Source organism: Halichoerus grypus, chromosome 10 (assembly GCF_964656455.1).
Source record: "Halichoerus grypus chromosome 10, mHalGry1.hap1.1, whole genome shotgun sequence".
Classification (NCBI taxonomy): Eukaryota; Metazoa; Chordata; class Mammalia; order Carnivora; family Phocidae; genus Halichoerus; species Halichoerus grypus.
The window spans coordinates 86317921-86451962 of record NC_135721.1 but is presented as its reverse complement, the minus strand read 5'-3'; the positions used below and the strand labels follow the sequence as shown (position 1 = coordinate 86451962).

The following is a 134042-nucleotide window of genomic DNA, read 5'->3' as shown; positions in this document are numbered from 1 at the left end:
AGTGACTCTAGTCCCCGTGCCCGGCTCTCTTCAAGGTGCTCCACCATCTCATGAAGCCTCTCCTCCCCTGAGCGTGCTCTCCTCTCAACAGGTCAGCCACCAGTACTCTGGTCCCCACCTGGGTAAACTGGTCTGGATAGACCTTCCCACCCTGCATGGCTCTGCAGCCTCCTGTCCAAGCCTGATCTCTCCATGGTTTTAGGGATTCTACCTCTTCCTACTTCCTCACTCTCACTTGTACTTGACCTGCCAACCTGCTCACTCATTCCCCTCACAGCCGAATGGTGTCTAAGCTCTGCCTTTGTCAACAAATGCTCAAACTCTGGCTTCCCTGCACGGTGTAGCCTGTGGACTACAGGGCTTGTCCCCACCCCTCACATTCCTTCCATTACTTCCTTTTCTTGTGCTGCTCCCTGTCAGCTAACCCCCGGCCCCCCGCACAAGCTGATCTGATTTGGTTGTATCATCTTTAAAGGTTAGAATTTCAACATATGAATTTGGGAAGTCCAGAATAGTGTGTAATATTTGGTTATTGATTAATGTTGTCTTGAGCAGAAAATAAAAGTAATTTTGCTATATGACTGTTTCATCTGTCCTTTTAGAGTCCTGAACTGGGTCACTAACATAAAAAGTACTCAATATTACTCTGTGTGTTCCTAACCTTTAAAGATGATACCACTAATGATGGTGTTAGGAGGTGGGGTCTTTGGAAGTTGCTTAGGTCATAAGGGTAGAGCCTTCATGAATAGGATTTGTGTTTTTATAAAAGAGACTCCAGAGAGATCTCTAGCGACTTTTACCACATGAGGACATAGTGAAAAGGCACCATGCACTAGGGGGCCCTCAGCAGAATACAACCATGCTGGTGACTTGATCTTGGACTTCCCAGCCTCCAGAACTGTGAACAATAAATTTCCATTGTGCATAAACCACCCACCATGTGGTATTCTGGTATACCAGCCCAAATGGACTAAGACACCCACGCAGTATCCTTATCACTCATTTCTTACAAATGGTTTGAAAATTCCAATGGCCACCCTATCAATAAGGGAGACAAAAGTGCCACGAACACAGGCCAGATTCTCGTTCTCTCTCTTCAGGTGATCTTGCTCCCTCACCTTTTCTATTTCAGAGGATTGTTTTGTCCCCCATCCCCAGCCCCCCTTCACTTTAAAGAGCCTAAGACAGTATTGGAGTGTTTTAGGGGCAGATTTTTAGATAAAGTTCCTTATTCCTACAACCAACCCCAAGAGTGATACACAGAGTAATACAGTAGTATTGCTATCCAGTGACAACTTTTCCTTTCTTATTTGGGGAACAGAGTCTATTCTCTAATAGTTAATACAAATAATAAAGTAAATAAAACAGACATGTGGACATTCTCAAATTTTATACATATGAACTATAGCATAGGCTTCCGGAACTGTGGTGATCCTGACATTTTTAATCAACTCGGGTCACCTTTTCAGGAAAAGTTTCATTTAACTTTTTCCAAATCACTCATGGAAATATACATGCTAGGTGATAACATTAAGAGAAAAAAAAAGAAGAAAAAGAAGAATTCCTTGAAGAAATGGCACCAAAAGAACACACGGTATAGTGCAGAGGTCCAAGTGGTTACCATGAGCTTGAGACACTCTCCCTCCCTTAGATGTAGAAGAAATGACACATACCATTGTGGGCATGGGAAGGTGCATTTGGGTAGGACCCGCCCCTTTCAAGGCTTCCTGTGTGACTTACATTTTGATCACTGGTTCTAATTTCTTCATTTCTCATTTCTTGACTTCCAGAAATGAAGACGATTCTCAGGGAGGAGCTCTGAAACACAACGGACCACGGCCTGTCAACAGAGCAAATTCACCGAAGGGATGACAGGACCCAGGGAGAACAATGCTTTATTTGAGCTGGATATTTCTTTGGCTTGTCACAAGAGAGAGAATTAAAGGAATGATGGTTTCAGGTAGGGTTTTCACTTTTCATGTTAACATTGTGAGTCTTGTGGTCAGAGTTTGAAGTGACAGATAATCTGATATATCAGCCGCTTGACTTATTAATACAGAGCATTTCCTTCCTACTGTTGAGATGGGTGCAGGAAGAGAGAAATTACTGGGGTGAACAGCTTTCTGCTGATACCAAGCATCAATGAGGAGCCCAGTTATGGTAGCTGGGTGTTCAGTGGGAGCAGCTGAAGAGGAATGAGGCTCAAGTCCATTGGGAGGGAGTTAAAACATGACCTTCTAAATGGAAGCAGTGAAGAAGACAGACAAGGGAGCTTAATTCCTCATTAAATCATGTGCTCTTTGTAAACGTAAGTTAGAGTTTGATCTTTTTCTCCTCCAGTTTTGTTGAGATGTAAGTGACAGACAGCACGGCACAAATTTAAGATGCACAGCAAAACGATTTGACTTACAAGTAGAGTGAAATGATTACCACAGTAAGCTTAGTTAATATCCATTATCTCATATAGCTACCCCAAAAAAAGGACAAAAAAAAGAAGCTTCCTCATTTTTTAGTTGTGATGAGAACTCTTAGAACCCACTTTCTTAACAACATTCAGATCTATCATACAGTAAGTAGGGTTAACTATAGTCATTGTGTTCTCCAGTACATTCCCAGTACTTCTGTATCTTATAATTGGAAGTTTGTGCCTTTTGACCACCTTATCCAATTTCCCCACTCCCCACCCAGCCTCAGGTAACCACAAACCTGATCTCTTTTTTTTTCTATTATTTGTTTTATTTTTTCATGGTTGGACACTGAAAATAATATTAGATAATTTTATTTGTTCAGTTTCTTTTCTTTCTTTTTTTAAAAAAGATTTTATTTATTTATTTTTATTTGAGAGAGAGAGAATGAGAGAGAGAGAGAGCATGGGGGGGGGTCAGAGGGAGAAGCAGACTCCTCACTGAGCAGGGAGCCTGATGTGGGACTCGATCTCAGGACTCCAGGATCATGACCTGAGCCGAAGGCAGTCGCTTAACCAACTGAGCCACCCAGGCTCCCCTTTTCTTTCTTTCTTTTTTTTTTAATGTTACTAAATTTCACTTTCTTTTTCTTTCTTTCTCTATTTATTTTTATTATGTTTATAAGTTTGTTTTTTGTTTTTTTGTTTGTTTTTTTTTGAGACTCCACATATAAGTGACATCATATGGTATTTGTCTCTCTGTCTGACATTTCACTTAGCATAATGCCCTCAAGGTCCATCCATGTTGTTGCAAATGGCAGGATTTCCTCCTTTTTTATGGCTGAATAATATTCGTGTGTGTGTGTCCAACTTCTTTATTCATTCATCTGTTGATGAACACTTAGGTTATTTCCATATCTTGACTATTGTGAATAATGCTGGTGTGAACATAGAGGTGCAGAATATCTCTTCGACATAGTGTTTTCATTTCCTTTAGATATATTCCCAGAAATGAAATTTCTGCATCATATGGTAGTTCTATTTTTCATTTATTTGAGGAGCCTCCATACTGTTTTCCATAACGGATATACCAATTTATAATCCCAACAGTGCCCAAGGGTTCCCTTTCCCCACCCCCTTGCCAGCATTTCTTATCTCTTGTCTTTTGTTGATAAGCCATCCTACCAGGTGTGAGGTGATATTTCACTATGGTTTTGATTTGCAGTCCCCTAATGATTAGTGATGTTGATCATCTTTTCACGTACCTGTGGTTCAATTATATATGTTCTTTGGAAAATGCTTATTCAGATTCATTGCCCGTTTTTAATTGGCTTATTCGGGGGATTTTGTTTGTTTGTTTGTTCTTGTTTATTTGTTGATTTTGCTTTTGAGTTGTATGTGTTCTTTATGTATTTTGGATGTTAATCAGATATATTTTATTAGATACATGGTTTGAAAATATTTTTTCCCATTCTGTAGATCATCTTTACATTTTGTTGATCATTTCTTTTGCTGTGCAGAAGCTTTTTAGTTTGATGTAGTTCTACTTGTTTATTTTTTTAAAGATTTTATTTATTTATTTGGGAGAGAGAGAGATCATGGGCGGGGGGAGGGGTGGAGGGACAAGAAGACTCCCTGCTGAACGGGGAACCCGACGTGGGGCTCGATCTCAGGACCCTGAGATCATGACCTGGGCCGAAGGCAGACACTTAAATGACTGAGCCACCCAGGCACCCAACACTTTTTTATTTGGTTGCTTGTGCTTTAGATGTCATGTCCAAAAACTCATTGCCAAGGGAGAGTTTCATCTTCTAATGCATCTCTCTGTTGCTTTGTTCCTTGTGGTTTTCAGATTGCTTCACCAAGAAACTGCTTTGGGAATATTCTTCAACGAGTGAGCAGTTTGTCTTATTTTGTGGCTTACCGGCGTCGTGCCACAGAAGTCAACTCTCACCAACCCAAGGCTCTGAAAACTTGCCCTACAGTGGTCATAAGGACTTACCTGCTGTCCAGTGGTACTTACAACCTCAAAATGGAGATCCATTACGGGAAATAACTAACAACTCTGCTCACATCATCCAGAAGAGCACCCTACACTTTTTGACGACAGGAATACATAATGCTGGGTCATATATCTGTAGACCCAGGATTAGGTATGTCCCAAATGCATTCTTATATGAAAACATTCCCAAATCCTATATTACCTGGATATAACATCTATGTTCACAGGACCTTGTTAACTCTCCTAGGAGCCCTCGGGAGGAGGCCTGTTGTGTCAAGACCATCTTAGAAGTTAAGCCTAAGACAAATCTATCCTGTATACCAAATAACTCTGTATCACATGAGCAATACCTTCTTCTTGGTAGCACTGACTATATTCATTGCCCTAGCTTCAACTGCCAAAGTGATGCACAAAGTCCAAATGTGACCTGGTACCAGGTAAGAATGACTTCTCCAAAACTGATGTGAAGTATGGTTTTTATGGTAACATCCCTATAGGGGCTTTATAGAAACATGGGTTTGAGAACCTGAGGCCTAGAGCTTCGTAAATACTGACCTTGTGCCTATAAAGAAGACCTGACCTTCTAAAGTGGTCTTTCTCCGAGGGAGCCACAGAGTGTGATATTGCAAGTAGGAGAACCGTCTTTTTGATCAGGGCTAGCAAAATTTCTAAAAGTTAAGTGCATTACGTATGAAGTAAGACATAAACTTACGAACATCCGCTAATGCAGAAGACCAGCTGAATTCATTTCTATTGTCTTTGGAAAGCAATGGGCACTATTAGGGGGAAGGGAGACACCAACATATGAGGCCTGGAGGGTTTCTGACCAAAATAAGAGACTGGAATGCTTTCCAAAGAGAGCACATCTGGGAGGACATTTATGGCAAACATAGGTGGCCCAGGTGACAGGTATCCTGCACAGATGAGAGGAGGGCGGGGGGCGGGAAGTCAGTAAAGAGGAAAGGGGGTGGGACAAGAAAGAGGCAAATTTCCTAATGATTTTGAGTTATGAACCACATGTGAGTAAGCTTCATAACAAAAACACTTCACATTGCCATGGCATCTTACAGCTTTTCAAAGTGCTAACAGATATATAAATGCCACATAAGCATCTCCTTCCACATAGCCCCACGGTAGCTGACCTCTGGGCGGTAGAAACAGAATAGAACTTAAATTGCCTCCTACACTTGTAATACTTGTTGGAAGTCCAATACTTTGCCGTAAAAAGTCACGTAAAACGTTAAATTCGACTTCAAACCATGTTTGTTGATATAAAAATATCATTTTAAATTGCCACTGATCAGTCACGCAAGTGGCCCATATTTAGCTGGTGGCTCTGCACAGTCCAAGACTCAGCAATCAGAGAGCCGTGGTGGTACAAGCACTGTGGTGTGAGAAGCCATTTCCTCACTTGATTCTCTTGACACTTGGTGACAATGGGTAGACAGGAGTTACCGTGTCCGCTATAGAAAGAAGTATACAGAGAGAACAAGTGACGAGATGTGCTGTACGTCTCACATTTGTATTTTAAAGTGACACTGAAAAAATGCTGGCCTCAATAAAATCCTAACTTAAGAAACACATTAATTTCATAACCTCTAAAATGAGGTTAGCCAGAAAAGCCCATGATTCTGTTCATTATTTTCAGTTCCGTTTTTTTTTATTAAAGATTTTACTTATTTATTTGACACAGAGAGAGAGAGAGAGGGTACAAACAGGGACAAGGGCAGAGGGAGTGGGAGAGGCAGACTCCCTGCTGAGCAGGGAGCCCCACACGGGACTCGATCCCCGGACCCTGGGATCATGACCTGAGCCAAAGGCAGACGCTTAATGACTGAGCCACCCAGGCGCCCTTATTTTCAGTTCTCTTAAGAACAAAACTTCCCTTGGTTCAAAAGTATTTGTGGTCTGGGATGACAGATATCCTGCTATGTCAACGTAGGCTGTTCTTAGGCCAGTAAGGCAGGCTTGCCCCCAGCCATTTCAGATCAAAATGCATTTAAATTTTCAATGATTATATCCCTGAAATGAAGGCTATTTTCACGCTCAGGTAAACAGAAGCCACACAATAGTTGTCAGCTTTCTGCATATATATTGCTCTTGTAAACTAAACCCTAACAGTGTATGACATTCACAGAAGGAGGCTCTGGGGTCTTGACTGCAAAGGTCAGGCTATTTTTAGTGGTGAATAAGCATTGTCCTAAAAGTGGGCAAACAATGGCTCTTGTTAAAATTGTACTTTTGGGGCACGTGGGTGGCTCAGTTGTTAAACGTCTGCCTTCGGCTCAGGTCATGATCCCGGGGTCATGGGATCGAGCCCCGCATCAGGCTTCCTGCTCCGTGGGAAGCCTGCTTCTCCCTCTCCCACTCTCCCTGCTTGTGTTCCCTCTCTCGCTGTCTCTCTCTCTGTCAAATAAATAAATAAAATCTTTAAAAATAAATAAATAAATAAATAAAATAAAATTGTACTTTCTAGAGGCGCCTGGGTGGCTCAATCAGTTAAGCATCTGCCTTCAGCTCAGGTCATGATCCCAGGGTCCTGGGATCGAGCCCCGCATCGGGCTCCCTGCTCAGCGGGGAGTCTGCCTCTCCCTCTCCCTTTACCCCTCCCCCATCTCATACTCTCTCGCTCACTCTCTCTCTCAAGTAAATAAGTATTAAAAAATAAAATAAAATTGTACTTTCTGATGCAGACTTGGATAGGTTATCATTCAAGTTATGTTTCCCAATTGCATGTATGTGTGCACGTGCATACACACACCTGCACACACACATATATGCACACATACATGCGTGCAGTAACCTGAGAGTCACAGACCTCACGGAAGGAGTGTATCACTAGAAGTCGTGACATTAGGCAGCAAATAATACACAGTGCTCTCCGGTACTCGAGTGGTGGGTGGGTCACGCCTAAGCCATCTCAGAATAGACGGCAGAGGCTAACACTGGCTGAGCAGATGAAAGCATGGTGTTATTGAATTCAGATGAAACTCCCGACCAGGGACTCCTCTGCCAGATGTATAGAATATCCCACTGAAATAAATCCAGGGGCTCGAGGCTCTGGGGGCTTTTGGAAGATTTTTAATAGACACGTCAAAAAATTTAGGCTTGGAGATTCTTTTATATTTATTTATTTATTTATTTAATTTTATTATGTTATGTTAATTACATCATTAGTTTTTGATGTAGTGTTCCATGATTCATTGTTTGCGTATAACACCCAGTGCTCCATGCAGAGGCTTGGAGATCTTTAATTGAAATATTAAATGGCCAAGAAGTCAGAATTAAAGTGAATTATCTGTTCTTTACTCAAAGAACATTTTCTCCATATTTTGCCAATTTCTAAAAATATAATAAAGAAATAGCCTACACAGACTTTTAAATAAATGAGAATTACAGGGACACCTGGGTGGCTCAGGCGGTTGGGTGTCTGCATTTGGCTCAGGTCATGATCCCAGGGTCCTGGGATCGAGTCCCGCATCGGGCTCCTTGCTGGGAGGGGATCCTGCTTCTCCCTCTGCCTGCTGTTCCCCCTGCTTGTGCTTTCTCTGTCTCTGTCTCCCTCGCGTGCTGGCAAATAATTAAATGAAATCTTTAAAAAAAAAAAAAATAAATAAATGAGAATTACATTTAGTGAGAGGGCGTTTTACGTTCTCTCGCTAAGCAAAACTTTGACATGGGCAAAATTATAACAGGGCAGCGGGAGAGGTCCTTCCACAATGGCATTGAGACACAGGTATCAGCGACACTGCTGTGACCTCTTATCAGTTAGATTTGTGCCCCAAGCAACCTTTCCACTGGTGGCTTAAGACAGTCTCACGCATATGCCACACTCACTGACCATGATGCTGACATGGCTGGTGCATCTCCTCTGAGCCCTGCGTTCCATGGAATGTACGCACTCAGACCTGCCGCTTCTCCTTCTCATTTCTTTGTGGCCTACTTTTCTCACAGTCACTAGTACTGCCTGGCATTCTGTGAGCCTAGTGACCCAGACACCTGGTGAGTTGGTGAGACTGGCTCAACCAAAGATCAATGTGGTTCCAAGTACAGAAGAAGTAAAGATCATTTCAATTTGATTTCTGAAAAACATTCTCAAGGTCGGTACACTGGCCCATTCGGTTGTTCTCACTGAGCAGTTTCAGAGTGCTCATAATCCTGCACAACTTCCTAACGTCTGTACAATGCTATAACCCACATGTTGCCTAACCAATAGTGAAAACAGAGAAACTATTTTCTTCCTTGTTCTGAGCAGTATATCAATGCGGTCTATGATTGCATCAGCTTTGGGGCAGCTCCATTATGTGGTTGATTCATTCTTAGTTGGTAGGTAGAGGTTTTTTTGTTTGTTTGGTTTTGTTTGTTTGTTTGTTTTCACAAGAACAGTGATCAAGCCAATTCAGTTTTTGCTAACAGAGTAGAATTTGTAACCCACATTCATGGTTTTACATTTATTCTAATTAAATTCTGATTTTTGTTGGTTTTAGCTCATCATTCTACACATCAAGAGGTTGGAATTGATTTTGAAATCCACCATATTAAGCCATCCACTCCCAGACTTGTGTGACTTGAGGATGAGATGCAGGCATGATAGGTCTTAGCAAAAATATTGAACAGCCTGGCATTGAACTGCCAGTTCTCTCAGCTATTGACTCTAGCATGATCCCATGATCCCTTAATCCACAACTTGGGGAGTATTACTGCTCAGTTAACTTAAAAAGGGCACCCAAATGGTGACTCATTCAGCCCAGCTATATCTATTTTACTTAACAAAGACCTCATCAACATGTTTTCCCAATGACTCACTACAGTGAAGACAGAACATCTACTGTATTCCTGTATTCCTCTGAGCCTCTTGTCTATTCATTTTATCATACATTTTCTTTTTTAAGGGCTCATAAGTCATCTGTCCAATAATCCATTCAAGACTTTGGCTAGAGATGAACATCTAGCTCATCGGTCTATATTTTTCATAATGTACCCTTTTCCACTTAGAAGATAAATACGAGGGGCGCCTGGGTGGCTCAGGCGTTAAGCGTCTGCCTTCAGCTCAGGTCATGATCCCAGAGTCCTGGGATCAAGCCCCGCATCGGGCTTCCTGCTCGGCGGGAAGCCTGCTTCTCCCTCTCCCACTGCCCATTTGTGTTCTCTCTCTCACTGTGTCTCTGTCAAATAAATAAATAAAATCTTTAAAAAAAAAAAAGAAGATAAATACGAGTGCAAAATTTATGTGTAAGTAGAATGTGGTCGGTTGATGATTAGGGCAAGAGACAGAAGCTGCAGGAGAAGGCAGATGGACAACAGAAAACAGAAGCATAAGGGGCACATTCTGTGAATGGTGAGTGGCTCAACATGGTGGGAGTGGAGAGTTCCTGAGAGGTTTTAGGGTTAGGGCTGAAAACAAAGGCTGTAAGTTGGTTATGTGGTATGGTTATTGGGGGTCCCTATTGGTATGATTGAACTTTACAAGTGTGAATCCTGATCCAGGGAACTAGCTGTGGGGACAGAAGGGAGTTGGTGGATGCTAGTGATATCTTCAAGGAATAAAATACAAGATGAAATACTTTGGGGGACATAAAAGAGATGACTCCTGTTTTGGGTCTTTCCGGCTCAAATATGTTCACAACATTTAGCAAGTTGAGAAAGTAAAAGTGAATTCGATGAGGGATGAAAAGAGCTCACATACACAGATCTGGACATAATGTGTCATTAAAACAGACATGGAAATGTCAAGTCCATCAGGGAGGGCAGGGCTTGAGATGTCCATGCTAGGAGTCCTCCCAGACTAGGTAACAAAAGCCCTGGGAGGAGCTCCACTGTGTCTTGGCTGGTAGTAGAGCTTGATGACAATAGAGGGTAGTATTTCAATAACTGCTCCTCCTAGAATATATTTTCTTTGTTCTTCTTGCTGCACACATTCCTTTAAAAGTCCCATTTTAGTGTCTTCCTCTTTTCTGCATATCTCTGTTCTGTCTAGGACTTACTGATATTATTCATACAGGTTCACATTGAGATGTTCCTCCTTCCATATTTTGTTCAAGACTGTTTCACAGCTGAGCAAAACAGCCCCGTTAGCACCCCTCTTTCCTACTGCAATCATTTGCAATCATCTTACCAGAATGGGTTTCCCATCATTCTTTACACAAATGTCCTCTCCCTTACCTCTTTTCTTTGATGTTTCCTTTTAGTTCCATCTCATTAAGTCTTAAGAATACATATGAAGTCATACCTTTTTAATTTTTATTTAAGATTTCATTTATTTGAGAGAGAGAGAGAGAGAGCACACGAGCAGGGGCAGGGGGAGGGGCTGAGGGAGGGGCTGAGGGAGAGGGAGAAGCAGACTCCCTGCTGAGCAGGGGGCCTGACTCGAGGCTCGATCCCAGAACCCTGAGATCATGACCTGAGCCGAAGGCAGATGCTTAACCACCTGAGCCACCCAGGTGCCCCCATGCTTGTGTTTTTATGAAAAAAAATCAAGTCCACTTTGTTTTGACCCATCCTCACTGTGGCTCAACTGAGGTCTCAGTCACGACTCTCCGTCCTCTCCCCATTACTTTCTTGGGTGATTCACGACACACTTCTGCTTCAATTTCTGCTCTTTGTATGTGATTATTATATTCTCTAGAGTTTTATCTCTGAATTTTACCCCATGCTCTGACTCTTCTTTTGAAGGGTCCTTGACCCTTGAGATCAGCTGATTGATATTTAACATTGTCTGCCCCACTTATTTGCCTTCTTCTACTTCCTGCCTGTGGCTGCCCCTCTCTGACCTGCTCTGACCCTCCCCTTAGGCTCCTTGCCAACCTACTGGAAGTCCCTTCTTGGGCCACAGGAACCACACCAGAGACTTGGAGTAGGGAAATCCCTGCTCCTATGAGTTAGCACGGGAAGTAGAAGGGAAATTCCTCAATGAGAACATGAAGCTCAAGAGTCAGAAAAATTCACGTTGACCCTCGGTCCTCTCAGTTGCTAGCTCTGTGATACAGGGCAACACATGAACTCCAAAACCTCAGTCTTCTTGTAGAGTCTGTGCAATCCAATTCAGAGAATCCTTTGAGTGAATCATATGGGATAATACATGAGAAAGAATTTTATAATCTGTATAGGTAAAAAATACTTATTATTTTGTTATTTTTGTTACTTATCTCTTTGTTTTTGACTGCTGTGGTGAGAGATGCACTGAGGGCTATTTGTTGGAGATTAGAAGGCCATGTGCTACATGGAAGTTAGGGGCTACAGAATTATTGGTACAGTGAAACTCAACCATTCAACAGATATTTATCGAGCCCTTACTATGTCCTAGCCCCTAGTGATACAAAGGTGATTACATGAGTCTTAGGCTTCAAAACTTTTCAATTATGCATACTTTATTCACTGATCATTTACAAAGAGCCTACTCTTGCTGGCTTGCTTGCCATATACTAGAGACACAAAGACCAAGTCCATCTACGCACATCAGCCTCTTCACCGTGGCCTTATTTCCTATATCCATGCTCCATTTCAGATGTTTCCAGGATGGAACTTACCTTCAATGGAGTGATTCCTACATATTACTCAAGACTCTGATTAGCCTGGAGGGAGCATCCCTGCTTCCTGTGAACCGAGCCAAGGCTGCCCAAGTGCATCAGACTGGCTTACTGCTCGGGGCCTGCCTTCTTAGACTGAGCACTCTCTCAGTCTCAGAAGGGAGTCATGACTCCATATCCTCTGATGGGAGGGATCTGTGTTTATTCCTGCCAGTGTGTCTAGGAGCAGCTATGTGTCTTGGCACAATGGCTGTCTCAACAACGACATAGAAAGAGGTAACTGTATACATAAATTACGATCAGAGGGCTCTGGGCAATCATGGAGGTCTGGGAGCATGCAGGGACTGGTTTTGCTGGGAGAGTGCCTGGTCACTCCCTCTGTGAGAGTTACCTCTTGAGTTGGAGTTAAAGACTGAGCTGCAGCCTACCCAGTGGTGGGGAAAGTGGTGGGAGAGATGTACGGACACATGGATAGAGAAAGAACATGGTTATTTAGGGAATGGCAAGTGGGTGGAGAGGCAGTAGCAGGAAATGAGAGCAGGAAGGAATGGTAAGTTCGGCCAGGGGAGAACTTTAGACCTTAGCATCCATGTGGATATCCTAAATAAGGGAGAGAAGTGCTCATTATTGCATTTTAGTTTCCACTTGAGTTTGTGTCTTCCATGAGTTCATTGTTTCTCACTCATTAGTCATTCTTTGTCATATCTATGTACACCTGTTTAGTTATTTACTTAATATTTTTTAAAGATTTTATTTATTTATTTATTTGACAGAGAGAGAACACAAGCAGGGGGAGTGGGAGAGGGAGAAGCAGGCTTCCTGCTGAGCAGGGAGCCCAATGCGGGGCTCGATCCCAGGACCATGGGATCATGACCTGAGCCAAAGGCAGACGCTTAACCGACTGAGCCACCCAGGCACCCTTTACTTAATATTTTTAATTTAAATTTCACCTTTTTTGAGTTGAATTTATTTAGAGACAAAACTTTATATTAGCCCCATACACACAAAAAACCTATGCCAATTTCCATAAATATAAATATACATGGTTTTAAAAAAATTCATTGAGATATCAGCTCCTTAAAGCACTATGAGTTTTCTAGAATAGTCTCAGAGGCCTGAGTCATGCTTTGGGAAATACTAGGCTAAACAACTCTTTGTGGATCAGTCAGATTTGGTGCCTCGATCTCAACAGATAATGTCATTGTATTTGAAAATGCCCCTCATGAACAAATCAGAATCTTACAAATACAATTTCTGGACAGAAGCTCTTCATAGCTTGTGTGATGCTCTCATTTGTGAAGTTTTTCTGTTGTTATGACTAGTAGTAATAACAATTTTCTGGTTAAAGAAGCTTATTTATTTTTCTTGTCCCTTGGATTAGAATGGAAAGCTACTCCTTAAAGAAAAGAGCAACTCAATCCTAGTGGATGAAGTTTTCGAAGAACAGGATGGCACGTACGTATGTGATTACACTGAGTCGGATAACACAAGTGAGTGGACAGTCAGAGCTGTTGTTCAAGTGACAACCATTGGTAAGTGAGATTTTTGTTTCCAGATCTGGGATTTGAAGCCCCATTACCCAATTAAAGTTACCTTTCTTTGGCTTAGTCATGGCTTCCTTTTTGAAAAAAAAAAAAAAAAAAGATAGTCATGTGAAGCCTTAAAAGCATGAAAATGTTAATTTCCCATTAACCTAGATTCCATCCCTGGGAAAGGCTTAGTTCCGGATCACATTCAAATTGTCGCAAGTTGGGTTTTCCCTGCATTGATCAATCCCTGGTTTGTTTTTGTAATAAGTTAAAAAATTATATGAAATATTTCACACACAGCAATAAATGACACCATGAACCTATCACCAGCTTTAATACATGTTAATGTCTTTCCACATGCTTAAAATCTTGCTTTTTCTTTAAAGAAACAAAACATTGCAGGGACAGCTTGAGGCCTATGCTCTTATCTCTTCCTGCTCCTTCCCTTCCCAGCAGTAGTCCAATCTTGTAGCTTATCTTCTTCCATTTATGTCTTTATGCTTTTCTACAAACATGTGTAGACATTAATAAAATAGAACATTGTTTTATGTTATAAAATGTGTTTTGTGTTAAAAACCCGTAGTATTATTCTAAGGTATCGTTTTGCCAATTTACACCCCCCTCAGCAAGGAACAGATTCCCATTATTCCCAAATAATGTTTGGTGTTATCAGGCTTTTTGATTGGTGTCAAGTGAGATCTCTCTCCCTCTCTTTCTTTTTTTAAGTCCCAATTTACATTTCCATGAGTACAAATGAAGTTTAATATCTTGTTATATGTTTATTGGTCTGTTGGGTTTATTCTTCTATGATCTGTCTATTTTTGGCCCAATCTTTCCATTGGGTCGTTCTTACTAGATTTACAAGTGCCCACATGAATAAATTGTATGCTGCAATTAATTTAAGCATGGCTTTTGTCAAAACACAACAGGGTTGGTCATTCATGCTTTGTATTGAAGAGCTACAGAATGGTTGACTTAACTCTTAGTAAATACATTGATTATTTTTACCTCCTCTTCTTTTAGTGTAAATACAAATTACATTAAACACCCTAAGGCCAAGTTAACCACTTCTGCCTCCTTCCTGGATCTCAGCAATTTACATTTATATTAGATTGTTCCTTGGAGGAGAAGTTAGAATGCAAGTATCCCACTTGTACCCCTTGCCCCCTCCACGGTATGTCAGGCATGATAACTCAGCCCATCAAATTTTCAGGGGCAGAATCTGCTTTTCTCTTTCTCCCCAGGATGCCTTATAAAATCTGTTACCTCTCTTTTAATCAAGCATTCCTGTCTTCCTCACTCACTCATTCATTCTTTCATATATTCATTTTTACACAGATATTTGTTACATATCTAATACATGTCGGGCACTGGGATTAGTGTTAAGGCTATAAGAATGAGCTCCTGGAAACTTTCTGTGGCCACCCAGAACTTCCCACTTTGTGGGGTACACAGGCCATCATAATACATTTCGATGAGTGGCGAGAAAGGGGACATGTGGGAGGTCCACCAAACCCAAACCCAAACCTGGACACACCATGTCCAAGTGAGAACTGAGGGGTGAGCCCAAACCAGAGCAATGAAGGTGGTTAAGATGCCATTCCAGGCAGAGGGAGCAGCACAGTCAATGTCTGGGAGATGAGAGAGGGCATGCACAGTCCAGGAAGAAAAAGAAGGTCCATTGAGAGTGAATGTCTGGAAGCAGGACTGACATCACACTGTTTTAGCGCCTTCGAACTTTATTTAAGGAACAGTGGGGAGCTATTGAGGGTTCTAAGCAGGAGAGTGTCATGAATAGATTTGTATTTGAGATAGATCATTCCATCTGCTGTGTAGAAAATGGATTTGGGGGGAGCAAGAATGGAGAGAGCAATTGCTGATGGTAGCCTGAACTAGGAGCTGCAGTGGGGATGGACAGAAGTGGACAGACTCAGGAAATATGGAGGGAGTACATCCAAAAGGATCTGGGAATTGGCGGTGAGGAAGAGGGAAAAGGAGGGATCCAGGACGAGAGAGTTGGGTTTTAGGTGGATTTTCTGTTAGATACTGATGGAAGATAGCATCACATGGCATAGATAAGAGCTGACATAGGGCACAAAAGGGGGAGCACAGCAGGTTTGATGCATATTCTTAAAAGATGCCCCTGGTTGCTCACTGCCTAGACTTAGCAAAGGTGATGAGAAACAGCTTTATTTGTGTATCAACAGAACATGATGATGGATTTAACGTGTGAAGAGGGAAATGAAGGATGTTTTTGTTTTCTGGCAAAAAAATGTTTTTGTTAACGTGGTCAATGGTGACACCATTTCATGAAACAAGAAAAGGCTGATAAAGAAGAGGTCTAAGGAAGAAATGAAGGATTGGGTTTGAAAGGACTTTTAATGATCCAAATCACAATGACAAGGAGGAATTTGGATAAACCAGTCTGGAGATGTTAGGGCTGGAGATGAAATGTGAAGGTGGTCAACATGGTATCTAAAGCAAAGGGACTGCATGAGGTCACCTAGGGAGTGAATATAGAGAGAAGAGGGCCTGGGACTGAGGTCTGGAGCACTGCAATACTTGGAGAGGTTGGGAGGAAAAGGAGGATCCCCAGAGGGGGTAGAGCAGGGGTGTGGGAACAGAAGGAAACTGTCCCAGGGCAAGTGACTAAAGTATCTCCGGGCAGAGGGAGTGATGCTTGAGAACTCATCATTGGGTTTGGGAAGATGGCAGACATTATTTACATAAGTGTTTGAGAACTCATCATTGGGTTTGGGAAGACGGCAGTCATTATTTACATAAGCGAGTGGGTACCGGTGGAAGGGTGGGGAGAAGACGTGTAAAGGAAGTGAAATTGATGACGTGGGGGAGAGATCATTTCAAGGTTCAAGAGCTTTCGTAGGGAAGAAGCCTAGAGAGTGAACAGCACCACAGCAGAGAACAAGGAAGAAAACCGATATTCACAAGAAGCACAGAGAAAGCGGGACCCCCAAACACATCGGGAAGTGAGCAGAGAGGCAGAAGGTGAACAAGAGAGTAGGGGAGCAGGGAACCAGAAGACGAGAGGGTTCCAAGAGATGGTGCCTGACAGTGTCCAAGGCTGTAGGGAAATAAAGCTGAAGAAAAACTCAGTTGTGCCCAGTGGATTTAGGTGCCAGGAGGTCACTGGGGTCTTTAAACAAAGCAGTGTCTGTGGAGTGATGGGGGCAGGACTCGAACTACAAGGAAAGTGAGAGAATGGAGATGAGCATATAGGACTGTTTCAAGAATGTGGCTGCGAAGGAAGGAGAATGAGTGCAGCAAGGAAGTGAGGTGCAGGGATTTTTCTCTCTTTTAAGATGTAGAGACTGAGCATGGATAAGTGCCAATAGGAAGAAGTGGGGTGGGGGGAGCGGAGAGGAGAGAGAGAGAGAAAGAGAAAGAGAGAGAGAGAGGGAAATATACAGGGGAGAGATGGAATCTTTGAGGGAAGGAGATCCCTGAGAAGTAAGAGGACAATGTCCAGAGCAGAGGCGATGAATTTCCCTTTATCAGGAGATGGGACATAGTCAGGAGGAAGTTTGACCACGGAGCCCTATTTGACAGTTCGGGGCAGGAAGTTGAGGGATAAACGAGTAATGGAGGGCCGGACTCACCTTTATTTTGAAATAAACCACAAACTTAGTGATGGACGGGGTGGACTCCAGTCTGGCTGATGTGGGCATTTTCTCAGGTGTGTTCTTCTTCTGGATTACTCAGCCAGATGGGGCTAAAAAGCAATCTTGTAGGAGAAGACAGGAATGGGGGCTCAGGTCTGCAGTGGTTGAGCAGGGCTGGTGCAGAAGAAAATGCACCCAGGTGGATAAGGGTTTATCAGGGACTAATGTTTTGCTAGCACCTACGACCTGATATCATGGTCATTTTTGGAGGCTTGCTTTTCACATGGAAACCTAAGTTCCTAGCTTTATAGAATATGAATCAAAATTGAAGAGAAAGCTCCAAAGCATTGAGATCAAAGTGCCCCTTTGTACACACATCTTCAGCAAGCAGGCTTTCAGATTTCCCAATGCACATAATAATTTCTATTTTCATCTTTTAGTGAAAGACACTAATCACAAACCAGATATTCTGGATCCCATCGAGGACACACTGGAAGTAGAACTTGGTAAGGTGGGTTGTGTTATCACCCTTGAATGACATTATGCTTCTGGGAGTAAGTCTAAGTGTGATATAAGGAAAAGAACCTCGGGATTTTTTTTTTTAAGTATTTTATTTATTTGTCAGAGAGAGAGAGAGAGCACAAGCAGGGGGAGCAGCAGATAGAAGGAGAAGCAGGCTCCCCGCTGAGCAGGGAGCCCGATGCGGGACTCGATCCCAGGACCCTGGGATCATGACCTGAGCTAAAGGCAGACACTTAACGACTGAGTCGCCCAGGCATCCCAAAGCTTGGGATTTTAAGTCAAACAGAATTGAGTGTGAATCTTAGCTCAGCCACTGGCTACTTTTGTGATCTTAAGGTCATAAGTTACTTATTCTTTCTTAGCTTCAGTTACTTATGCTTTCTAAGCTTCAGGTTTTAAATCTGTAAACAGACGGAAGAAAACTGACCTCATCTGGATGCATCGAGAAATGTTGGATAACGTTTGTTAGGTGGCTGGTGCAGTGGACATGATCAATAGATTTTAGATTCTTCCGTAGTCATCACAGAAATAGCTGGTTATGTATATTAGGTCCATTGGTGAAGTCCGTAAATTTAACCAATTTACCAACATGAATAGCATGAATCTTTGCAAACATGGTGTTTGGTGTGGTCTTTAAGATAATTGTAGAGGAACTACATCCCCTGCTCAAGCAACTCATATTCCCAACTAGTGTCTTTTGGGTAGAGCTGCAGAGTGACTTTCCTCTTGGTCTCCTTGTATTTTATCAACTTCAATAACATCTACATTTTCCCGTACAGTAAAATAAGAACTGCTCTATTTAAAACCAAGTGCTGGTTGTTCCAATAAAATAAGTGCTCCTTTAAATGCTAAAATATTTAGAATTACAGAAATGTCAAAATAGATACTATGGTAGAAGACCGCTAGATGGCGGTATCAGTGTGTCCTGATTATGGAAATAGAATTTGGAAAACCAGCAGCATCACAAGAATGCAAGGAAGGAGGAAAGGAAAAAAAAAAATTAATAATTCAAAAATAGCCAAGCTACATATGGTTTTAGTAAATTTTAAAGAAATTACAGGGCAGAGGGACATTATTAAGGTGCAAAGACGATTTTTTTAAAGGTGAAAATTTGAGTTTGAGGCAGAGTATATCTGGATACCCCTTACGGAAAAAATGGGTAGAAAGAGGACAGTGTGATAATTTGCATCCCCACAGTAGTGCATTGCTCAAGAAACTGCTGAATATCTAAGTAATTTCTTCTTTAAACTACATTAGAGTAACCTCACAATTTTAATTTAATATGCAAATATTGGTCAGCAGTAAAATGTTCTTTCTTGACACACCTTGTACTCAACAGCAGCGTTGGAAGAGCAGGCTGGTCACTGAGGGGACTCCTCATTTTCCTGGTGTCTATCCTCAAACCACATCAGAATTCTTAGTGCTATGACCATATAGTCGCAGGTTTGAGATATAAGTATTGCCCACTGGAGACAAACAGACCTGGTCTTACTTGTTTCCAGATGAGAGACAGCTAGATGTTCGGTTATTTTCTGGCACACCTGTTTTTTACCTGCAAACGTGATGGCAGTCATGAATGGTCTTGGTGGGGGGAGTCTTCCTCCTGCATAGGACAGAGTGTTCTCACGGACTTCCTATCTTCTGTGTCGCCTTCATTTTCAGGAAAGCCTTTAACTCTAAACTGCACAGCACGATTTGGCTACCAAAAGAACTTTATGCCTGTAATAAAATGGTACATTAAAGATTCTGACCAGGAGTGGGAATTCCCAACATCTGAAGAGATCGGGTAAGAAGGAAATTAGCAGACGATATTCTTTGCCACCCACACTAAATGCTTTCACCTTTGGAAACCTTAAAAATGTACACCCAGAGGCGAGCCAACAGGCCCAGTTCACAGTGTGGCCACTAGCGCCAACTAGCGGTGACAAGAAGAGCATGGAAATGCAAAGGGCAGGTTCATTTTATTTTATTTTTTTATTTTATTTTATTTTTTTAAAGATTTTATTTATTTATTTGACAGAGAGAGACACAGCGAGAGAGGGAACACAAGCAGGGGGAGTGGGAGAGGGAGAAGCAGGCTTTCCGCTGAGCAGGGAGCCCGATGTGGGGCTCGATCTCAGGACCCTGGGATCATGACCTGAGCGGAAGGCAGACGCTTAACGACTGAGCCACCCAGGCGCCCCAGGGCAGGTTCATTTTAAACAGTCCTTTCTGACAGGCCATAAAATATTTAAGTTGTTGTGAAGCTCAGTTTGTATCAACAGTTTGATGGGGCTGCTTTAAACATCAAGCTGACAAGCAGACAGGCATACCGACCCAGGCTGCCTGAATAGAAGTAGCACGTCCAACTAATGGGAAAGAATGCTTACCCTCCCAACCCCATTTTTCCCAGTGCCATCCATTTAGAGTAGTGGTGAGTTCAGGGTTCCAAATCTTCAGTCATGAACAATCTGGAATGCACCCAGAGGAAAACGCACATTAATGAGTCTAACCAAAAATATGTGAAGCGATGAATAGTTGAAGCAATCCAAATGGAAAAGGAGATGCCGAGGTGAGATATCTGTCTTGAAGTCCTTGGAAGCAATTACGTTTTATGGAAACTAGACTTAGTTTGTTCCCCTCTGGAGCACAGAACCCCGATTAGTGGACAGAATTTACTGGGAAGACATTTTAGCTCAAGAGAAAGGAAAACTCTAGCTATTCAGAGCTAACCAATGCCTCATGAAGCTGGACTCTGGTCCCTGGAAGGATTAAGGGTTTGGATCCAATTGGTCAGGGCTGTCACTAAAAAATAGAGTTCCTTGTTTTTCCAAAATCTATTCCAAAGTAATAGTCTATGTATTAAGCTCTTCCTTCTGATTCTTAAAACATTTCCATGAACAAATGTACTATCTTGAAAAGTACGCATTACTACAAAAAGAACAAATTTTGATAACAGTAATAGAATTTAGCAAGAACTTCTAAGACAAGGGAAGTCACACAAGCCCTTGGGTTCGAATCTCTGTTTTCCACCTGTTGGCAATGTGACCCTTGACCCCTGCAAGACATCCCACCACCTGTAATCTATAGACACTTATGTCCACTTTGCAAGGTCCCTGTAGGGAGCTGATTCTGTAGAGGTGACATGCTTGTCATGGTCCCCGGCCAGTAGGAAGCATTCAGTGAATATGAGTTGGTATTGTAGGCTCCAAGCAACACGGCCTAAAACACCATCCACCTAAATAATATTCCTTCATGTAAAGACAGACTGTAGATCGGCAACTTTAGAGAACCCAAATAGTGAATAAATACTGAGACTTACAACTTGCTGGATGGGGCAGAATGGCACAGGGCCAGGATTCAGGCTGTCACTTCCAAGCAGAGTGACCTTGGACTGCCACCTACCTTCTGTGCCTGGTCTGCGTTGCTGGCCAAGTCAGGATGATCATACTCCTACCTCTTAGGGACTCCTGTAAGGTGAGGCATGCAGGAGACTCCATAGTCCACAGTTAGTGTTCAAAAGAGTGAGCACAGATACATGGTAAGCCCTGGGTGGAAGTGAGTCACTAGTCAATATTGTTCTTAAATTATTGTTATTGTCCGTTTTCAAGGGGAATGCTTAGAGTAATGAAGGTCAGATGAGACTCACCGTAAATTAAATTCTGGTGTAAATACATAAAATGATACCTAGCAGATTCAATAATCAAAAAATGGGCCCCCATCATAAGATGCTCAGTCTCAAGTTCTTCTGGGCACTCCCCTAGCTCTTCTGAAAGCTTAACTGTTGGCTGCTAATATGAATTCCAAATACTGCAAAAGGTGGTCAGTGCGTGCTACTGACTGAGTAAAGTATTCATTCTTCTTTCCTAGTGTTAAATCCACCAAAAAGGATAAAGTCATTGCCCGCGTTATCCACTTGAAAGAAGTTACTCAGAGGGATCTTCGCAGGAAGCTTATTTGCTTTGCCCAGAACTCCATCGGGAACACTACCCAGTCCATCCAACTGAAAGAAAAAAAAGGAGGTAAGCCTGGAATGTTGCCACACCATGCACACAACTGCTTTTATCTGAGAGGACAGGAATTTTCCTTAAGAATTGTAATGATGATGATAGCAATTAACATTTGTTAGATGCTGGGCACTATGCACTTTGCTTGTATTAAACCATTTAATACTTTGACCAAGGGCACATCACTATTAAGTTTCATATCAGTGATCCAGAACTGGTCCTCTTAACTAATACCCTGTGTATGGGTGCTGTGTTGGATAAGCCATTCATTCATTCATTCATTCACTCACTCATTTATTCATTCTACAAATACCTAAAGGGCATGTCCTGTGTAACAGGTATTGTGCTAGGACCTAGCTTCTTTTTAGGGTTTTCTTTTCCTGGCTTCTCAATCCAGAGAACGTGACGGTCGGGTATTGCAAAATGGAGAGAAGAGTCATCTTGCTCATTGCTCAGGGTGGTATGTGTAATATCACAGATCACAGCCTTTTAAAGGTGGAGTGGAAATTCCTGGTAAAGAATAGTTTTGAAATTTCTTTAAGAAGACACTCAATGATGAGCTTGATATCATTCATTCAATTAATAAGTGATTACAAGAACAAGCAAGTTTTGAATGCTACTGAGGCTTACATGAGACAAAATTTGTGCTTGGCCATAGTGGATGCTCTGTAATGGGGCTCCTGGCAGGAGAGGTGTGCGGAAGGTCTCATGTGTTAGGTACCGTGGAGGGTACAAAACCAAGCCACGCACAGCTCCTGGCCTCAGGAAGTTTAGACTTTACTGGTGATGATAGTGCATGAAAATAATTTATAATATACAATGAGAGGGGGCGCCTGGGTGGCTCAGTTGGTTAGACGACTGCCTTCGGCTCAGGTCATGATCCTGGAGTCCCTGGATCGAGTCCCGCATCGGGCTCCCTGCTCGGTGGGGAGTCTGCTTCTCCCTCTGACCCTCCCCCCTCTCATGTGCTCTCTCTCTCATTCTCTCTCTCTCAAATAAAAAAAAAAAAAAAAATCTACAATGAGAGGGATGCAAATGGGTGGTGTGGAGGTTTATGGGGGAAAAATAACTAAAAGTGGCCATGATCAGTTTCCCTGACCACCCCAATCAGGAATGGCCGGTTCCCGTGAATTGTCTCCAATTCATTGTCAGACAGTTCCCACAAGATGTAATTGTATGTATTTCCAGATTCAAGAGAATGCTTCCAAGAGAAGTGCTTTTGATAAAAATAATAGGGTCTGAAAAGGTGCTGGGGGGCCCACAGCGTTGGTTGGACTGTGGTCTCGTCCCAGGAAAGCTGTCTGTGCATTTGCTCATGGCTGCCATCTTTCCCCCAGCATTGTTCATATACATCCTACTTGGCACCGTCATGACCCTGGCAGGCGTGCTGATGGCAGCTGTTCTGCTCTACATGTACTGGATTGAAATAGTCCTGCTGTACCGAACCTACTGGAGCAAGGATGAGACGCTCGGGGGTAAGGTGACCCCCAACTTGCCTCTGAATTTTCCTCTCAGAACTGACTTCGAGGAAGAAACTCAAGAAATGGGTGTTCCCTGTTGGAGAAAGTCATGCCCCTCAGCCTTTGAGACCTTCTTCCAGGTCTGGTGGCTTCACACCTGGGAGAGCTGGGAGCAAGTGGATAAACAACTTTTTTTCAGTCCATTTACCAGGAATCTTGCTGACCGACGATGCTATTGTAGATAGAGCATGTTGGGCTCGAACATAATCTTGCTGTTCACCAACCTAACGCAATATGACAAATGACATAACGTCTCCTTAGTTTCCTCTCCTGTAAAATGGGATTGTAATCACAATCACAACGAATGCTCTGAGGACTCATTGAGTTAGGACATATTAATCATTTAGAACAGCATCTAGCACGTAGTAAACACTCAGTAGAAGCCAACTGTTATTATCTCTTGAGTACTGAGGGCATGCGAGTCGGGTGTATTAGCTGCTTCAACTGTCACAGCGATCCTGCAAGCCTGGCAGAGGGACATGAAGTCATGGGCCTGAAACTGAACTGCAAGATAGTGCTAGAATTGAGGATTTGGACCCAGGCGGTTTGGCTTAGAGCCCCCATAAGCTATTACCTCGGTTAGTCTCATCTGTAAGTCTTTGAAGATGGTGGCAATGTTTGAAAAGTGTTGAAATTCTATAAAATCCAAGTACTATTACAATGAATGAAGTTATCTGCTCACTTCCGCAGGAGATGGGATCATAGTGCTTATTGGTGTTTGCCTCTTTAGAATAGAAGAGCTGGTTTGAGTGTTTTTCTAGCCCCGGAGGTCCCTAAGATGAGAAAGTTTGCAGTTTTGCTTGGAAAGGGCAGGATCCCTTCTGCTGGATTCCGGAGCTAATTACTTCCCACGCCAGTGCTTGCCCCACGCTGGGAACACAGTGAGGAGCTGTCAGATCTATAGGAAAAGGACAAGTCAATCGTATCTTTCTTTAGACTAATAATTGAGAATTCATGCAAGCAGTCCTTAAGCCAAGAGTGTTTTTTTAGATTTATTTCTTTAAATTAGCTTCTTAGCTTTTACGAGTTGAGCAAGTTATTTAACCAATGTCATAATCATTCCCCTAGATGACTTATGCTTTTTTATTTTTTTACTGAAATGATATTTATCTTAAGATTCTAGAGCTTGTACAGAAGAGCCAATCAACCGTGAAACTTTTAAATCGCTCTTTTTACTTTGCACAGACAGTAACCTGATGAGGAGGCAGAACCTGGTTTTAAAGCACAGTGATTCGGTGCCCTTCTGTGGCCAATCTAATGTTTTATAGCAAAATGCCTGTTTTCTGTGAAGTTAATGCTGAATATCCAAAATTTTGGAGAGACATAGACGGGTGGAGTTGCAAAGGACCTAGGAGAGTTCTAATACTCCCACTGGCTAATTTTATTACCAAAGAAATTTAATGTTTCCAGATTATAGAAAAAGCCAAGCTCGCTGGAGTTTCACAGGGATATGGAAGGAATGGAGGTGACTAGGGTGTGTGTCACACATTTAAACCACATAGCCCTTCCCTGCTGGCCATGCCCCACGAGCCTCCTCCTTCCCACCGGGGCAGTGAGGAACTTTGCACATGAGCCTCCCGGGCCTCGATTCTTCGGCACCCCCCTTTCTTGTCTCCTGGACCTCCCCCGCTCCCTCTTCTTTTTTCTACTGCTGGCATTTCCATCCACCAGGGCCTCTCCTTATGTCCATGTTCAGCAAGTGTAGTGCCAATTGCATTAGCCCCCTGGGCTATTGCTTGCTATTGTAATGCTGCTATTTGCCAGTCATTGTGCAAAGGACTGGAATATGACTCGGGTATGTCCGGATGCCAATGTCCATGAGTTAACTTTTGAGATTCTCTACCTCTCTTGGTTGGCTAGTTATGTAGCACATCCCAGTACTCAATGTGCATTTGTAATCATCCGCTCCACAGAGGCACATGAGACTTTACGAATAGCCTGAGATGAGCTTCATAAATATGATTTCCCATCTAGAAATCAGGGGAAAAAGATATTTCTCTTGTGAGCCTGCTGTGAGCCAGACCCCAAGCACTTTATATACATTGTATCATGCAACCCTGAAAACTGTCCACCAGGGAGTTCTTACTACAGCATTTTACACATGGCGATTCTAATATAGGTGCATGTGCCGTCAGCTTTATCCTCTGCAAGGTGCTGGGTCTTGGCAGTGCTTTGCTCTCTGGATGTTACCATGCTTTGATGGAACAGACTCTTCTTTGATGTGTAACTCAGGAGATAGCAACAGCGCAGCGCAAAGAAAACTCAGAGGAACCCCCGGGTACATGTGATTTAATCACAGAAGTCACAGCTGTTTGATCTGACCTCAGTGAAAAGGCAGGAGTGCGTCATAAATTAGAATTTGAATCCGGTTGGACAGTCGACACCACTTAGCAGTGTGATTCTGAAATGGACACAGCTGCTGCTTTTTATTGTTAAATCAATGCAGTAAGGAGCCCAACACTTAATTCTTGCCCATATGTCGTAGGAGACAAGGCCCATGTATGTAAAACATATGTAAATGGTTGACTTTTTTTTTATCGTTTCTCTTCCTCAGATAAAAAGGTATTTGACGCTTTCGTATCCTATGCGAAACCGAGCTCTTTTGAGAGTGAGGCCGCTTTATCTCTGAGTGAGGAATACCTGGCTCTGAATCTATTCCCTGAAGTTTTGGAAAACAAATACGGATACAACTTGTGTTTGCTCGAAAGAGATGTGGCCCCCGGAGGAGGTAGGTCCTGCATGCCAAGAGAAGATCTAGAACAAAAAGGACGGTTGAATACAAGCACGCTCTGGGCTTTCCCGTCATTCCTTCTGTTGGGATATACCTCTTCTGGAAAGTTCCAGGAGCTTAGAATTTAGAATATGTTGGACCACAGCACAGGAGAATATGTGCTGCAGAGACATGTTCTGTCATCCAAAAAAAAAAAAAAAAAAAAAAAAATCCATCTTCAGAAAAAAATTATTAGGCCCTAGGCAGGCCTTCCTGAACAAAGATAGAATTCCTGGCTCCTCCGTAGGAAGTCATCTCTGTCATCCCAAACAGGGGGCCCCACCCCTCAGCACTGGATAAGGCCGGGCACAACGGCCACTCATCAAATGTGCAGATCTCATTCCGTCCCCCCACTTCCCCTGCCCCAGGCACCCCACCAGGGAGCCTGGGGCATTCCATGCCCCCCTGTTATCCCAGCCTGCCTTGTGCCCACAAGCTGGGCTCCTAGAGGAATTGAGAGTTTGAGGACACGGAACACAAAGAGAGGAATGTGAAGTCGGGAGTCACCGGACACCAGAGTCTATTTTCAACTGTCAGGAGCGTTGATACAGCAAAAGCAGCATAGCGAACGTGCTTCCCTTCCTCCTTCCCCAGGAGTGCCTTTGCAAGGAGCCCTCTGGGTAGATCTGGGGAGATTCGGAGATTCGGGGCTATTGAGACTCCAGGTTTAGCAATAACAGTTCCTTAAATTCTTTATTTCTAGTGTATGCTGAAGACATTGTGAACGTGATTAAGAAAAGTCGAAGAGGAATATTTATCCTGAGCCCCAACTATGTCAATGGACCTAGTATCTTTGAACTACAAGCCGCAGTGAATCTGGCCTTGGATGATCAAACACTGAAACTAATTTTAATTAAGTTCTGCTCCTTCCAAGAGCCAGAGTCTCTACCTCATCTTGTGAAAAGAGCTCTCCGGGTTTTGCCCACAGTCACTTGGAGAAACTTAAAATCAGTCCCTCCCAATTCCAGGTTCTGGACTCAGATGCGCTACCATATGCCAGTGAAAACCTCTAAAGAATTGCGGTGGAACCATCTCAGAAGTATCCCCGAATTGTTTCACTGGAAACGACTCAGTAAAACAGAAACCACTGGGAGGAGCTCCCAGCCTAGGGAACGGTGAAGCGGACCCTGAACCACCTCCTCCCCGCCCCTGGTGAGTAGAGATGTGGATGTGAGTGGAGATCCACACAGCACGGATCGAGTTGCTATAAGATGGGAAGTGTTTTGTCAACTCTGAGCAAGCCTGACAGGCCCTAGAATGACCCTGAAGCTCTGGTAGAGCCTCTGATAGCCTCTGGACCGAGGGAGAGTAAATTCTCCGGATGCTCACACACATTCAACACACAATACGCCTCAGGCTTTCCGAGCGGTCTGAGCAGAATTGGCAGATAGAGTCACTTTTGCTTTGTGGCTATCGACTACCATGTCTGCTATTTATTATACATATAAATTTATATATATTTGCAATCAAATAAATATTATTTTATTCGAAGTGACTGATTTAAACTTTGCTTAAAGCTTCTCTGTAAACAACAACAATACTTACTCCATGTTCACCCATTAACTCTGGAGCACAGAAAGTAAGTGGGAAAGGCAGAAACCGGGGGGACAAGGGGCAGACAGGGCCACCGTCAATCTCTACTCTGTCCTTGAGGGCAGTGTCCTCTCTGAGCAGATGAAATAGAGGAGGAGCCTTTCCTGTGGGGGATGGGGCATGGGGGGCCAGAAAGGGGGGAAGCCTTGTGCCAGACACAAGGCTAGGGGAGCAGAGTAGGGCTAACTTCAGCTCCTCCTTGTCCCCTTGGCCATTGGGTAGGACATGACATACACAACCTTACTCTGGGCCACTGGTAGTAGAGACCAAGTAGGTCATAATGATCAGGCCAATGAGGAGACAAGGAACAGCCTAGCACTTATAAAGTAGAAAGGCAGTAGCAGCCAAGGTACGAGTTTGGGAAGTAAATGTATACATTGGTTAAAAGACAGCAAGAATGGAGCTTGAACGGAGCTTTGGTCTGAGCTGTTTGCCTGTCGAGGCTGGCACTCCTTCTATGTGCTTCCTGACCTACTGATCTCAGCTGAGTCCTGAGTAACAGGGTGATTTGCTAGAGCACCCAGTAGTTGTCCTGATAGACAAGGCCGATCTCATTCTTGTAAGTTGGTTTTCCTTAGGGGAGTTCAATCTATAGTTACAAGAGTGTTCTGGTCCCAGAGGACTCTAAAATCTTCACACTCTGCCATCCCTGTCTGAATGGAATGATTCATCTGAGCCATAAAGACAGGCAACTTCTGGACTCATTCAAATATAATGTGTCCCATTCATTGGTCCGAATGCCATCCACGTTCAGAATGGCAAAAAGGCATCCTCATCTGGCCACTGCTTGGAGCCTGTATGAAATGCTCTTGAGTGGTTTTTCCACAGAGGCTCCCACATCAGAAAAACCACTGCGGCTCTGGCACCAAGCGACACCCTTGTTGGGAATTTCAGTGATGAAGTTAAAGATGAGTTAAAGGGTATAAATTATTCCTGGAGGAAGTTTCTTGTGGGAAGGCTCATTGCAGGGTGTCGGTGGGGAAGTGTCCACACTGCCATTGTGCCCTTGTGCTACGGCGATGGCCAGAACCTCTGCTTTTCCTGCCAACTCCTCCCTGAGCTCTAAGACTCAGAAACCTCTTTGGGCCAGTTGACCCAGGTTTATTTTATTCTAAAATAAATTTTGCTAAAACTGATCTATCCAGTGGTCTAGAGTTTTGTCCTTAGCTTAACAGAAACTCACACTGAGCCTCAGGTTTGTACATACTCAGAAAAGGGGGCTGGGGGAGGTCTATCTAAGCCAACATTTATGGAATATATTCTTGCCACGTTGGCAGATACACTGAAGATGACAAATCAGCATTAGGGACAAAGGTTGATTTACACTTCTTACATGCAAATCAACCAAAACAAAGTGGACAACTGAAACAAATTTTCTATATATAGGATGTCTCCTATATATGGTAATTAAACAGTTGAACTCAGTGGAATACAATGAGAAAAGAGTATATTTTCCCACTTCACTTTCTAGATAAGGTGACCATATGTTCTGGTTTTCTGGTAGCAGCAGTTACACCTGCTGTCTAACTACAATATCTCACTCTGAAAACATGCTCTACTTTGGATGATTGTCACTCTGCCTCTGACACACACTGGAAGGTACTCCTTACTAACTGTGGATGATACCTCAGGCAAATCTCACAACCATCCTGGGGTCTTCTGGGGTTTAATACCTACATTTTCTATCTCTGTTATTTCCAGATTACAGTTCCAGGTAAGATGTTGTAAATACACACCACCCTATCTTTCCCGCTCATTCCAACTATAAAATTTGAATAAAATGCTTAGAAAATCAGTTTGAGGATTTTGAAATGTAAATCAAAGCAGAATGACTGGAGAGAACAAGAATTCAAAGTTTCATGATTTTACTTTCCTCTGATATCCCTTGGCTTGGACTCAACACAGTCTGAAACCCGAAAGTGGATATTGGTAATAACAGAGAGTTCCAGAAGAAGCCCTCTCGTTTCACCGTGAAGACTGGGGAAGGAGTTTTCTAACACTCTTATATTTTTTCTTTTCCATGTTCTTTTACTTCCCAGCCTCTAGGCAATTCTGCAAAAGCAGAGGCAAGAGGGCCCTCAAGAGCCTCCATCTCTGTGGAAGGAGAATTGTCCACTTTGATACAAGAAGCTGTAGTCCCTAGAGAGTGTGGCAAACCTCTTTTGATTGTTTTTTTGGTTTCTCTGTCCTCTTACCATTTAGGTGTGGAGATAGAAGCAGTTGGGAAGTGCACTGTAGGGTATATAAACACCAACACTCTAGCCAGAGAACTGCAAAAAAGAGGTTAGGAGGCCTCTAGAACCAGAAAGTACCATGGGGATTGCAGACAGAAAGGACCCCAGGAAAGCAAACCCATGAAGTTGCTTGCAAACTCCTGGGCTCATCCCTAAGCTACATATCCATGAATCTGGCCCCAAATAGAATACTATAAATTTTGAGAATTGAACTATAGGATAGACCACTTCCAGAGTTCCAGACTGACCACTGAAAGGTGTATATATGGAATAAATCTAAATAGAACTAAAAGACAGTGAAATAGAACTGACATTGAAACCACAAGGCTGGTTAGAATTTGGGGCTTGAATCCAACTGGGTCAAGTACTTGCTAAACAAAAATAGCATTCTACATAGGATTTCAATAAGATCCAAAGTTGCATAACATAATATTTAAAATGTTCAGGACACAATCCACTGAAAACAAAAAAATTACATTTTCTGATAGGGTTTTCAATGTAGGTAGATATAACATATAAGTTAACTACAACATAAAAGAGAGAGGGTAGGGGAACTTATGTGGTGGTAAGGTATCTACATATCACTTGAAGTGGTAAAATATTGATTTTAAATAGAAAGTGAAAACATAAGTATGTTATATTTTAATGCCTTGGGCAACCACTAAAACAAACAAAGAAAAAACAAATTTAAACAAAAATAGAATAATGAAATTGTTTAATTTCCCCCCAAAAGAGGGAAGGAAAAGGAAAACAGGAATAAAAAACTGAGAAAGCAAAGAGAAATCAAGTAATAAAATGGTAGACATAAATCTAAACATATCGATAATTATATTAAATGTAAAATGTATAAACATAGCTATTAAAAGGCCAAGGTTATTAGAACACATTTTTTAAAAAAATGACCCAACTATAGTCCCTCTACAATAAACACATATCAAATATAATGATATAGGTAGGCTGAAAGTAAAAGTTAGATATAAATATATTATATGATTATTAATTAAGGGAAAGTTGGAGTGCCTGTATTAACATCAGCTTAAGTAGACTTCAGAGCCAAGAAAATTACTGGGATAAAGACAATATCATATGATGATTAAAAGGATAAATTTGCTAAAAAGATGTAACAATCTTAAATGTGTATGCACATAACAACAGAGATTCAAAATATGCAAAGTAAAAACTGACAACTAAAAGAAGAAATAGATAAATCCACGCTTGTACTTGGAGCCTTTAATATTCTCCTCTCAGGTACTGATAAAACTAGTAAACAGAACTTAAGCAAGGACAGAGAACCGAACAATACCCTTTCATTGGTAATTTCTGGATCTATTTGACAATTATAGCAGAACACTCAACAACAGCAGAATACATGTTATTTTGATGTACATATAGGACGTTTTCCATGATAGACTATATCCTAAGTCATAAAGCAAACATTACCAAAAATAAAAGAATTATACAAAATATGTTCTCTATAATGGATTTAAACTAGAAATTAATGACAGAATGTGACAGGAAAAAAATCTCAAAACACTTGGAAATTAAACAACACATTTCTAAATAATCCCTGGCTAAAACAGGAAGCCTCAAATTAAATAGTATTTTCAAATGAAGGAAAATGCAATATATCAAAATTTGCAGGATGAGGCCAAAATTGTGCTTCGGGGGAAATTTAAAGTGTTAAGTGCTTATATTAGAAAAGGAAAATGTCTCAAATTAATAATCTAAATTTCCACTTTAGCAAGAAGAGGGAGGAAATAATAAAGGTAAGAGTACAAAATGATTATATTCATTATACTGAATACAGGAAAACAACAGAGAAAATTAACACCACCAAAAGCTGGATCTTTGAAAAGATCAAAAAATTGATAAATCCCTAGCAGCACTGATCAAGAAAAAAAGAGAGAAGACACAAATTACCAATATTAGGGGTGACTGGGTGGCTCAGTTGGTTAAGTGTCTGCCTTCAGCTCAGGTCATGATCCCAGGGTCCTGAGATCGAGCCCTGCGTTGCGCTCCCTGCTTAGTGGGAAGCCTGCTTCTCCCTCTCCCTCTGCCTCTCCCTCTGCTTGTGCTCTCTCTCTCTGTCAAATAAATAAATAAAATCTTTTTTAAAGAATTATCAAAGTCAAGAATGAAATAAATGGCAACACTACAGACCCTGCACATCTTAAAGGGTTAAGAAGAGAATACTATGGATAACTATATGGACATGTATTGGGCAACCTAAATGAAATGAACAAATTCTAAAAAAACCCCAAAAACTCAAGCTATCAAAACATATCCAAGATGAAATAGAAAAACGGAATTGCACATAACTATTAAATAAATTGAATTTGTAATTTAAAATTTCCAAAAGCAAAATCTCCAGAACCAGATGTTTTCACTGCCTAATTCTACCAAACATTTAAAGAGGAAAAAAACCCTCCACCAATTTTACACAATTTCTTCCAGAAAATAGAAGATGAGGGAACATTTCCAAAGTTATTTTATGTGGTCAGAGCCTTCCTAATACCAAAACCAAACAAAGCATTAGAAAATTACCAACAAAACTTCTTTATGAACACTGACACAAAAAATATTCAAGAAAATATTAGCAAATTGAAACCAACAATACATAATTACAACAATAAACCATAGCCAATGTATCCTAGGTATATGCTAGGTATGCAAAACTGGTTTAATATTCAAAAATCTTAAAACATAACTCTCCAGTTAACAGTCTGAAGAAGAAAATAACAGTCTGAAGAAGAAAATCCACATAATCATATCAACCAATTCCAAAAGAGCATCTGACAAAATTTACCACCCATTCATCATAAAAATTCTCAACAAACTTTCTCACCATAGTTTAAAAAAACTATAGTTAAAATCATCCTTGATCGTGACACACGTTTGCTTTCTTCACAACATTGGGAAAAAAGCAAGGATGTTTGCTCTCACAACCTATTCAAGCTTGTACTGAAAGTCCCCACCAGTGCAATAATGCAAGAAAAAGAAATAAAGTACATACAGTTTGGAAAGGAAGAGATAAAATTGTGTTTATTTCTGACACATGATTTTCTGTGTAGAAAGAAAGCTACAACAACAACAAAAAATCCTAGGACTAAAAGGTGAGTTTAGCAAGATCCCAGGATACAAGATTAACATGCAAAAATCAAATACATTTCTACCTCTAGCAATGAACAATTCGAAACCAAAAATTACAAGCATTATCATTTACAATAGTTCCCTCCAAAAAAGAGTTACTTAGGGATATATCAACAGAACACGCAGATGTTCCATACACTGAAAACTACAAAATACTTATAAAATAAATCAAAGAATAATTAAATAAATGGAGAGGCAGAGCATGTTCATTGACATAAAAATTCAACATATTCTCAAATCAGCAATTCTCCCCAAACTGATTTAGAAGTTTAACACAATTTTAATCAATATCCAAGCAAGATTTTTTATAGATCCAGGCAAACTGATTATAAAACTATATGGAAGGGAAAATGATCTAGAATAACCAAAGCAATTTGAAAAAGAAAGTTAGAGGAGTTACATTATTCAATTTTATGTATGGATATAAAGTTACAGCAATGAAGACAGTGTGATATTGACAAAGTTATAGATCAATGGAACAGAATCAAAGGTGCAAAAATACACCCACACAAATATGGCCTGTTTATTCTTGATAAAGTTTCATAGGTAATTCAGTGATGAAAGATAGAGTTTTAAACAAATGGTGTTGGGTAATTGGATATACATATGCAATAAGATGAACTTTATACCTTATGCAAACATAACTCAAAATGGACAATACAACTAAATGTAAAACCTAAACCTCTAAAATGTTTAGAAGAAAACATGGCCTGAGATTAGGCAAAGAGTTCTTAGATATGAAACCAAAAGATGATCTATAAGAAAAAGATGGATAAATTGGACTTTGACAAAATTAAGAACTTTTGTTTTGAGAAAAATGCTATTAAAAGACTGAGAACACAAGCTTTAAACTGGTAGGAAATATTTGAAAAATCACATATCCACCAAAGGACTTGGATCTAGAATGTATAAAGATCTCTCTAAATGCAATAATAAAAATGCAAACTACTCAGTTAAAAAAGGAGCAAAAAACTTAAATAGACGATTCACTGAAAAGGATGCACAGATGGTAAATAAGCACACGAAAAGATGTACAACATCATCCATTAGGAAAATGCAAAATAAAATGACAAATTAAATTGGCTAAAAAAACAAGAAAAAGAGAAAGAAAGAAAAAATAAATCTGACAATATCAAATGCAGGTGATGATGTGGAGCAACCAGAACTCTCATGCACTCCTGGCGGGAATGAAAAATGGTCCAGTCATTCTGCAAAACAGCTTAACAATTCCTTATAAAGTGAAATATCCACTTAACTATATACCCCAGAAATGCCATTCCTAGAAAATCTACCCCAGAGGAAAAAAAAAACTTACCTTCACACACACACACACAATCCTGCACATGAATGTTTATAGCAGTTCTATTCACATCATCAATATCTGGAAAAAACTCAACGACCTTCAACTAATGTATCAGTTTGGGTCCATTCGGAAGACAAAAACCATACAGTAATTTTAAAAGGGAAATTTTAATATAAAGAATTATTTGGCTGTAAGAGAGTATCTTTAAAAAATGTGAATAGAGCTCCAGAGTATCTTAGGGCCAAAGCACAGTGGGAAGACAAGCTTGGAAGGGAGCCCTCCTCCAGTCTGGGGCCCAGATATTGTTAGAGAAGTTGTGGTAGGTACTGCGCAGGGAATGGCAAAGTTCTCTTGGTTGCCTGTGTCAGAGCTAGCCCACAGTTGCTGGAAGGCAGCAAGCCGACCTCCGGGATCAGGACACGGCTGGGGAAATGAGGTCTGGAACACAGGGTGTCCACACTGAGGGAGCTTCAGGGAACAAAGCTTTGGTGCGCAGGAGAGTTGCAGCTGATGTGGGGGTGCACAGGGACAGGTGGAGTGCCACAGTGGGCATGAGGCTGGGAGCGCTGTGTCCACGGCAGGAGGCTGTGGGAAGGTGGCCACGTGACTCAGGCCAGGACGGCAAGGTCACTGAGAGACTGCTTACTCTGGGTGCATGCACGGCTTCTGTAGGGCCCGACAGATGTCTCACACACCCACACCACTGAATGATGTTGCAGCCTGAGCAAGAAAAACACAACATGCAGCCTCTGGAACCAGGAAGACCCTCCTGCAATGCCCCTCCAGCTCCCTCTATTGACGGAGCTTAACATTGCGCTCAATGTAAAGGATAAATGCTCCGAAATTCTTACCCAGTCCGTTTTGCAGAGCAGGTACTGAATGGTAAATTCGGGGCTGACAGGTAATAAAGTGATAACTGACACAGGCCAAATCAATGAGTAAATAGTTGTACATGCAATAAATTAAATACTTCTCAACCATAAAAAAGAGTTCACTAGTGAGACACAATACCTTGGATGAATCTCAAAGCGTCATGCTGAGTGAAAAAATCTAATCTCAAAAGATTACATTTTTTCATTGATATGATATGTTAAAAAAGGCAAAACTGTGGCTGAGGACAGATCTGTAGTTTCCAGGGGTTAAAAATGAAGGTGGGTGTGACAAAGGGACACAAAAATAGAGAGAGCCTGATTGTCTTGGTGATTGTGGGAACCTATGTGTGTGTTACCCTTCACATGGTTGCATTTTATTATATTTTATTTTAATTTCATTTTATTCTATTATTTTAATTTTATTAGATTTAATTTTAAAATAAAAAGTTTAAGTCTAGTCCCATTTAATATCAAAACTTGAATTTCGAATCCATCTCAAACTTCTCCCCTTACCCTGGTTTAGACCCAACCTATGAGTCCATAGACAGGCAACCGGACAGAGGAATGAGGTCTACTTTTCCTTCCTTGTTCTTTGTCCTCCTGTCTGCTTCTGCCTTTTCCCTCACTGGGTCTCGTGGGAGGAGGGAGTAAAGGAGGAGGACAAATCTTAACTCAGATGGTATTCTTTGAAATTCTCTCCGAATGGTGGAGTGCTCTTTCTTCTACCTAATGCCAAAGCACTAGCTCCTTCTGGGTGAGGCATTCCGGTGAATTTTGGGGACAACCCCTCTCCCCTGCAGCCCCACCAGGACCCCCACTGCTTGGGATGCACCTGCTGCAGATGATGCCTACTGGGGATCCCCCCATCTCCTGCCCCGTGCAGTGAAGCCCCAACTGGCCAATTCTTTCAGTGTGATTCGCCTGGCTAATGAGGAATCAGATGCCCACTTTCTCCACCACTGCAGTTGTCCCAGCTGACCTCCCACTGCCCATGACATTCCGCTGAGGGTCAGACACCAGTCCGATCTTTGAATCCCAAAGGGGAAATGCCACATTCCCCCAAGACTTTTTTTAACCCTTGTACATCCAAACCCCAAGGATGCTGTGGGAATGATAATTCTTCAGCTCCCCCTTCAGCCAGGGGTGGGGCGGAAAATGTCAAACGTCAGTTCCCCAGTTGGCAGACAAGCCCCAGCTCTGAGTTGTTCTCTTAGAGTTGTCTCCCTGGTGGGGTTGCGATTTGGCAATTAGGCTGCCCTCACCAATTTCTGCAGGGGTATTGTCTAAAACCTCTGTATAGACCAGGAAGGCACTTGTCACAGTCCTTAAATTTGTGATGTCTACCAAAATGCAAAGTCAACCAGAAAAGCTCCATGGAACATCTCATTGCACCCACCCTGGGGAAGTTATGGGGCCCTCTTCAAAACCAGCTACACAGAGGCAAGTTTCTGACCATAATTTTGCACATTTAAATAGCACATACCGGCTGTTCTTACCTTTCTAATCTGGCTCTTTTCATGTCTAGAAGTTTTTCATGAGCCTCTTCAGCTGTAAGTGGATTATTGAACAGGTTGCACTTACTGAGACACCCCCAGGAAATGGCTTCATTCTTCTCCCACCCCTTCCTTACCACCTCCCACAGAGTCTCGTTCACATCCCCAGCTCGGATCCCACAGGAAGATGTTTACAAATCGCCATCCAGCTGTGGATGGACGATCACTTACAGAATTGCACCTTGAGTCTAATTAGAGCTAACTGCAGAGTGTGGTAGATGCTGCTATGTGCTCTCCAAGATCATTTCGTCTTTTCGAACATACAAGATGGCCACTTTGTCCAGCCTCCTTTGTAGTTGGATGAGGACACGTGACAATTTTTTTCTAGAAGATGAATGGAAATGATATGTGATTTCCAGACAGAGGCAAATAAGTGCAGGAATAATGTTTCCACACTCTCTCTCCTGCCATTGTGACCCTGGAGTCCACATGCCTGGGATGGCATTGGTGTGTGATTAAGAAGGGTTTCCCCACCCACACTGAGCCGTATAACATGAGTGGGACATAAACTTGTTATGTTGGGCCACTGAAGTTCCAGGATGATTGACTACCACAGCAGAGCCCAAATTGTCTTGACTAATAGACAAAAAGTTTTGTTCTCCTTAATATCTCAGAGTCCTCGCCTTAGGGTTTGCCATTTGAAACTGTCATGGTTTTCAGAGTTAAAGAAAATAATACCGAAATAGTTCCTTTTGGTGGGGAGAGTTGTGATTTCCCCTCATGTTCTTTCATCTCATTTCTCCTCTATGACTTCTTCCTTTTGCCTTCTGGTTCTGGACAATGCCCCTGTGAAAGAGTAATTCAGTCAATAGTGGTTGAATCGAACTGAGCTCTGGGGCTCTACTTTAGTAATGGCTGATGAAGAAATCCATCATCCATCCCACTTACTCCCAGAGCTATTTACAACTGACTCTGGCAGGAGCTTTTTTTTTTTTTTTAAGATTTCATTTATTTGAGAGAGAGAGAGAGCACAAGCCGAGGGGAGGGGCAGTGCGAGAGGGAGAAGCAGACTCCCCGCCGAGCAGGCAGCCCGACGCAGGACTCGATCCCAGGATCCCAAGATCATGACCTGAGCTGAAGGCAGACACTCAACTGACTGAGCCACCGGGCGCCCCTGACAGGAGCTCTTTTTAACTTTCCCAAGCCTGTCTTTTTTCCTCCTCTTAAAATTAACTAAATGACTCTCCTCTTCTGTTGGGGAAGTGGAATATAGATATTTCTCAAAGAGACTCAAACACACCATAATCTATCATTTAGCATATTTCTCAGTAAAATGGGATCCAGTTTGATTGTGTCGATACGGGTATTCCATGGCAAGTGGGCTTAATTGGTTGAAAAGATCACATCCCCAGTCTTTTTCTTTTGTGACACACACACACACACACACACACACACACACACACACACACACATACACACAGTGTGTGAATGCACACAAATCCTGAACTCAATGGAATGAAGTTGGCTGCCCCAGAAGGAGTAGATGCAGCTTGTCTGTGGCTGATTTCCCCAGCTTTCTAGCTGTCTATTGATCACAGAGACCAGTCACTTTCTCCATGCAATGAGATGCCTGTCAGAGTAGAAAGTGGTAGCTGACAAAATAACACCATTCATGGCACCCTACTAGCCTTGGTCCTCAGAGCTTGTATCACTTATTCCACATGAAATTGCACTGACAATTCATGACTTCCGTTGAAGGGATTTACAAACCTTGCATGTCAGTTCTCAAACCAAATTCAACATTGGTTAGGCCAGAACATAAGTGGGGAGAAGGTGGAGACCATGTCTGGGCCCCTAAATTCACCTCTGCCTTTGCTTTCTTGTGTCTCAGGAGTCCTCTTCTGTCTCTCAAAGAGAACATCCTAACTCTGATTAAAATCTCTCTTACCCGGGTGGTTCTGTAATGACTTTGGACTAAGAATCGTGTGCACAAATTCATTTGACTACATTAAGACATGATCCCAAACAGATTAAAGACTTGATCATAAAAGTTGACACCATAAAACTTCTAGAAGAAAACATAGGTGGTAAGCTGTTTGACATCAGTCTTGGCGATGATATTTTGGATTTGACACCAAAAGAAAAGGCAATGAAAGCAAAAATAAATAAGTGGGATACCAAAATAAAAATCTTCTGCACAACAAAGGAAACCACAAGCAAATTAAAAAGACAACTTACTGAATGGGAGAAAATATTTGCAAAGCATCTATCTGATAAGGGGTGAATATCCAAAATATAGAGAGAACTCATACAATTAAATAGCAAAAAATATCTAAACAATGCAATGAAAAAATAGGAAGAGGATCCTAATAGACATTTTCCCAAAGAAGACATACAGATGACCAACAGGTATATGAAAATGTGTTCATCATCACTAATCACCAGGGGAATGCAAATCAAAACTACAATGAGATATCACTGCACACCTATTAGAATGATTATTGTCAGAAAGACAAGAAATAACAAGTGTTGGCAAGGCTGTGGAAAAAAGGGAACTTTTCTGCACTGATGGTGGGAATGTAAATCGGTGCAGCCACTACAGAAAGCACAATATGGGGATTCCTTAAAAAATTAAAAAAAAAAAAACAAAACTATGGGGCGCCTGGATGGCTCAGTTGGTTAAGCGTCTGCCTTTGGCTCAGGTCATGATCCCAGGGTCCTGGGATCGAGTCCTGCATTGGGCTCTCTGCTCGGCCAGGAGCCTTCTTCTCCCTCTCCCTCTGCCTGCCGCTCGCCTTGCTTGTGCTCTCTCTCTCTATCAAATGAATAAATGAAATCTTTAAAAAAATTAAAAATAAAACTACCATATCATCCAGCAATTCTGCTTCTGGGTATTTATATGAAAGAAATGGAAATACTAACTCAAAAAGATATATGCATGCCATATTTATTGCAACATTATTTATAATAGCCAAGACATGGAAGCAACCTAAGTGTCCATCAATACATGGATGGATAAATGTAGTGTGTACATACACACACACACACACACACACACACACACAGGAATAAATTATTCAGTTATAAAAAAGAAGTAAATTTTGCCATTTGTGACAATATGGATGGACTTTGAGGACATTATGCCAAGTGAAATAACAGACAGAGAAAGATATATACCATATAATCTCACTTGTATATATAAAATCTAAAACAAAAACATGAACTCATAGACACAGAGAATAGATTGTGGTTGCCAGAGGTAGGAGGTAGAGGTTGGGCAAAATGGGGGCAGGTGGGCAAAAGGTACAAAATTCTAGTTATAAAATAAGTAAGTCCTAGGGATGTCATGTACAGCATAGTGACTATAGTTAATAACACTGTATTGTAATTTGAAAGTTGCTAAGAGAGTGAATCTTAAAAATTATCATCACAAGAAAAAAATTTGTAATTATGTGTGCTGATGGATACTAACTGGGCTTACTGTGGTGATCATTTTGCAATATATACAAATATCAATCACTACTTTGTACACCTGAAAATAGTATAATGCTAAACATTAATTATATCTCAATAAAACAAAATAAATTTTAAAAAGACATAATCCCATCTAAGTTGCTTCAATGATCAAAAAGCTACTTCCCTATAAGAGCCTTTCTCTTATACCTGAACTGAGCATTAGGTAAATATCCTCAAAACAGGTCTGGTCTTGTAGCTTTCAAGAGGGAATCTGTTGGGAATCTCCCAGGGTTGATTAAACATTTGAGCCACCCCCTCTGTTTCTCTGAGCAGTAGAAGGTTGACTTTGGGGAGCAGGAACAGAGCTCAGCTCTCCTGTCCTGAAAGCAGGGTCAAAGCTCTTGGTTTCACTCCAGTGTGGGATGCAGCCTTTCAATTTAGGGGTATGATACGCCAGACCTCCATCCAAGGCCATCCAGCTTAATTGCTAGCTATGGGCTTGGAAAGCAAATCATGTTTCTGGACAACACTGACCAGTTCTTTATCACTACTTTCTTCTTCTTCTTCCTGAAAAAAAAGAAAAAAATACAAAGTTTAACCATGAGAAAGTAACAAGGGCTCAGGGGCAAGCAGCATATCCTTTGAGTCCCAGAAGTGCTGCACAAATACTTTCTGGAAAAGTCAATTACTCCAGGCACTCTGGGCAGGAAGAAAAGAGGTGTTGATCATTTCGTTTAAAACTGTTCTTGGAGAGAGGACTTTCTAACTCATCACGTGCAGGCACAGAATATGGTGTCAGTTTTACCCTTGTTTCTTTTGGAGCTTCTCTTAAGACAAAAGCTGCCTCTGGGAAACAAAATTGAGGGTAAAAAGGGAAGAAGACCAAACCCCCAGAACTCTGCTTCCAGCTATGCAGAGCTGGAGCTCTGGGGGATGGGCGATCCCTCTGCTGGGTGCACTACCCTTAATTAGTCCCATGAGGGTGGACCGGATATGGTCACTTAAATTATAGGGGATCCACTGGGGAGAGGACAACAGGTCATTCCTTCCCCACCACTGGACTGTATGAGTAGATGGGTTTCCAAGAGCAGATGACAAGGATTCTTGGGACCTAGGCACCAAAGATCAGAGCAGGCCAGGTTTCTACTGCTAATACAATTATCTGGCTAATTAGACCCAAAGCATCACATCATTCAGTAGCTTGCTGCTGACTTAAAATTCCAGAACAACTCCTTTAATTCTCTGTCTTGCAAGTGAAAGCTGGTCCTTTTCCCTTTCCCTTTAAAATCTCTTTCATTGAGATCGAGCCCTGTATCTGGCTCCATGTTGTGTATGGAGCCTGCTTAGGATTCTCTCTCTCTCTCTCTCTGCCCCTCCCCTGCGCTCTCTCTCTCTTTCAAAAAAAAAAAAAATCTCTTTCTGTGTACAACAATGGATGGGTAAGTGTCCAGTGTCCTACAGTGCCCTGAAAACTTCTCAACTGATCTTTCTCAAGGAGTCAAATAAACTGATAATTATCATGTGGATCTTGTTACAAAGTAGATATATAAGGAAGAATTTGTTTCAACTGAACAATGAGGATGTAACTAAAAGTCTCCTTCTTGTCAATTGCTGGGACCCTTCCTAAGTGTCTGCATCCTCTCAGCTCTAGTCAGGGAAACCTGCAGGATGAAAAATGTGTTTTTGAAACAGCACATTCTCTTCCTGAGACAGTATCCCTTCCTTCCTGTTATCCTCAGGACATATGATAGCAAATTCATCATGTTTGTTGAATGAAGAAATGCCCTCCTCCTCCCCATTCCCTCTCCTCACCCTCTCCTTAAGCAAGACTTACTTAGTGCTTTTAAGTGCCAGGCACTGTGCTAAGCACTATAAATATCAGCTCACTTAACACTCAAATACTTTTATCTTTATTATTCTCTTTACATTACAAATGGGGAAACCAAGGTGCAAAAATGTTAAGTCACTTTTCCAAGGTCACTTGGAAGAAATAGGAGAGCTGGGATTTGAAAGCAAATCATCTAGCTCTAGAACCTGTGTTCTTAACCACCCCATGGTCCTGCTTCACTAGGAAGCTTTCTTGAGATGCAGCTTTCCCAGAGAGACTTCTTAGCATTGTCATCCTTAGTTTTGACTTTTAGAAGGCAATGAGTTTGCTCTGGAACTTCCAAAGAAGAGGTAGTTTTTCCTTATTGAGAAAATCGGACTGTGGATTAACAGATTAGTGGAAACACTTTTCATTTCAACATGGATTGCAACATCTGTCCATTAAGCACAGCCCCTTTGTGCCAGACAAGGCGCTGGGCCCACAAGCTCAAAGATAAACATCGAAGTACTTGTGCCGATTTGCTGCTCATCTAGTGGGAGGAGACAGGCTAACATAAATCCCAAGAGAAACCCTCTTGGAGAGTAGAAGGAAGTAAGAGGCTCCTGGCTTGAGTCCTAAAGGGCCAGAATGCATCATTCAGATGAAGGGCATCGATGGGTTGTAGAGTTGAGGTATTCCAGTCAAAGGGCAGTTACAATGATGCAGGTTTGAAAGGAGAGGGTGGGGCTTTGACTCCAATTTGAGTGAGTGGAGTTAGAGATGTAATCAGGGGTTAGAATCTGCAAGTCATAAACATCGGGGTGCTTACATTACGCTAAGGAATAAACTGACCAGAGAGGCTTCTTTTTTTTTTTTACTAGACCCCTGTTTAAGTCCCACCACCTCTGCCCCCTCCCTTCTATCCCTCTACCACCTCCTCTACCTCCCCCTTACACCCAACCCTGCCTGATCCAGGATTTCCTTGGCTCCAGCTGCATGGGTCTCGACCACTTGGTCTGGCTCCCATAACCTTGCTTGTTCTACTGGTCCCACATCAGACTGGTCTTCTTGGGCAGATGCCCTTGAGCCAGGGCATGAGCAGCTATCATTGGAACAGCGGCTTCTCATCCAGTAGACGGATGATAGTCTTAGGAAGCTAGAATGCTCAAAACTTTCCTACGTGTTTTGCGGTCAGCTTTCACAACCAGGCATGAGCAGCTACATATTGTCTCACATGAGGACCTGCAGCTCACCCTCCAATTCTTGCCCCGTGGGCTGCAGGGTGGTAGGCGGGGCTTCCAAACTGAAGCCATTGTGTTTCCCCAGCTTCCTGGCTCTGGCATGGGGTTGGGGGTGGACATACTAAGACATTTGGCAGCTTCTCTACAGTCTTCGGCTGCAGCATCATCAGTAGCTTCTGCAAGCTTAAGCCTTCCATGGTCTCAGCTTGTCTGGACCCAATGAGGCTATGGCTCCTTTTCTTACTTCCAAGTGTATGGACTGCCTTTCCCATGGGTACTCTGAATACATCCCGTAGCAGAAGGAGTTAATGCCCAATGGGGCAACTGTGGACCAATAAGAGATTGGAGACAAAAAGGACCTTCCAGCTAAATCCTTTCTTATTTCACCCACCTCCCATAGACTTTTCCAAAGCACAGTGATTCCACATGCTTTCTGGAAGATACCTTATGTGACCAAGCAACGGATTGTGTTTTCTTGTGAAGCTATGGCTGCTGAGTATTTGTTACTCACATTTTCTACAATTCACCCATTTAAAGAGTGCCATTTGATGGTGTTCAGGATATATACAGACTTGTGGAACCATTGCCATGAATGTAGAAGATTTCATTAACCCAGGGAAAACCTCATTACCGTGAGCAGTCACTCTGGATTCCACCTGAATCCATATCCCTCTCACCTCAGCCCAGGGCCACAGCTAATCTACTTTGCATCTCACAGACTCGCCTATTTTGGACACACCATATAAAGAGTCTTGCAATATGTGACCTTCTGCCACTGGCTTCTTAAACTTCGCATAATTTTTTTGAGGTCATTCATATTGGAGCACATGCCAGGACTTCATTCCAACGTATAGATATTCTATATTTGATTTAGCCATTCAACAGTTGATGGGCATTTGGGTTGTTTCCACTTGTTGGCTATTGTGAGTAATGCTGCTAAAAATACTCATGGATAAGGTTTTGAGTGGATATGTGTTTTCGTTTCTCTTGGGTATATATCTAAGAGTGGAATTGCTGAGTCATGTGGTAACGCTGTGTTTAACATTTTGAGAAACAGCCAAACTGACCCATTTTAGATTTCCACTAGCATTTTACATTGCTACCACATCCTTGCCAGCTTTGGCAGCATTGATTTTTACAAATCATCATCATTTCCTCCTCTTCTTCCTCCTCCTCCTCCTTCTTCCCATTATTATTTTTTTCTTTTTTCCCCCATTGTTATTATTATTGTCATTACTATTTAGCCATTCCAGCATTCTAGTGAGTATGAAATGATATCTCATTGTGGTTTTGATTCATATCTCCCTTTTGACTAATGGTATTGGGCCTCTTTTCATATGCTTATTGGCCATTTACATATCTTTTCTGGAAAAATGTCTTTTCGGATCTTTTGTCCATTTTTTAATTGGGTTATTTCTTTTCATTATTGAGTTGTAAGAGCTCTTTATATATTCAGGATACAAGTCCCTTATCAGACATGTGAGTTACAAGTATTTTTTTTCCCATTCTATGAATTGTCTTTCTCACTTCCTCGATAGGATAGTTTGGAGCACAAGGTTTTTATTTTGATGAAATCCAGTTTATCTGTTTTTTCTGTTGTTCATTGTGGTTTTGGGGTGTGTATATAAGAAAGTTTTGCCTAACTCAGGATCATCAAAATTTATTCCTGTTTTTTTTTTGGGTTTAACTCTTACATTTAGTCCATATTCCATTTTGAATTAACTTTTATGTATGGTATAAGCATGGAGTACATCTTCATTCTTCTGCATGTGGATATTCAGGTTTTCTAGCAGTATGTGTTAAAAAATTATTTTTTACTTATCGAATTAATTGTGTTGGAACACTTGTCAGGAATCAATTGACAGTAAATGGAAAGACTGATTTCTGTTTTCTCAATTCTGCTCTACTTATTTGTATGTCCATTCTGATGCCAATATCACATTATCTTATTACTGTAGCTTTGTAGTGAGTTGTTTTTTTTTTTAGGATTTATTTATTTATTTGAGAGAGAGAGAGTGAGCAGGGGGAGAGGCAGAGGGAGAGATCCTTAAGCTGACTCCTGGCTAAGCGTGGAGCCCAACCAGGGGCTCAATCTCACGACCCTGAGATCATGACCTAAGCTGACATCAAGAGTTGGATGCTTACCTGACTGAGCCACCCAGGCACCCAAGCTTTGCAGGAGTTTTGAAATGGGAAGTATAAGCTTTCCAGCTTTGTTTTTCTTGTTTAAATTTTTTTTGGTTTGTTTTTTTGGTTTTGTTTTTTGTTTTTTGGTTTTTTGTTGGAGAGGGGCTTTTCTGGACACATTCCATATAAATCTCAGGACCAGCTTGTCATTTCTGAAAAGAAAAAAAAAAAAGACAATTGGGATTTTGATAGACATTGTGTTGAATCTGTAGATCATTTTGGGGGAATATTCCCATCTTAACAATGTTAAGTCTTTTGATCCAAGAACAGAGATATCTCTCCATTTATTTAAGTCTTCTTTAACTACTTTCAACATTGCATTTTTTTGGAATACAAGCTTTACACTGTTTTGTTAAATTTATTCCTAAGAAATTTAGCTTTTGATGCTATTAATTTCATTTTGGTTTATTCATTGTTACTGTAAAATACAATTTGTTATTGGGGCACCTGGTTGGCTCAGTCGTTAAGCATCTGCCTTCGGCTCAGGTCATGATCCCAGGGTCCTGGGATCGAGCCCCACATCGGGCTCCCTGCTCCGTGGGGAGCCTGCTTCTCCCTCTCCCACTCCCCCTGCTTGTGTTCCTTCTCTCTGTGTCTCTCTCTGTCAAATAAATAAATAAAATCTTTTTAAAAAAATACAATTTGTTATTGTATGTTGATGTCATATCCTGCAAATTTGCTGAAGTTACTTACTAGATCTAGGAGTATTTTATTCAATTATTTAGGATTTTCTATATATAAAAGGACCTGTCATGTGTAAATAGAGATGGTTTTACTTTTCCCCTTCCAGTCTGTAAATCTTTTAAATCTTTTTCTTGCCCATTGCCCTTGCTAGAACCTCCAGTAGAATGTTGAATGTGAGTGGCAAGAGTGAGCATCCTTGTCTTGTTCCTGATCTTATGAGAATGCATTTAATCTTCACCATTTTGGATGATGGTGGCTGTGGATTTTTTATAGTTGGCCTTTGTCATGTTAAGGAAGTTCCTTTTAATTCCTACTCTGTTGAGTATTCTTAAAATGAAGGGGTATTAAATTTTGTTAAATGCCTCTACTTAGTGTACTGAAATTGTCATGTGGTTTTGTCCTTTATTCTTTTGATATGATGTTATATTAACTGGCCTTATACTCCTGGGACAAATCCAATTTGGTATAGAGAAGTTTATAATTGCTATGTCTTCTTGATAAGTTGGCCCTTTTATTTTTTATAAAATGCCCCTCTTTATCTCTAGTAAAATTGTCTTAACGTCTATTTTGTCTGTTATTTGTATAGCCACTCCAGCTTTCTTACCTTATTGCCTTATGGTATATTTTTTCCATCTTTTTTTTCAATATATTTGTATCTTTGAATCTAAAAGTGTATCTTCAGGGCGCCTGGGTGGCGCAGTTGGTTGAGCGACCGATTCTTGGTTTCAGCTCAGGTCATGATCTCAGGGTCATTGGGCTCCATGCTCACAGGGAGTTGGCTTGAGATTCTTTTTCTCTCTCTGCCCTCCCCACCCAACTTGCACACTCTCTCTCTCTAAAATAAATAAATAAATATTTTTTAAAAAAACTGTATCTTCTGGAGATAGCATATATAGTCTTACATTTTGGTTGTTGTTAAAAACTAGACATTTTAATATCTTGTAGCGATTCTTATTACTGATTCTCCCCCTCCCCCCAGCTCCAGCTATTACTGCAGTTTGGTCGTCTGTTTAGTGACTTGGATGGACTATCTCAGTAAAGTCCATTTCCCTATGCAGACTTTAACACTGACCTTCAGCCCATACGGTCTTGGGCATACTCATAATCCCCCTGACCTCTTCCTCTCTCACTCAGGATGACAGTGCCTTGAATAGGGTTCTCTTTAAGTCTTTCCCTGATCTCCCTGTTAAGCTTTTAGCTCGTCTGTTGTCTCTATGAACATTACACCTAGCTCTTAGGCTCCAGTAATTGCTAGCTGAATGATCTATTGTGTTCAACAGGCTTTAAATTGCTCCACAGTCTGATCCAAATACAGTCAGGCCCTTTTCAGGGAAATCTTGAGGCCAGTCTTTGACACTTCTCTGACCCCATGATGACTCTTCTTATCTGTTTCTTTCCCTAGTTCTTCTGTTAATACTCCTAAGTAGTCTACCTTTCACGTGTTGGTGTCATGGAGCTACTGGCTCTTCTTACTTGTGCTCTATCTAAGTCTCCATTGTTTTTGACAGTGCCCTTAGGCTTGAACTTCCCTACTTTCTCTTCCAAGTAAAGTCAGTTCCCTTAGAGATACTTATGGAGCTCTCTGTTCTATGGCCTGCCTTCCCCTTTAACAGAACCTCTGCTCCAACACTCTGGAAAGGGATACAGGGATAGCAACCTGCTTCTCTTGGAGTAACACTCTTGCTTTTGTGAATGAGGTGCTGGATAGGGGCATTAGCTCTCAGTCTTCTTGGCTTGTCTTCCCTGGTGTGGAAACTCAGCCCTATGAGTAAGTGGGGTTGAGAGTGACTGGGGCCCAGTAATCTTGGCCTGCCATGCTTGGGGTAGAATTTCAAGCCTATAAGTGAGTGGAGCTGTATAGAAGAAGGGATCTCTTGGTCACACTTGCCTGCAATACAGCTTGTATAATACATTGCTTGGGGGTGGGGGTGGTGTGGTACTGATGACAAATACTGACAGTCTGACTTTCTAAGTAGACTAGGAGCTGGGGTTAGAGGGAGCCCCATCCTCTTGGTTGTGCCTGCCCAGAATAGAGCTTCCCTCACACTGAGTGGGAGGGTGGGGGCAGAAACAGGTCATGCCACAGACTCTGGCAAGTTTTACCAATATTTAGAAGATTGTCTGTAAGGGGGGAGGAGCAAGATGGTGGAGAAGTAGGAGACCTAAATTTCATCTGGTCCCAGGAATTCAGCTAGATAGGGATCAGACCATTCTGAACACCTACGAACTCAACAGGAGATTGAAGAAAAGAATAGCAGCAACTCTCTGAACAGAAAAGCGACCACTTTCTGGAAGGTAGGATGTGCGGAGAAGTGAGTCTGAAGTGCTATTAGGGAAAATAGACGGCGGGGGAGGGGACCTCTGTCAGCCGCTACTGGCAAGTGATAGAGCAGCGGAGCACAAAATCGGAACTTTTAGAAGTTGGCTCCGCTGAGGGACATCGCTCCAATGGCTAAGCGGGGGGTGGAACCCTCGCTGGGACAGTGTGGTCTCAGGACCCTCGGGGTCACAGGAAGACCGGGGCTGCCTGAGTGCTGCAGAGCTCCCAGGTATCGGAGCAGGAAAGCTGGCTGCAGAGACGGAGCTGAGGCGCGGGCTCTCAGCTCGGGTTTGCCATAAACTGTGATCCGCGGCACAGTCGGGCCACTGCTCCTCCAGCAGGGACCCAACAAGTGGCAGATCTGGGGAGACTCCCCTTCCTCCTCTGGGAGGAGCAGAGTGGGAGTGCACCGCAGGGATCTGCTGGGTTTGGAGACTCCACATGGGGTCGGTGCCAAAGATAGAAACGTTCAGTCACAGGCCGGGTGAGCACGGAGTACGGCCAGAGACTGGGGAGATGGGAGTGACTGATTGCTTTTCTCTGGGGCTCACTGAGGAGTGGGGCCCCAAGTTCTTGGCTCCTCTGGGGCAGAGATTGGGAGTCCGCCATTTTCATTCTTGTCCTCCAAAGCTGCACGGAAAGCCTTCAGGGAACAAAAGCTCCTGAGAGCAAACCCGAGCAGATTACGTAGCCTGGACCCGGCAAGGGAGGGGCAATTCCACCTCGGGCAAAGACATTTGGGAACCACGGCAACAGGACCCTCCCCCAGAAGATCAGCAAGAATAGCTAGCCAAGACCAAGTTTACCGATCAATGAGAATGGCAGAACTCCAGCGCTAGGGGAATACTGCACATAGAATTCATGGCTTTTTTCCCATGATTCTTTAGTCTTTCAAAGTTAATTTTTTTTAACTTTCTTTTTCTTTTCTTTTCTTTTTTTTATTTTTCTTTTCCCCCTTTTCAACCAACATCTTATCAATCCCTTTTTTAAAAAATCTTTTTTATTTTTCATTTTTAGAGTCATATTCTATCCCTTTACAGTAGTTAACCTTATTTTTGGTATATATAAGTTGTTCTCTCTTTAAAATTTTGGGATACAGTTTCTTCTAACAGACCAAAATATACCCTAAATCTCTAGTGTATGGCTTTGTTCTAGTCTCCTGCCTGATCACATTCTCTCTCTCTTTTTTTTTAATCCTCTTCTTTCTTTTTTCAACCAACTTCTTATTTTATCAATTCCTTTTATAAAATCTTTTATAATTTCCATCCTTACAGTCATATTCCATCCCTTCATTGTATTTACCCTTATTTCTGTACATATGTAAGCTTTTCTTTCTTTAAAATTTTGGGAAGCACTTTCTTCTAACAGACCAAATACACCCGAAATCTAGTGTGTGGCACTGATCGTACACCAGCCTGGTCATATTTGATCATATTCTGTTTTTTTGTTTTTTTCTTTGTTTGTTTTTATCTTTTTCTTTTTCTTTTTCCTTTCTTTCCCTTTCTTTTCCCCGGTTTCAGGTCTCTTCTGATTTGTTTAGTGTATATTTCTCTGGGGTCATTGTTACCCTGTTAACATTTTGTTCTCTCATTCATCTATTCTCCTCTGGACAAAATGACAAGATGGAAAAAATCACCTCAGAAAAAAGAACAAGAAGCAGTACCGACTGCCAGGGACCTAATCAATACGGACATTAGTAAGATGTTGGAACTAGAGTTCAGAATTATGATTTTAAAGATACTAGCTGGGCTTGAAAAAAGCATGGAAGATATTAGAGAAACACTTTCTGGAGAAATAAAAGAACTAAAATCTAACCAAGTAGAAATCGAAAAGGTTATTAATGAGGTGCAATTAAAAATGGAGGCCCTAACTGCTAGGATAAATGAGGCAGAAGAGAGAATTAGTGATATACAAGACCAAATGATGGAAAATAAAGAAGCTGAGAAAAAGAGAGATAAACAACTACTGGATCACAAGGGCAGAATTCGAGAGATAAGTGATACCATAAGATGAAACAATATTAGAATAATTGGGATCCCAGAAGAAGAAAGAGAGAGAGGGGCAGAAGGTATATTGGAGCAAATTGTAGCAGAGAACTTCCCTAATTTGGGGAAGGAAATAGGCATCAAGATCCAGGAGGCACAGAGAACCCCCCTCAAAATCAACAAAAATAGGTCAACACCCCGACATCTAATAGTAAAACTTATGAGTCTCAGAGACAAAGAGAAAATCCTGAAAGCAGCTCGGGAGAAGAGATATGTAACCTACAATGGTAGAAACATTAGATTGGCAACAGACTTATCCACAGAGACCTGGCAGGCCAGAAAGGACTGGCAGGATATATTCAGAGCACTAAACGAGAAAAATATGCAGCCAAGAATACCATATCCAGCTAGGCTGTCATTGAAAATAGAAGGAGACATAAAAAGCTTCCAGGGCAAACAAAAACTAAAGGAATTTGCAAACATGAAACCAGCCCTACAAGAAATCTTGAAAGGGGTCCTCTAAGCAAAGAGAGAGCCTAAAAGCAACATAGACCAGAAAGGAACACAGACAATATACAGTAACAGTCACCTTACAGGCAATACAATGGCACTAAATTCATATCGTTCAATAGTTGCCCTGAATGTAAATGTGTTAAGTGCCCCAATCAAAAGACACTGTGTATCAGATTGGATAAAAAAACAAGACCCATCGATAAGCTTTCTGCAAGAGACTCATTTTAGACCCAAAGACACCTCCAGATTGAAAGTGAGGGGGTAGAAAACCATTTACCATGAATGGACACCAAAAGAAAGCTGGGGTGGCAATCCTTATATCAGACAAATTAGATTTTAAACCAAAGACTGTAATAAGAGATGAGGAAGGACACTATATCCTACTTAAAGGGTCTATCCAACAAGAAGATCTAACAACTGTAAATATTGATGCCCTAACATGGGAGCAGCCAATTATATAAGGCAATTAAGAACAAAAGCAAAGAAACACATCGACAACAATACAATAATAGTGGGGGACTTTAACACCCCCCTCACTGAAATGGACAGATCGTCTAAGCAAAAGATCAGCAAGGAAATAAAGACTTTAAATGACACACTGGACCAAATGGACTTCACAGACATATTCAGAACATTCCATCCCAAAGCAACAGAATACACATTCTTCTATAGTGCCCATGGAACATTCTCCAAAATAGATCACATCCTAGGTCACAAATCAGGTCTCAACCAGTACCAAAAGATTAGGATCATTCCCTGCATATTTTCAGACCACAATGCTTTGAAACTAGATCTCAATCACAAGAGGAAAGTCGGAAAGAACTCAAATACATGGAGGCTAGAGAGCATCCTACTAAAGAATGAATGGGTCAACCAGGAAATTAAAGAAGAATTAAAAAAATTCATGGAAACCAATGAAAATGAAAACACAACTATTCAAAATCTTTGGGATGCAGCAAAGGCAGTCCTAGGAGGAAAGTATATAGCAATACAAGCCTTTCTCAAGAAACAAGAAAGGTCTCAAATACACAACCTAACCCTACACCTAAAGGAGCTGGAGAAAGAACAGCAAATAAAGCCTACAGCCAGCAGGAGAAGAGAAATAATAAAGATCAGAGCAGAAATCAATGAAATAGAAACCAAAAGAACAGTAGAACAGATCAACAAAACTAGGAGCTGGTTCTTTGAAAGAATTAACAAGATTGATAAGCCCCTGGCCAGACTTATCAAAAAGAAAAGAGAAATGACCCAAATAAATAAAATCATGAATGAAAGAGGAGAGATCACAACCAACACCAAAGAAATACAAACAATTATAAGAACATATTATGAGCAACTCTATGCCAGCAAATTAGATAATCTGGAAGAAATGGATGCATTCCTAGAGATGTATCAACTACCAAAACTGAACCAGGAAGAAATAGAAAACGTGAACAGACCTATAACCACTAAGGAAATTGAAGCAGTTATCAAAAATCTCCCAACAAACAAAAGCCCAGGGCCAGATGGCTTCCCAGGGGAATTCTACCAAACATTTAAAGAAGAATTAATACTTATTCTTCTGAAACTGTTCCAAAAAATAGAAATGGAAGGAAAACTTCCAAACTTGTTTTATGAGGCCACCATTACCCTGACCCCCAAACCAGAAAAAGACCCCACCAAAAAGGAGAACTACAGACCAATATCCCTGATGAACATGGATGCAAAAATTCTCACCAAAATACTAGCCAATAGGATCCAACAGTACATTAAAAGGATTATTCACCACAACCAAGTGGGATTTATCCCTGGGCTGCAAGTTTGGTTCAACATCCGCAAATCAATCAATGTGATACAATACATTAATAAAAGAAAGAACAAGAACCATATGATCCAGGGGTGCTTGGGTGGCTCAGTCGTTAAGTGTCTGCCTTCGGCTCAGGTCATGATCCCAGGGTCCTGGGATTGAGCCCCACATCGGGCTCCCTGCTCAGCGGGAAACCTGCTTCTCCCTCCTCTGCTCCCCCTGCTTGTGTTCCTCTCTCACTGTGTCTCTCTCTGTCAAATAGAGAAATAAAATCTTAAAAAAAAAAAAAGAACCATATGATCCTCTCAATAAATGCAGAAAAAGCATTTGACAAAGTACAGCATCCTTTCTTGATCAAAACTCTTCAGAGTATAGGGATAGTGGGTACATACCTCATTATCATAAAAGCCATCTTTGAAAAACCCACAGCGAATATCATTCTCAATGGGGAAAAACTGACAGCTTTCCCCCTAAGGTCAGGAACATGGCAGGGATGTCCACTATCACCACTGCTATTCAACAGAGTACTAGAAGTCCTAGCCACAGCAATCAGACAACAAAAAGAAATCAAAGGCATCCAAATCGGCAAAGAAGAAGTCAAACTCTCACTCTCTGCAGATGTTATGATACTTTATGTGAAAAACCAAAAGACTCCACCCCAAAACTGCTAGCACTCATACAGGAATTCAGTCAAGTGGCATGATATAAAATCAATGCACAGAAATCAGTGGCATTCCTATACACCAACAACAAGACAGAAGAAAAAGAAATTAAGGAGTCGATCCCATTTACAATTGCACCCAAAACCATAAGATACCTAGGAATAAATCTAACCAAAGAGGCAAAGGATCTGTACTCAGAAAACTCTAAAATCCTCATGAAAGAAATTGAGGAAGACACAACGAAATGGAAAAATATTCCATGCTCATGGATTGGAAGAACAAATATTGTGAAGACGTCAATGCTACCTAGAGCAATCTACACATTCAGTGCAATCCCTATCAAAATACCATTGACGTTTTTCAAAGAAATGGAACAAATAATCCTAAAATTTGTATGGAACCAGAAAAGACCCCCAAATAGCCAGAGGAAGGTTGAAAAAGAAAACCATAGCTGGTGGCATCATAATTCCGGACTTCCAGCTCTATTACAAAGCTGTCATCATCAAGACAGTATGGTACTGGCACAAACACAGCCATAGATCAATGGAATAGAATAGAGAGCCCAGAAATAGACCCTCAACTCTATGGTCAACTAATTTTCGACAAAGCAGGAAAGAATGTCCAATGGAAAAAAGACAGTCTCTTCAACAAATGGTGTTGGGAAAATTGGACAGCCACATGCAGAAGAATGAAACTGGACCGTTTCCTTACACCACACACAAAAATAGACTCCAAATGGTTGAAAGACCTCAATGTGAGACAGGAGTCCATCAAAATCCTGAAGGAGAACACAGGCAGCAACCTTTTCGACCTCAGCCGCAGCAACTTCTTCCTAGAAACATCGCCAAAGGCAAGGGAAGCAAGGGCAAAAATGAACTATTGGGACTTCATCAAGATAAAAAGCTTTTGCACAGCAAAAGAAACAGTCAACAAAACCAAAAGACAACCAACAGAATGGGAGAAGATATTTGCAAATGACATATCAGATAAAGGGCTAGTATCCAAAATCTATAAAGAACTTCTTAAACTCAACACCCAAACAACAAATGATCCAGTCAAGAATTGGGTAGAAGACATGAACAGACATTTTTCCAAAGAAGACTTCCAAATGGCCAACAGATACATGAAAAAGTGCCTCGGATATGTGCACCCCGATGTTTATAGCAGCAATGTCCACAATAGCCAAACTGTGGAAAGAGCCAAGATGTCCATATGTCCATCTATAGATGAATGGATAAAGAAGATGTGGTATATATATATATATATATATATATATACACAATGGAATATTATGCAGCCATCAAAAGGAATGAAATCTTGCCATTTGCAACGACGTGGATGGAATTGGAGGGTATCATGCTGAGCGAAATAAGTCAATCAGAGAAAGACATGTATTATATGACCTCACTGATATGAGGAATTCTTAATCTCAGGAAACAAACTGAGGGTTGCTGGAGTGGTGGGGGGTGGGAGGGATGGGATGGCTGGGTGATAGACATTGGGGACGGTATGTGCTATGGTGAGCACTGTGAATTGTGTCAGACTGTTGAATCACAGATCTGTACCTCTGAAACAAATAATACATTATATGTTTAAAAAAAAAAGAAGAAGAAGATAGCAGGAAGGGAAAAATGAAGCGGGGGGAATTGCAGGGGGAGACAAACCATGAGAGACTACGGACTCTCAGAAACAAACTGAGGGTTCTAGAGGGCAGGGGGGTGGGGGGATGGGTTAGCCTGGTGGTGGGTATTGAGGAGGGCACGTTCTGCATGGAGCACTGGGTGTTATGCACAAACAAGGAATCATGGAACACTACCTCAAAAACTAATGATGCAATGTATGGTGATTAATATAACATAATAAAAAAAAAAGCCCCCCCCCCAAAAGAAGATCGTCTTTAATTGCTGTATGTCCATAGGACAATTTCCACAGACTGAAGGGCTGTTCTCTTTATTTTCAATAGATCTTCCCAATTATGGGTGTTTCCCTAACACTAGGGAGAGGATCTATAGAGCTCCTCACACCATTCTAGAAGCGTTTCTCCCTTGCTTCCTTTTTTCTCTCACTTTGCTACCTTTGGTTTGCACCGCTCATATTAGCTTTGTCTCACACTGTTTTCTAGAGAACCAGGATTAAGAAGGCAATTTTAGAAAGAATATTTCAGGCGGCTGTGTGGAAGCACTATTGCATGGGTGGAAGTGGTACCAAGGGTTGACCCCTCGGCGGTCGGGGGGGGGGATGGGGACAGCAAACCTCAACCTGGAAGACAAGGTGGTCGACTGCTGTAGAATTCAAGTTTTCCTCTCACTATCCTCTGACCTTGGCGTCACTTCTCTGATAGTGACTGTACTCTCAGTTACCAGTTGATTGTACGGCAAAAGACGTTGTAATATATTCACAAAGACTTGAAATTTTAGAGCAGGAAAAGATACCTGGAGTGGACAGCATCTTCAGTCTATAGATGATAAAATTGAGGCTCAAAACAGGTAAAGTGTCTTTCCCAGAGTGAAGCAGGTAATTAATGCCGGAGAACAGAGGTTTTCTGATTCTTAGTTTCCATCTTGTCATGGAGCACCATGGGAAATTCTCTCCCAATTCTTTTTAGAAAACAGAAGTAAAACAGAAATGCAAATGAAAAGATAAAATATCTATTCTAAGGAAGTTTTCCATTACAAGGCTATGCATGTCAACTTTTCTGAAAAAAATATTGGCCCAATATGGTGACCTGCTTGAGGTCAACCTCTCATTTTAGTGACTAAATTGGATCTATTTTTAGAGCCAAATTGCAAAGGAAAGAGAAAAAAAATCCATATGTGAACTCTTAATCCTTGTCTTATTAAGAAGTTGCATCTAGATGCTAGCCTTCCTCAACAGAGGTAGCTCTGTTTTCCAGTGATCTTTGCTGAGCATGGGGTGGAGGGTGGGAGTGATCCACTTTCACTAACATGAACAAAAAATATATATAAATTGCCCTTCAGTTTGATATGGAGGAGGCGTTGAGACTGTTTATGGAGAATAATTTTCATTTTCTATTGAGCGCTATTCCACATTGCAACAGAGTTCTTATTTTCCTATAGCATAAGAAATGTGAGTAAAAATAATAAAAACCAACATTTATTAAGTGCCAGTTAAATGCCAGAGATTTTCCTTGCTTTATCTTATTTAATGCTTCTAGCCAGTCGATGAGGTAGATATTATTATCCTCCCTGTTTTCAGAAAAGGATGCTTTGAAAGGTAACTAATCGGGTTAAGTCCACCTGCCAGATGTAGAAGAAGCAGAAGTAGATCCCTGGAATCCATTTCAAATTCTTCCATAAACACTCTGTGTGGTACTGCTCTTTTTGAACAAATAGACCGTAATTAACAAAATTCTTTAAAATGAAAAATTTGGATGTGCCATGGAGATTTTTTTAAACTAGGTTTTAAATGTATTTCATGAAACTTGTTCTGCTGCTCTTTTTTTTTTTTTTTTTCTGTGTAAATTTCATGGAAACCTAGAACTTTCTTTGAGTTACTGCACATGAGTTTGGTCATGTGTTATGCTACCTCCTCTTCCTTCCCAATTTACAGAGACCATATGATTCCAGGATAATCCTGGCTGACACCGAGAGTCTGGCATAATTATCAATCGTTTTCCTCTACTCTCAAAAACGCCCTTGTGTGGATGATAATTACAAGACCACCTTAATCATTCATTAAACATGCCGAGGTGTCATGTTGCGGCTGCCCACTAGGTGTCAGCAGCGTAACCCCCGGAAAACGCTCAAGGAGAGCATTACATTACAAAAGTCCTATCAGAGCAAATAATTAAGTGCAGGAGCTACCTGCAGCCTTGCCCATTCAAAACAAGTGTGAGAGCAGGGGGAGGAGAGAAGGAGCAGGTGCAGGACAGGTAGCTCCTTACTGAGACCCGGTGGAGAGGGAAGGATTCCCTTCCTAGTCAGAAGGACTCCAGTGATATCTGGAATGCACACCGTGGTATCCTTTTTAATTTTCACTCACAAGATGAAACCAGTGTGCAGTGAAGTGAGGAAACAGCTTTGAATGAAGACATGTTTTTCCCCTTCCTAAACTGTTCTTCAAATCATGATCGGATGAAGGTCACATAGGTGACTTGGGCTTTAACGGGTCTACTGAATGACTGACGCCTTTGAGCCAGAAGCTGACTTATCTGGACACAAATCCTTTAAAGGTGATTTGAAAACATCGACACTCAGAATTCAATGACACGCTCGGACTCTTCTTGGAATGACCCACAGACTGTACGTATGTTACCTTTGACCCAGGTAGACGCCTCTGCTCTCTAGAAACCCTCCTCACGGCCGATGTGTGGCACACAACCACGCACAGGGTAGGAGAAGCCCACAGCATGGGTTTTCAGATGCTTGTGCCTTTCAGTCCTTGGAACTGGGTGCTACTGCTAGTGGCCCTCAAGTGTTCTGAAGCATCTTCAGATTTGAATGAATCCACAAATTCCACTGCCCAGCATGAAGCTAATGTTCGGTTTGCTGCTGCCAGTTCAGAGGTAAACGAGAAGATATCTGTTTTTGCCCTGGATTATGACTACGTGCAAATTCCTTATGAGGTCACCCTCTGGATACTTCTAGCATCCCTTGCAAAAATAGGTAAGTCCCCCAAACACCTGGTTGTGGGAATCGTTCTCCATGTGCCTCGTAGGTGGTGAACTACACAGATTTTAACTGTTACTGCTATTACATTAAAAAAGAAATCTGTTCCTTAGAGTCAAGGGGAAGTCATAACTGCTTTTTATAAAGCCACGTAACACCTCAGGATTGTGCTTTGAAATTTGAGCATACTTCTGGGTTCTGGGATTTCTTCTTATTTCAGGGTGACACCTATGTGACATTATTGGCATGTAAAAATCTCAAGTTCTATGCCTTAAAAACTAGAGCATAAGGCATTAGACCTCGGAATGATGCCCATTGGAAATTACAGAATATTATTCTGTAGAATATTCTTCCTTCATTCTTGGCCATGTAACTGTGGGCTTCATCAATGACTCCCTTTGTTTATTCTTTAAAAGTGACATGTATTCCTTGCAGAATGACAGAAAGCAAGGAACAAGACAATCACAGGCCACTCTTATATCACTCAGTGGTGGGATGTGGGGGCATAAGAGAGGATACGTCGGTAACATACTGGTTTACGCCGGAGCCAAATGGCACTACTGGGGCACCTCAGGTTTCCTTTGTGAAATAAAGGGAATTTGAGTTCATGGATTAAATTCTAATCAAAATAATGGTTTACACTCTGTGATCATTTAATCCCTAACTCCACCCCCTTGTCTCCCTAAAGCCAGCTTATTCTGAAGTGAAAAACTGATACAGTTATCTCAATTATTAAGCATGACATCTCCTTTGCCTCTGTTATGATCTTTGTTACTTGAGTAGATAAGTTGTCCTATTGGGATAGAATCTATGATTCATTTTGATGCTTCTTTATAATTTTCCTCTAGCCTGGGTGTGAAGTAAGGGTTGATCCATGGGATCTGGCAGATAACTCCCGGGGATCAGGACTGTGGGCTCTGTCTACTCATCTAACTCCCTCCCCGGGGATGACGGGGGTACTGGTGCATTCACTAGATGGTCCTTCACAATTGCTATTCATTTTGAGCTAGTAAAGTGTGAAGAGTGAATGGAAATTGTTAATTTGAAGAACTCCTGTGTGATTTGTCAAAGCATTAAATTACACAAAGGGTCTCACGTTATTTCTAAAAAGTGCTCAGGTGAAAAATGGCTTTCTAACGGGTTAATGTTCTCAGTTCAGAGCTAGGGTTCTATCACCTTTCATGCAACCACATGGGCACTGAGATCATTCAAAGTGATCTTATGTGGATCTTGAGTTTTCCTTTGTGAACAATACTGTCTCCACCCACTCCTTCCCTCTTTACAGTAATGGCGGAAGTTGGTCTGGGAGTCAAGGAACTAGAGCTGCCACTGACCAGCTAGTCACCTTGTCTTTCTAAGTCTCCGTGTACCCAGCTGTGAAATTATTTCTAAGACCTCCTTTTGGTGCAAATAAGGATTTTCTAGTGGCAAAGAGGTTTACATTCTATGTCAGTAAAAGGCTCAATACAGAAGGATATATTTTATCTTGGTTTTATATTAGCATAATACACAGATTGTTTTTTTTTAGAGTATTGTATGTACCCAGACCCACTATGTCTAGAAGCTCAGAGGATGGTAAGGACACTGTTGTTCACAGGACTACTGACTTAAATGTTCTTGATTTTCATTTTGGTGAAATTCAACATATTTTAGAAAAAGAAACTAACTTCAGTAGGTTATCGGTTGGATCATGCTTATTCAAATACAATTTCATATTCGCTAGTCTTTAAGAACTCATACTATTTCTATATTGCACATGAAAAGAAGGCTATACTTAATGATTATTATTTCTTATGTGTCAAGTACTGGGCTTGTAGTTTTATATGTGGTGGTTCATTTGCATGGGGCAAAAAAAAATGACATAAAACTTTCACACATAAGGAATCTATATAGATTTTTTTTAGATTCTATATTGTAAAACTTGAATCAAAACATAATTAATAATCATTACATTTAGCATTCATTCTTTCACTCAGTCATTCTGTCAAGACACAGTTATTGAATGCCCCTACCATATGTGGGAATGACCATGGTTCCCGGCCTTAAGGGGCTTAGTGTAATGGGGAAAACAGATGAATCTAGCACTGCCTGGTAGGCATTTGGACACAAGAACATCACGACTCTCCTCCAATCCTTTTTAAAACAGCCAACTATGTGTCTTATAGAAGAATATTATAGAACAACGATAATACAGAGTCACCTCAGATTTTGTTGTTTATCTTTTATTTTAGTTCTGCTTCTTGGCACATTACGGAAGGGTGTTCCTTGAATCATTGGGCAGAATGGAATTGTAGGGCCCTCTTTGACTTTCAGGCAGGACGTTGTTATTTGTGGCCATTTAAATTTCAGGCACTAGAGTTGTAGACTCTCAAGGTGACTGACTCTGCTGTCCATCAGGAAAGGGAAGGAGAGTTGTAGAGTGTGATGCACCCGGCATTTCTCCTTACGATGCCCTACTTTACAGTGCATGGCGCCTCTTCCTGCTCCCACTGCCTATGTGTAATTTGGCTTAAGACAGGTGCATGTTGGATGCGTTTCAGGAAACTCGATTCCTGGAAGAAGGACCAAACTGGGGAGACACAGGGCCAGAGAAAATCACACTATAGGCTCTTCCACCTCTTTTACATGTTAAAAAAAATCAGTGTAGTTAAAATAAGCACTAACTGAAGAAGAGGAAGAAGGAGGAGGAGGGCAGGGAGGAGGAAGGGAAAGTTGTTGTTAGGAAATGGAGAGAGCAGTACTCTCAAACTCTTGAAGGAGGCCTTAAAATGGTCTTGAAGCCAGTGGGTAGGCTTGTGGTTTTGGACAATGTCCCTTGATACTAATTATATTCTATCATAATAACCTGCCCGCTGATAACAAAGGAAATTCCAAGCTGTGATCAGGGAAACCTACATGCTCTTTGGATGGCTGTACTTAAAATTCCTTTTAGGGAGCCTGGGTGGCTCAGTCGTTAAGCGTCTGCCTTTGGCTCGGGTCGTGATCCCAGGGTCCTGGGATCGAGTCCCACATCAGGCTCCCTGCTCAGCAGGAGGCCTGCTTCTCCCTCTCCCACTCCCCCTGCTTGTGTTCCCTCTCTCGTTGTCTCTCTCTCTCTGTGGAAAAATAAATAAAATCTTTAAAAAAAAATTCCTTTTATTTTATTGTAATTTTTTTATTTAAAGTTTTATTTAAATTGTCACTTACATATAACACCCAGTGCTCATCACAACAAGTGCCCTCCTTAATACTCATCACCCATTTAGCCCATCCCCCTCGCCTGCCTCCCCCCATCAACCCTCAGTTTGTTCTCTAGAGTTGAGTCTCTTATGGTTTGCTTCTCTCTCTTTTTTCTCCCCTCATGTTCATCTGTTTTGTTTCTTAAATTCCACCTATGAGTGAAATCATGTGGTATTTATCTTTCTCTGACTTATTTCATTTAGCATAATACACTCGAGCTCCAACCACATTGTTGCAAATGGCAAGATTTCATTCTTTTTGATGGCTGAGTAATATTCCATTGTATATATACACCACATCTTCTTTATCCATTCATAAGTTGACGGACACTTGCACTCTTTCCATAGTTTGGCTATTGTTGATAATGCTGCTATAAACATTGGGGTGCATGTGCCCCTTCGAATCTATATTTTTGTATCCTTTGGGTAAATACCTAGTAGTATAATTGCTGGGCCATAAGGTAGTTCTATTTTTAACTTTTTGAGGAGCCATCATACTGTTTTCCAGCTTGGCTGCACCAATTTGCATTCCCAAAACCCCCAAAATATATAATCCAGTTAAGAAATGAGCAGAAGACATGAACAGACATTTTTCCAAAGAAGACATCCAGATGGCCAACAGACACATGAAAAGATGCTCAACATCACTCATCACCAGAGAAATACAAATCAAAACCACAATGAAATACCACCTCCTACCTGTCAGAATGGTTAAAATGGAATTAAAATTAAAATTCCTAAGGAGACATTCAGTGGCTCCCTGTGGCTTGTGGGAGAAATCTTCACCCCTTAGCCTTGAACTCAAGACCCTCTCTTATTTGGCTCAATCATCTACTGACTCTTCTTCCAATATTCTTCTTCATTCATAATTTGCTCCAGCCAGGTGGATCTCCTCAATGAATGTCAGACATATCTGACTGGGCCATTCCTGTCTCTTTACTTTTTCTCTTGGAGTTCTCCCCACCTAAAATCTCTTCCATTCTGCTGTCCAACTATGTAAGTCCTAGTCATCCCCCAACAACCTGTTCAATTTCTACTTCCCATATAAAAGCTTCTCTGGTGAACATTTAACTGGATCAATCATTCATGTACACACTTACAGATTCTTCCACCAAATAGACCAGCTGTCGTGGGCAAGACACATTGCTAAGCACTTTGGGGAGATAAAGAGTTGTATGCCATTCTGTCCAAGTTGGAAAAATTTGGAGGTTAGTAGGAGAGATAAGGCATGCACAGAAAATGATAGAAAAAGAACATTGTTGTTAGACAGATACTGATAAAATATTACAGTAATTCAGAGGAAGACATATGATTTCCTTGGGAAGTGGTTGGGAAAAGTTTAATTTTGAAGATTGAGCAGGACCTAAATAAGTTGAAGAAAAGAACAATCCAGGCAGGAATAAATGAAGACAGGAAAGGTGAACCACAGGGTAAAGGTGTGTGGTTGGCTATAACGTAGGATGTACACGGGTAGTGTTGGGTGGGAGGGATATTGACTTGGAGAGAACCCCAGAGTGGCCTGCTGTGCTCTGATCTCTTCTCCTGTTTGTTGATGTAGTCAATATACACTTCACTGCATTCTTATATGTTGCCTTGTTTTTGTCTTCTTATTTGTTAATGTCTTATTTCTGAAATTTCATCAATAGCTGGAATTGTAATAAACATGTTTGGTTCACCATGTCACACACAGTGCTTGGCAGTGAGTTGGTCTTGGCCCAAGGATGCTTCACAAATAACCCTCAGTTTAAAATCTGTGAGATGCTTTGTGTGCGTTCAGATGTCTTAGGTGGGGAATGAGATGAGTATAGATACATGTGGTTTGGAAAAGTCATCTGGCAGCGGAAGTTGGAATGAGCTGCAGGGTTGAGGGTGAAATACGAGGTCAGGAAGCCAGTGCAGAAGTCAGGATGGGAAATGGGGAGCCCCTACATAAAGGCGGTAACTGTACAAGTAGGGAGGAAGAGACGGTCTTAAGGGACAGCTACTGAGACATAGATGATGAGAAAGGGAATTGCACGAGGGCAAAGTGATGGGGATTCAGGGAATGCGACTTGATTTCCTTCCTTTTTTTAAAAGATTTATTTATTTATTTTAGAAAGAGAGAGAGTTTGCAAGTGGAGGGAGGGGCAGAGGGAGAGAATCCTCAAGTAGACTCCCCACTGAGCATGGAGCCCCATGCTCAGGGCACCATCCCACAACCCATAAGATCATGACCTGAGCCAAAACCAAGAGTCAGACGCTCAACAAACTGAGTCACCCAGGTGCCCCTCGATTTCCTTCTTACATGGCTGACCAGATGGCGTGTCATTGGTTAAATAAGGAAAATACAATAAAGGACTAAATTTTCATTTATTGGTTTGGTGGAAGGGAAGTTTGGAAGAAGCTGATGTTTAGGTGACTGTTATTGACTCTGAATGGGCCTCAAAGGTGGGTTTTGCAGGAATGCAAAGGAGCTCCACCCTCCTTGCTCCTCTTTCCCGACTGCCCTCTCAGACCCTGTAAGGGGGGAAGCAGGAAGGAGGAGGGGGAGGGGACAGCTGGCTGAGGACTGCTCTGAGACCTGCACTGGGCCTGGCATGTTAAGTACTTGACCTGATTGAAAGACCCCATGACATTTCTAGTCCCCACTAAAGATGGGGCGCTAAGGCTCAGGGATGCAAACCAGCCTACCCAAGGTCCCCTCTGCTTAGTTTTAGAAGACGTCTTCTACACCAGTCCCCTGGTATCTTCTTGGCCAGAGCCATTTTATTTGCAAACATCTAAATGTGGTTCTCCGCTCTTCCCTAGGCTTCCATCTTTACCACAGACTGCCAGGCCTCATGCCAGAAAGCTGCCTCCTCATCATCGTTGGGGCTCTGGTGGGTGCCATCATCTTTGGCACCGACCATAAATCTCCTCCCGTCATGGATTCAAGCATCTACTTCCTGTACCTCCTTCCACCCATTGTCCTGGAGGGTGGTTACTTCATGCCCACCCGGCCCTTCTTTGAGAACATTGGGTCCATCCTGTGGTGGGCAGGCCTGGGGGCCCTTATCAATGCCTTTGGCATTGGCCTCTCCCTCTACCTCATCTGCCAGATCAAAGCCTTTGGCCTCAGTGACGTCAACCTGCTTCAGAACCTGCTGTTTGGCAGCCTGATCTCGGCCGTGGACCCTGTGGCTGTGCTGGCTGTGTTCGAGGAGGCTCGGGTGAACGAGCCACTCTACATGATGATCTTCGGGGAGGCCCTTCTCAATGACGGCATTAGTGTGGTGAGATGTCAAAGAACGTCCCCAGGGAGAGCAGGGGTCAGGGTGGAGCTGGAGACAGGAGTCCGTCCTCGGGGCAAATGGAGAAGGCTGAGCGGGACTTGGCCTTGGCAGGGCAGGGATAGGCTTTGGTCAATGGAGTGTGACCCAAGTTCTGGTGACTTCCCTTAGGATCTGCATCAAGTGCGTGATTGCTCACTAATGCTGCTTGTCAATCACTAGCCAAATAAATGGCTTCTTTAAAGAGAGAAAAAGGAGAGGACATACCAATCATTGTTTAGTTAAATTCAAGTTTTCACTTAGCAAGCAAGAAACAGTTGCCAAGGGCTCGTCTGGTTTTCACACTGGAATAAACAGTACTTAACCATTTTTCTTTTCTCTCGTTCACTGGACCTCATCCTCCTTCTCTTTATATACTTTTTGTTTGTTTGTTTTGTTTTTAACATGTTGCATGAGATGATGAAGTTAAATAAAAGATGGGGTAGGAAGGGAGTTGAAAAGGATTTGCAAAATTGTGTTAGCTGGCATATCAGTCTTGATTACCTGTCTTCTCCAGAATATGTGAATGAGGCATTTTTGCGTTAGGACTCCTTCTGGAGAGAAGCTGAGAAAAATTTAACGGGCTAAGTCAACACATAGCGTTAAGGCCCAGAAGATGTCCTGGGGGCTGGAATATTCAGACTAGCCACTCCCATTGCTTAGTTGTGTTACATTACTACAAACCTTCACCATGTGTTAGTCTATGAGACTTTATATCGTTTGATTTACTTTTCTTACCTTTAAATTTCTATCACATCACATAAGGGATACTAGAATGCATTTTCAGCATAGAAGACTCAAACAGTACAAAATTACACAGCATAAAAATACAAAAGCCTCCCCTTGTCCCTCTCCTCACCCTCTAAGCAACCTCTTTGATCAGTTTGGCATTTTCCTTCCCTGTCTTTATTATATGTATATATGTATATATGCATACAGACACACACATATATGTAGGTGTATATTATTTTGCATAAATTGGGTGCAGGTATATGTATTGCTTAAATATAACAAGTCTTGGAACTCATTCTATATCATTTCAGTAGTTAGGTAGTATTTCGCAGATTACATTGACAATAATTTATTTAACCATTTCCTGACGGATGGATATTCAGGTTGCTACCAATTTTTCAATTTTAAAAAATACAATGTTGCGATGAATATCTGGCACACAATACTTTATAGTGAGGACTTCATGCAAAAAACGATAGTACAGGGGGCAAAAGGCTCCTAAAAAGTAATCCAGGATATCTAGGGTGGACTCACCAAGTGAAGGAGACCCATACATGAGGTTGGAAGTCAATTTATTGATTCATAATGCGAATCTCCAGCTGTTCAGCAAGATGCTAGACTCATCAAGGCTCCACATTCTTTTCTTCTGGGCAAGTTCCACAGGAAGCCAATTTGTCAGAAACTGGGAGGAGAGACTGGGACTCCAGACTCCAGACTCCCGCCATGTGCCTCAGAATCACCTCAGTGGGGCTCATGAATATTTGGATGTCCAAACTCCATCCCAGACTCTCCGAGAATGGAACCTGGCCATCTGTATTTTAAACAGGCCCTCAGGTGATTGCTGACGTTTGAGAACTCATGGCTTCTTGCCTTTAAGTTGAGAGTAGCTGATGTATCTTGACCTAAAGCAAAGCTATGTTTGGAACAAGGGCTGCTCTCTCCTCACACTGGGCCGGATTGACTCTGAGATCCGCTTTCCTCACCCCATTCTGTCTTTAGATATTTCATCCTCTCCGTGTTATTACAGTGGAGAAAGTGGCCTCAGCTGGGAACCTATCCACTCCCAAGATGGCCCCTCTGAGCCATGATGTGTTCATTTCACAGTTCATCTCCCAAAGATTTCACTTAAATCCAAGTTATTTGCTGTTACTTGCTTAGTGTAACCCCCACTCCCGGCAGCATCACTGAGGAGGCTTATCTGTGATGACATCAAAGCCACCTCTTGGCAGCCCATTCTGAGGTAATTAATTCTTCAACCTTTCCTTCACCAGTGACTTTCTAAATACCACCTCTTGTAATTTTCCCAGAATGTGCTATTTATAACACTGGACTCTGCTGCCTCTTTGGTATTGCCTCTGAACTTGAGAATCTGCTGTCCCCCTGAATTTTCTCCTAGATTTTACATCTAGAGCCAATCACAGCTTGGTTTCTGGTCGGGGTTTCTTGGCTAGCAACATTTGTTTGACTTTCCCAAAGTTTAATTGTTTCCACTTGGACTTTTTTTTTTAATGATCATTTCAAAATAAAATTATAATTTTCAACCGACCAGAGTATCTGCTGAGGGCACTGCTATGACCTCCAATGGGCGAAGCTGTTGCTGTGTTGGCTCCGGGGGGGTCGCCCACACGTCACTCCCGGGTCACTCTGTGGTCACCCACAGCACAGTGAGTATTAAGTGTGTGCTGGGGCACTTCTGTGGCCCAGTGTGAAACCAGAGAAGCTCCAGGGCCAGATTTAGAAAGCAGTTTGAAAGCAACTGGTAGTTAATGCAGTCCAGTTGTATTTTGAGCGAAGGGCCTTGAACTCACCCTTTCACTGGGGAAGGGGCCTTCCCAAAGGCCACAGTCACAAGCATGCTCTTTCAGCAGAAAGTCTGACTCATCTGGAAAGCGATCTGTGATTTGTGGGTTACATGTTACAACTCCACAGCTCTTTATCCACTGAAGAGCTGCTTTCTCAGTAAAGAGGAGCTGTTCCAGAACTGCCGAAATGCCACTGAATCGGATCCTCCAGGTCTCTTGTCCCACGTATTTCTCCCTCTTGCTGAACATTTCACCAGAACACACCCTTAATGGTGGGCAAAGGGAGCAGAGACAAAACCCAAATAACTCTAATATGATAACTAGTATCCCCAGTTGAATCTCATGGCCAAAGTCACAGCAGGTGACTATATCCAGCTACCGTATCTGGGCCCTGTGTGGGGTCACTTCAACCCTTAGTATTTTATTAAATTCTTGCATTTTACTATGGCACATGACTTAATAACCACATTTCACAGATGAAGAAAACAAGGCAAAGGAAGTTAAATTGAACAAGGGCATGCTGCCTGACTAGGACAGTCTGGACAAGATACACAGCTCTGTCCTATTCCAATCTCTTTCCTTGTATTATTACCTCTTGCCTTTCTTCCCTTTCTCTTTCTTTCTTTCTTTCTTTCTTTCTTTCTTTCTTTCTTTCTTTCTTTCTTTCTTTCTCTCCTTCTCTCCCTTTCTCTCTAAAGATTTTATTTTTAAGTAATCTCTACACCCAACATGGGGCTTGAACTCACAACCCCTGAGATCAAGAGTTGCATGCTCTACCCACTGAGGCGGCCAGGCGCACCATCGAGTTTTCAGCTCCTGGAGCCCGGAGGGATGTGAGAGAACCCGCGTGTTACCTCCGAGTGCACTGGGCTCACATCCACTTAGCAGTGAAGCCAGTGTTCTTTCTCAGAATTGGCTCACTGGGCAGAGTCCAACCTGTGGCTCCAGGAAAGATTGTGATCATCTCTGTGCCTCATTTCTGTAAAATTGGGATGATGATATTCCTTAGCTCATAAGGTCGCTGGAAAATTGATACTAAACTTCTAGTGTCTCGAGTACTCAGCATGCGGTGACTACTCGGTGAGGGTTGGCTGCCATTGTGTCACAACAGGTCCTGGACACAGCAGGGTGGTTGGCTTGCTCTGAGTGGGCAGCTGGTTTGAAATACGGCACTACGTCATTTACTGTAAGCAGACGGTTCTCCCTGGTTTTCCTGAGTCCGTTTGCTAAATAAGAAACATAGCAATGCTACCAAGGTCTCTTTTGGGTCCCATCTCTCCCCATCTTCCCCCTCCTCCATCTAATCTGAGAGGCCCAAGAGGCCAGCACAGGCCCGGCCTGAGACTTGAGCTGAGCAGAGGGCTCCAGAGCATGTCGGCTCCTGACTGGTACTCCGTGCCGTTCCTCACCTCTCCCTCTCCACCTGCGCTTTCTTTCCCTCTGATTTTCATTCCTTTCCTTGGTGATATATTCATTTGGTATCTTGCTGTGCTGGCGTCCACCCTCCAGGACAACAGGGAATGAGAGAGTAGTAGAGGGAGGCAAATGAAAATGTCTGACCGAGCCCAAATCTTGGGCCCCTCACATGGATGGTGCTTCATGGAGATTTCCTTACTCAAGCTTCACAACAGCCTAATGCGGCAGAGGCTGTTGTCCCCATGGCGTGAAGGGACAGTATGTAGGGGTTATGAGCAGAGACACCCCGCCCCCACCTCGGACTCGAACATCTGGGTTCACATCTCCTGCTGGCTCTTCTCGCTTCTTTGAGCCTTTGAGTGCCTAGATCGCCAGGTGCTTATGGTTCTTCATTGTTATTTTTATTATAAAGACACAGACTGTCAGGAAGTTGTCTGTTGGATACAATTTATTCTGTGGCTCAGGATCCAAAAGATATAGTGAAAAGTTGCCCTCCCACTGCTTTTCCAGGCTGCTCTTCTAAGCTGGCAAACCATAGCACCAGTTTCTTCACAGAGAGCTTCTACCTTTCATTCAATTTACTCCTCTGTTTATTATGCATGCTTGTTGCTGGCCTTAGATCCTAAATTGCCAGACCCCTTATGCTAGAATTCCCTGCCCTCCTCTCGTCTCATCTTGCCATCTCTTTGCCGGCCTAACTTGGCGAACTAGTTGCCAGGTGACCCCCGTGATTTCTCTCCGAGCAGCTCCTGCCATCATTCCCGGGACCAGCATGCCTCACTGAGCCTTGAAGCGCTGCTGAGTCAATGGCTGGAATGCAGGAATGAAGGCCACACAAAGAGTGAATCAATGGATGGGGGGGGGGGTTGGGGACTAGGAGAGACTGTGCAGAGGCTGTTCTTGCCCAGCTCCGGCCATGTCCAGGACCACGGCTCTCCCTCCCCGACTCCCAAGAGTGACACTCAGTTTGAACTTGGATTTGTCAAGGAAGCTTCGAGCAAACTGGGGTGTTCCCCTCTGACACACTGCTCCAACACTGAACGGCAGGATTGTTCCCTGAGCCTAAATGCTTGAGGTGGGTAGCTACTAGTGGGGGAGAAGTGTCCCAGTGTCCTTCCTTCTCACACCTTCAGGGAACATCTGTTCACACTGGGGCTGTCCTGGGCACTGGGCATGTGAACATGAATGGTGGGCCTTTGACCCTTAGGGCAATCTCTTCATGGAGGAGGGGCAGCCATCAACCTTGCTGGTTTTGAGTACAAGATGGCAAGTTTAAACCAAGCTAGGACAATAGTGAATAGCTTGTCAGAGGAAGCTGCATGGATCTAGGAAAGATTTTTTTTCCCATATTTTATTTATTTATTTGACAGAGAGAGAGAGAGAGAGAGAGCGAGCACAAGGAGGGGGAGGGGCAGAGGGAGAGAGAGAAGCAGGTTCCCTGCTAAGCAGGGAGCCCGATGCGGGGCTCAATCCCGGGACCCTGGGATCATGACCTGAGCCCAAGCCAGATGCTTAACCAACTGAGCCACCCAGGCATCCCAGGATCTGGGAAAGATTTTTAAAAACAGTTGTGTGGAGGCGAATTTTCTTTTATGATTTTCTCTAGTTTATGACTTTCCTCCCTTCAAGGGGTCCTAGCTCCAGTGATGTCATTTAAAGGCAGTGAAGTGTGGCCAAGAGCATGGATGGCGAGGCCATTGGCCTTAGTTCAATATCTGGTTGCGTGACTTGCAGCTGTGTGACTTTGCCCTAGTTACTGAACTCCTCTGGGCCTCAGTTTCTTTTCTGTAAAATGGAGATCAGGTTGTGTGAGAATTAAAGTGAGTTGATACACATAAACATGAAAATGGTGCCTGGCATAGAGTAAGTACAGAAGATTTGGTTATTTGTAATATTGTGATTTATAATAAATATATATTTGGTCTTCATCCCCATTCAGGGCACAGAGTTCATAAAACCCTTGGAATTTTCAGGGATGACAGCTGTGAAGGTGTCTTTTTTATGTTAATGAGGTGACTTTTGGAAAGCCCCTAGGTCACCTAAGTTTTGGGGTCTGTTGCCAGGGAAGCCAACCATGTGAGTAGAGGGTTGGAACTTTCAGTCCCACCTCCAGGGAGCAGAGAAAGGCTCTGCTTGGCCAATAGCCAATTATCTAATCAATCGTGCCTATGTAATGATGCCTTCATAAACACCCAAAAGGGGGGCACCTGGATGGCTCAGTCAATTAAGCGTCTGCCTTTGGCTCAGGTCATGATCCCAGGGTCCTGGGATCGATCCCCGCATTGGGCTCCCTGCTCAGTGGGGAGCCTGCTTCTCCCTCTCCTGCTGCTCCCCCTGCTCGTGCTCTCTCTGTGTCTCTCTCAGTCAAATAAATAAATAAAATCTTTAAAAAAAAACAAAAACAAAAACAAAACCCCAAAAGGACCCGGTTCTGAGTTTCTGGGTTGGTGAACGTGGAGATTCCGGGACAGTGGTGTGTCTGGAGAGAGCATGGAAGCTCCACACACTGTCCCCATGCCTCACCCTATGCATCTCTTCCATCTGGCTGGCCCTGAATTATATCCTTCTATAACAAACTGGTCATCTGGTCAGTAAAATGCTTCTCTGAGTTCTGTGAGCCATTCTGACAAATTAATCAAATCCGAGGAGGGGGGCGTTGGAACCTCCTTTCTATATCCAGTTGATCTGGGGCACAGGTGACAACCTGGACTTGTGACTGACATCTGGAGTGTGAGCGGGGAGGACATTTTTGTGGGACTGAGTCCTTAACCTGTGGGGTCTGACTCTATCTCCAATTGAGTTAATTGCTCGGAGTTGTAGGATAAATCACACACATCGATACTGGTGTCAGAGTCGGGTGTTAGTAATAATACAAGTCCACCTACGTCAGTACTTCTGAGCCAGAGATCTCCTCACATCCTAAGTGATGCCACATTGTCTGGTCCATCAGGCCATCTCAGCTTTTCCTAGAGAAGTGCTGTGCACAAACTTGACTCTTCAGCGTGTGTGGTAGGCAACGTTTTCTTGTCCTCTTTTTACCTCCTTATTTCCTTTCATTTTATTCAGGCTCCTAGGATAGGAGGTGAGAGGCTCCACATACAAGTAGACAGTTTCCTCTGTCTACAAGAATGTAGGCAGCTCAGGGTATAAGGTAGAGGTGAACCTTACAAGTTGTACAGTCTTGAGCAGGTGACTCAATCCATTTGTGCCTCCATTTTCCCATGTGTACAATGGGACAATTAATCTGACCTCAGAGAGTGGTTTCAAGGAGGATGTGAAAAAATATGCATAGATGTCTGGGACATGGTAGGTGATGAATAAATGACCCTTTGCCCTTCCTGTATTTGAGAGGAGGTTCCACACAAGAAAGGCAATCTGATTGACATCTGTTGGCATAGAAATGGGGATAAGCCCTAAACCTCAGACAAACTGGGCCATGGAGCCTTGGCTGGTTGGTTTTAGTTGTCTGGGGAGTGAACTTTACCCCCCGCCCAAGGGCTCAGCATGTGCACCTGAGCTGTGAGACACCTCTCCCGGGGCTGTTTCTGACCCACCGTGCAGGGAGGGCAGGTGTCTGGTGCTTACCCAGCCTGGGACCCAAGCGATTTCCTTCAGACATGCACTCTCAACAAAACATCTGGAAGTTAGCCCAGAGCTGCCATTGACAGTGAAATATGGTGCTGGCTGTGGGGGCCTGAAGGGATCATGTGTGTGCACGCACATGCACACACATGCACCCAGGTGTGATGCAACCACAGGAATAGCTTGGGATAATGCTTGGAGCAGGCTGGAGAGATGGAAAGAGCGGGAAAAACAGAAGGGCAGAGGACACTCCCATGCAAACAGGATGTTGGAGAGGTCAGAGATTCACCAACCTGGAGGAGGCAAGTCTGACTCCTAAATGTCCCCAAATGGGTGACACTTTTACCTCCCAGATATGCTGTAGACTTGTTCACCAGCAGCCTGAAAGATCTGTCCCCTAGATGCATGTTACAATTCAGGAGCTTAAGCAGTACAGGGCCAGAGAGGGACACTGCAATCATTATTTCATTGGAATTCCTCAAATTTGATTCACAAACACTTGTTTCATTCATTTTCTTTGGGTTGACGAAACAATGATTGAAGTGGGAATTGTATAAATCGATTTTCAACCAGCCTACGCTGTGAGCCCTTTATGGGTGGTTAGAACTCCCTCCAGCTCACAAGTGCAGGAAAAAAGAACAAAGCCTCACTGGTTATCAAGTTGTCCTTCCTTTGTCAGGAGGGAGGGTTGAGCAGCTGTGGAAATGGATTTGGAAAAGAAACACTTGAGGAGAAAACAAACTCTTTAAGTCTTTAGAGAACAATCAGAATGATCACAGAAAAGTGTGTGGAAGCAGTTCTTTCAAAACCATAAGGACCATGCACTGCACACCGACTGCGCTAATTGCCCAGATGCAGAAGCAAAGGAGCGATGCCCCGCCTTTGATGAGCCACAAGCTATCAACATTTGCCTTGTTTCTTTTCATCTGTAAATTCTTTTTCTTACCCTAGAACCAGGAACCTGGCTGCTATTCTGTATTTTCTTTTCTTTTTTTAGATTTATGTATTTATTTTAGAGAGGAGAGAGAGAGCAAGCGAGCGAGCACGTGGGGGGAGGGGCAGAGGGAGAGACTCTCAAGCAGACTCCCTGCTCAGTGTGCGCCCCATGCAGGGCTCGATCTCCCAACCCTGAGATCATGACCTGAGCTGACCCTGACACCGTGAAACCAAGAAACCGGAAGGCCGAAACCAAGAGTTGTTCACTCAACTGAGTGAGCCACGCAGGTGTCCCCTTCTGTATTTTCTTATTGCCCTTTCAAGCCATAGAGATTTCTTAGGAGATTACATAATTCATTAATAAAAGTCACTGACTTGGGAGAAAAGCCTAGAACTACAAAGAGCCAAGAGAGTTTCCTAGTTCAGTGGTTTTCAGTAGAGCCCACCCTCTTCAACAGCATGTGTGCATGCATTCTCAAGGGTGAGTTGGGTGTGTCAGGCTGCTGTATGGAAAAAATATGCTCAGTGTCAGGTGAAAAGCCCCATGAGTTGGCTGACAAATAGTTTCCCTATAGCTTCCTCAATGATTATGTAAAGTGAACAGTAGGTCCAGCAGAACCTGTTGTACAAGGCTGCCCTGTGACATTATATCCAGGCCATGGGTTGGAGAGGCGAAACCACGGATTCTCTCTGGGCTTTGGTTCTCCAGATTTCACCCCTCACCACCCAGGACCAGCAGCGGTCCTTAGTGAGTATGAGACTCACAGCCTGGGAGAAAACAGAGAGATCATGAAATCCAGTGCCTTTATTTTAAAGATCAAAGTTCAGTCCTGTTTGATTGAGCCAGCGTTCCCCTGAATCTGAATCATCCATTTATTCATCATTCATTTATTCACAAAAAAATATTACCGAGCAACCCCTTTTGGTTTCTGAAAGTTCAGTTTCTCCAGAGACACAAATCACCGAGCTAGTCTTCAATGAATTTAAATCTACTGGTCACAGCTGATGTTTGCTTTTATAGTTAATAAAAGTTCTGAGGTTAATAGCCTTTAAATGACTTTTCCTGCCATGTTGGTATATTAACACCAGATGGTGAAAGATAGTCCTGTGGGCATTTGCTCTAAGCTGATGAGAGGGTGGGGGAGGCCAGTATGATGTAGACTCAGGGGTGCTAGGCTGCGACCTTCCTTGGATCATATAATGGGCGAGGAACAGGTGTTGGTGGGGGCCGCGTGATGACTATTAGATGAGTTTTGACTTGCTGAGTTTGAGATACCTATAAGCCATTGAAAAGAGTTTTTCCCTAGTTTTAGAAATAGGAGTCTGGAGGGTGGGGGCAGGATCTAATGGATGTGCACACTTGGAAGCCATGGGCTGGTAGGTGGTAATTGTAGCTTTGAAAGCTGGCAGCCTCCTTCCTACCATTCTTCAAGCTGAGAAGAATTTTCAAGCTTTTTACATTGAAAATGAATTTCTCAAAGAAGCTTCTTTGCTGTGCCCTACATCGATAAAATCCTGCTGCTCACACTTCTCTTTATTAAATTTTCTGACATCTGTTCAGGTCATCTTCTTGGCCTCTGTTCTCTGAGGTTCTAAGCAACACATATTCCAGGATATCCAGCCTAGGAGAGTCGGTAAATCCCATGTTAAATATCCTGTCCGGGGTTGTAGATCGTCGCTTTCCTTTCTTTAGGAGTGAGGCTAAATCTTCGTCCATTCTGTCTTTTATTTTATATCATTATGCGGTGCCGGCAAAGTTATTGCTGGGTTCTTAGTTGATTTCCTTTACCCGTCAGAGCCAGTGGTTGTCAAGGAAATGTTCTATGACAGAGTTTAGTGTGTCCACAACCCTTCAAACAAAAGAGAAAATTAGCTGTGCTTATTATTTAATTTCCCGTAAGATTGATGGGTACAGCTCCCTCTGACATTCTCTGTACCTTTCCAGTATCTGACATACAGTAAGGATCATCTTTACTGTGATTCTGAAATTTCAATACTTTTTACACATATGGAGAGTGTAGGAATTAGTTAGGCTTTTTGTTTTTAAGGAATTGAGTTTATGGCAAACTTAAGTAATGAGGATTAATTAAAAAGACACACAAAGCAATCAGGAAGACAGAGATCCCATAGTAGTCTGTTAGGGCCACCATAATAAATAGCACAGACTGGGGGGCTTACACCACAGAAATGTATTTTCTCATACTTTGGGAGAAGTCCAAGACCAAGGTGCTGGCAGGGTTGGTTTCTGGTGAGACCTCACCTCCAGGCTGGCAGCTGGCTGCCTTCTTGCTGTGTCTTCATGTGGCCTTTCTTCTGTGCGCCCTCTTGGTACCCCTTCCTTTTCTTATAAGGACATCAGTCCTACTGGTTTAGGACCCCACCCTTGTGACCTCATTTTAACTTAATTACCTCTCAATAGACCCTATCTCCTATCCAGTCACATTCTGCAGTACTGGAGGTTAAGACTTCCCATAAATTTGAGGAAGACACAATTCAGCTCAGAGAAACCCCATCAGGAACCCCTCAGGAAGGTCTCATAAAAGCTGTACCTGGAACCAAGCTGGTTTTAGGGATTTCAGAAGTACCAAAAGTTCAGGAAAAAAACCAGAAAAGTAAAACCAATGAATCACTGAAGTAGTCATTAGTATAAATTTATTGTGCATGGACCCAAAAAGATGTTTGCAAACTGGGAACACTCAAACCAAAACATGAAATGAGGATCATAGATATATTGTGAGCAAGCAGCTTATCTAGTGTGAAAGCAGGGACTGTTCTTCATAGTGATTGGTTACAATATTAGAATTTTCTTAAATGAAAGGGAATTGGTTAGTGGTCACTTCATATCAATTTTAGGGAACTATTTAAGTTTTGCTAGGGGCGCCTGGATGGCTCAGTAGGTTAAGCATCTGACTCTTGGTTTCGGCTCAGGTCATAATCTCATGGTTGTGAGATCAAGCCCCAAGTCAGGCTCCATGCTTAGCTGGGCGTCTGCTTGAGATTCTCTCTCTCTCTTGTCTGCTTGAGATTCTTTCTTCTCCTCTCCCTCTGACCCTCCCCCTGCTTGTTGACTCTCTCTCTGTAAAATAAATAAATAAAATCTTTAAGTTTTGCTAATGATTTTCAGAGGTGTGTGCAAAAAGAGACGCAGGTCGAGCTAGCCTGGCTTGTCTCACAAAACAAGGTAAATTAAGTGTTGCTGACTAAACCGCTTTTGTCTGCTCAGGACATGTTCCAGTCTGGTTTCCATTTGTGTTTAGTTTTAACAGAAGCAAGAGTTCATAATCTTCTCTGATAGTCAGGAAGGGCCAGGTTATGCTGTGGTAATAAACATCCTTCTAAACCTCTGTTGGCCTGAAACAACAGAGGTGTATTTCTTGTCTACCGTACTGGTTTCTCACTGGCCAGCAAAACGCTCTGTTCATCACGGTTACTCAGGACCCTGGGCTTAGAGAGCAGGCACCATATTGAGCATTGCTGGGCACTTCGCCAGAGGGCAAAAGATTTATGGAAACTCATCTCAGCAAGCAAGGGCCCCATCTCATAAGTGGTATATCGCACTCCTCGAAACTCATTCAAACTCAAAACTTGGCCAGGCCTAGTCATATGGTGGAGCTGAAAGTGCAATCCTACCAGGCGGCTAGAAGGGAAAGAACTATGGGCTAAACGGTGCTAATAACTATCACATCATCACTCCAGAGCCCCACCGTGGATGCAACATAGGTCAGTTGCTCAGAATCTGCTGCTTTTTATAGATCTTTCCAGTTTCACTCCAACTAGAGTCAACATAATCTACTCAATTATCTTTTCCCCTACTTCTTAGTGTTTATTATACAGTTTTTGGTCCTCATAACACATACTTCTTTGTGGCCCTTTATCATCTCTTAATTAGTCTCATGGTATTTATTCATCCACACCTAGTCAAGTCTACCCGTATGTCTCAGAAAGTATAGTTGCTATAGCTCATAACTAGGCAGAGGGTTTCACTGGCAGTCCCTGGTCTATGGACAGGCTTCTCAAGTCTGTCTACTCCTGTTCTTGAATGGGAAGTCTCATGTTGAAAGCCACATGAGGCTACCCCTTCCTTAGATTCAATGTCATAGATGTTACCCTTACAAGGAACCATAGCATGGTGGGGAATATGGCTACAATGTCCAGAAGGGTTCGTAGTCACAAAATATGCAATAACTTATCATTAAGTCCTCAGCTATTAGTGTTAAAGGAATCCAGGAGATTTAATATTGTGGAAACAAATAGCTTTCTCATTCTAAAGGATGGTTAAAAGTCAGTACAGTTAATGGACCTAGATGGTTATAAGATTTCTTTATTTTATGTGAAGTGGTATAATGTTAACACAAAGAAAAAGTTAAGTTTATATTGTAGAGTGCCAGTGAACATAATGCAAAGAAGTATGGACAATAATAAAATTAAAATAGAATTCTAAAAAGTATTCAAATAATCAAAATGAATGCAGGAAAATTAAAAAAAAAGAGGAAGAAAAGAGAAAATAAGTAATAAAATGGTAGATTTAAATCTAACCATAACAATGTCAATGCAAATTGAACAAACCTTTTAGAATCTCTAAAAGAAAGAAAGAGTTTTATTCAAGCCCAAGTTAGGACACCTGCCCGGGAAACATACTCTTCACAGGGAAGAAAGTGCTCCAGAGAATGAATCATTTTTACAGGCTTATGTACTTTTTTAAATATTGTAAAAGCTCAAAAGATTATAGATTAGCATATAGGCAGGAATCACAAGTTTTATCATAAAGGAATTCAGGGAGCAAGAACATTGATCAATCTTTCAAGGACAAGATGGTTTTCCTTTAAGCTACTCATTCACAAAGCAGATGTACAGTGCATGCATGGTGGGCCATAAATCAGGTTTTTGGTTGGAACAAAGTTTATTTACAGTCATGCTGACTAAGAAAAAAAATCTAAAATAGTTTCCCTTGTGTATCAGGCCTTTAGAGAGTTTTCCTTTCATCACAATAATTGCATTGAATGTTAATGGACCAATGCTCTAGTTAAAAACTGAGATTACCAGAACTAATTATAAAACAAGATTCAAATATATTCTGTTTATAAGAAACACAATGTAATTATAAAGATGCAAATAAGTTGAAAATAGGTGAATGCAAAAAGATACACCAGGCAAATGGTAAGCATAAGAATGCTGGTGTGGCTATATTGATATCATTTAAAATAGAAATGGCAAGGAGTGATTGCTTTCCAACTCACCTTGTGAGGCCAACTTTACACTAACACCAAAACCAGGCAAAGATAATGCAAAGAAAGAAAACTACAGACCAATATCCATCAAGAATATAGACTAAAACTACTTACGCAAAATATTAGCAAATCAAATTAAGCAATATATAACAAGAATAATAAATCACAACCACAAAATGTACATTCCAGAAATGCAAGTTTAACATTGGAAAAAAATCTATCAATGTAATTCACACTATAAATAGAATTAATGGTTGTATCAATAGATGCAGAAAGTCATTTGACAAAATTCAGTGCCCATTTATGATAAGAAACTCCTAGCAAGGTAGAAAGAGTAAGTAACTTCTTCAACCTGATAAAGGATATTTATGAAAAACCAGAGCTAACATCATACTTAAGAATATCACTCTCAACACTTCTTTTTATTAGGCAAAAAATAAGAAAGCATTAAGACAAAATCACTAAAGAAGTAGTGTGTTTGTCTCTATTTATGGAGGACATGCCAGTTTATGTAGAAAATCCTGAAGACAAAACAGCTACTAGAATTAAAAAGTAAATTTAGCAAGGTCACAGGATATAGGGCTAATGTACAAAAATCAACAGCACTTTAATATAGCAGTGGCAAATGACTTTAAATACTAGTAGCAAAAGAAAATCTCAAAATTCCATTTATAAATACTGTCAAAATAGAAATTCTTAGAAGTTCAACAAAGATGTGCAAGAACTTTTCACTGAATATTATAGATCATTGCTGACATGAATTAGAAGACCTAAATAATATCATATTTGTTAATGGAAGATTCCATTAGTATTGGGGAGGACAACTTTCTTTTAATTGATCTGTAGATTCAGTAAAATCCCAGTCAAAATCCCAGAATTTTTTTTGTAGAAATGGACGAGCTGATCTTAAAATCTGATTGAAAGTTCAAATGAAAATCTGATTGACATTAAATGCTCAAAGCAATTTTTAAAAAGTAAGTACAAAGATAGAAGACTTATATGAAGACTTACTATAATGCTACAATAATAATAAAGCAATAACATCACAATATTAATCAAACAATAGATATGACCTCATGGAGGAAAAATAGAGAGGCCAGAAATAGACTTGCACATACATGGTCAATCGATTTTTGGCAAAGGAACCAATGAAAAGGAAGACATTGTGTTAAAATAACTATGGGTATCCATGTGGAAACATATGAGAATTGCCCCGTACCTCACACCAAATGCAAAAATTAGCACAAACCGTGTCATAGAATAAATGTAAAAGCTGAAATTACAAGTCTCCTGGAAGAAAAAAAAAATCTTCATGACCTCGGAGTGGGCAAAGGCAGAAAAAACACAAACAACAGAAAGAAAAAGGTAATAAGTTGGATTTTATCAAAAGAAAAAATTTTGCTCTTTGAAATACACAAGTAAATAAAAAAATAAGCCAAAGAATGGGAGAAAATGTTTGCCATGCATGTATCTCAGAAAAGACTTACATCCAGGATAAAGAATTTTATAACTCAATAATAAGAATATAAATAACTCAAAAATGGGTAAAAGATTTGGAAAGATATATCATAAAACATGATATACAAGTGGTCAGTAAACACATGAAAATTTGTTCAACATATTTTGTAATCAGGAAAATGAAAATTAAAATCACAATGAGATACCATTACACACCCCTTAGAGTGGTTAGAATTGAAAAGACTGACAGTATTAAGTGTCGACAAGGATATAGAACAACTGGAAATCTCATACATTTCTGGTGGAGATGGAAAATGGTTCAATGACTTTGAAAGACAATTTGGCAGGGGCTGTCGACTGAATGTTCATGTCCTCCGCCAGATTCGTATGTTGAAACCTAATATCCAGTTGGATAGTATTAGGAGATGGGGCCTTTGGAAAGTGATAAGGGCATGAGATTGGAATCCTCATGAATGGGGTTTGTGCCCTTATAGAAGAGACCCCAGAGAGCTAACTTGCCCTTTCTGCCATGTGAGGACACAATGAGGAAATAGCTGTGTAAGCACCAGGAAAAAGGCTCTTACCAGACACCAGGGCCTTGATCTTGGACTCAACAACTTCTAGAACTGTGAGAAATAAATTTCTGTTGTTTATAAGCCACCCAGTCTATGATATTCCCTTAGAGCAGCCCATGTGGACTAAGACAGCAGTTTCTTAAAATTGTAACTTGTATGTACCACACTACCTCGTCATTCCACTCCGAGGTATATATCCAAGAGAAATGAAAACACAGGCCTACACAAAAGACTTGTACGTAAATGTTCATAGCAGTAATATTCCGATAGTAGAAACTGGGTGGTGGGGGAAGCAGGGAACACATCTCCTTCAACAGGTGAATGGATGAGCAAAATGTCTTGTAACCATGTAATGGAATACTTCCCAGTATTAAAAAGGAATGAGCCACTGATACTTGTACAACATGGGCAACTCCCCAAAACATTATTCTGAGCTAAAGAAACCAGACACATAAGAGTCCATATGTTATTATTCAATATATATCAAATACAAATTAATCTAGGGATGCCTGGGTGGCTTAGTCGGTTAAGTGTCCGACTCTTGATTTCATCTCAGGTCATGATCTCAGGGTCATGAGATGGAACCCCGTCAGGTTTGTGGAGCCTGCTTAAGATTCTCTCTTTCCATCTCCCTCTATCCCTCCTGTTCCCCACCCCTGAAAAATAAACAAAAAACGAAAAACAAATTAATCTACAGTGGTAATAACAGATCAGTGGTTTCCTGGGTTCGGGATTAGAGGGAGGGATGGACTTTAAAAGAGTAATAAAGAACCTTTCTGGGTTCATGGAATTGTCTGGGTCTTGACTGTGGTGGTGATTTTGCAGGCATATACAATGGTCAGAATTCATTCATTTTAGATGTAACTTATCATATGCAAATCATTCCTCAATAAATTTGACAAAGAAAAAAAAATATCAGCACATTTGAAATCAGCCCTCCACCTCTGCTAAGCCTTGGTGGGTGGGCTGGTGTCTTTAGCCACTGTTTTGTGTATTGAAAGGGTTTTGCAAAATTTGCAGTGGTTTCTGTTTTTTGGGGTTTTTTTTTTAAGATTTTATTTATTTATTTGAGTGAGAGTGAGAGAGCACAAGCAGGGGGAGCGGCAGGCAGAGGGAGAGGGAGAAGCAGGCTCCCCGCTGAGCAAGGAGTCCGATGCGGGGCTCGATCCCAGGACGCTGGGATCATGACCTAAGCTGAAGGCAGATGCTTAATTGACTGAGCAACCCAGGCGTCCCTCAGTGGTTTCTGTTAAAGGGTTGACGTTATTATGATCTTGGGAAGTTTCATGAACAGTCTGGGACACCCATACTGACCCTCTCTTCAGGTTTGATAATTTGCTAGAATACCTCATAGAACTCAGGAAAGCACTTTACCTTGGTTGCCAGCTAATTATAATGGCTGAAACTCAGGAAGAGCCAAATGAAAGAGAGCATAGGGCAGGGTACGGAAGGAAGGGTGCAGAGCTTCCATGTCCTCTCCAGGCATGCTACCCTCCTGGCACCAACCCGGATGCTTTCTGACCCTGGTAGCTTCGGGTTTTTCTGGAGGTTCCATTACATAGGCATGATTGATTAAATCATTGGCCATTGGTTATTGAACTCAATCTCTAACCCCTCTCCTCCCCCTGCAGGTCATGGGGTGGGGATGAAAGTTACAACCCTCTAATCACTTGGTTGGTTCCTCTGGCAACCAGCCCACCTCCTGAAGCTCTCTGGGACCCAGGCAAGAGTTACCTCATTAGCAGAAACTCAGCTGTGGTTGAAAATGGTCCATTAGGAATAACAGAGGATGCTCCTCTCACTCAGGAAATGGCAAGGTCTTTAGGAACTCTGTGCAAGGTAGTGGGGACAAAGACAATAAATCCATATTTTTTGTTATATCACAATACTGCATCTCCACCCTGAGTGAAGAGAGTAAATCTAATCTTGTTTCCATGAATGCCATGGACATGTTTGAGATTTAGCATTGGCTGACATTTCCCCTCCAACATGTGAAAAATATCCACATGATTGTGATTGAAGTGAGTCCAAAGAAAATCTTTTACAACTCTAATGACATCCAGAGCCATGTAATTTGAAAGATAAGAATTGTTTTTCATGTAGTCATATGGACTGTGTCTGTAAGTGTAGTCTTCTTAAATTACATGTGCGACTTTAGCTTCTCAAACTAGCATGGCATCTTTCTGGCAGTGCATACTGGTGTCCAGGGACAGGGCTGGCCCAACTGACTTTCCCAGGCCCTGGGAACAGACTGGGTAGCTCCTTATAACCTGGAGAGCTATGCAGAGGAGTTTTCGTTTGTGGCAACAACATGCAAATCTTTGAGTCTTACTCATATCCCCTGTGTTTCCTCTGGATTTGAGAGTCAAACTCCCACTAACACTCATTCAAACCTGCCTTTTTGGGGCCTTGTGGAATGTCTGGCTCCTCATCTTGGCTTCACTCCTTGGAATATGAGCACATCTGCAAAGGTGCAACTGCAATGCTTCTAGGATCTGTATGTGGGTTGCTCCAAGGTCAGGCAGAATGTAAAATGGGACTAAGTAAACTCACTGAGTTGGGATACAACCACTAAGCTTCTTTTGCGTTCATTTTTAAACTTTATGTCACAATTTCCTTTCAAACACTCAGCCAAGATTTTTCTCAAAATCTGGCCTCACTTTGCTTAAACAAAAGAGACCAATATTATAACAGTTTTGTAAAATATGCTTGGTACTCAAATGGACATATTGGTAGATGTTGTCCAGGTCAGTCATGTGCCAGACATTCAAAGGGCATTTAGATGCACAAAAGATGTATAAGGGAAACTCCTGTGAGAGAAGATGGGGAGGGAGCTCGGAGAAATGGGGAGCCTCAGACCATCGTGCAGAGTGACCCCACGTGCTGAAGGGGGCTCAAGGGAAACCAGATGGGTCTGTCTGACTGCATTTCTGAGAGAGTTTATCCAGCCCAGTGGGAGTCTTCAGGCTAAAAGCACCCATCAGAGGAGTCCTGCACCTTCCAAGATTGGGCCTGCCTTAGGGCCCTGCCACACCAGGTCCTTGGCTGAGGACAGCGATGGGAATCAAGGTGCGGCAGTTGGCTGCTCAGTTTCATTCCCTGTAGTTGGAGACCTGAGGGGTCCTGACTGCCTCAGATGGAGAGGTAGATAGCTTATAGATGGATGATGGATGGATGGATAGATAGATGACAGACAGACAAGCGGGATTAGAAAGGATATATATGTGTGTGTGTGTTTATATAATATTTACATATGTATTTATAAATATATATATAAATATATGTAATATTTAGAGTGGCTTTCTCTGGGAGGGACTGGGAGACAATTGCGGGAATTTTCCTTTGTATTTTTATATTCTCTAAAATTTCTGCGCATCAGCATGTGTATTCTTAAGCAAATCTGGTGTGAAATTTCAGCAAACCTCTCTCTTTTTAAGACAATCCCTTTCCTAAGTGTGCAGATGTACAGAGCGCAAATGTACAGTGCTCATGATGTGAGAGTATGTGTGTCCTTGCTTGAGCCAATTTGCACAAAGCTTTTTGCTTCTTCTTCTTTTTTTTTTTAAGATTTATATTTTTAAGAGAGAGAGAGCATGAGCAGGGTGGGGGGTATCAGAGGGAGAGGGAGAAGCAGATACCCCGCTGAGCAGGGAGCTCACCGCAGGGCTCCATCCCAGGACCCTGAGATCATGACCTGAGTTGAAATCAAGAGTCGGTTGCTTAACCGACCCAGCCACCCAGGCACCCCTTTTTGCTTCTTCTTATTCACCTTCCCCAGCTTCTTCTCCTTCTCCCAGATGATGCACTAGAAACATCTCTTTAAGAGAGGAAGGGAGACTGTTTACAGTCTTCGTCTATATCCCTTATCTAACTAAGCTTGTGGGTTACTGGCTGTTAGTCACATTAAAAAGCAAGAACTAATCCAGACATGGAAAACATGTGTCCTAGGCTCTCTAAAGAAATAAAATGGATCCATCCGGAGGAAAGCCACAGTTTAGGACTTTATGAAATTCAAAATCAAGTTGTAGCCTGAGATGTACAATGAAAATCTGCTAGTCTATAATACAAGGTAATTCATTGTAAGGTCATTTTGGTTATAGAAGCTGTACTGGAAAGAATATTTTTCCCACAAAACTCATGTCCACCCAGAACCTCAGGATGTAATCTTATTTGGAAATAGTTCTTTGCAGATACAATTAGTTAGGATGAGCTCACACTGGATTGATGTGGGTCATAGTCCAATGACTAGTGTCCTTGTAAGAAGGTAATGTGAAGATATGGAGGAGGGGACACAGAGGGAAGGACATATGTAGAAAACGGCAGAGACCAGAGTGGTATGTCCACAAGTCCAGGGGCACCAAGGTTTGCCAACAACCACTAGAAACCAAGAAGAAACAAAGAACTGTCCTATCCTAGAGACTTCAATGGAGTGTGGTCCTCTCAGCACCTTGATTGTGGACTTCTAGCCTTCAGGGCAGTGAGAGAGAATAAATTTCTGTTGATTTAAGCCATCCAAGTTTGGTGTATTTTGTTACAGCAGCTCTAGGAAACTCATACAGAGGGCAATGTGACAAAGCTGCACTGGGGAGGGGAGGTGCATTGGACCTGTGAGCAGAGTGGCTACTGGACGCCCTCCTCATGTCTCCTCTCCCCATCCGACATGGTCCATTAGTGATATAGTTTCTTACGTGAGGAGTGGTGACAACCGAGCTACTTTAAGGACTGACCTTTGTGCCAACTCGTATTCCAAAGCCAAAGCCATTCTGTACTGGATAAGATTTTTTTCTTTTTGAAATTCTCTTTACTAAAGGTATTATCATTTCCAAGGCTAGAGGATGTAGAGACTGAAGTTTCCATTTAAAGGTAAGTGCTCACAGCTGTGAGGGTCATGCAAGAACAGGAAACCACACAACACATTGTCATTTCCGTAACATCATGGCAATATCAAAGAGTCAAAAAAAAGTCCAAAAGGATCTTTAAGGGAAAATTAAATGGAACAAAATTGGAGGCTGTAAAATGGCATACTGTGAATGCATGAGAAGTCCTTATACACAGAGGTAACATCATATTTTAAGACCCATTCTTAGGGAAACCCAAAAACAACAAGTGACTTTCAGCTTTTAACTAACAAATTCCCGGGAAAACAGAAACATTTGTGGGGTTTTTTCCCCCACTTATTGTTACCTTTTGAATTGAATTTTTTCTGTTTAACTTTCCTTCTACGTAAGTTGGTATACAAAGACTAAATGTGAAAAGTCACCACTCTTGCAATATCTTGTAGCAAAACCCTAATATCTTTTTTGAGAGAGAGAGAGCAGGTGTGTGCAGTGGGATGGAGGGGCAGAGGGAGAGGGAGAGAGAGAGAAAATCTTAAGCAGGCTCCATGCCCAGCACCGAAGTGGAAGTGGAGCCTGACTTGGGGCTGGATCCTGTGATCCTGAGATCATGACCTGAGCCCAAATCAAGAGTTGGATGCTTAACTGACTGAGCCACCCAAGTGCCCCAAACCCTATCTTAAAGAAGGTGATATACAAGTCTGTGATTCAGAAAGGAAATTCAAGTCCAGAGGCTCTGTAGGGAAAAGTGAGGCCAGACAAGAGCATTTTCCCAATGAGCAGCTATCTTTGTCACCTAAGGAACCAAACCAGATTAAGAAAAAACAGAATAGATTTCCAAGAGAAGGAGGCAGGGAGAAAGATCTGAGGTATCATTGTAAGAAAGAAATTTTCTACATGGGGCCAGATTAGGTGCATCCTGCTTGGTGTGGGAGGGCCATGGAAGGGGGGCCAGAACCGAGAACAGTATTTAAGTGTTGGTTGCAGTATAAGCAAGTTGTGTGTGTTCTTTGGAATGCCCATAGTTATAATAGCAACCAGCTAAATATGTAAAACTTGAAAGAATGGAATATTTAAATTCTTAGGAAAAAAGAACACCAATTCATCCTCCAGAGATGTAGTACAAAGGTGCATTTCATAGACTCCCAGGGAAGGACATGATATGGGCCCAAGGACCCATCCTGCCCCAGGTATCACCGGCTCCTGTCCCAGCCCCTACCTCCCATCTCCAGAAATACAATTAAATATAAAAGTATGAGAAATTACATGTTAACTACTGGACTCAAGAAGAATTCTGTCTACACGCCATAAACTTTTTAAAAATTCTGCTGAAGGGTGCCTGGGTGGCTCAGTTGGTTAAGCGACTGCCTTTGGCTCAGGTCATGATCCTGGAGTCCCAGGATCGAGTCCCACATCGGGCTCCCTGCTCAGCAGGGGGTCTGCTTCTCCCTCTGACCCTACCCGCTCTTGTGCTCTCTCTCTCTCACTCTCTCTCTCTCAAATAAATAAAATTAAAAAAAAAATTCTGCTGAAAATGTTTTCAGATATACCAATTGAAATTTAAAACCTGTTGCAAATCCCATATTGCCTAACTTTTTTTCTTTCTCCTTCCAGCTTCATTGAGATATAATTGACATATACCCTTGTGTAGAGCTGGATAAGATTTTTTTTTGAAAAATATATTTTCTTTTCTTTTTTTTTTTTAAAGATTTTATTTATTTATTTGTCAGAGAATGAGAGAGTGAGAGAAAGAGAGCCCAAGCAGGGGGAGTGGCAGGTAGAGGGAGAAGCAGGCTCCCCACTGAGCAGGGAGCCCGATGCGAGGCTCGATCTCAGGACCCTGGGATCATGACCTGAGCCGAAGGCAGATGCTTAACCAACTGAGCCACCCAGTGTCCCTGGATAAAATTTTTGATCTCCACCCAGAAATGGATAGCAAAGTGTATTAACAGGTTATACAGCAACTCTAGGGCATCCATAAACAGAGACACTCATTGCCACAGACCAGCTGCTTGTTCTATTTCTGCTACTGGAGAACAACCTCACTCAAACAAATGTGAGGCACTCCTTAGAAAAAAATGCAAATGAGATGAAGTGGGGCTTTGCTTTAAATGTACCTTGATGGTTTATGATTGTGAACGTAACAAGAAGCCAGCCTAGGCTTCTTCATTGACCATCTCATCAGAAAACAACAAACTTTAATCATAAAGGTGATGTCATGGGGGGTCAGCAGAGGCCCTTCACAGAGCAGATCTGGAGGGGGCAGGACAGGGAAAAAGGCTGGGGAAGGAATGGCAGGTTGAAGACCACGGCCAAGGGGTCAGTGTGTACACAAGGCAGCCAGTAGGTCTGGTAAGCCCCATGGGTGAAGCCAAGGCTGATATCCAAATGCCGTCAGGGCACCCTGAAGAACACAGGTGAGGGTCTCAGTAAGAAAGACAAATTGGGGATGGAGAAGTTGGAGTCACACAGGAGGCTCAGGCCTGGGCAAGCCTTGCAGGTCGCAGAGTCGGGGATCATTCCAGAAGTAAGGTGAGAGCAGAGTGTGAGCCGGAGAAATGAATGGGTAGAGACCTAACTATTCTGGAGGGTCCATCCACTCCTGTGGTTCCACATACAGCAGATAATCGTTTCCTTGAGTTTTAGCTTCTGCTCCTGTTCTGATTTTTTTTTTTTCCCATTTTTCCTAGTATAGGCAAACAAAGGCCAATAGGTATATGCTGTGGTTTATCAGGACTCTTCAGGGCCTAATATCCTCAAAGGTCTTCAATTTCCTCAGAAATCTTACTTTACCTGTTTTGTGCGTCTCGTTAACTGTGCGGCAGCTGCCACTTTTCAGAAGTTCAGTCTCAGTTCTGGGCTGCCAAGCACATCAAGTAGTGATCCGTAGATCACTGTAATTTCTTTCTTTCTTTTTTTTTTTTAAGATTTTATTTCTTTATTTGAGAGAGGGAGAGAGAGAGCACATGTGGGGGAAGGAGGAGAGGGAGAGCGACAAGCAGACTCCATGATGAGCGGGGTTTCATCCCAGAACCCTGAGATCATGACCTGGGCCAAAATCAAGAGTCAGATGTTTAACTGAGCCACTCAGGTGCCCCCACCATAATTTCTTATACATGTTGAAGTAAGTAGAGAAATAGCAGGAAAATTGGGAGTGTGTATCACATGGGTTCAAGTGGTTTGGAGGATTCAATGAGATGACATATATGCAAAGTGGGGTCCAACTGAGAGAGAGAAACCACACAGTAGATTAAACAGAGAAATTTTAATATCAAAATGATCAACTATAACAAAGGACTAGCTGTAAGACATGAGAACTCTTCCTGGTACCCTAAGGCTGAGGGATGGTTCCCCCCCTCAAAGGACAAACTTGAAAGGGGTTCAGATCTCCCTGGAGGTGTGGATGGACCACTGGGCAGCAGAGAAGCCGTGTGGTTTAGCCAGAGGAGCTGGTCTGGAGCTGCTCGGCAAACAACAGGCCACCCTCGGGAAGGCAGGCAGGGAAAGTGCATCAGTAGTTGGTGGCACCAGGCGTGCAGTGGGAGCCTGGGCTTAGGAGGGGGCAAGGGCCTTCCCAGGAGCAGACTGCGTGGACAGGGCAGAGGAGAGGGTTTACACACAGAAGGCTGCTCAGGGGGACCCTTGATGACAGGCGTGCTGCATGAGGGCTATGCCAGGGCTTCTTTTTTCCATGTCAGGAGGTCCACGGACAAGTTATCTCCTGTCAAAGCTGTAAGGTTACGGACCAACTGCCTCCAGGGCCTGTGCCCTCCCCTCAAAGGGCCTATCGGAAGTCCTCCCAATCACCTGACTGACTATTGCCCCGCCCACCGGAAGTTGCTGGAAAGCCCCTTTCTCCTGCAATGTCCCCTCAGCGCCTTCTGCTGAGAGAGCTGTAAGATGCGGCTCCCTTGAAGGAGAAAAATTCTGCTGAAGGAATTCCATTGTTTATTATAGAGCCCGTATTGAAAGGCACATTCGGAGCTGGGAGGAAATTAAGTTGATAACTGACACAGCTTCGCAAAGAGACTGGCACAGAGTGGGTGCTCAGTGACTGAAAGCTGTATTAGACTCTTACCCAGTGTAAACGAATAAGAGCAAATTATTTGGAATGATTTTAAAGTTAGGTATTAGCCATATTAATATTTATGGTCGTGTAATTCACTGTTGTGTATTACTCAACTAGACACAAAGTTAAGAATCTGTGTGTCAAATATTTCTCATTTTGAATTCATGTTTCTTTTCCTTCATTTTCTTTTTGTCTAGGTCTTATACAATATATTAATTGCCTTCACAAAGATGCATAAATTTGAAGACATAGAGCCTGTCGACATTTTGGCTGGATGTGCCCGATTCATTATTGTAGGGGTTGGGGGAGTATTTTTCGGCGTCATTTTTGGGTTCATTTCTGCGTTTATCACACGTTTCACTCAGAATATCTCTGCAATCGAACCACTCATCGTCTTCATGTTCAGTTATCTGTCTTACTTAGCTGCGGAGACACTCTACCTCTCTGGCATCCTGGCGTGAGTACAAACCAAGGACCAACTCTCATAGCAATAAAAGAGAATGCAGGACCACACGGTGTGGACTAGCATCTGCAAAAGGCAGAACTTCAGACACTAATCTGCAAGGGTGTTGCTGGATTCAGGCTTTTTAAACTTTTGTAAAATCCGATTCGGGGCCTTTGCCAAACGAATGTTCTCCCCAGCCTTTGAATTTGCTCTTCTCCTGAACGGCCTTAGCAGAGCAGAGCAATTATAAGGTCAATTTAAAAGGCTCAGAAGAGCTGATGCGGAGAAGAACTAGAAGTTCAAGGTTAAAGTCTCATTTCAATAGCTTTTTTTTTCCCTTGAAAAATTCATTATTTTAAAGGTAAAGGGCAGCATGCCATGAAGGACTGTCATTCCTGAGCTCTGCCTTCTTCTATTTCCCTTAAATCACATCACACTGGGGTGGAATGAAACTAGGTAGATGGGATAAGACCAGTAGTCCAGATTTTTTTTCCTAATGAAAATATTTGTAAATATTTATCCTTCCTTATATTTTGGAATGAGGCTTCTTAACTTGGCTTGCTATATCTAGTCATGTTGTTTTCTCTATGGTATTATCCTCATACCTAGCTACTCAGGCAGAAATATTTAATTTTACTGTATAGAAATACCTATTTTAATTAAATATAATAGTATAAAATCTAGATACTCATTATTGTCCCACCCGAAAAGTGATCTAAATTACTTAGACAAGGCAGTTTTTTCTCTTCCCCTGCCCTCAACTGCCCCCCACCAGACTTGCTAGTGTCTCTAGAACAAAAACATTTTAAATGAAAAATATCTCATTAAATTGTTGTAAGAAACATTGCTCCGGTGGTGGAAATGAGAGCCTCGCTGGATTATTCTTTCCAGAAACAGTTCTGCTTTGGGTTTGTGCATGGTTGATACCATTTTCTTGTGAGAAAGCCATGCCATGCCCACCTTTCCCAACACACTCAACTTGAGCAAACCCTTTGGGGAGGGAGAAGAGGAAAAAAGAAAGCCTGTGGGGAAAAGGAAAGGGGAATGGAGAAGATGTTCTCTCTGGATAAAAACAGGACCTATGTATCTGTGGCGTCTCCAGTACAGAGTTTTTCATGGAGGGGCAAAATCTTGTGGCTTCTCCTGAGACTCTGTTCCATCTGCAGAATCACGGCCTGTGCGGTAACAATGAAAAAGTATGTAGAGGAAAATGTGTCCCAAACATCCTACACGACCATCAAGTATTTCATGAAGATGCTGAGCAGCGTCAGCGAGACCCTGATCTTCATCTTCATGGGCGTGTCCACCATTGGGAAGAACCATGAGTGGAACTGGGCCTTCATCTGTTTCACCCTGGTCTTCTGCCAGATCTGGAGAGCCATTAGTAAGAGACAGCAGGACCCAAAGAGGCCCCTGCCTGTTGCTTTTTTAAATTTTTCTTATCCCTTTCTGCAATGTAATAGCCTAAGTAGTGAAGGGACACTAACTGGTTTGACTAGTTAGGGGAGTATAGGCACCTCGTAGTGACCAGGAATGTTGTCTGTGTGCTCCCTCACTCCGTTCAGAGCAATCAGAGGCTGGTAAGGTTGTGCACTGAAGCAAGGCTGGCGCAAGGAGTTTGTTTTTCTTTTTTATTTGAAGAGAGAACTTTCACATTTACACATTTAAATATAACTCAGTAGATTTATCCCTTGCTCTTCACTTCTTTGTTGATTTTTACCCTCTTGCACCTTAAATCAGATACAGATTATACACTGTGAGCATTTACACTTTTATTACAGGAAAAGTGAGATCTAAGTGTAGTCTATGTAAGGCAGGTACTGCTAGAAAACATTCCCTTAAAACATACAGGTGCTTTTAGTTGAGCGTTGAGTTTGATGTATAGAAAACCAAGGACCAGGAAGTAAATCTTTATTTTTAAAAGTGCTTATTATTAATCAGTAAAGGCAACTCTATAATGTAACTGACTTTACCCCTATAAAATATGCCTAATTTTAAAAAAAATGAGACGTCTTGACTAATGGCTGCTTATTTATCTTGTACATTTATGTTTCCGGGGCTAGCAAGAACATTAAGTACTGAACTACATTATATGTGCTGTTTTATTTTAAAATGATTTTGAGCAGGATTTGAAGCATTTGCTTAATTGACTTTGATCAATATTTTCAAGCCAATTACAATTAAAGAGAGATTAGGGGAAATGAATGAGAACTTACCTTGAACATATCAATTCTAAATTAATTTAGGGTGGGTTTTAAATCTGGGAAGAATAATAAGAATGCAGAAATATTAAAACATTCATAAAACTAGCTCTGAATATATGTGCCTGTTCGCTTTCTTGGGGAGAAAAGAATTAAGGAAACTGTTATTTAATAATATAAATTTATAATTTCAAATCAAATCTTAGCACTGCTAATAACTAGCTATACTCAAAATCTTCTTCCTCAACCACAAAATGGGAGGCATGAACAAATTTCCTAGGTTCCCTTCGGTTCTAATACTCTCTAATGTCAAGAGAAGTAACACTACTGAACTTCAGCCCAGCCAACAGGAGTATAAACCATCTAAGAGAGGATTAATATGGTGGGTACCTCAACATTGTTGGCCCTTGGTGACATTCCAACCGGACTCCTTCATATTCTAGCTGAGGGGAGAGTCACCGAGAGAATGGCTGACTGGGCCATGTCACAGTGAGGGACAGAGCCAGCTGTCAGAATCCAGTTCTCCCTCCCAGTCTCTTCTCATGCCCAGCCTGACTCGTTGGCTAATGTAGTTCACACTCATGAAGGCTTATAACATAAAGTCCCTGATTTCTGTTATATATAGAAATTAAATTTATGTAAACCTTCCATCTACCTTCCGAGGTAAATACTACCGTTATCTCCTCCAGAGAGACTGAGTACATGAAAAGATCAGAACCTTAGCCAAGGTTACATGACTAGTATGTGGAGGAGCCAGGACACAAAAAACAAAATGAAAAATTTTAGATTTTACCGTCTCTCACATTATCCATGTGCCTGTCACCAAAGGTTGCTTGCTGTGAAGTCTGTGTGATTAGAAGTCACACGTGGATACTGAGCTTTATTCTGTAGTAAAACCTCCTCTTTAGTCAGAGCTTTAGTGAAGGGCCTTTCCCACCAGGAAGCACTGCATTGGTGGTAAGCTAGGTCGTGTGGGCCACTCAGGGATGGAAAATCGGTGTGGTAGAAAACACCTCTGTGTTTTAAACAAGCTCTGCCACCCTCCACCTTCCACTTACTGATAGTAAGAAACCCTCCTTTGAGCCCTTGCCAACTTTCTTGTTTGCATTGAACCTCAAGAAGAACCAAACCAACCACAAAAGTTTTGCTTACCCAGCAGAGACCACAATCACTAAAAGAGTCCTCTTATGTTTAAAATTATACACCTCCTTTGGTTACTCATTGAGAACATGAGGTGACAAAAATGTTTCTATCCCCCAAGTAATACCTTTGCTCTACCTAGTTTTGAAAGGCAGAACAAAAATTATGAGTATAGATTAGAATATATATGCCATGTCTTATATCAGAAAGTATCAAGATTTTATTACTTTAAACACACACACACACACACACACACACACACAAAAGCTAGGAGGCTAATAACCTGAAGCACCACTGTTCACAACTACTCAAGAAATGAAGTTTTTTTTTTTTAGATTTTATTTATTAATTTAAGACATAGAGATATATATAGAGAGAGAGCATGAGCAGGGGGAGAGGCAGAGGGAGAGGGAGAAGCAGGCTCCCCTCTGAGGCAGGAGCCTGATGTGGGGCCCGATCCCAGGACCCTGGGATCATGACCTGAGCCGAAGGCAGATGCTTAACAATCTGAGCCACCCAGGCCCCAAGAAATGAAGTTTTGTAAGATATTTTGTTTGGGATGGACAATCATGGGTGTGATGAAATTAAGTTGCGTTGTTTTGCGGGCACATGCACACGACTCGGGTTCACTAGCATTGTATATCTACCCATTCATGACCCTTTGCTCTAATACATATTTCCCCCTTTCTAGGCGTATTTGCTCTCTTCTATGTCAGTAACCAGTTTCGGACTTTCCCCTTCTCCATCAAGGACCAGTGCATAATTTTCTACAGTGGTGTCCGAGGAGCTGGAAGTTTTTCACTTGCATTTTTGCTTCCTCTGTCTCTTTTTCCTAGGAAGAAAATGTTTGTCACTGCTACTCTAGTAGTTATATATTTTACTGTATTTATTCAGGTTAGTAGATTTCTTTCATATCTGAAATAAGTAGATTCTTTCAGGATGATGTATTAAATTAGTATGGTACCAAAAAAGGGATGTTTTATCTAATTTTTCAACATATGCTCAATAGTCAAACTAAATTCCCAAAAACTTCTAGGTCATGTTTGTGTTCATCCTTTAACCTCTAAAATATGTTGCTTTTTAATTAATAAAACATATTTATCAAAATATTCCTGGGTAGCAGGTGAATGATTGTTACTCTAGTGTGTTTTACTGAAAACAAGATTCCAATTAGTACTGGATAGCAAGAGTTTTTATTTTAGCTGGAGTTTTTTTCTCAGCAAACTAATGAGGTTATTTTAAGGGATGACACTAAATTCCTGCTTTAAAGTAATGCCTATTTTCATTGCAGAATTTAAAAGACTTAAATAAGAACTAAAGTAAACAGTGGAGCATTTATCCAGTAGAAGCTAGTACAAAACAAAGATATGAAAATTGGAAGCTCTAATAGTTTTGGTAATAGACTTACTCTCTATAATGACAATATTCACTACAACAGAACTCTTTATTTTGTCATTTGTGGTCTAGGGAATCACAATTGGCCCACTGGTCAGGTACCTGGATGTTAAAAAGACCAATAAAAAAGAATCCATCAACGAAGAGCTTCATATTCGTGTAAGTTATCTCTTTGTCATAATTAGTAAGTTAATAAGATGTTCTCCATTTGTCACTGATAGGAGTAATCTATCAGCTAAATGATGAGATGTTGTGTACACATCACTAAACATAGTCTCTTTCCTCGCCAGCTAGATCAAGAGTAACTGTGCTAGTTTCTGATTGCTGCTGTAGGAAATTACCATAAATTTAGTTGCTTGAAAAACCATAGTTATTATCTTATAGTTCTGTAGGTCAGAAGTTCAAAATGGGTCTCACTGGGCTAAAATCAAGATGTTGCTGGGCTCTATTTCTTTTGGGAGTTTCTAGGGAAAAATCTGTTTTCTTGCCTCTTCCAGCTTCTAGAAGCCTCTAGCATTCCTTGGCTCATGGATCTCTCCCATCTTCAAAGTCAGCAATGGCCGCTCAGGTCTTTCTCATGCTGCATCACTCTGATACTAACTTTTCTGCCTTCCTCTTCCACATTAGAGACCTTTATGATTATATTAGGCCCATGTGGCTAATTTAGGATATTCTCTCTATCTTAAGGTTGGCAACCCTAAGTCCAACTACTATCTTAATTTTCCTTTGCATATAAACTAACATATTCACAGGTTCTGGGGATTAGAATGTGGACATCTTCAGGCATTATTCTGCCTATCAGTCTGCTCTCTGCCCCTCAAAGATTCATATCTATTCCACATGCAAAATACATTAACTCTATCCTGACATCCCCAAAGTCTCAATCCATTGTAGTGTCAACTCAAAGACCAAAACCTCACCAAAATTTTATCAGCTCAAAAGTCCCAAATCTCATCATCTCAATCATCTAAATCAGGGATGGTTGAGCCTCTGAGTATTATCCATCCTGAGGCACAGCTCATCTCCAATGCTGAACATGTGGAACTCAAGAAACAAGTTATCTGCTCCCAAAACACACTGGCAGGGCAGTCATAGGACAAGGGCTATAGATATTTCCTTTCAAAAAGGGGGGAAATGGAAGGAAAAAGGGAGTCATTTCCAATGACTGGGAAAACTACTTGGTTTCAAGGCCTGGGAACAGCCTCTGTTCCCTCAGACTGGAACTCCAATATGGGTTCCACCCTCTGGGTTCTCAACTCCACCCTCAGAGTCATCCTTTCTTTTTTATGAAAGATGGCCTGTGTTTTCAGCTTATTCCTTTGATCAGCCTGTTTCTAGCCTGTGGAACTTTGGGGTCCAAACCCCCACTTCCATTTTATCTTTTCTCCTTGCCATTTGGTTCAAGTTTGCAGTGTTCCTGTCAGGGTTCAACAGGGAAGCAGAACCAGTAGGAGATATATATTAAGAGCTTCATTGTAAGGAATTGGCTTACCTACTGTAGGGGCTGACTAGGCAAGCCCAGAAACTGTATGACAGCCCTTCAAGAAAGGTAGACCAGAACTCTCAGGCATGAGCCACAGCTGCTGTGCACAACTGGAATTTTCTTCTTCATCAGGGAAGCTTCAGTTCTACTCTCCAGGCCTTTGAACTGATCAAACTAGTCCCACTCAGATTATCGAGGATAATCTTCCTGATTTCAAGACAACTGATTATGGACTTTAATCATATCTGCTAAATACCTTCACAGCAACATCTAGATTAGTGTTAATAATACCTGGGGACTAGCTTTGCCTAGATAACACCTCAAAAAAACGATCACCGTAACTAATGCTCATAATTGCCCTACTTTCTTCTGAAATCATTGTTCCAATGGAACATGGGACCCTCTGCTTTTTCTGAACTTTTCATTAAGAAAGGGTAAAGACTTCTACTACTTCTGCAGATATAGCCTGGTAGCAGTTTTCAGTGAAAACATTCAATTCTGACAAAGATGAAAGTGAAGTTGAGCATGGTTTCTACCTGTTGGTTTAAGTTCAATACAATATTAGAGGGATGCCATTCTGTATGGCTCCAGGGAATAAAAATGAGAAGGAATACATGGAAGACAGAGGGAAAGAGACTTCAGCTCAGTTAATGAAGAGCATTCTGGCAATTGCTTCTCCTATGGCACACCCAAAGGTGAGATGGAGGTGTAGAAACAGTGACTGGGGACACTTGGCATAGCTGCTGTACAGGAGCTTCAGGCTCTGAGGGGATGATTGTCCAGATAATTTGTAAGGTTCTTTTATCCCTCTAAGTTCATGATTCTAATGCTGGAGAAACTGATGAAGTCTTTCAAAATCAGCCCTGGATTTTATGGCCAAAGTCATCTAAACCCAAACCAAAAATTTTCAAGGCCATTTGAAAATGTTCAACAGATGGGGATAAGGAGCAAGCATTTTAAAATAAGGAATGCTTTGGGGACCCTGGGTGGCTCAGTTGGTGAAGTGTCTGCCTTTGGTTCAGGTCACAATCCCAGGGTCCTGGAATCGAGCCCCGTGTCAGGCTTCCTGCTCAACAGGGGGTCTGCTTCTCCCTCTCTCTTTGCCCCTCCCCTGTGCTCATTCTCCCTCAAGTAAATAAATAAAATCCTAAAAAAAAAAAAAAGAAGTGCTTTAACCTGACTACTGAAGATTTTTGTTTCTATCTTTATACCCTCTATGCACTATTTTTAGAAATTAAATAATATACCTAAGACAATAAAACTTAGATACTTTACTCCTTTCTTATTTATTTTTTTCTCAAATAAAGTTATAATTATTGGTAGAAAGTACATCAATTAAATGTTTCAGAATTAATTTAGTATTTGTCTATTTTGAAAATATTTTAGAGGTCAGCATAAACTTCAATGATTGCAAGTTTAAATTATGAAGACTAATTCATAAATTTTGAAGAGATTATGCTTTTTTCTGAAATTCCTGTAAATAATTCAGGTGAAGCAAATTTATTTAGTGTAATTGGCTTGGATGGTGAAATGTAATACTGAGACAAAATAATCAGATTAAAAATGAGGCAAATAGGTAAATATTGTTGTTAGTTATTATTATTATTATTATTATTTTAGGATATCTGTAGAATTATATTTTCAGAAACTATAAATTGGATACTGGCAATGTTTTCTTTTGTGCTGAAATTAAAAGTAACAATTAGCTATTACATTCATGTGATTTCAGTAATGAGACATTTTCTAAATCATTCTAGAAAAATATTATTCAAAGCAAATGGCAGGTATCCTTTTTCATTGAAAGTTATGTGCGTTATTAAGGAGCTAGTGAACAGAGTCTGAATCATGAAACTAAGTTGAATTACTATGGAAGGCATTATAAGTTTCAGTTACATGAACAGAGTGATAGAAAAGAGGACATGTTCCAGGAAATTAAAACCTCCTTTGTTTTCCAAAGTGTATTAGCTTTCTTTGTGTGTCTTTTAGAGTTAAAGTTTCACCAGCAATCATTTTTCTGTATTTGGTTTGGCAGCTGATGGATCACTTGAAAGCTGGAATTGAAGATATGTGTGGGCAATGGAGTCACTACCAAGTGAGAGACAAGTAAGGAGGCAGAGGGTTTCGCTGCCTAGGAAGGATATTTGTGGCATGAGGAACCTCAAAATGTTACATTGGAAACTGAGCATAAGACTAGAAAGAGTCCAGAGGAATGGGACCAGGGATGTAAAGGGCCTGGGAGCCATGGCATAGAAGAGGCAGGTGGAAGACGTGGGAATGCCCAGCCTGTGAATGGAGAGCTCTCAGGTGGAGGGGCTGTAGATTTGGGCTAGGTTGTGTCAGAGAGAACTAGTGCAATTTTCAGACTGAAATTAGAGAAGTCAGACCTAAGTTTAAAACAAGGACAAGTTTTCCAATGAAGAGAGAAGCTCAACCATGGAATGACTGGCTTCGTAAGGCTACAGAGGGAGTTTGGTGAATCATCGGGGATCCTGGGGAAGACAGTCCTCCATTGGGGAGGGCGGATGCAGTGGAAGACCTTCAAGGGTCCTTTCTACATGGTTCTATAAAAATGCCAAAGTCTCCCTTCTCCACCACATCTCACATTTCAGAACACATTCTCTTCCTGAATTTTAGTCTACAGCATATTTCTTATGTGGCCCTGAGGAGAGTTGCCCTCAAGATAAGGAAGATGAGAGTTTGGGAGTTAAACATAGCAATTTAGCCGATGTAAGAATCAGCAGTAGTTGAGTTAACCAAACAGTAGAAGTTTTCTCTCTAGGGCTTGACAACATGTTGATGTTGGTGATGCCAAGAGAAACTAGATCTTAAAAAGTCTAGCAGATGAAAGGGGTAGTAGCACCTAAATGAGAAACTGAGAGCTTTTGGGTGGGCTTTTTAAATTTTATTTTGAATAATCTATTTTTAAATTTTAATTCCAGTTAGTTAACATGCAGTGTTATACTAGTTTCAGGTGTACAATATAGTGAGTGATTCAACACTGCCATACAACACCCGGTGCTCATCACAACAACTGCCCTCCTTGATCTCCGTCACGTATTTCCCCCATCCTCCCACCCACTTCCCCTCTGGTAACCACCAGTTTGTTCTCTATAGTTAAGAGTCTGTTTCTTGGTTTGTCTCTCTCTTTTTCTCTTTTTTTTTTGTTTTTCTTTTGTTTTGTTTCTTAATTCCACATGTGAGTGAAATCATATGGTATCTGTCTTTCTCTGACTTATTTCACTTAGGATTATACTCTCTAGCTCCATCCATGTTGTTACAAATGGCAAGATTTCCTTCTTTTTGATGGCTGAGTAATATTCTATTTTATATATCACATCTTCTTTATCCATTCATCAATCGATGGACGCTTGGGCTGCTTCCATAGTTTGGCTATTGTAAATAATGCTGCTTTAAACATAAGGATGCATGTATCCCTTTGAATTAGTGTTTTTTTGTATTCTGGCAGTAAATACCCAGTAGTACATTTCCTGGATTGTAAGGTAGTATTATTTTTAACTTTTTAAGGAACCTTCATACTGTTTTCCACAGTGGCTACACCAATTTGCATTTTGAGTGGGCTCTTTTTTATGAAGTAAAAAGAAGGACAGTCCTCATAGTGTTAAAATAGAACTTAATTTATGTAAATATCTACCAATCTAGAACCTAGGTTATGGATTTTTTAAGTCTAAATCCTATAGTTCACCCAGTGAAAAATCATTTAATATTATTCCATTTAGCCAAATTTATACCAAATTTTCCAGACACTAAGGCAGATATCAAGAGCAGTAAGACACAATCAAGGACATTCCAGGTCCTCACAATATAGTAGACAAGGTCCTGGGGGAAAGAAGAGAGAAAGAGCCTGAATGAATAATGATGATCCATATAAGAAATCCTAGAGCAGAGGTAAATGCATGGAACTATAATAGTACAGAAATGGGAGCACATTTTGAAAATAAATGAGGAGTTCTCCAGGCAAAGAAGAATGGAAAACATGCTGAGCAGCAGCAGTAACAGCAGGATATTTCAAAATGAAAAGGCAAGAAAGAGTGCAGCATGGTTTGGACACAGAGAGAAGGACGTGGTTGGAAGGAAGAGGTTGGAAAGACAGAGATATGCTTCTATGGCACAGGGCTAAGGAACTCTATACAGCCATTAATGCTATAAAATTCTATTTGACATTGAATACTCAAATCAGAAGACTTTTAAATAGGAGAGTAGTGGAAACAGTTGACAAAACCAAAAGACAACCTATAGAATGGGAGAAGATATTTGCAAATGTCTTACCAGGTAAAAGGTTAATATCCAAGATCTATAAAAAACTTATCAAACTCAACACTCAGAAAACAAATAACCCAGTCAAGAAATGGGCAGAAGACATGAACAGACATTTCTCCAAAGAAGACAAAGAAATGGCCAACAGACACATGAAAAAATGCTCAACATCACTTGGCATCAGGTAAATACAAATCAAAACCCCAATGAGTTACCACCTCACACCAGTCAGATGGCTAAAATTAACAAGTCAGGAAACAACAAATGTTGGCGAGGATGCAGAGAAAGGGGAACCCTCTTACACTGTTGGTGGGAATGCAAGCTGGTACAGGCACTATGGAAAACAGTATGGAGGTTCCCTAAAAAGTTAAAAATAGAGCTACCCTATGACCCAGCAATTACACTACTAGGTATTTACCCAAAGGATACAATGTGATCTGAAGGGGCACCTGCACCCCAAGGTTTATAGCAGCAATGTCCACAATAGCCAAACTATGGAAAGAGCCCAGATGTCCATTGGCAGATGGAAAGATAAAGAAGATGTGGTATATATACACAATGGAATATTAGTCAGCCTTCAAAAAGGATGAAATCTTACCATTTACAATGACATGGATGGAACTGGAGGGTATTATGCTAAGCAAAATAAGTTAATCAGAGGAGGACAATTGTCATATGGTTTCACTCATATGTGGAATTTAAGAAACAAAACAGAGGATCATAGGGGAAGGGAGGGGAAGAATAAAATAAGACAAAATCAGAGAGGGAGACAAACCATAAGAGACTCTTAATCATAGAAAACAAACTGAGGATTGTGGGAGGGGAGGTGGGTGGGGGGATGGGGTAACCGGGTGATGGGCATTAAGGAGGGCCCATAACGTAATGAGCACTGAGTGTTATATGCAATTGATGAATAACTGAACTCTACATCTGAAACTATTGGTACACTATATAATAATTAATTGAATTCAAATAAAATAAGATAAATTTAAAAAAAAGAAAAAAGAAATAAACAAATAGGAGAGTAGCATGACCATACTTGGCTTTTGGAAAGCAAACAACACCAGCGATATGGAAGCTGAATTTGAGACAGATACCGTGGGGTGCGAGACCTGTAAGGGATATCCACATGGACATAAGAATTTCATCCTGTAAACATAAAATAAGCCTCAGATACTATGCTAGCTTTTTCATATATTCTATTGTACATGATCTCCTGAATCTCCTGTGTTAGCACTATTTTTCTCATTTTGAAGATGAAGAAACCAGCTCCAGGGTATCAACTAGCCTACAGCAGAAACTTGACTGAATTCAGGTCTGGCTTTAGAGCCTCTTCTGTTTCCCATGAACCACAGAGCTTTCAGAATCATAGGGATGAGGAACTAGCAGAAGGAGCACTGGCCTATTTCTGAGGCGGACGTGGGGACTGGCCAGGGGTATAGGGAGAAGAGGGTGAGGAAAGAGACAATAAGAGTGACTCTCAGATTTCCAGATAGCAAGTCTAGGAGGATAACAATGCCAAGGTGCAATGTATAGACTATAGAAGAATGTCCAGTTAAATAATACCAGGGTATGGAGAGGGGAAGCTGAGTGAGGACAGGACTCTGAGAAGCTTCCATTCCTCTGGGGCAGGTAAGGAAGAGGAAGAGATTTGGAAAGAAGCCTTTAGGGAGGCTGGAAGGGATGCAGGCGTAGATCAGGATGTGGTGGGCTCAGAGGAAATGACCCGGTGGCACATCGGGAGGAGCCAGGTGGCACGTAGGGCACCCACCGGCGTTGAACAGTAAAGGTCAAGATGAGCTCAATGTAAAGAGTGTCAGAGAAGTCCTGATGGGTGTGGAGCAATGCAGGGGACTGAGGAATAAACAGGAACAGCAGCCTCTCTTGAAGAAAGGCAGAAAACAAGAAGGCTGAGGGGTGGACCCATCTGGAGCAAGAGCAGGCCAGGCATGAGCCAAACACAGATCCTAAGGAATCACAGCCTGCTGACCCCGGAGGAGACTTGACTGATAAAGCATCCTTCTGCCTCACAGACCAGGAGACCAATCACCAGATAATAAGGCAGCAGCCCTGGGAGTTCTTTCCCCTCCAGAAAATAAAGCAGGCACACAAATTACTCTTTGAATGTAAAATGATTGGAAGTGTTGAAAATTCCTACTCCACACAAATGGCCGGCTCTGAAGGCTCCATATGCCGATGTGCAGCTCAGCCTAATGGGCCAGCCAGAGGTTTGTTATAATAGTCAGCGGCCATCAGCACCTAGCCTATTCAGCTTCTCCATCATTCAGACTGTCAGGATATATGGGTTCTCCCCCTACCCCCTCCTTCATTGTCAGGAATCAAAATGATCTGCAGCATAATGGGCGAAACTACCGTAACTACTGGGCCATTTAAATTTATTGGGTTCTGGTTGAAGAGGCCAGTATTACTGTAAGTGCCACTGCCGCTGTTAGGAGCTATTAGAATGGAACATTTGTTCAAAAGCCTCAACCCCTCATTTCTTCTCTTACAATTGGAGCTGAGCTGCGCTGGGCCTCCCCTGCTCCCCACTTATGCGTACTTTCTGCCCTGATTGCAGCTTGTCCCTCCCTTTTGTCTAGTTGATTTTCAATGTATTCAGGCCAGTAGGCTATTCTTTCTTTATTAAAATATATATATAAGTCCTCTGATTTTTTTTTAAATGTGTTCCAAGACTGAATTCTCAGCACCATCCTGGTGTTCAGAACAAAGTGAGGTAGTAGTTTGTTTTAAGAAAAATACATACTTCCATAACACGTACAGAGATTAAAGATGTCCAAAATGTTGGTTTTCGTTTTTAGGTTTAAGAAGTTTGATCACAGATATTTACGGAAAATCCTAATCCGAAAGAACCAGCCCAAATCCAGCATTGTCTCCTTGTACAAGAAGCTGGAAATGAAACAAGCTATTGAGATGGTAGAAACTGGGATCCTCAGTTCCACAGCCTTTTCTGTACCCCACCAGTAAGTCCCATATGCTCTTTGATCTGGACTTTCCGTGTCAGAATTCCTAGGGGCACTAACTCATCGTTCCATTTAGAGATAATACTAGGAGTGAAGGGGCAGAAATTTGAAGGAGGAATCATGAGAAAAGGATGACCTAAGTCTTGGCCATTTGTATTTTGGCCCACGCTCACCTCGTTTCTGAACATTATCTAGCAAAAGTTGCGTGCTGTAGTTGTATGACACCTTTCCTTGGGAAGGAAGGGAAAGTGAATTTATAGAATGATGGCATAGTTTACAAGACTTTCTCTTTTTGATTAATTTCTACCCTTCAACCCCGGTTCATTTGATTTCGCTAATCGTACACTAATAATAATATGCATTTCTCCAGTAAGTCATTTATTTCTCTTCCTCTCTTGTATGAGGAGGAGAGACCCGGTCAGCATCTTGTGATGCTAGCTGGGATTAGGGGTTGAGTGGTGGTAACACGTGTGGTGGTTGGTGGGCTAGTTAAATTTACCTAGGTAAAACCTAGGTAAATTTACCCCCCCACCAAGGATGTCCAGGTTTCTTTCATGAAGCAGTTTATGAGGGACCCCTGGGTGGCTCAATCAGTTAAGTGTCTGCCTTCAGCTCAGGTCGTGATCCCAGGGTCCTGGGATCGAGTCCTGCATCTGGCGCCTTGCTCGGCGGGGAGCCTGCTTCTCCCTCTGCCTCTGACCCTCCCCCCTTCTTGTGCACACACTCTCTCTCTCTCTCTCTGACAAATTAAAAAATATCTAAAAAAAAAGAAGCAGTTTATGAATTGAGAAAATTACTCACAACATATTTAGGGTAAGGAACACCTCCATCCTGTCATCTTCTGTAGGTAGACATTGATCATGAGCTTCAATTGTGTCTTCAGTTTGAAAAGCAGGTTGAGATAAGAACTAAGAACAGATAGCAATAAAATTGTCACTAATACCTGAGTGTTATCTCGCATCCCTTACTTGCTAATGAATCAGAAACACCCTTTCCTTTCTTCCGAGGCCTGAGAAAAATCTCAAGTAGGGTCCCTGAGGGCATCTCAGTGTAAACAGAGACTTTCTGCCTTATTTCTCAGTGAGACTGTTTCTGTGGTTTGCTTGTTTGTTTTGGTACTGCCCATCGTGTGGCTTGCTTTAAGGAAACTTCTGATGCGAAAATGGCAATGTGCTAACAAATATTTATTGGTAATGCCATGCGGAGCCATATTAGAGCCTAAGGCAGAAGAAAAAAATCAGTATTATCGATCCTGTCTTTATTTAAAACGTGGATATTTTATTCATCGTGGATTGTTTTCTTTTTTGCACTGACCTTTGTTTTCTAAAATATTGCATTTGCATCCTACTTAACTTGACTGAGCTTTTTTGGCATCATCTTGGGCCCAACCCTGTTCCGTGGGCACTTTTTATGTGCCAGGGACGTCAAACAGACACAGTCCCTGGCCTCGTGGAGCTCATACCCTAGCACGGTCATGGCATTAATAAAAAAATTTCTCACAAACATATAATCATAAAGTCTAGGGAGCTAGGAGAGTATAAGAAGTGCCCCTCTGGTCCCCAGGCATTTGACCTGCTCACTGGGTGCATGGGAGTTAATGCCCTGCAGGAGGCCTGGATAGGTTCAGGCACTTTAGACCATTAGGAACTTCCTGAATCCATTTGCTTACTAGTTCTGTGAGCTCTGGGTCTAAGAATGTAGGGGTGCTTATCTCAGATGAGAATCAGTCTGTCATGTGCTAAAACATATTTGCAATCTCTGTATTACTTTGCATTGGTCATAAGCAGCGGCCCCAGTCTCTAACCTCAAGGCAGTTTTCAAGCCAGCTTTATTTGGAGGGAGCCTTTCTGTTGAGTTCATTAGTTTTTAGACATTGATTCAAGATTAGTAAGAGAGCCTTCGAGGTTAGTAACTCTTTTTTTCCTCTAACAGCCCAAACCAGTTAGTTAACTGGGCTAGGAGAGGAGATTCTTTTACCTGATATTTAATACAAGTTTAACAGTACTTAGATTGCATTCATTTGATCTCATCAGAAATCTGTACGACATCAAGCAAAAAGGAATTCCTCTCCCAAGATCAAAGCAGCTAATTTCTTCAAAACAAACCTTTATACAATAATAGGAAAAAGAAGTGTGTACTCAGCTCGCTTTTTATTATTCTGTATGAGATGATAACAACGAAATGCACATATATTTTTTTCTTTAGAAGTTTAAGCAATTGTTCTACAAGAGGGTTAGCTTTCCAAACTCTGTGAAGTTCAGGAGAACACTACCACCAGAAGTTGTCGATAGCACAGTGTGGATGGCGATTCTATAGAATGCCCTTATTTTTGCAGGCATTATGTTATTTGGCCCTCAAAACAACCCTAGGGAATAGATAGAGTGTGTACTTGGATTACTATTTTAAATAAGAGGCACCTCGTTTTACCAATGAGTAGTAAGCTTTTAGAAATACCAGACGATAAAGGCTCAAATGATTAAAAGTGTCAAACCCTTAAAAAATATTTGGTTACTATTAAAGAGATATTGAAGTATGTATAAAGTTAGAGGCATAACAAACTACCACTATATAACTTCAAAGCGTCATCCTTAAAAGCTCCCAAATAATTTTAACATGTCATAAAAAAAAAAGCAAATTACTTTATTGTAGTTTAAGAATTTTTAATTGATCACACATTGGCGGGTAGAGGCTTACATTTATGCATTCTTACACCGAAGATTCTGGAATGAAGATTCTGATGCCATTTTCACTTCCACAATGCAACATTGTGTTGTACGGAGCCAGGCCCTCTCCTGCGCCGCTCTTCACTCATCCTAGATATTGGTCATCTTGGTGACCTCTCTAAAAAGACACAAGGAACCCACACACAGAGAAGAGCAGTTGGGTCCCATTGGTTAATCAGTGGGCGCATTCTTCATTTGCCTTAGCATACGTTTCTCATGGATTTTGTGTGTAAAGCTATCACAAGAGAATGGGTTCTTTCAAACAAACCAGGGTATAATATTTGATCTTTTAGGAATTCATATCATGGCATGAATAGAACATCTACTACTAGATTTCATATTTATATTGTTGTGTTTAGAACTGAAGCATTTTTTTACATTATTATAGCATCTGATTAAAAAAAGTTAAGAGAAATGTGAACTTTTATTTAAATACATTTGGATTCAGATTTTCCCAGTTTGATTTTCACAGTCATGAAATTACCACAGAGCTTTTATTTGAGGTGACAGAAATTTCCTTTATGGATATGGAATGGATGTTCCAGCGACAAGCGTCTCTCAGCTTACAATTTTATTTTTTTTACCTAGAGATTATTAACATTCAGTTTTTCTAAGGATTGTATCTTTCCTGTGCTCACAATATGATCATTTCAGGGATGATTTTGCTAATGAAGTGGCATGTAGAAAACTCCAGGTATCACCTTGCCTAAATTAACAATTCCTCTGTATAATTTCATAGCTGTCGCTTCTCAGTGTGGATCAGTGCGAGATAGTGCCTTTGGGATCCCTGTATTACACGTCCAGCCAACAGCCTGAATGGACATTAATTAAGTCTAGTCTTTCCCAAAGTGGCCAATTACAAACTGGGAAGAGTGCCAAGTTAGACCTACTGCTATCTTGAGTTTAACTTTACCATTATCTTATGGTTTTTTCCTATTTGGTTGTGAATATCATTATGAACATAGGAAATGTAACTTTTTGATTAGCTGTTGTTTTTGCTCAGCAAGAGATTGCTTCCACCATAATAAAGGAATGTGTTCAGATTGTGGGAATGTGTAGGTGTATCTCAATCAGAATAAATTTTATTTCAAGGACTTTTAAATAGTGAGGTTGAAAAGCCCTGATAATAATGTTTAGATCACCAAGGGTGGTAACTGAATATCAATAGAGTTGACATTTGCAGCTCTGAGATATGGAAACTCTGATTTCAAGGATTTTGTAGAAAGGGCATTAGTCAGTCTACAGGTAGGATTGCTAAATGAATTCTGGCATACTGTGATCCCCCGTATCCAAGTCCTTAAAAATATTTTAACAATTGTACTTACAAATGTACAAAAAGTACTCACAAAATGTCCTTGCTATGTATGGCTACGTTGCTACTAATGTTTGGGAAAAATACTTAAAAAGTGGCCTGTGTTGAAACCAATAGCTACTGATGTCTGTGATCAATTATCCTAAGACCTTTGCAAGTAGATAGGAGCATCTTTGTGCCTTTATGCCTTGAGAAGAGCTCCAGCGAGGAAAGAAGAAATCAACACTCTGTAAGGTTTTATACCAAGATATTAAAGGAGGTGAGAGTATTGAAAGATTCATTTAATTTTCTTTAGTTCTCTCTTTTTTGTTCTTACTTCCTACAGTGAACATATATTATTCATACAATGAAACTTTTTCTAGAAATTCCTGCCACTAGATTGAAATGATTGAAATCAAATATATTTGTCACATGAGAATTCTGCACATAGCAATGTCATGACTTTGAAATCCTCAGAAGACAATGGTGCATTGACTGATAACCTGGACATGACTTGATTTTTAAACCCATTTGGGGGCGCAGCGGGTGGGGGAGGAGGGGGAGGGCTCATGGTGAAGGAAGCCTTGGGGAGCTGGTCATGCGGAGGCAGGGAGCAGTCAACTGCTTCTAGAAACTCACGGAGTGCCCAGTGTCTCAGAGCTGGGCTGGCTTTCAGAATAGAAATAGTCTAAATGTCCTCATAAAATATGATTCTAGTTTCTTACCATTATTCTTTAACCAACGATAAAATCCCTAAAGGGACAATTCCAAGGTAAAGGTACTCACAGAATTTTAAGACTCCCTTAGATCAGTGCTATTCAAAATGTGGTGTGCAAGTGGTGTTGTCCATGAGCTGTTTGTCACCTGTCGCAGTGGGATGAGTGCAGACCTAACCACGAGTCAGTCTTGCTTAGTAATCTTATTTCCATTTAATCTACCAGTAAAACGTTTGGTTCTAATTTTATAGTATCTTTTTAAAAATTTATTTTCTAGCAATTGATTTTTATTGTATTTTACCAACGTGTCTGCTCATAACAAATATGGGGGAAAAAATAACTGGTTTGTAACCACCTTAAGCCCTTTTTTAAAAATGAGTTAGAATAATTCCCACATAAAAGCTATAGGCAAGGAAACCATATTTTTAAAATGTGAAGTCAAGACACATGTACTGACATTTCACAGGAACTTACTAAAACAGTAGAAAAAATTATGTTAAAACATGTGTTCTGGAACTTAGAACTCCCACATGTATATTGATACTTTTGTGGCACTCTTGCCAGGATGTAAGAATAATGCTTGGCTTGCCTCCAATGATGTTTCCAGGGCCCAGAGGATGCACAGAACCAAAAGGCTTTCCCCGGAAGACGTGGACTCCATGAGGGACATTCTGACACACAACATGTACCAAGTTCGACAAAGGGTGTGTATAAGCCAGCTGACTTGTCCCATTGCCTGGCCTTGGAACCAGTCATTCAGGAATCCGTTCTTGTTCACATTATCTCCTCTAAAGCAGCTTTCTGGCTAAACCATTTATTTCTGCTTGATTTGGAGAACAAAAAGTTAATTGTTACCTTTCTGCTAAAAAAAAAAAAAATTGGCACAGGCGGTGTAAAAAGGAATGCAGATCCAGCTGCCGGCCCTAGGGGTCAGGCTGCCCTAGCCCTGCAGCCTGGTACTTTCAGAACCAATCGGTCTCCCTCTCCCTCCAAAGATGAACAAGTGGTGGAGCTCATTCACCGCACCACAGAAAAAGATGGCACCGGGACACCAATGATAGGCTCAATCTGATTGACTGTAATAGAGCTTAGAAAGTGGAGATGGTTATTGAAATGCTGAAAGCCTATGTTAGAGGAGACATATTAGGTGTATTATTTTTTCATTTTGGAAAAAGGTATGGAGTCTATACTACCACTTGGGAACTGGTGGAAAGTGAGTGGTAAGAACCTTCCTGGGGGCGGTGGTGAGTCCTTCTGAAATTTTGATGTAGTCAAATGACATTTAAGCTTGTGAAATCTAAATAGGAGTTTTCTTTTTTCAGTTTGAGGATTCAGTTGAACATGCCAATGCTTGAGTATGATATGGCTCTAAGTAAATTCATTGTGAGGGCCTTGGTTTTTGTGACTATGTTATAGATCACGGTCTTGATGGGGCCAAAAAATCCATCAGGTCTCCTTGCTTTCAAGTAGAAGATGCTGAGGTTAAGAGAGTTGTTCATCTGACCTGTTGAAGGTCACACAAAAAAATCCAAGTTAAGAACCCAGGTCTTCCAACTGCCTACCCAGTGCTCTTTCCATGACTTCAGCCTTACGCGATCCAGTTAAAGTGAATGTTCTCTGGCTTCCTGTTTTGGAAAGGTCAGTGATTAAGGGGAATGTGTCAGCAAAAGGCTCGGCACCTGCTGAAGGAATATAGGTCAGCATCAATCATAGCAAGCTTAGAGTAAATTCAAGAGCTTTCAAATCATTCCAAGTGAAACTGTTTCAGTAAGACTATCACATTCTGATAAATGGTGAGATAAATTGTTAAAAGCTTCCTGGTTTGAAGAATGTCGGCTTGCTTCTTGGGGGCCAGAGCTCAAAGGCAGCCTGAAACTCAGCCTTTTCCCCATGTGGACAAAGGTTGAATTTAAGGAAATGTCCAGAAGTGGAGATGAAGATCCTGGGATTCCAACTCAGTCTAAAATGAGGTTAACTACCCATTCTCTCTTTCTTTCCTTCCATTCAGGTTCCCAGACGGCCACATTTCGTCTTTCATAAGGGCGTCTATTCCGTCTGTCCTCCAGATTTCTCCCTTCTAAGCTATATAACATCTACCTTTCTTACTGCCCCCAAATAAGCAGATGGGTCATGGAAGGTCACATGGGGAGAACATAAATAATAAGCAGAAGGGAATTTTCAAGCCCCTGAGATGGCTTTTACCTCCACTTTTTGTTACTTTGACGGAGTGAGCCTCACCAGTCCTTCCCTTCCTGTCTCCTTTCTCATCCCACCTTTTACGTGGGTCATGTGACTCCCCTTTGCCCCGTGGTCCTCTTGCCCTCTTGAAAGAAAAACTGCTCTAGAGATGCAATGCAGGACGACTGTCTCCTTGGTTTCTAGTGAGTGATCTACAGTTTTGAGGATTGTCACAAAAGGTGACATCTGTGGTCTCTAGCCTGGGTGATAGTCACTGGACCTCACACAGTGTGGGGCTGATGGCTGGGGCATTTCTCACAGTCTCATCTCAGAAGAGTCAGGAGTCATTTCAGGGCAAGGGTGAGATGAGTGCCGGGTTTGACTGGGGGATCCTGATTCATAGTTGATCTGAAACTGAGCTGGTCCTGCCCGATCTGTTGCTCCTGGGAGGGCTCTGGCCACTCCTGTTTGAAGCCATTCCCATCAGCACGTCCAGGATCAGATTGTCACTGCTGGGCAAGTTGAAGAACTAGCCTCCAGAGGTTCCCAGTGGGACAGCCCTCTGGGATGCAGAAGCTCTTTGCAACACACTGGGGATGGAGATGGAGAAACACTCTCTTTAATTGTACAAGGGAAGAAACTGACCTCCACTCAGACTCTAAGGATAAGTCAGAGATTATTGATGGGCAGCCCCCTGGGGAGGCCCAAATGATCAGGTCACACTCAGAATTCAAAGGAGTAAAACAGTTTATTCAATTTCAGTTCTCTTCAGCAGATTTTTAATGCACATCTAGAGCTTTGTCCCATAGAGCTCAAGTTCTAGGGGCAAATACAGTCTTTCAGCAATCACCAGTTCCTTCATCAAAGGACTGGACTGAAAGAAACAGAAGGAAGAAAATTGCATATACATATGCATAGGACCTACTATGCTCCCTGCAGATAGGCAAGGATAATTACATGGGTGATGTGATATGAGGTGAAATAGAACAAAAAATGTCCAAATGTTCCTTAAAGTACAGCCCTCAAGTCAAGGCGTAGGAAATTCCTACCAGCAACATATACACATACGTGTATATATATGTACAGACACACATACATACATGTGTGTATATAAACATACACGCACACTGACGTCACTTTTGCATGAATTTAATGTTGATGAAAAATTGTAAAAGTTTGTCTTGGTAGTCTAATACTTAATTTAAAAATGTTTTCTGTGACAGTGTCACATGTCATTCTTTAATATCTCCATGTATACAGTGCACTGAAGTTGAGGTCCATCATTAGTGATGGTGGATAAGAATCCCTATTTCAAACATATTTCAAAAATTTAATTTTTTGCCAGAGTTTTTTTTTTATCAGATTGGTTAATTTGTCAAGAGTGGCTGGTAAAGATCTCCTCTCAGGAGACGGTGAAAGTTGGCTTTGCAAATTCCTCATTGTTCCCTTGGCCTCCAACCCGTACCTTCTTTATGGAACTTCTTTTAGACAATTGTCTGTTTTGTGAGGACTAGTTAGCTAACAGATAGTGAAAGCCACAAGTCTACTTACCTGGCTGTATATATGCTAACACACAAGCAAGAAACTAAGAACCAGTGAGCCCGTGAGGACACCGTTGTCAACGCCTCCTTGTTACAAACACCCTCTTCTGTTCTGGTGGGGAACTGGGCCATCTTCTTTATCGACCAAGCAAGGGTCTGTTATAAATCTCCATATTAAGTACAAAGAAAGCTTAATTTCTTTTTTATTTTTTATAAAAACAAATAGAAACATAGGTATTAGTATTTTTTCCTTACACTGGAGATCATCTTGTGGCATCTCTTAAAGCGTGTGCACCCCACTTAAGGGACCCTTGATCTGGAGGATGGAGTCTCTTCTCTTGGCAGGTTGTCCCTAGGATTTTCCCCCACTCCCGCCCGTGTCTCATTTCTTACCATACTTTGAATAAAGTACTAAATTCTCCTGTGGTAAACAAATGTCCAGGTCTGCTCCAGTAGGTCCTCCTATCTCCCATCACATTTTTCCAGAGCTATGTCTTATCTCACGTGTTCCCTCTTCGTGAAGGGAACATCTACTCATCTTTCAAGACTCAGCCCAGTGCAATGCACCTTTCCCACCCAAGACTGGATCAGTGCCCTTTGCCTAAACTCTACAAGTCCCTGCAGACCCCAATATCTTATCACTTCCTAAGCACATAACAGTATATGCTTGTTTGACGACCCAAATAGGCCATGAGCCTTTTGAAGACCATTCTTCAAATTTATCCATTTTTTAAAACTCCTGCACCTACCATGGCACCTGACACATAGAGTATTTGCTATTTTGTTTTGAATTTGAAATCCTTAATACAATATCCATTAACCAGTCCTGAATCTGGTATCCAGTGGGACCAGTATATTCACTGCTGCACAGTGAAAAGTAGGGAGAAAGGAGTTTCCAATTAAGCACTTTATGAACATTTGAGGACCAAGCTTTGTCTTTGGTTCAAGACAGGTTATCACTGGCCTGGTAAGAATAAGGAAGAAAATTTTTTATAAAGATAATTGATTCAGTTTGAAGGACAGCTCTTTAATCAGCAATTATGCACTTCCTACATTTTGGTTAAAAAAAACAAAACAAAACAAAAACCCTCTTCCTTTTTGAACTGATAACGGTGATAGTAATCGGTTGATTTTTTTGAATGTAGCTTTAACTGGCAAAATGTAAAAATAGCAACCTTAATGAAATTCCCAAAGTAGTTTTGACGTTTTCCTGACCCATTAGACCCAAACTTTCAGTAACCACTCTCCAAGCATAAAAAACATGACCTGGGAAAGCGTGTGGGTATGGGGCAGCCAAAGTCCATGGGTATCTCAGGGCAGGACCACTGCAAGGATACGAAAGAGACAATGCAGGGGGACAGCAGGGCGGGGCAAGCCGGAAGGCATAGGCTCCAAACCCCAGCTCTGTCCTGGTAGGGTGGCCTTGGTCACAGGTCTTTCTTCTCAGGGGCCACCGCTTGCTCCTTTGTAATTGAGGCAAATGCTTAGGTGGCCTCTCCAGTGTCTTTTCTCTAGTAGTCTTAGTATGTGATATTTCCATGGCCCCAAAAGCCATGGTTGTATGGTGATATCCTTACGTATTTGACATTCTATTCTTTCCGCAGACCCTGTCCTACAACAAATACAACCTCAAACCCCAAACAAGCGAGAAGCAGGCTAAAGAGATTCTGATCCGCCGCCAGAATACCTTAAGGGAGAGCATGAGGAAAGGCCACAGCCTGCCGTGGGGAAAGCTGGTATGGTGGGGTCTGTAGACACACCTGGGAGCTGGGACAGTCCCTTGCACAGGGCCTCCTCGGGTGACTGCCAGTGGTAGTTACACAAAACCAGCATCTTGTTGCCAGAGTAAACCAAAGCAAGAGGGTGCAGGACACGAGACAACTTCCCTCTGGGTCTGGAGCCTTAGGGTCCATGGTTAGGATGCACCTCTAGGATCCAGTTAGCAACGGGAACACACTCCCTGGGCTGTGAGTCTAGACCAGGTGCCATGGTGGCCAGGTACTGACCATTCCAGGGGAGCCTCCATGGACTGGGGCGCTGGGCTCTAGAAGCTTCCTTCTCTCCCAGGAAGATCTAGGGAAGGATCTGTTCTTGCCCAGACTCTGCGGTTTCATCTTCATATTACCCACCGTGCATCTGAACTATTCTATTTGAGGCCATATCATACCAATCTCACTGGAACTTCTGGACGAAGGTTACGTCTAGAGTAGATTCTAATTTCTACCCTAGTCTCAGTGGCTAAAATGTAATGCTTATGAGGAGGACAGTAATAACAGCAACTAACAGCCTGAGCAGAGGGTTAAGTGACCTTGTTCAAACATTTTAGTTTCACAATTTATCATTTTCAAAATAAAATCAAACTAAGTGTTCAACCTGTGATCTTGTAGGAATGCTTACCTTAAGCACACATCTGACGGGCCAACATTAAGAGGTACCTGTAAACCTACTAACGATATCGTGACATAGCATTCATATTGTGTTTGCAAAGCATACAAGTGCTTTCCAGTGTTTTACTTTATCCTCAGACTCTTTCTGTGAACAATGTAACACAGGCATTTTATCCCCTTTCTCCAGACAGTCAAACTCCGGCACAAAAAGTCTAATTGGCTTATCCCACTTAATCATAATTATTCCAATGTATAGAATACAGATCTCCTGACCATGGACTAAATACTCTTTATTTTTTCCTGAAACAATATATCCCAATAATCCATAATTCTGTTTTTCTTACGAAAAAACAAATGGCTTCCAAAATAAAGTCAAGTGAGGGGTTCATAATGGTCTGTTTTATCATGACAGGGAAAGGAAACACATATTGAAGGCTGAAGCATTCTGCTGTCTCTAAACCAGTCACAGGAGTACAAGGGAGCCAGTGTAGGCCTGTATCTCCCACTGTGTCCCATGGGAGGCTCTGAATCGCAGACTCACCTCTGCTTTTCCTTTCTGTTTTTTATCCACAGGCCGGTACCAAAAATATCCGCTACCTCTCCTTTCCCTATGGCCATCCTCAGCCTGCAAGAAGAGACCCGAGGGCTGCTGATTTCACAGGTAACCTGCCTGCCTGGCTGTTCTTCTTTTCTTGTAAAGGGTCAGATGGCAAATATTTTGGAGCTCCTGGGCCAAGAGGCAAAATCAAGAATATTATGTAGGTACTTACATGACAAGAAAAAGAGTAAACAACTTTTTTATTAATCTAAATCAGCGCTTGATTTACAGACACTGAAATTTGAATTCCATGTCATTTTTACCTGTCATAAAATATTCTTCTTTTGATTTTTTTTTTCAGCCCCTTAAAAAGGTGGCAACTATTCTTAGCTCACAAGCCATACAAAAAGAGGCAACAGGCTGGATATAGCCCAGGGGGGATAATTTGCTGATGTAAAATGGGTACTTTTTAAAAATATTTGAAAATTTTAACTCAAATTGAATGTCTGAAATATTTAAAAATTAGCAGGATTCTCCAAAATTGGTAAATTTTACTAAAATAATTTCATCAAATTTACTGATTGTTTCCCGCTTAATATCGAATTCTTAAGTAGAATTCTTAGAATTATTGAAACTAACTATTCTAATAAAAGCCATTATTATTTTTAAAATGTATATATAAAATGATTTTCTATTAGCAAAGGTGATATGTAATATATAATATGCCATATTATCTATTTTAATTTTCCCAAATTTTTAAGACTTAAAAACACATTGGAAATTCAAATAAGCTAAACATACAGGATTTTAGAATTATATCTTTGAAGAGTGAATATAATTATTCTTCAAAATGGAACTTTATTTTCTTCTGATTTAAAAACATGCTTGATATAAAACCAAAACCAATCAGTAGAAAAAAGCATAAAATAAGAAAGTTAAAAGCACTTGAAACCCCAACACCAGGAAATAATCACTATAGAACATTTTGGTAAGCATTCTTCTATAATTCTCTCTGCACCATCCTGATCCCTACCCTATCTGTACCTGACAGAAGAAAGAAAGAAACAAACAAACAAACAGCATTATGTTATCCACAAAATCATTGTATCATCATTGTTTTGGAATTTTTATAAATTGCCTAGTTCTCTCAACCATGTACTGTGGACATATTTCCATTCAATTGATATAAACTAAATAATCATTTTTTATGAGTAAATAATAGTCAATTATATAAAATAATCCTAGCTTAGTTAACTAAATCCTTATTAACAAATATTAAGGTATTTTGCCTTTATATGTAATATGAGCAATGATATATAATAGGCATCTCAGATCACTTGTGATTGTTTTTTGCACAAATAATCAATTATTCCCTTAGTACATTTTCTTGGAAGCAAAATTTGGGGGTCAAAAACTACACATATTTAAATTTACCCTCACACCCACAGTCTGTGAGAAAGGTCATTGCCAAATACTTTTCTTTTTTTTAAGATTTTATTTATTTATTTGACAGAGAAAGAGATAGCAAGAGAGGGAACACAAGCAGGGGGAGTGGGAGAGGGAGAAGCAGGCCACCCGCGGAGCAGGGAGCCCGATGTGGGGCTCGATCCCAGGACCCTGGGATCATGACCTGAGCCGAAGGCAGACGCTTAATGACTGAGCCACCCAGGCGCCCCCATTGCCAAACACTTTACCATCACTCAGACTTTTGAGTGACCTCTGATGTGATAGGATAAAATTTACATAACATATTAATTTTCATCTGAGTCTGATTTTTAGTAAGGTTGAACGTCTTTTCATATTTTTTAGAAGCAACATATTTCTTCTTGGGAAGTTTCTGTTTCTGCCTTTGGCCATTTTTTTCTATTCCGTTGTTTGTTTTCTTAAAATGAATTGGAAGAACACTGTATAACAAGGATAGCATCCATTGTCTCATGTTTGTTGCCAATGGTTTCTCTTCCAGTTTCACATTTATCTTTTAGTTTTTAGATATACTCGCCATTCAGAAATTTTTATTCTGATTAATCAAATCTGCTCCATCTTCCACAGAAAAATTAGAAAACCATTTACCCAATGTTTTTAAACTTTACTAGTTTAATGATTCCATTTAAATTTCAACCCTTTGAGATTTATCTTTGTGTAGATTAAGACAGAGCCATGCTTCAGATTGTTTTCCAACGGCTGTGCACCTGTCCCAACCCCATCTTTTCCTCCAGGATAAGATGCTATCTTTGCTGTGCTAAAGTCATTTACCCTGAGAGAGTTCTCGGCTCTCAGTTCTGTTTCATTGATCTAACCATTTATTCCCAGAGCACTCTCTTGAAAGCAGTGTCATTTTATGTTATAAAAGAGCTAATCCACAAACAAAAGCAAACAAACAAAACAAAACAGTGCCATTGTAGGGTGTATAATAAATTAATTTCTAAAAATCTTCCTGGTACAAGTAATTTGCTGCTATTTACATTGTTTGAATGAATAGAAAACATGAAATTCTCACGGTCATTTCTTATGATGGACATCAACATCGCATGCTCCTGTAACAGGGGATCACCACGTAACAATCTTACTTGAGCACAAATGTGCAAATCTTAAATAAAGCATTATTAACAAAATACAGTAGAACATTAAAGAAATACTACACCTTACCAAGTGGGATTTATTCCAGAAGTGGGGGTTGTTTAACATTTGGAAATGTGTTTACAACATTCATGAGATGAATAGGTCAAAGGATCCTATTCTTCGAATAGATGCCCTAAAAGGCATCTCACTCGTATTTTCCATTAAAATAATAAAATCCTGGGGCGCCTGGGTGGCTCAGTTGGTTAAGCGTCTGCCTTCGGCTCAGGTCATGATCCCAGGGTCTTGGGATCGAGCCCCACATTGGGCTCTCTGCTCGGCGGGAAGCCTGCTTCTCCCTCTCCCACTCCCCCTGCTTGTGTTCCCTCTCTCGCTATGTCTGTCTCTGTCAAATAAGTAAATAAAATCTTTAAAAAATAAATAAATAAAATAATAAAATAAAGTAATAAAATCCTAGGACAATATATTTAGGACTTATATGAAGAAAACATAAAAGCTGACTTCTCCATGCTGTCATTTTCTCTCTGTAAAGAGAATATTGGTACCTCCCACATACAACAGTGTTGCCCCGAGGTGAAGCCAGGCAATGCATACAAAACTCTTAGAACAGTGTCTGGAATCAAGTAAATGAGCAGGAAATATTACCCATTATAATTAGTACTACTGAGGAACATCAAAGAAGACTTGATGTGGGTAGATAGAGGTGTTCTTGGAACGAAAGACAACACTTCAGTCTAGGCATGGAATGAAATCTTGGCCCAATGAACATTTTTTTCTTTCAAATGTGCACAACTAGTTCAAAATTTTATTAGATGAGCAAAAATAGTGGTTAACCTAGAAATCTGAGAAGGGAAAGTAATGAAGTGGGACTATTTTTTGAATTGTTATTAAGTTTTTTATTTTAATTCCAGTATAGTTAAGATACAGTGTTATATTCGTTTCAAGTGTATGATATAGTGATTCAACAATTCTATACCTTACTCAGTGCTCATCAAGTTAAGTAAGTGTACTCTTGGGCGCCTGGGTGGCTCAGTCGGTTAAGCGTCTGACTTTGGCTCAGGTCTGATCCCAGGGTCCAGGGATCGAGTCCAGCATCAGGCTCCTTGCTCAGTGGGGAGCCTGCTTCTTCCTCTCCTCCTGCTTGTTCTCTCTCTCACTATCTTTCTCTCTCAATAAATAAATAAAATCTTTAAAAACAAAGATAAGTGCACTCTTAATCCCCTTCACTTATTTCACCCCTCCCTCTACCCACTCCCCTCTGGTAACCATCAGTTTGTTCTCTGTAGTTAAGAGTCTCTTTCTTGGTTTGCCTCTCTCTCTTTTTTCCCTTTGCTTGTTTGTTTTGTTTCTTAAATTCCTCATATGAGTGAAATCATATAGTATTTGTTTCTCTGACGGACTTAGTTCACTTAGTGTAATATTCTCTGGCTCCATCCATGTCATTGCAAATAGCAAGATTTCATTCTTTTTGATGGCCAAATAACATACCTTTGTATATATATACACCACACCTTCTTTATCTGTTCATCAATCGATGGACACTTGGGCTGCTTCCATAGTTTGGCTATTGTAAATAATGTTGCAGTGAACATAGGGGTGCATATATCCTTTTGGAGTGGGACTTAATTTACTGGTTATCCTTAATAAGTTTTAAAGCATTATAATAATCAGGGTTAGACTGAGATCATTCTCATTGAGTCTCTGGACACAATTATTTGAATCCACATTCTCTCCAAACCTGAAGTCTTTCCGCACCAGGACAAGTCAAGGAGTGGCCAGGGGCCTCTAGGGGAGAAGATGGGGGGAGAGACGGCATTGAGCAGGCAGTCTCTGGCTAACCAGGCTGTGACTTGGAGAGCATTTTCCTTTCTCACTGTCCCCTTGCTCTCCAGTGTTGGTGCATCCCTTACTCTAGATGTGTCGGGGGCTCCACATTCTCTTCCAAGGCTCTTTTGCATGGAGCCAAGGCTCACTTGGTGTTATAAGTAGAGAGCTCCTTCCTAGACACCGACCTCCTCTGCTCTGAGGCGGCTGACAATCCATGTGGATTGGGGAAGATGAAAGAGGTCTGGAGATGGACACACAAAGATATGAATGTACTTAATGCCACGGAACTATGCAATAAAATGGTGACAATGAGAAAAAAAGGTTAAAATGGTAAATTTTATCAGAATTAAAACAAAACCATGAGGAAAGGAAGGAGGGAGGGTTGCACCCAAGGTCTAGGTCTCTAAACAGTGTATATTGTACTAGGTAGTCCAGTGTCACCCCCTGGGTATCAGGCTCTGCCTGGCCCTGTGCAGAAGCACTTCCTGTTTCTCCTTCACCCTGCCCCTGGGTGCCTAAGTCCAGAAGTTAAAGTGGAAGAGAGAAGAATAGATGTTCAGAATTTGCTGCAAGGTCTCCATTGATCTCTCCCTGGAACTGCCTGCCTGGGTGCTGACCAGCAGGACATTGTGCAATTGGGACAGAGCCCAGCCCCCGCTCTTCCTCCTTCCTCTTCCGCTTTCCACTGGCTTCTTCCTCCCCTTTTGGACACATCTACTGATTTAAGTTGCATGGAATCTTGCAAGTTGCCTGCTCAAGCCTCTTCCTAGTGTTTGGAACCTACTTTTCAATAAGCAGAGGTGGTCAGGAAACATCAGTTTTAATCTGTGTGCTAATGCAGAGCATATGCTCAGAAGGAGGGGTTGGAAACTAGGAGGGGGCGGGAGGGTATGGGCCAAAGGACTGCTCTTTGGGGCAGAAGCACCCAGGCCATTGTTTCCTTAGGTAATATTCCAAGCACCAAAGGATCAAGGGGAACTCTTGTTCCAGGCCAGATCATGGAGCACAAATTAAAGGGAAGTAAAGAAAAAATGGACAAATAATCTGAACTAATTTTTTTTTTTTTTAATTCAAAGCAGTTGATTCCTGTCCCTCACTCCCCACAACTTCCAGGCTACCTTCTGAGGACAATTCAATTACATTTAGAAAAACATTATTGAACAGGTTATTTAAAATTTTTCTGATGACTAAACACATTTTGCCTTCTGCATACCGGTGTGCATATCAGTTCCAGCTGTGGGGTTTTTATTTAGTTTTGTGTTTGGTTTTTTAAGAGGGAATAAAGAGTGGGAGAAAGAATCCTGCTTTCAGATTTAAATATAAAGTTCTTAAAATACTTAAATTCCCAGGAGAATATTTAAAGGGAAAATAAATTTATTTTATTTTTTTTTAACATATAATGTATTATTTGTTTCAGGGGTACAGGTCTGTGATTCAACAGTCTTGCACAATTCACAGCGCTCACCATAGCACATACCCTCCCCAGTGTCCATCACCCAGCCACCCCATCCCTCCCACCCCCCTCGACTCCAGCAACCCTCAGTTTGTTTCCTGAGATTAAGAGTCTCTTATGGTTTGTCTCCCTCTCTGGTTTCATCTTGTTTCATTTTTCCCTCCCTTCCCCTATGATCCTCTGTCTTGTTTCTCAAATTCCTCATATCAGCGAGATGATATACTTGTCTTAGGGAAAATAAATTCATAAGGTTGAAACTTGAGGAAATGAGAATAGGTGAGATTTGTGAAAACTACTCATTTGAAGATATGTGCTCAGTGAAGTTGGGAAAAGGCAATGTCCTAGGCATGGATGAGGTCTTTGGAAGGTCATCTGAGAGGGGATGTTACCTAGATACCCAATGGCTTCCCTCTGCTCTTGGCGTAGCCCCCTGACCTGCACATGGCATGTATCAGGGAGCCAGGCAGAGTCTGGCAGAGAGCAGATATGCCCCTGGACAGACTCTGCTGAACTGCAGTCCCATCTTCACTGTGATACTGAAAGTCACTTAACCTCTTGAAACCTCAGCCTCTTTACCTATGAAATGGAGATGTTAACTTTACTCATCTCCAAGGCTTGCCGTAAGGCTTCAATGGCATAATAGATGTAAAATAGGTAGCACAGTGACAGGTGCAGAGTGAGTTCTCCATACATGGACGTCCCATCGCTATCATGACTGTTCCATGCCAGCAGAAATCTGTTCTCCTCTTACCTGCTTTGGAGGGAGGACATCTAGTCACAGTGGTTTTGCCACACATGGCTCTCTGCTGTAGCCACCCCTGTTTCTCCAAGATTGGCTCTTTCAAGGCCCAAGGGATAAAACTCAGATTTAATGCTTTCTGGTAACCACTGATTAAAAAACAAACCAACTGGGGTGCCTGCGTGGCTCAGTCGGTTAAGTGTCTGCCTTCTGCTCAGGTCATGATCCCGGGGTCCTGGATCGGGCTTCCTGCTCAGCAGGGAGTCTGCTTGTCCCTCTCTGTCTGCCCTCCCCCCCCCCACCACTCGTGCTCTCTCTCTCTCAAGTAAATAAATAAAATCTAAAAACAAACAAACAAAAACAAAGAACAACAACCCAAATCCAAACTTCCCATGTTCCTATCACAGTTACCATGGAACCCTCAGTTAAGCATTGGTCTTCAACAACACAAAACATCTTTGTGCCTTATGGCCTAATGCCTGTGGTCAGCTCTTCTGATTTTGTAAAAAACACTCCCTTACTTACCTGAAGGAGTCTAGCCTGATACACAGGTTTTGGTGCATTTCTAACACAGCACATATACTTCTATTCTCTGCCCTCCTTGGGGCAGGGAAAGTCAGACAGGCAAATGTAAGATCTGGAACCTCAAGAAGGACTATCTTTCACACTGAGTTCTTGCCATCCAGATATGGAGTCTCCTCTCTGATCGTAAGTCGTGTTCTTTCCTCCTCTTGTCATATTTCCCTAGGTAATGACAGCAGTGATTCAGAACTCCCGTCCATCATGTTCAAAGCACACCCTCGAACAGGGACACTTCAACAAAGACAGCTGACACACGAGATAATCCCAATGAAGAGCTTACCCAGAGGAGGGAAGCCATGCTACTTCGGGTATCCAAGAAACACAAACCAAGAAGAGCACGTTGGCGCAGGCAGAAGGGAGGCACTACGGCCCAAACCACTATTCCACGCAGTAGATGAGGAGTTTGAATCTGGAGAGGAGAGTGAGGAGGAGGCCTCAGCAAGTGGGTCCCGATGGTCAGCGGAGCACAGACCCAGCAGGCAACACCACAGGTCCCACAGTCCTTTGCTCCAAAGAAAATAGTTTCATCATCCACACGATTGTCTCCATGTATTTCAAGAGTCCATTTTCTTATTGTTGTGGAAGAAGGATTTTCAGAGTTACGAAGAGAGCTACTGAGTCTATTTTTCAGAAGCTATTAGACATGCATCTATTAGAGGAAGGGAGATATTTTTTGGAGAACAACTTGGAACAAATTTGCAGGCTCTGCTACATTCTTGGTTAGTGTACTCTGTAGATGAATTCCCTGTGAGTGATTAATGTTAATCATTGCAGGAATTATTACTAAAATTCCTAAGAGTGTGTGATCCATGAAATTTATTGAGATACAAGCATGATTGGTCAGTGATTCACCTTGACTATCTGCTTGTGCAACTTATAATCAAGTTAGAACTGGGAAGGGCCTGGGAAATCATCTGGCCCAATCCTCTGTGTTTACAAATAAGGACGCCTTGCCCAAGGTCACGTGGTGAGTTGCTGCTTTCACAAGCTGGCTGTCCTCTCTCCCGAGAGATTGCATCCAATTTTCATTTTGGTATGTACTATGCGATAATTATACTTTTGGGGAAAGGTAAAATTTGCCATAATATGGCTATATCTAATCAGTAGCAATAATAAATGGATGTGATATGTACTAGAGAATTAATCTGTGAACAATGGGCTTGTTGTCTATTTTATAATTGGAATATTTATTTTAAAAACAAAATGGACATAAACAGACTTTCATAGCAATGACACGAACAACAGGTATTTATTAGATGTGCAGTTGTAGGCTGTGATACTGTGCCCTAGGGTTGGAAACTATTTCCCAATTTAATTTTCCATCCTCATCACCCCCAGACTTGACATTGAACCTCACACTCTAGCTCACCAACTTTGCTAGATGACTTTATCTTTCCTCCCTCCTTGCTCTCTCTTCCTTTTCTCACTCTTCTGGCCACCTGTAGATGAACACATATTTATTAAGTGCTATTTATTGTGCCAAATGGCTGATCTATAATAAACAACCATATTATCCTTTATCATTGCTATTTTTGACATCTCTAACCATCCCCAACTGATTTAATCCTGTACATCTTTGAAGGATGCTTTCTGATGCACCCTGTTCCCTAGACCTGCCTTGATCCCCTTACTCAGAAGCAATGAAGTGATCTTCCTTCTGGGTGCCCCCACAATGCACTGGGTGTGTTACAGAACTTATCTGGGAATTACACTTATACATGTTGTGTGTGTATCTGCCATGATCTGAAGGACAGAGAGGATAGTCTGTTCATTTTAAATTTTAACCACTCATCAATTGTGTTTTTTTTTTATCTCCTGGCTTTACTTTTTTTCTATTTCTTTTTTACTTTTATCCATTTTTTTGTCTTAGTTATTACAGTGCCCTTGGTATGTGGTAGATTATCTATAAATGTTAGGGCAACAGTGACCTTTTTTTTTTTTTTTTGCTTCTGAATATGAAATATAAGGTTGCTTCTAGGTTGTCTAAATATTTTAAATTATATACTACCAAATAATAGTAGTCAGCCCAAAGAGATAGAAGTATATATAAAACCCGGCATCTCTGAGTTTTGGTTTTTTTTTCCTCTTTATTATTGTCTAAACAAACAAGCAGTCAAAGCAACAGAAAAAACTTTATGCCAGGGAGTCAGTGAGTCATTACCTTCAAACTGTAGATGAAGATACAGAGAGTAGAGGCATCAGAAATCACCTTTCCAAAGCCATATGCAAAGCTGATTCTTGAGAGGTAGAGAATGCTGAGTTCCTTGCTGGATTCTCCACATAACAGAAATCCAAACTGTGAAGTCCCCTTCCCAGAGTTGCCAGGAAAGTCTAAGAATTAGTGGAATTTATCTAATTCTTCTGTTTTCCCTTTGAGAGAGGGATGGTGGGATTTAGTGAATAGATGGGAACTCTCCCCTTTTATTGGTAGAAACCATAATGGAGTCATTGGCCTGGAGGCCATTTATTCATCTAGACACTGTCTGACCCTGGATGCCTGGGACAGGAAAGTGGCCCTGGAGTTCTTTCCTGGAAAGTTGAGGGCCCTCATGGTCCTAGTAGCTCTGGTAGACTTGGCAAGCTCATGGTGGAAATGGCCTCTTTACTCAGTTATCCAGGATTGTTTCCAAATGCAGTTTGATCTGATTTTCATTCCACTGGCAACAGCCCACTCTGGGGATTGGTTGAGGGTGTGATCAGTACACCAAGAGTGCTCTTGGGTTTGGGTTTCATATCATGAGTTTTTCCAACAGGCACCAAGCAGTGCAGCAGAGAAAGTTCCCTCTTGAGTGTTGAGACAGTTCTGCTTCTTGTTCCCTACACAGCTCGGGGGGGGGGGGGGGGTTGGAATCCCATGAGGGTGTTCTCCTGGGCCTGGCTACTGGTCCACTGAGCATCACACCTTCTCCACCAGAAGCAGAATTTGCCCTTCTATCTTCAACCTCGAAAAAGCAAACACACAACCCACAGAATCTTATTTTCCCTCTGTAAGTTGTTTGTTTTGTTTTGTTTTTTTACTTTCTCAACCTGTTCCTATTTTTTTTTTTTTTCAACCTGTTCCTATTGTTAACCTCAGTGGACTTATTAGGTTTTAGTAAATTCTGAAATTGGGTAAAGTAACATTTCCTTTTATTTATCCTATACAGCAGCTTTCTACCTTAAAGATTTCCCACATGTTTGCTGGTGTTTGGGATGTGGTAAATATTTGTACTCACGCTGCCCAAACCTGACGTGATGCTATGGGACCTCCCCTGTCTTTCATCATCCTGCTAAAAGAGAAACATTGGCTGTAGAAGAGAGTCTGCTATGACAAGGTGGGAATGGCATTCTGGACACTCTATTGTGCTTCCCTCATGCTTTTCTCTCTCATGAAGGCCAGATACTTCTGGGCTTCTCTTCTGAGAAAAAGTTAAAGGGTCATGGGAAGTAGAGCTAGGATTGCCACTTGAATTCAGTGATAGAATTACCATGCCTAGGTAGAAGAGGTGACTACTGCTCAGGCCTTTAGCCTACATCGTTGATTTCAGCCTGCAGGGAAGCTCCTAGAACACTTCCTCGCCTATTCAGATGTCTGCCACTCAGATCATTTAGATTTTTAAATCCATGTAGCTAGTTCAGAGCTTAGGCTCTGAGGTCAGGCCTCTTTTAGCTGTGGGACTTTGGGCAACCAAGTTATCTTCCCCAAGCTGAAATTTACTGATTGATAAAATAAGGTAGTTATTTTATGTACCTCATCGATAAGGATTAAATAAAGTAATATCTGTAAAAGTCTCAGCTTAGTGCTTGTTTTATAGTAAGAGCAAAAATGTATGTACTCATGACAGAGGACATACATTAATTTAATTACATGAAGAGGTATAAATAACAAACATCTGAGACTTTTCTGAGAGGCAGTTTGAATGACATAATAGAGGATACTTGGGGCTATCCATTATTTCATAGCAAAACCAGAGATCAGGCCTGGATATGGATTCATGTTTTTTCAGCAAAGCTTATTTAATTTTTTTGTCATTACTTCAAAATCATTGTATTTTCTTGTTTGGGGGGAATGGTCACCATGGTGTCCAACCCTAAGCATGGTTTATTCTCAAAGACACAATGAATTTGGAAGACCGACCTCTGCATATCATGACAGGCACCAGTGAAGAAAGGGAGAATTTCTCTGTGCTGGAGAAACATTCAATGGGGTTTAATTCCTCAGCTTGGCATCTTTTCTGTAAGAGAGCTTCCCTCTGGAAGAGTGATTATTTTTAACTTGTAAATATTAACTAGTGAAATAGGTGTTTAAGGACTTTCAGTGTGGAAAAAAAGTAGTTTTTACTGTGTTTCATAACTTTCTAAAATTAGGGAAAATAGTTTTTTTTTTTTTTAAATAAATAAAGTCAGTGTATGTGTTGGTGTTGTCTAGGGTTTTTGCAAATACATTTTATCCACAAATAATACAGGTGGTTTCTTGTAGTTTTAATTTTATTTTTTTCCTGACTAAACTCTGTCAAGTATCTTATTTCTAACTCCTAGTGAGAAAACCCAGCAGTGCAGACAGAGAGCTTCCTCTCAGGACATCAGTCACTGCTAATTGTTAATTGGGCCATAAGCCGCGGGGAATAAAAGAGATGCCCGCATCAGTGCTATAGGCCCTCCTGTCATTAGCAAGTGATATGTTGTTTCATCTGTGCACGATATTTGATTTAATAAATTCTTTTTCTTTCTGAGACTCTAACAAGCTTCCAAGCCAAGGGCGCTGAAAGTGAGTATGACAGGTCAGAAATCAAAATTTCCATTGCCCAGCCTTCTTCAGGTTAGGGCTTATTCAACAGAGTAATTGGAGCCATGTTGTAAACTGAACCATGATGGTCACTACTCTGTTTCCAGACACAGCGATACAGATCTTGAATCCAAATGGTCCTAAAATCAAGGTATATACTCTGTGTCCTAAGAGATCAGTCTTGAATAAAACAGTAATAACGGCCAACATTTATAGAGTGCTTACTGTACGCCAGGCACTACTCAAAATGTTTTACCGCACATAGATGCAGTGTCCCCTCATCTTAAAAGAAAGAGTACAGCTTTAGAGAGATTGAGTAATAGGTCCAAGGTCTCCCTTCTTCCAACAAAGATCTTGGAAACCGGGTCTGTTTGGTTCGTAACCATTGACTTAAACTTTCTCCCTGAGGAGAACTGAGAATCTAATTTTTTCTCACTTGGGAAAGACCCAATGGGAAGAAACGGAGGACCCCCATCCTACAAAAAAGGAATTTGTCTTTAAAATGGACAAATAAATACGGTGGAAGGTGATGTGATTTTGAAAATCTGTTTTTTACAAACGGGGTGGAGAGGGGTTGGGAGAATGACTGACTACTGAAGCATTCATATAATATTTAAAGAGGTACATATATTCCTGGTGAGCACTGTACCATTAATTGGAAACATAGCACTTGCCTGGTTTTTTACTAAGAACTTTTCAGACACATTTTTAAAAATTAAATTCTCATAACAATCTCATGAGGTTGGTATTATGATTACCATCACCACTTTACAGATGAAGAAACTGAGTCTCAGAAAAGCTTTCACCAAGGACACACAGCCGGTCCAAGTGTTCATCAAGGGCACACAAATGGCCGTGTACTTACATTTAGTGCTGTCTGACTCTAAAGCCACTAATTCTATCCACTGGGCTACAGCAACACCTTCATAGCTGTTGTAAAGAATACACTGACTGAGTCACCTAAAAAATGAATTCACTGTCTACCACCATCATTTGAATTCTTGAGCTCACTTCACTACATCAAGTCCTAGTTCCCGTCTTGTTTATACACTGCTGCCACAACCGCAAGTTTCCTTTGTGTTTGGCTTGATGTTCATGTGCTAATTGAAGCTAACAGTCCCTGTGGCCAAATCATTGCTTCCGGAGTCTATGTCTTGGAATAAGTATAGTGAACCGAGAACATGAATTATCCTTAAACTGGTTTTTATAATTTGAATATTCTTATTCCTATTGGAGTTTATCTTTGAACTACCAAAAATACTAGAAATAAAGCCAGAAATTTTCAAAATAAGGGGTCACCTGGCACCGTGGCCCTGGACCCAGTGGAAAAGGAAGGAAGGCCCCACGGTGTGTTTCATTTATTTTGCTTCCTTACAGGATTTTTTCTGGGTAACTAAGAGCGAGTGAAACTAGGACTCTGGGTTTCGTTGGTGTACTGTTTCACTGGTGAAGGCTGCCCTTGTTTTGAGTTTGTGCTTGTCCTGGACCTGGTTCAGGAGGCAGCCCTATTATCTAACTATGCCATCTTTCAAAGGGGTTGTGTGTATGGGCAGGGGAGATGTTCCAGAGTTCTAAATGCAGAAGTTAAAAAACCAATCAGAAAGAGGAAAAGAGGATAAATGTTCTGTCCTCCGAAAAGGAGATACTCTTAAAACAAGAGGACAAAGGACAGGTCCTCACCCAGGGACACGCCCACGGGAAAGGCACACAGAGCTGTGCAGTCCAAACCAGCAGTCTTAAGAGCATGGGGTTTAGCAAACAATGGTTGCTGTACTCCACCCACACCCTGGAGCTGAATTTCAAGTTCTGAATTTAGACAATACAGTTGGAATTTCTGCAGTTTCATTCCCTGACACATGGAGCTTTGGGCAGCTCTCATTAAAAATATCTGGACAAATATTGCAAGAATGAAAACGAATATTTGAAAAGTGAAATACATTCGTGGTGAGTTGGAGTAAATTCTTCCAGGCAGGATGAAAGAAAATAGCTTTTGAAGAGTGCCTTCAAGCAGGTTAGTAGTTTTATAATGGCTTGAGGATGTAGGATGAGTTTGTTGGAGGGAAAAAAAGGTAGGATCATGATTATATCCTTGCTTTTAGGGTAGACTCAGGAAACCTTCATACACAGAAGATAACTTTACATTTGATAAATTATTTGCAAACCTTGGTGCACCACACTGTTCCCTTCTTGACCATAAACTCTTTGAATGCTGGCTGTAAAGAAAGCCTTGGGAAATGTTGCTGCATTAATGTGTTCCTAATAAGTGGTAAGAACTAAATATCCTAGAGCAGTGGTCAAATGTTGGTTTAACACTGCAGAGTCAGTTCTTCCATACCTTCTGAAGACTCTCCAGGATTACACTGAGAGAATTCACCTGGCAGTAGACCCTTTCCCGCTGGGCATTACCAACTTCCTGGGGGTGACCTGACAGCCACCTCCTCCAACAGAGCAACATAGAATTTGGAATCCGAAGGTCTGGTTTGGAGTACTAGCTCCATCGTTCAGTGCTCGTGTGATGCCCATTAAGCCCTTTAACCTCCGCAGTGAGTTCCATATCACTAAATCGAGAGTAACAACATCTACTCTACCTACCTCATGAAGGGGGTGTGAATCTGGAATGAGGTCAAGTGTTCAGCGAACTCTGACGTATGGAGCCCTGCAACAGTCTAGAGCAAGCTGAAAATTTGAGGGGCTGTGAAAAGGCTTAAGGAGGAAATCTAAGACAGTGGTTAAGAGCTGGAGTACAGGAGTAAAACGGAGCTGAACCTGAATCCTTTTCTGTGGCTTTGTAAAACTTTCCTTGGGCAACATTTACCATCTTCAAGCTGTTAGCGGAGGGTCTGATATAGTTAGTGCGTGATAAATTTTCCCTAGTACCCTACTGAAGGAGTTGGCATAGTTTTGTGGTGAAAGATGTGGGCCCTGGAGTCAGATCACCTAGATCCTGTGAAAGGGCAAGTCTTTTTTTAAGAGGTAACATCATGACTCCCCAAAATAAAATGCACACTTGTAAAGGTGATATTTAACTCATTAATTAATGAGGGAACCAATGTCTCAAAGAGAATTCCAAATACCACACTTTTAAGAGGCAGTCAGGAATGCTAAAATGAAATCATGAATAGAAATGGAAACAAGCTGGGCGCCTGGGTGGCTCAGTCGTTAAGCATCTGCCTTCCGCTCAGGTCATGATCCCAGGGTCCTGGGATGGAGCCCCGCATCAGGCTCCCTGCTCCGCAGGAAGCCTGCTTCTCCCTCTTCCACTCCCCCTGCTTGTGTTCCCTCTCTCGCTGTGTCTCTCTCTGTCAAATAAATAAATAAAATCTTAAAAAAAAAAAAAATGAAACAAGGTTTTAACATGGTGGGAAGAGAAATCAGTTGTCTCTTCACCTGATAGAATCCATTTGCACGTCTACAGACGATTGCAATATTATCAGTTTTCTACAACTTACAGAATTGAAATTAGCTGAGAGACAACAAAATAATTCAAAGAATGTGAAAGCCTAAAACCATAGTGCTTGGAGCAAATTAATCTAGGAAATGAGAGAAAAGGACATTTTTTTTTTTTTTTGCACCTTAATATTATGAACTTAAATTCCCATTTGCTAAAAACTCATGGGAAATAGTACAACACAGAATGTTCCAGTTTCTCTGGCAAAGGGGATAAGCCCCATCTACATTATTGCCTACTGTTCAAATTTGCAACTAATTCAAATCTGATCCTTTGCCCTGTGCTTTCAATAGAGTTGACACTTAAAGAATCTGTGTAGTATACTGATCCAGCTGATTCTCATGAGTCCGAGATTAGCAGTGGCCTTCATTTGATTATTACTGATTGTGACAGCAAATATCTTAGGGTATAGTTCATTTTATTGTCTATTTAAAACTCTTGCCCCATGAGGGGAGGCTTGGTGGTGCAGTCAGTTTAGCATCCAACTCTTGGTTTCAGCTCAGGTCATGATCGCAGGGTTGTGAGATCCCGCCCTGGATTGGGTTCCGCGCTCAGTGCAGAATCTGCTTAAGTTTCTCTCTCCCTCTCCCTCTGCTCCTCGCCCCCCCACCAAGGATGCTCTCTCTGTCTGTCTCACTCTCTCTAAAATAAGTAAATAAATCTTAAAAAAAAAAAAAAACTCTTACCCGTGAATTATCTCTATGTTTGTTTTTAAGCTACTCCCAACTTTTGCAAAACTGTCTTAAAATTACAAAGTTTTCTCCTATTTCGTTATTCAGACCGTTCATTTCATTTGATATGTTGGAAAAAGCATTGATTTAGGGGTGTGATTAACGTGGTATCAAGTTACAGCCATGTAACATTCAAATTGTGGGAACTTAGGCAAGCAACCATAACTCTTTGAAATTTGTTTATTGATATACAAAATGGGAACAATGATATTACCACTGATGTGAGAAATAAATAAAATAATGTGTGTAAAACCTCAGGCAAAGCACCTAGCAGGCCCTAATAAAAAAAAAATAAATAAATAACTACCCTTATCCTTGGTTTATCCAGGAAAAGTGTATGTGTTGTTATTTCATATGTACACCATGATTTGGTATTATTGGATTTTTTTTCCTTTAAATAATAGTGTTCCAGATCACTTTGGAGAAAATTACTAGATTTAGGGGAAGATATTAATGAAGACCCAAGTAAAGTGAGAGGACAGATAGGAAGATTCAGCATAATAAATATAGTAATTCTCCCTGAATGTATCTATATATTTAATAAAATTTAAATAAAAACTTAAGCATGTTCAATATGGAACTTATCAAGATTTAAAATTTTTAAATTTAAAAGAAGATTTGAAAATTTATATGAAAGTGCAAAGTCTCAAGATAGACAAGACACAAGAAGAAGAAGAGGAGGAGGAGGAGGAAGAAGGAGGAGGAGAGGGAGAGGGAGAAGGAGAAGAAGAAGAAGAAGAAAAGAAGAAGAAAGAAGAAGAAGAAGAAGAAGAAGAAGAAGAAAGCAGAGGAGGAGGAAGAATATTTGAAGGACTAGTTAAATCAGATCTCAAATCTTTTTATAAATCTATAGCAATTAAGGCATCATAGTATTAGTGAAAGGATAGATACATTGACCAATAGGACAACACTGAAAGACTTCAGAAGTGAACTCACACATACTTGAAGACATACTATCAATAAATGATCATGAGACAACTGGCAGCCCATCAGAAAAAAAAAATGAATTGAGTTGCCATCTTTCATCATATGTAAAAATGACTTTTCAAATATACCTGTTGTGCTCATTCATTGGCTGAGAGCATCCCAAGGGAAATATGGACTTGTATGAACATCAAGATATATGTAAAGGTGTGGCAACTGGAGGCTGTCAATGAGTTATGTTCCCTATAGAAAGTTCTCTTGAGGGACGCCTGTGTGGTGCAGTCGGTTAAGTGCCTGACTTGGTTTCAGCTTAGGTCATGATTTCAGGATTGTGAGATCGAGCCCCATGTCAGCCTCCGTGTTCAGCACGGAGTCTGCTTAAGTTTCTCTCTCCCTCTCGCTTTGCCCCTCCCTCCCCCCCACCCACTCTCTCTTTCTAAAATAAATTTAAAAATCTTAAAAAAAAAAAAAGAAATTTGTCTTGAAAGGGAGCACAGTATATCCATGATGACAACATATCCCAAATATGAAAATATTTGGAAGATAGTGAGCTGCCATAAAAATGGAAAATAGTACCTACCCTTCTCTCTCAGATACTCATCAATATGATCCTTCTTCTATGACACAAAATAGCCACAACAAAATGTTCCTATTAAACAATATTACTAGTTCTTATATGACCCAGTTTCATCCTTAAATTAAACTTGAATGAAAATTCGTATTAGGAGAGACAAGACATAAGAATAGAACATATATATTTATTTGCAATTATAGCAATAACAAGTGCAAAATATTTGCATTTAATTTAATAGAGACAAGAGCCAATCCCACTTCTATCCTTGATTCCTGGACCCATGTATTCAAGTTACAGTTACCACAGAGTCACATACTGGTGCTTAGTTCAGCCCACATACCACATCTTCTTAAGACTGTTACCCAAATTCACAAGGGAGTTTCTCCCAGCTGACTCCATAACTGAGTCCTCAATTGACTATTCCACTACCCTACTTCTGGGTAGTAGGGCATATGGTAAAACTAGTGAACTCTGTTGGTTTCAGCATACTGTATTAATTCTTTTGCTATAAAATATGGGGTTTTGTCATATGTTGTCATAATTTTGTGATTATAAATAAGTAAACATCATGACTATAAATAAATAGTATGGCTTTCAGAAGGATGCAAAGCAAGGTAAACAAATTCATTTTCCAGAATACGTGCTAGAGAATGGCAGAGGGAGGAGCTGCATAAATTTTTCCTTCATAAAAACAATGAAAATACTGGCAAAATGATCCAAATTAACCTCAGAGCTCTGACAATTGGCTGAAAGCTCACAACAATCTGAAGATTGTTTATCCAAGAAAAACTACTGGATCTCAGTAAAGATGACAGGTTTTGTGGTGTTTTGTATGACTTACTTACTCCTATTCTCAAAAAGCCCCATGACCAGAGAATTGTGTTTATCTGCCAGCTCCTTGGAAAAGTCCAGTTCACAGGTCTTGTGTTATTTGGTCTGAATCAGAGTTTGTTCAGTGAGAAAAACTCTATCCTTGGTGTATTTGTCAAAAACAATCAGCAGAAATGGTTTAATATCACAGCTGCCTAAGGCTGTGTGATACGAGCTACAGCAAACAATAACTAGCCAACAATTTAAAAGGAAAATCTGAGAAATGAGACATCCATAGAAACTTTAAAAAAAGCTATGACATATTCCTGGGGACTTACAAGTCCTCACACATGTGCAGGATAGACCTGAGAGCGTTTTGGTTACCTCCAGCTATCTTTAAATCCCGACACAAGCGGGAAATAAAGGTTATGGCAGACTTGTAAACTGCCTTAGCATTGAAGGCATGAGTCGACAAACACATAAATTACAACTACAAGGATTTCAGTTATTTTACCATCCCATGAGATATGTTGGTGATTACATTGATGACATGCTGATAAGGCTAGGTGACCAGGAAATAACAAAGAGCATCGATGTCTTGTTAAGATATACATTGCATGAGAGAATAGGTGACTCTTGCAATGAAAATTCAAGGGTCCTCCAGGTAAGTGAGGTTTCTCAGGTCAGTAGTCTCAGGCAGGTTATTCTTTCTTGTATTCATCAAGGTTCTATCAAACCATGAAATCCTCAACTGTTGGTTAATAAGGATTTCTCAATGAAGAATTTATTTAGAAAGGTGAAGACAGAGTTAGGAATATCAACGGGGGATGGTGAAGTCTTTTCTATCCCTAGACTAAAGATTCCTAGAGGTGAAGGGTCCACGCCACCTGCTTGTGCAGTTCACGTGTGCCCATTGGCCCTGTCATGCCTGATCCCAGATATACCAATCTGGTATTTTGCTTGTTGCTTGGCCTACCTAAGCTGGTTCAATTGGGTCAGACAGAACTCAGCTCACAATAGACAGTTTGGCAACATAGTCACTTTGTCTCATGGTCAGAAGCTATAAGATCCCAGGAGCATGCTAAAATTTTTAAAAGCTGCTTTAAAGTGGTGTGTAATTTTGTGCTGCAGATGGCATGGCCTTGCTCCAGAATTGCAGGTGTCGATTTTTTTTTTTTTTTTAAAGATTTTATTTATTTATTTGACAGAGAGAGACACAGCGAGAGAGGGAACACAAGCAGGGGGAGTGGGAGAGGGAGAAGCAGGCTCCCTGCGGAGCAGGGAGCCCGATGCGGGGCTCGATCCCAGGACCCGGGATCATGACCTGAGCCGAAGGCAGACGCTTAACGACTGAGCCACCCAGGCGCCACCGCAGGTGTCGATTTTG

General features: G+C 41.4%; 2 protein-coding genes across 3 annotated transcripts; both read left to right on the top strand.

Moving 5' to 3' along the window:
- The first annotated feature begins 1744 nt into the window (after nt 1-1744).
- Nucleotides 1745-31825, top strand: IL18RAP (interleukin 18 receptor accessory protein). Of its 2 annotated transcripts, XM_036089510.2 has the most exons (11): nt 1745-1960; nt 4257-4557; nt 4654-4843; nt 13314-13464; nt 17522-17587; nt 19266-19389; nt 21453-21604; nt 22927-23064; nt 25664-25837; nt 26583-27031; nt 29512-31825. In XM_036089510.2, exons 1-10 carry the CDS (start codon nt 1891-1893, stop codon nt 26996-26998), a joined length of 1782 nt encoding a protein of 593 aa, XP_035945403.1. In that variant the 5' UTR covers nt 1745-1890; the 3' UTR covers nt 26999-27031; nt 29512-31825. The 2 variants fall into 2 exon arrangements, with proteins under 2 accessions (XP_035945403.1, XP_035945402.1); XM_036089509.2 differs by lacking the exon at nt 29512-31825 and having other exon boundaries at nt 1746-1960; nt 26583-27370.
- A 25709-nt stretch (nt 31826-57534) lies between these two features.
- On the top strand, nt 57535-121930 carry SLC9A4 (solute carrier family 9 member A4). The gene is made up of 12 exons (XM_036089523.2): nt 57535-57790; nt 63799-64262; nt 89129-89388; nt 90543-90760; nt 93409-93611; nt 94185-94271; nt 97628-97698; nt 102690-102851; nt 108189-108285; nt 112905-113036; nt 114261-114348; nt 121570-121930. Exons 1-12 carry the CDS (start codon nt 57535-57537, stop codon nt 121923-121925), a joined length of 2394 nt encoding a protein of 797 aa, XP_035945416.1. The 3' UTR covers nt 121926-121930.
- The last annotated feature ends 12112 nt before the right edge of the window (nt 121931-134042 follow it).

Excerpts from the sequence above, each read along its gene's own strand:
- IL18RAP (XM_036089510.2), top strand. The coding sequence starts at position 1,891 with ATGCTTTATTTGAGCTGGATATTTCTTTGGCTTGTCACAAGAGAGAGA. Across the intron at positions 4,558-4,653 it reads ATCTGTAGACCCAGGATTAG|GAGCCCTCGGGAGGAGGCCT; the intron begins GTATGTCCCAAA and ends TAACTCTCCTAG. Across the intron at positions 17,588-19,265 it reads CACACTGGAAGTAGAACTTG|GAAAGCCTTTAACTCTAAAC; the intron begins GTAAGGTGGGTT and ends CTTCATTTTCAG.
- SLC9A4 (XM_036089523.2), top strand. The coding sequence starts at position 57,535 with ATGGGTTTTCAGATGCTTGTGCCTTTCAGTCCTTGGAACTGGGTGCTA. Across the intron at positions 57,791-63,798 it reads AGCATCCCTTGCAAAAATAG|GCTTCCATCTTTACCACAGA; the intron begins GTAAGTCCCCCA and ends GCTCTTCCCTAG. Across the intron at positions 94,272-97,627 it reads ACGAAGAGCTTCATATTCGT|CTGATGGATCACTTGAAAGC; the intron begins GTAAGTTATCTC and ends TTGGTTTGGCAG.